Source organism: Perna viridis, chromosome 15 (genome assembly GCF_037379345.1).
Source record: "Perna viridis isolate PV_CMFRI_1.1 ecotype Kerala chromosome 15, ASM3737934v1, whole genome shotgun sequence".
In the NCBI taxonomy this organism is placed as follows: domain Eukaryota; kingdom Metazoa; phylum Mollusca; class Bivalvia; order Mytilida; family Mytilidae; genus Perna; species Perna viridis.
The window spans coordinates 18785753-18887606 of record NC_142459.1 but is presented as its reverse complement, the minus strand read 5'-3'; the positions used below and the strand labels follow the sequence as shown (position 1 = coordinate 18887606).

General features: G+C 32.4%; 5 protein-coding genes, 1 long non-coding RNA gene and 1 pseudogene across 8 annotated transcripts; 3 read left to right on the top strand and 4 right to left on the bottom strand.

The window, feature by feature from the left end:
- Positions 1-711: 711 nt before the first annotated feature.
- LOC148597328 (uncharacterized) lies at positions 712-16998 on the bottom strand. Its single transcript, XM_088563554.1, has 15 exons — positions 16850-16998; positions 16325-16445; positions 14536-14745; positions 13191-13430; positions 11801-11958; positions 11356-11478; positions 10518-10629; positions 9454-9611; positions 8888-8986; positions 7932-8006; positions 4933-5056; positions 3670-3779; positions 2566-2742; positions 2009-2102; positions 712-1107 (listed from the first exon to the last, which is right to left on the bottom strand). Exons 2-15 carry the CDS (start codon positions 16443-16445, stop codon positions 1025-1027), a joined length of 1884 nt encoding a protein of 627 aa, XP_088419680.1. The 5' UTR covers positions 16850-16998; the 3' UTR covers positions 712-1024.
- A 2081-nt stretch (positions 16999-19079) lies between these two features.
- Positions 19080-30938, top strand: LOC148597327 (uncharacterized). 2 transcript variants are annotated; one of them, XM_088564239.1, is made up of 6 exons: positions 19112-19179; positions 21762-21835; positions 22571-22615; positions 24324-26653; positions 27607-27778; positions 29568-30938. In XM_088564239.1, the coding sequence occupies exons 4-6, from the start codon at positions 24524-24526 to the stop codon at positions 29990-29992; spliced, it is 2727 nt and encodes a 908-aa protein (XP_088420365.1). In that variant the 5' UTR covers positions 19112-19179; positions 21762-21835; positions 22571-22615; positions 24324-24523; the 3' UTR covers positions 29993-30938. The 2 variants fall into 2 exon arrangements, with proteins under 2 accessions (XP_088420364.1, XP_088420365.1); XM_088564238.1 differs by lacking the exon at positions 22571-22615 and having other exon boundaries at positions 19080-19179.
- Positions 27772-61354, bottom strand: LOC148597324 (scavenger receptor cysteine-rich type 1 protein M130-like). The gene is made up of 14 exons (XM_088563018.1): positions 61343-61354; positions 61038-61215; positions 60626-60758; positions 59771-59949; positions 58929-59070; positions 55153-55352; positions 49872-50007; positions 44985-45187; positions 37928-38066; positions 37504-37676; positions 36976-37140; positions 35280-35450; positions 34245-34356; positions 27772-28852 (listed from the first exon to the last, which is right to left on the bottom strand). The coding sequence occupies exons 1-13, from the start codon at positions 61352-61354 to the stop codon at positions 34328-34330; spliced, it is 1860 nt and encodes a 619-aa protein (XP_088419144.1). The 3' UTR covers positions 27772-28852; positions 34245-34327.
- On the top strand, positions 51132-52443 carry LOC148597326 (uncharacterized). Its single transcript, XR_015919210.1, has 3 exons — positions 51132-51177; positions 51475-51544; positions 51954-52443. It is a non-coding gene; the product is annotated as an uncharacterized LOC148597326 (long non-coding RNA).
- On the top strand, positions 55250-58283 carry LOC148597325 (uncharacterized protein KIAA1958-like; annotated as a pseudogene). Its single transcript, XR_015919215.1, has 5 exons — positions 55250-55382; positions 56005-56691; positions 56806-56819; positions 57009-57174; positions 57455-58283. The product of XR_015919215.1 is annotated as an uncharacterized protein KIAA1958-like (transcript).
- On the bottom strand, positions 61215-64449 carry LOC148597323 (galectin-3-binding protein-like). The gene is made up of 5 exons (XM_088564240.1): positions 64340-64449; positions 63034-63143; positions 62318-62416; positions 61944-62079; positions 61215-61622 (listed from the first exon to the last, which is right to left on the bottom strand). Exons 2-5 carry the CDS (start codon positions 63086-63088, stop codon positions 61565-61567), a joined length of 348 nt encoding a protein of 115 aa, XP_088420366.1. The 5' UTR covers positions 63089-63143; positions 64340-64449; the 3' UTR covers positions 61215-61564.
- Positions 64450-82923: 18474 nt separating this feature from the next.
- Positions 82924-92494, bottom strand: LOC148597322 (uncharacterized). Its single transcript, XM_088563586.1, has 6 exons — positions 92385-92494; positions 88247-88343; positions 85928-86236; positions 85038-85355; positions 84579-84689; positions 82924-83382 (listed from the first exon to the last, which is right to left on the bottom strand). The coding sequence occupies exons 2-6, from the start codon at positions 88299-88301 to the stop codon at positions 83156-83158; spliced, it is 1020 nt and encodes a 339-aa protein (XP_088419712.1). The 5' UTR covers positions 88302-88343; positions 92385-92494; the 3' UTR covers positions 82924-83155.
- Between the last annotated feature and the right edge of the window lie 9360 nt (positions 92495-101854).

Sequence of the window (101854 nt, the reverse complement as noted above, 5' to 3'; positions counted from 1 at the left end):
TCGAGTCCAGTTAATGAAATATTTGATAAAGTATGGAGTGCCCCTTTTTTCTATGTTGTCATTCTTTACAATGTAGCTGCGCTATTTGAGTGGTCTAGGGCGCTGGACTTAGTGCAGGCGGTGTTGCCATAGACGTCACAGCGGTACGAGTTCGAGTCCCGCGGAGGGAACGACCAAAAAAATTTGCTTCGCAAATTTGACAGTTCTAACATCGTTGGAAATTTTTCAGACCCTTCTATATATATATGTCAACCGGAAATGATTTCGTGGGGATTAATTTTCGTGGTTAAAGCATTCAGCAAAATGTTATTATAATGATTGTTTGATTTTCGTTGTGGTTCACTTTTCGTTGATAAATTTTATCCACAACATTAAAAAAAATCTTGAATAAATCAGATACAAGTCTGCACATAACTGTATGATACATGTAGTCTTTCCTCTATCCTTGGTGCTTGGCTTTTTTTCATATAAGTCTTTTTATGTACATGTGTTGTGCATGTGTTTGACGGACATGTAGATACTAGTTTGTCATAAAAATGTTCATCAAAAGGTGGCGGCTATGAAAATACGGTAACAAAAGTGGCAGATTTTTTGTATCAATCTTTTTATAAAAAGCACGTCCATCAAAAGGGGGAGGCTGTGAAAAAAATAGGGTAACAAAAATGGCAGATTTTTTTTTATCAATCTTTTTATAAAAAGCGAACTAAAAGAATCAGAACATATTTTATTATGTTACATACTAGTAGGCACAGGTTGGTCCGTAAAATGGCAATTATTACATTCAATCGGTCTCCTTTTTTTTCGTTAACTAATTTCAGATAAACATGTAAAAACATATGATCACAGTCTCAAACATCGTATCAAATATCTAAAGCAAAATTATATAGTTTTACTATATTTTTGTTAAATTTTGAAAAAAAGTGTCATTTTTAGTATTACACACATTATACAAGGTAAAGACTATTAAGAACACGATGAGTATTCATATAATATAATAAAAACACGATGAAGGATTGAGATTTGTTCACTTAAAGAAGAAATAGGAGAAGAGTCCTCCTAAAGCACCTCCAACTATGGGCATTACAACTCCCACTGCCGCCATTGTACCTGACAAAAATAAATATAAGTATAAAAAGTTAGTACAAATTAGTACAATTTATAACTTTACTACTTTCCCATTGCTTTATTGCATATAAATGATCTCCCTTTCCAAATCAGCCATTTCCATCTCCATGTTTTTGCACTTATTTCTACATCACAATTTCCTTCTAAATGACCCATTCCCCATCTCACCGTGTCCATTTCTCCTTTTTCCATACAACATCCCCCTTCCTCCCAAAATCATACATTCCCATGTTCTTTAACTTATTCCCACTCCGTCATTTCCCCTTCCTCAAATGTTCTATATCCACCTACTATAGGTTTCTTAGAATAGTCCCGTCCACGCACACCAACTCCCTTTTCTCAAATGATCTATGTTCGCATTTTCCCGATTTTCTTTGAATAGCCCGTCCCCGAAGAACCCCCTTTCCATTCTCCCGTTTATTTTACTCCAACGTTCCTATGATCCCGATACTCATAGGAATTTGCATATCAAACCAAAATATGCATTTCAATTTCTTTTATTTCAACATGACAACATTCACAATTGATACTTGTTTCCATGGAAACTGATTTCCGCTTCACTTTGTTTGCAGTGTATTTCTTTTCCTGTACTTCGACTATAAAGGTTTGTCATACTTGTAAATTTGCATTTAAATACACTGTTATTTTGTCTTTCTTTTAACCTTTAGACTTTTTTGCATAAAAATTGCAAAAAGTTATTCCACCATTTTTCAACATAATTTGACCTATCAATATCTAAAGAATCAACTTTACAAACATTTCAATGATTTGTTTTTTTGTTTTTGTTTTTGTTTTCATGTGCCACACCTTATACATTCTGCTTGATTTTCATGCAGAGAAATACCTAATTATTTAAAAAAAATGTTTGAGTTATCTCCCTTACCTGGTCCGTTGCCTGTATCTGAGTTTAATGTTGTGTTCTGCACTATGTACGTCGTTTCAACATATCCCGTGGCTTTAGGTGTTATCCCTACCAGCTAAATAAACAGGTGATAAATAATGGCAAAAATAATTATTAAGAACAAGAATTTGTAAGAATCGGGCAAAATGGAAAAAAATCAGAAACATTCCTGTCAAAACCCCACCAATCTGACGATAAAATATCACTCAAGGATGCTTTCTCTATTTAAATAAAAAAAATGATTCATTTATTCTCTCTGCGTCATTGGATTTGCTCAGATGTTTCAATAGAATTTTTACAAATATGAGGTTTTTGACAGAGTTCTCTACCCTTGAAATTTTCTTTTATAGTCCATTTCAATACAGATGTTATCAACAGAATCTCAACAAATATCAAATCTCTAGACGCCATATTTTTTGCATTCGTTAAACAAGAAGATTTACCTATAATCTGATGAATGTGCCTTTTCCATTAAAACTTAAATAAAAATGATTTTCTCTAGAAAGTCACAATTTAGTGAAATATGTACCTGGACTTACATTTTGAAATGCAGGATCTTGTAGAGAAACGAAAAAGTGACCAGTCTTAATCATTTTAAGAAGTTGATTGGCTGCTGTCCCTAATGGAGTTTCTTTGGCAATATTAACAACGTTTCCAACGATTGGTGCTACATCTAAGAGTTCAAAGGTCACGATAACATCCTGGTCTACATATACCTACCATTGAAAAAAGACATTGCAAACATTATTTAATGATTAATCTTTGTACAAATAAATGATGTTGTGATACAATTCAAAGTAGTTTTACAGGTTTATAGTCGCACCAAGAAAAAAACCTCTCTTAGCACTGGTTGTGTAAAGAGGGAAAATATTTTGGCGGGAAAATTAAGTAGCGCATTTTCAAAATATTGAAATAAAGATCTATACTTTAATGTATATATAGAGTGTTTATTCTGGGGCATTTTTGAACATATTCCAGCAATAAAAATTCCTCCAAAATTGTTCCGATAACACGAAGTGAATCGGTCTTTTATTTCTCATACATTGGATGGACAGTATTTTGAATGTTTTTATCCATTATAAAAATGCAATCTTATTAAAACTGTTTATTGCAAATTATTTCAAATTTCAGACAAATATAATTATACATTATACACACAAGTAATTATACATATAAATGAATGTAAACATGACTTGTATATCTAAGTAGCAGCAGTCTTAAGACAGAAAGTGATTCGTGCATGTCAAAAACCCACCGAATTATTTCTTGTTCAGGAACAGTTACTATACTGATTACAGTGCCTGAATTTTAAACGGACTAGTACTTAACAATAAAATGTAATCATTGTTGTGGATCCATCCTTTAATGTTGTTGCAAATTTGTTTGAGTTTAAACAGGATGTTTTTTCTAATTATTCTAAAAGTATTTTTTTTTTAAAATGGACTACTTCTAAAATTTTAATTTCTACGAGATGTAGTGCAGAATGGTTTAAATGAAACAAAGAAAAATAGTTAGGCAAACAAAATTTTCAAATCCACAATTTGAACGCAAGCAAAGCCAAACATATCAACGACTAAGAACAGTATTTAGGTAGTGTTGTGGCGGGAAAGGGGACATAATTCCATGTTTATGTTAATACTTACATTAAGATTCGATACTCTCAATGCTGATATTTCTAGTTGCTGCGTGAGTGATATAAGGATGTAATATTTAAACAGCTTAATATTTTGTGTAATTTTGGGTGCATAGTCCCCTGTAAATAATTAAAATAACTTACTGAACAAAGTGCATCTTTATGCATTCACCATTTTTATTAAAAAAATATATTCTATTGAGTAGAAGATTAAAGTAGCAATCCAAATAAGAATCATACAAAATGTGATTCATGGTTGGAAAGCCTACATATTTTCATTTTTGATACTTTGTTTAAAATGTTAGAATAAACAGAAATTAACATTTAGCTTTCCATATATCTCTTGTTCTTAGGGGATAAGAATTATATAGAATGCAATGTAGAATTCAAATTTAAGGGTGATATGTCTATACATAACACTAAAATACAATAGAAACTGTTGTATTTTCAATGTGGATTATCTGTTATGAGCAAACAGACTGGAATGAACAGTTACACATTTCATCATATACATGTAGACCTATAGAACAACCTAATAACAAAAATAAAAATGTGTAGTCTTTTTGGAATGTTTCACATATTACAGAATTTGCATTAGTCTTACAAAGACCAGTGATTAGAAGTGAGATGCATACAAAAAAAATGATGTTAGTTAGTATGTAAACAATAGATTAGAAGGACGCAATTGATACATTTTTTTTGTATTATAGAGACAAGGAGACTATCAAAGACTTATACTAATAGATAATGAATATTACGAAGTCGACAGTTTTTTATAATATACTTTTACATTGTATTGAAGTCTTTCCAGAACTGTGGCAGTATATATTTATGTATATATATATTAGTCTCTTTTATGATTATGTTGTATTTGTGTTGTAATTATATGTAAATGCCTTATATGCTCTGAAAAGGGCCCTTTCATTGGAACAAAATATATTCTATAATATTAAGTAGATGAATCTAAACTTAGGAGTCCAATATACATGGCACGATATGTTTAAATGTACATATTAACTACATTTGTCTCAGTCTACTGCAGGAGGTAGACCTAGGATACGGGACACAACTCTTAAAAATCAATGGAATGTATGTATTCAGCATTTTAAATCAATCTCATATAAGCATCAACGTAACTTGGATTGATTTCATTATGTTTCAAAGGAAAACTCGATAGGCTTTTGTGAATTGAATATGATACAAACATATCACTGATTTCAAGAGTTGTGTCCCTTACCCTATTTCTCCCTCCTTAAACATTCTAAGTACGTACCAGGGAAATTCATCTGAAACTTCCTTCGATTTCTGTTGACGAAACAAGCTCCGATGTCAAAGTTTAATATGTCCGGTTTATTCTTCGCAAAGTTATATATATTGTATTCATATTGTATGCCAGCCTATAAGAAAGAAATATAAAAAGAACAGTGTAGCTATGGATTTTATTCCTACTAGTTCCCGGTGGTCCTGGTATAGATTCAGGTCACCTTCGGACCGTAACTCTTGCTAACTGTAAATAATTGGTTTTTTTTCGACGCAGTCGGTATAGTTTCGCTTTTTATCCTTGGGCCTTAAAGAGGTTCTTCCATGGAGATGCAAGGCACCTGATTGCAATTCCGTTTTCCGATTGGCAAAATATTGATAACTTAATGGCGTTCGAAAAAAAACTGTATTGGACGCGGTTAAGTTAACAGGTGTACACTGGCCCTAACCAGGTTCTTTGGTATAATCTGTTCAAAATTTTAAAATATTCCTTATAATATAATTTCTAACATGTGAAAGTCAAAATATTAAGAATTGATTCGTTATCAAAACGCCATTCTGTTTGGGAATATTTGAATCGCGGAGTGCGGACCAATCGAAGTTAATGTCGTCATAGTACATGTTCCAAGCCAGGTTATACGTGATAAGTTATAGTAATTAAACTGTGCTTACATGTGCTGTAAGCTGTTCAATGTACATGCATCATAAATACATGTACATGTATCTAAGGTAAAATAAATACGATAATGGCAGACTCTACATGGGGAGAGTATCTGGTACTTAAGTTGTAGGAAGGAGTCAAAGGTAAGTCGAACATTGTCCACATAAAATGCAGACACTATAAATGGTTAAGTGATTCATGGTCAAGAAAAAAAACCACCACACAAACGATGAATTTTTAGTCTACAAATGCTATACTCGGTGGGTGTTTCTAGAAAAACAGAGGACGCTTACCCTACCGGTGCACCTGGTCCATGCTCCCAGTTTTTAGTGGAGTCATAGTTGCTCATTTACTTTTGTTACTTTGCATGTATGATTTTAGTTACTTTATGTTCTTTGTTGTGTATGTCTGTTTTCCATGTCTGGTCTTTGTCCCTGAATTACATTCTTTTGATTACCCTATAACCTTGGTTCCCTTGATTACTCTTTAACATAAAAACAATCTTTACTACAATTGGATTTGCACTTTTTAGAAAATCTTGCATTCATCCCCCATTAAAACCGACCAGATGAAACCTAATCAAGAACAATAACTCTTGCAAAGTGCACATTTCACGTACAATCTATAAAATTTTTATCTCAAAAGCGCAACATTAAAATGAAAAACTGAGACGGGTGATGTGATAGTTACTGTTTCTGAACAAGAAATAAAACTGAATTCGGTGGGTTTTTGACATAAATGAATCACCTTATGTTTGATTTTAAAGACTGCTGCATAAATCGGACGTCTATTGTAAACCATACAGTTTTCTTACATCGGGAGAGTCTATGGTAAACCGCAAAGGGTACTTACATCAGGAGAGTCTTTTGTTAGGTGTAAAGTGTACTTATATATCAGGCGAGTCTATGGTAGGATAGACAAGTTAGATATCAGAATAGTCTACATCATCGGGATGGTCTATAGTTAGCCCTACATGGTACTTACATTGGGAGAGCATAAGTAAGACACACTGTGTAATTACATTGGCAGAGTCTATGGTTAGGCGTAAAGTGTACTTATATAGGGCGAGTCTATGGTAGGAAAGACAAGTTAGATATATAGAATAGTCTACAATGTACATCATCGGGAGTCACTAGATTAGCCCAACAGTGTACTTACATTGGCGGGACATGTGATTAGCCATACAGTGTATTGGTTAGACTCACAGTGTACTTGCATTGGCACAGCATATGGTTAGCCGTACCGTACATTTACATTGGTTAGCCCAACTGTAAACTTACATTGACATAGAATATACTTAGGCGTAAAGTGTACTCATATAGGGCGAGTCTATTGTAGGAAAACAAGTTAGATATCAGAATAGTCTACATCATCGGCAGTCACTGGTTATCCCCACAGTGTATTTACATTGGCAGGACATGTGATAAGCCGTACAGTATATTTACATTGGTTAGCCCAACAGTGAACTTACATTGGCGGGACATGTGATTAGCCGTACAATGTTTTTACATTGGTTAGCCCTACAGTGAACTTACATTGGCAGAGCATATGGTAAGCCGCACCTTGTATTTCACATTGGTTAGGCCCACAGTGTACTTACATTGGTTGAGCATAAGGTCAGTCGTACAGTATAATTTCATTGGCAGAGCATATGGTTGGGCGTAAAGTGTGTTTACATTGGTTAGCCCTACAGTGTATTTACATTCGCAAAGCATATGGTAACTTAGCCGTACAGTGTATTTGCATTGGTAGAGCATAAGGGCAGCCGTACAGTATAATTACATTGGCAGAGCACATGGTTAGGTGTAAAGTGTATTTGCATCGGGAGAGTTTATGTTTAGCTAACTGCCCTTCCAATGGGCAATCTAAAGGCGAGAAAGAGTAATCAAGGGAACCAATGTTATAGCGGTGATCAAAAGAATGTAATCCAGGGATAAAGACCAGACATGGAAAACAGACATACACAACAAAGAACACAGAGTAACTAAAATCATACATACAAAGTAACAAAAGCAAATGAGCAACTCGGACTCCACTAAAAACTGTTACAGTACTAAAAAAACTAAAAAGCATTTAAATAAACTTACATCAGAAGAGCCTATGGTAAGCCATAAATTACATGTATACTTGTATTGGCAGAGAATGTGGTAAGCCGTACAGTGTACTTACATGGTAGAGCCGTATAATATATAATACATGTGTCGGGAGCGCAAATGATCAACTGAATAGTGTCTTACAAGGGGAGAGTCTACGGTACGGTGTAAAGTTTAATTACATCGGAAGAGTCAATGGTAAGCCGTACAGTGTACTTACATCCCGAGAGTCAACGGTAAGCCGTACAGTATACTTACATCGGGAGAGTCTATGGTGAGTCGTACAGGTGTACCACTTTGTTCTGTTCCTGTGTTCACCTGTGTCCAGTCAGACTAAAATTACAAAATTCAAATAAATATCAACACAAAGGGAGCAATCGCATCAAATGTGAGCAAATATCAAATCCTTAATCTGGATTTAATACATCGATTTGAAGGTAGGGTGCAAGGTTAGATACGCTTGTCCCATTTTTATTTCCTAAGTAAGGTCAATTATTCAATTATAACCTTGTCTGTGGAGTTTGGCTCTAGTTAAATTTTGATACAGCTTGTGTAATTTAAACTTCATTTTGTGGTGCTTAACTAAATTACATTTGTTAACACTCTTTGATAAAAATGTAGGAAGACCGTGAATCCAAGCAATGCTAGAGGAAGACCGTGAACCCAAGCAACGCTAGAGGAACACCGTGAACCCAAGTAATGCTAGAGGAAGACCGTGAACACAAGTAATGCTAGAGTTTGGATGAAGCTACTTATTGTAAGAGTATGGAATACGGAATTCCGTCCTCTGACGTTACAAAAATGAATGTGACTACTATACTGAAATGTTGAGCAAAGGAAACACGTGAATAAATCGCAAAACACAACTGAAAAAAAGGTAAGTTTTGAACACAAACACACAAAAAAAAAACAATCAAAATGACAGTGTGAAAGTACAAAAACGGATATTGTGCCAAGGTGTACCAACATGGTAACAAGTTGCATTTTGCAAGACTTCCGTCGTGCTGTACGTTGAAGGCCGTGTCCAGTGAAAAGAAAATAATTTCATGAACAAAAGAGGTAGAAATTTTATTAAAACACTAAAGTAGGGAGATTATTTTGGGTTTACAGATCATGATCAGCACACTATATAGATATTGCTGGCAACTGTCTTTCCGATTTAAGCTTGATTTTTGTTGCAAGTAATACTGATTTTCTATTCAAATATTTCGTACCGTTGCAAAATACCACATCCAAGTTGAATTAACTCCCTTTGCTGGCCAGTCTTTCCTTATGCCAACCCAACTGTCACAATCGATATTTCGGATGGATTTCTACAATGAAATAATCAGTACAATTATAATTTCTCAGGGAAAGATGTATTTACCCTTTGAAGTACATGCAATATCTACAATGAAATAATCAGTACAATTATAATTTCTCAGGGAAAGAGGCTGTATTTACCCTTTGAAGTACATGCAATATCTTATTTATTTAAGCCGAATTTGATTACTGGTCTCAGCCTAGGGGTCGTCGTCGAGCGTACGCATAAACCAATATCTTTATTTTTTTTATTTATTCATCATACGGAGAAAAAGAAATGGAGAAAAAGGAATAGTTGAACGCAAAAAAAAAAAATGTCCCCATCACTATACCATATTGTTGGCGTCGACAACAAACGCAGCTACATGTAACCATTAACTCAATCACAAATACTGTTTAGTTATCAATACATAAACAGGTAAACAAATCCTAGTTTTGCATACTCACCATACGCGTACTAACTTATACGTGTACTCACCACTCCTTCATACGTGTAGTTGATGACGTCAAAATAAAAGAACTGACTGGGATTTCTCATGCTCACGTGGTTCCGGTCAATGTTTCTATCGTCGAAAGTCAGTTCAATCTTTTTAGAAGTACAGTTACCGTACATAGTATCAGTAATATATGCAACACCTGTGAAAGTACAATGAAATGTGTCTAAACCAGGCCATGAATAATCTAATTACTTGTCTGAACCAAACCACGGAGAATCTAAATTATTATTATAGATATTATAGCAAATTATAAGTTGAAATCAGTTTTAATATACACAAGCACTAATGTACATGTAGCAAATTTGTATATAATTTGTCAGGAAATAACTTCTACTTTTACTTTCTTTGTAAGAATACTTAAAAATAATTTCATTGTACCATCAACAGCGAAAGTACGTGATATACAAATATGTATAGTGCACTATTAGCGTAATAGGTACATTGTAGTTACGCCTGGACTGAGTTAGAATGATGGTTATTCTGCGCAAGTTTTAAATATCATATTAGTGTAGTTCTGACCTCTCACAAAACTGTCTAAAAACAGTTCTATGACAGATTAAGAGCAGTTCTAAGACAGTTCTATAGCCAGCTTTTCTGACAGTTCTATCAAAGCCAGCTCTCGTAGAACAGTTATTGTAAAGCTGACTCTAGTCGAACAGTTCTAGGACAGCTGACTTTGGTACTGGTACATGTGTATAACAGCTCTCGGAGAGCTGGTTTTAGTGGAAAAACGTCCTGGAAGAGCTATTCCTGTATTGAAGTCATAGATTTCTCTAAGTACTGGTATATTTGTATAACAGCTCTCGGAGAGCTGGTTTTAGTGGAAAAAGGTTCTGGAAGAGCTATTCCTCTATTGAAGTCATAGATTTCTCTAAGTACTGGTATATTTGTATAACAGCTCTCGGAGAGCTGGTTTTAGTGGAAAAAGGTTCTGGAAAAGCTATACCTGTATTGAAGTCATGGATTTCTCTAAGTACTAGTACATTTGTATAACAGCTCTCGGAGAGCTGGTTTTAGTGGAAAAAAAGTTCTGGAAAAGCTATACCTGTATTGAAGTCATGGATTTCTCTAAGTGTATTGGTTCCAAACTGGTTATTTTCTATTTTCAGTGGTCTATAGTTATACATTACAGCTTTACTGTTGTAGTCGTAAAACTCCTTAAAACGAAGCAATTTTGTATAAGATGCAATGTTGTAAAAAATGTTAATTAGTATTTCACCTTAAAAAAGATTTTAGCAGTACTTGAGTTTGCATGTCAGTCGGTATTTCTGTTCTGATGAGCGTCAAGAACGTTACCGAACACATCGAGTAAAGTAAAAGTATAGGTTACATGTTACGAGCTGTATTTTACCCTTTCGCCCATTTTATATTGGTATATGTATGTCTAGACTATGAAGAAAACAAATACTATCTTTAAAAAGTTATAGCCGACACATATTCTCGCTTCAATAATACTCAAATCTGATTAAGATTTTATCTGGTGAATTGTGTGATCACTGTACTATGTTTCGTATTTCAGTTATTATATTGTTTCAACAAGTGAACTATTTCCAATTATTCAATTTATAAAAGATTATTCAATATATATAAGTGATCGAAAATATTCTGGACACAATGCCCCCAAATGGAGCCTTAACTTTCACGGTTGCTATATCACAGTTGTCCAATGACATGCGAGGTTATTAGCTACTTTAGTTAGCTTGCCATGGATGTCACGTGGTGTCAAAGCGAACTCAATACCGTCTATGTCGAAAAAAAAAAACGCCGATCGATTCAATAAGTGCAGTTCTGTTCTTGTTTACTTAGCTTCACTGATGTCGTTTGATTGTTGAATTTCGCTGATTACCGATGCTAATCTTGGTAGTGTCATATACGATTGTTACCTGCATGAACGAGATTGTAAATCTAGTTTTGTCAATAAACTCGGAAGTAAAGCTGAATCCGTCAGGCATCGTTGGCAAAGGCTTGGTATTTACTCTTCCTGGACATTGGACACCAGCTGGAGTCTGTAAACACAAGCTAGAAGCTACAATTGGCCAAGTTCAAGCATGCCATTGAACCATTTCTTCAATATTTCCAATATTTCGTAATAAAATTATGACATAGTCTTTTGTTGATTTAAGCAAATTGTCTTTACGAAAGACAACCATTATATTCAGTCGTAAAATGATGATGGATTACAGTTAGACTAATTAAGGAGGCAACCATTTGATTTTCATAGTGGGCAAGCATCAAATTTATAATTGAATTCACGTCATTTTTTTTTCTAATTGCAAATTTTATTCTGTCCCTATTGTAAGGTTCAAAGGTTGCCCCAAATATACTTACTTCAAATACGGTAGTGTCGTCAATCTGCGGTCTAAAGTGGAAGAAATTATAGTAGTGCTCCATATTGTGTGATGCGCTAACAGAATCATACACTTTGCCTTGTACGGATGCTCCAACTGGTACCTGCTGTGCAACCGCTGTATCCCAACCAGTAGAAGCTACATAAAATTCACATAGGGTAGATGATTAATGAAATAGAATCCATTTTGGTACCTTTAGTAATCCATTTTCAGAAAATGGTTATCGATGTCTACTTTTAAATTACTATAATTGAAGAGACATGTCTGCATGTTTCCCCTCAAAGGACTCCCTGATCAATGTCTATAGAAATAAAGTTGCCTCTGTCATGTTCAGCTTTGGCAAGCTATTTGACAAGTTTGTGGTACATGTATGGAAATGTCAAATACTTGGTTCATATTAAATCAACCATTACACGGTAGACACAGTGTATCAGATTTTTCAAAAGGTGATCATTTTCTACAAATAATTAATCATGTTATAATATTTAATTCTATTTAATAAATAAGATTTCCGGAAGTTATTTTCTGACCTGTTCCGAATTAAATTAAACTTTAGAATTATTATACATGTACATGTACGTTTACGTCATTGTAACGCGGAGACCCACATATTGACACTGCGTCCCCTTTAAATGCCATTGCTCTTGTTTTGCGTTTAAAACTTAAAACAATGCTTTGATTAATAACCGATTGTCTAGATGATCGTACTGGAGTGGTGTCATAAAAAAAAATCTCAATTTTAGTTTTCCTCCCATCATTTCCTTATAAATAATTTGAGGAAAAATTCTCGGATTAAGGGACAATCTTAATTTAGTCTGTAATCAATTCATATCAACACCTACATGTATATTACAAACTAAATACTGGTAAATGAAAATTCAACGAGATATATAGATTCTGCTTGTCCATGAAATTCAATTTTGATAAAACCAATTACAAATGTTTAATATTATTTCAACAGCAATCTGATAGCAGTTAGTCCGAACTAGAACGAACTAAATGTAGAACTGCCATAGGCCAATGTTCCATCATTCGAGCAAACGAGTATAGAAAAAGTTTGCTTACATCTTTGTTCCCGTTGGTAGATCGTCGGCCTACAGCGCATGGATGCAACTTCATATAAAATATCATTTGGAGTACAATTCCTCAATTTTCTGCTTTTTTCCTATTCTTCGATTTTAAATAATCTGATTAACCAATATTTGATTTACTGAATGGAAAGGAGGGCGCAAGTTAAGATATTTGTTAAATACAGGCGTTGGAATTGCCAAACATTAGAAAAAAAGAACAGATATGGCGAAACGCAAGAAATACTCATGACTTCATGCACGGTACTTTGCACATCCAATGAAAGGGCGTGCTGAACTTACCCGACCAGTACCAGTTAACGGTCATTGTTGCGTCATACGCTTGCCAATATTGACACGAAGACCACATGTCTACGGTAATTCCTCTGTAAGATTTCACGCCCTGATAAACTTGAGTGATTCCAGGAAGATTCATGTGTAACATTTTGCCAGCTGAGAATATCGTGCCCTTTGTTCCGGTCGGTGTATACCCAAATAGAAACCTTTGGTCCGACGTGCTTAATGTCTGTACGGCACATTGTTCTGGAATGTAAAGTATCATTTGCGATGTCATAATGTCAGTGGTTTATCCCCATCCCTTTTGTTGATTTTATTAATTTCGTGCAAACGTTCGATAAATGTGAGCATATACATAATATATAACGAGAATGGAAATGGTGAATATGTCAAAGAGAAAATTACCTCACCCGGATGAAAAATGTCAACTCAAGACTACCACATAAAAGACCCTGGTAATAATGTATCAAAAAGGTCGAGCTAGCATACAAGAAATAATGCAACTGGACTACTCATAATCAAACAAGCCCGTTAGTGTAACATATGTATGCAAATGCAGTTAATAATACAAAAAAAAAATATTTACGTTGCAATACTCAATTTCTTATGCACGCAGTTTAAAAAAGAACTGAACTGATGTTTGTTTTCTTATTAAAAACCAGTCCATATAAAATTCAGTCACTGCCTGTGGTAAGATGCTTCATAGTGTAGAAACAACCCATGGATTAGATGATGCTTTTTTGGTTTACAAATGCTATATTCTTATGTGACAATAGTCCTGTTTGTATTTTGATCTATACTTTTGAGAAAACTACATTTTATCATCCCACTGATATCAACCAAATCACACCAAATCAAAAACGATAACTCTTGCAAAGCTTAAAATTTCATGCACAATCTATATAAATTTTATCTCAAAAGCGCATTCCTCAAACGATATTTCTAAGACGGGTAACGTGATCTATAACGGTTTCTGAATAAGAGATAAAACTTCATTTGGTGTGTTTTGACATGTATGAATCACCTCCTGCCTGATTGTTGACTGCTATAAATGTACTTAAGACAAGTACGTGTATATTCAATTTATATATGCTATTCTGACAAGAAAATAAAAAGTAAAAAATAAAGAATAAGACTGTTATTTGCCTATTATGGGCACTATAAGAGAATGCAGCCAGACAATGGTTTACATATTTTTTAACTTCATACATTGCGTAACTGCATACTAAGATGATAAAACGGAATTTTCATTTAATAATTCTCAGTGCGTACATTAATGTATCTGTACCCTCTCTCTCCCAAAATCTCGCGATAAAGGTATCTAGCTCTCTATGATTAAATTGGCACTTACGTGAAGGTTTGTAGTAATAGATAAACTCGTTCACGTTATAGTCATACCACGCATCCAGTTCAAGACCGAGATCCAGTTGGTGAACTGCTCCCCTGTTGCCAGTATCGTCGTAATATTCATTGAGATCCGTAGTCATATTTTTATCCGTTATGACACATTCAATGTGGGCGGAAAACTGTGGAGGGGGTGTTGGCATTGGTTTGTTAGGAACTGAAATGTTTCAATGATGAAATGCCATTAACAAAGTACTTAAAAAAACTTATATTTTAATAATAATATTTCTACTGAGAATGCTTTTGTAGAAAAGGTTACATATACCATAAATTAAGAATAAAATGTACGTGTTTTTGGTATATGCATTATTTTTATAGATCCTATATCGTTTACCCAATATCACACTCTAGACCTACATCACATACATTATGTCACCTCCCTACACGGATCATATTTGCAGTATAGTTAAATTACATAGGTATAATTACAGAATAGTTTGTGAGGGAAATATTACAAAATGAGGACTGCCCAAGGGAAATAATAAGGACCAAGAAAACTGACGTTGCCGGAGTGCAATATCAGTTTTCTAGTCTATATCGCAACTCACGCGCAGTTATAGTTGCAAAAAGATGTATTATGTATTCATATCTTACATTAAAAAACATTTATGCAAGAACCTTCAGTTAATCTTGTTCTAATCCGAATAATCCAGTCCAGTCGGTGCGATATACGATACTGCGCCTAACGTAACGGTATAATGCATAGGAGACATAGTTCTATATATTGATCATTGATCATAATGCACGCCAAATCTCTTTTTACTCCCCCCCCACTCCCCCCAAAAACCCAACCAAACAAACAAACGAACAAACAAACAAACAAAAAACAAAAAAAGAAACAAACAAAACAAAACAAAACAAAACAAAACAAAAAAACAAACAAATCAAAACAAAATACAAGACAAAACAAAAACAAAACAAAAACAAAACAACCAAAACAAAACAAAATAAATTAAGACAAAACAAAACAAAAACAAACGAAAAGAGAAAGAAAGAAAACAGTCAAAACCACACACACATTTCTAATCATATTAAAAAAGTAATAGATACATAAAAAATTATTGTGGTCATATAATTATTGTCCAAATGCTTGCCGTATTGGTCTGCACCGGAATGATTACATTTGTAGCTCAACCAATTTGGGCAATATGTATCATTGCCTTCACCAATATGAATTTTCAATATCGGACTGGTCAGAACAAGGCTTAAAAGGATAAATGATGTACAGTGTACTTTTATTTTTTGGCAATTTCATTGCATTCAAGCTTATATTTTATATTTATTGTCAGTCAATCAAAAAACGTATCGTATAGAAGGGTATAGACACAGAGCCTTTCTATCAAGTTCACGTACATGTATACATGTATTATGGATGGATAGGGGTGTATTTCCTCCCTGCTTCTCTCCCCTAGACCACCATCTTCCCCCTCCTGACCTCCGCTTCCAGAACCCTTTCATTTGACCTTCGATTTTGTTCCATAATCATAATCCCAACTTCCCGTATTTTCTCTTCTCGTTCTCCACCCCGTCAACCACTGTTCCCCGTACCCTTCACAACAGTTCCCCGCCCCTTCAAACATCGATTCCCGTCGCCTTAATGTCCGTATCCCCACCCCTGTCCTCCCTCCCATATATACATGTATATTTGTTTGTTTTGCTTTCAGTTATCACATACTCGCGTCTAAACGGTTCCATATGCGTGACAATGCTAAAATATGTAATGGCTGATCACTTACTGCCAGCAGGTGAAGCCGGAGGTCCGTTACAAACACTGAAGTCTTGTCCATGGAGTGGGCCTGTATGTTGTCCTAATATACCAGTTATAGACAGAGCGAATAAAAAATAGACCAGACGCATCTGAAAAAAGGGGAAAAATCACTATTTAACTTAAGTTCTTTGTACTGAATACGCTGTTACCCCCATCCCCCAATAACTGGTTTCGTTTGTCGACTAGTGTAATAGTTGTTGGTCCAGGCAATTTACAAATAAATGCAAAGACATTTATATCAGGCAATATTTTTAATACATTTGGTGTACATTTACGTTAACAAAATATGTATCACATTATGCTGTGTAAAAAATTGAAGATACACGTTTTATGAAATATTAGTGATTTCTAGATCATCAGTAGTTTAGGAGGCAGGGGTATTAGAAGTTTAATTTTGTAATCACGGTGTTTTTGAAACATAAATGGAAAAGTTAAAAGTGCTTTGCAATATAATCTGAAAAAGAAAATTGTTAGGCGAAAGGGCTATTCTTACCTTAATTCTTTATCTAATATACACAAAAGTAAATCATATGCATTGAGTTTGTGTCCTCCCCGCCCGTGTCCAAAAGTCAAATAGATAAAAATCCTTTACAATCGATTGTTCAGCAACAAGTTTTGATACCATCCCCTAATATAATCTTAAATAAACAATGGATGTTTTAACTATCCATTTAGAGATGGTCCCCATTTGATTAAGATATTTTAAAATCGCTGATAATAACTCGTTGTCACAGATTAACTGTAATAATTTTGCGTCTGTGGAACCAGTCCAATATGATATGATGTCACACGAGGATTTCAGATTATCTGAAAATATAGGAGCGAATCCAGGACCTTAACAAGGTGCCCAACATACATTGTTTATTTGCCGAAACTTTGAACAAATGTAAACAAAATATTGCAACAAAAGGGGTTTCATCCCCGGAACCACTCCCCCTTCTCAATCCACCATTGTAAGCACAAAAGTTATATATAACTGTACAATCTAAACATTTTGTAAGCAAACGGTACATGCAGTTGCATGGTAATTATAATTCACCTTTACATGTATTGATGTTTTTTTTTCTATTTGCCAAATTGAAATATTGATGAAATATTGAATTTTAACCGTTACTGGTTACTTTTATCTGACATGTTTATACATGTACATGTATGTAAAATGTAATACTTAAACTAAGCTGTATCTGACTTGATATGTTTAAATGTATTTTAAAAGTATAAAACGCGTGTATAGTTCTTGATTTGAAGTTCCTGGTTGGTCACAAAGTTAATGATTCCGTTTGTACCTTTTGGTGAGAAGTGATGTAAGCCTTCTTTTGAAAACCATGTCTACACGTGTAACCCTTTCTGCCAGTCTTCTCGAAACTTATGGTACTCAGTTCACCAGTTCTAGTGGTTTTGTACCATCTTTTTAAGTAGCCGTTTTTTTAATAAATATCAGACAGAATGTAATTCTTGCATGTCAAAAGTCCACCAAATTAACGGTTTTTTTGTGTTTTTTTGTGTTTGTTTTTGTTCAGAAACAGTCACTGACCACATAACCAGTCCTTATTTTTCATTTGCTTCTTGCACTTTTGAGATAAAAAATAAATAGATTGTTCATGCAATAAGCACTTTGCAAGAGTTATTGTTCTTGATTTTGTTTGATTTGGTTGATTTTAGTGGTAGATAAATATATGATTTTCTCAAAAGTGTCGATCTGAATACAAAACGGACTATCCTTACATAAAAATATAACACATATAGACCGAAAAATCATCATTTGTTTGGGCGGTTTCTCCACACCTTGAATCTCCTCTACTATAGGCAGTGTCTGATTTTTATATGGACTGGTACTTAAATGTTTCTTTATACTAGACTAAGCACAATCTTATGTTCTTTTACCTCCTTAAAAACAATTTTCCTTCTTTGCATATTCACTTTATACATGTACATCATATATAATTAGCGAGGGGCACCAATAGTTCTAATGTAGTACACGACAGTAGAAAGTGGTTAGAAAAGCACTATATTAAATGAAAGACAACATGCAATGCAGAACATACACGAGTTCATATTTGCACATGAAAAGTATCGGAAGTCGTACTTTGAATGCGACAAGAAACACTACTTTTTTCATGTTGACCTCTATCGATTATATCACGTATACTCAATTTGAAAAGCGGGTGCTATGTAGTAATCATGCCGTCCGTCCGTCCCCTATCAAATCTGCAAATCTTCTAAATCTGCCAAATGGAAATAAATGGAACTTTCACAAATTCTTTATCAATCGATACCATTGTGCACATCTTACTTTGTTTTGTATGGAGAAATAGCAACTCTGTGTTATGTGACGTACATGTACACATGAATATATTAATTTTAGTATATTTGATGCTTATCCTTTTTTTATCTATTTTATATAATATCAACTTTGTGTCCATATTTGAACTATATTATGCGTGCTCTCTGACTTATTTGCCTGTTATCAAATGTTTAATGCTATGCCCAGACTGTCTAGAGTAAAAAAAAATGGCCTTTCACGGCCGTGGCTCGAAATCGTATTTTCAGTCAATGAAAGAAAAAAAAAACGAATGTATGTGGTTGGGATTTGGCAATTTTATTTATTTAATAGACAATTTAAAAGTAAATAACCATGATAAAGTCTATTTTTACTACTTTGACATCATGTCTCCTTTGGAGTTTTCTGATCTTCTTCGGTTTACATTTCCACCTACTAAGCAAAGGGAAACAACTCTAGCCAATTATATTTGTAGGTCGCACCTGCCATTTTGGTTTTATAATGTAGGTTGCGTCCCAAATTTGACGTGTTGTACATTTTTGGTAAGACAAACAGAAACAATTGTTTCTTTACCGAGTGATTAAATGATAACTTAATTTTTATTACAAATAGCAAATCAAATCGTCAACCGTCATTAGGCTATATTTATAACAAACACTGATTAAAAGTTGGTCATATACTGCTGGAAATTTTAGGTTTCCTACACTTATGATACCTAAATACATGTAAAATGCTCATCAAGTGCATGATAAACAAATGCTTCTTTTGTGCACATAAACTATCACTCCTATCATATGTTTAAACAATAAATTAATGCTCTTAGCCTGTGTTTAAATGCATCATAGACCCATGATGGAAATATTAATACTTACAATTAACAAAAGTAATATTAAAAATATAAAAATTGATAGCTGAAAAATAGGCAACTCAGTAATAAATGAGTTTACAAAAACAATTCTATCATGCATTTAAACAAATGCTCCTATTGTGGGTTAATACGAAAACTCATATTGTGCTTGTATCGTGGGTTAAAATGAACACAAAACACACAGCAAATGCATAATAAACAAAGCTTGAACGAAATGTAAACGTTTCAAGGAGTTCATCATACAGAACTCATAAGAGTATTGAAATAACTCTTCGTCTAAGAATCGGACAAAACATGTAAAAGGTGTGGCACATGAATGGAAAAAATCATAGATTTTATTGCATTAACCTGGTATTTATGCCCGATAACCTTTAGAAATAACCATTTAACGTTACAAAATGTAATATTGTTTTTTTTCTTTTTTCTTTCTTATATTTAACACAATAATCAAAAAGATATTTTATCAATTTATGACAACTAATTCTTCATGAACATTTCTTCTAATACATACACACCCAGGCGATGTTTCTTTGCAAATTTGTTGCTTTCATTTGTTTAGAGACCTCTTTTGAATATGATATTTGATTAAGAGCATTCTCTATTGAAGATTTTTTTCTAGAAAAGCAGAGGACACTTACCCTACCAGTGCACCTGGTCCATGCTATGTATACAAGTCTGTTTTCCATGTCTGGTCTTTGTCCCTGGATTACATTCTTTTGATTACTGCTAGAAACTTGGTTCCCTTGATTACTCTTTCTAGTCTTAGTAGCTTTCAATATACATGTATTTATAGATTTATTTAGAATTATCTAATCTTGTACATGTACTACTCTGCCTCTGGTCTTAGAATTCCTGTTGCCAAAAGTGCCAGTTGGCAAAAGGTTTGACACTAATTTCATTAGTTTGGTGATAAACAGGACTACTTCAGAGTCCGCAGACGGTAATGACGGTTCTGTTACTAGATCTATTGAAAAATAAGCCAAATTTTAGATAGCCCTTAGGATTACCAAGAAAATTTTTCAAGTAGTCCTCTCCAAAATTACATGTAGGTTGACACTGGACCACCAGACTACTGTTAGTGTCAATTTTAGGAAGTCAGTTGTTTGGAGCTAACATATTTGCCAAGAAAAAAACTTATTCTCGTAAAGTTGACACGCTATTTGTTTTGTTGTATTTTTGTGTTTTTAATTATTATTATTAAGAATTTTTTTCATGACAGAAACCTCATGTTCCTTCTTTAAATCTTGACTTAAATCCATATTATTCAACGCACTTATGGTGCTATTTTTGGGGGGAATTTTAACTGATTTTCCTGTCAAAAAGCTTGTGTTCTCGAGAGACTCACTAATACTTACTTTAATTGAAAATAAGACAGTCACTGGTGAAAGCCTAATTCAAATACATCAAAATCTGAAAACTTGGCCAGAATGTGCTTACAGGAAACAAAGACGATCTTAATAATATATATTTATGTAGTAATGGGGATAAAATATATTGCCCATAAAAAATAAAGATAAGGAAAACAAGATGTCACACAAAAATTATAACACTATCAATATGAAATCTCATAAAAAATGGTGTTTGTGAAGGGTAAGCATGTCCTGCTCTGCCACCAGCACCCTTTGTATTGAGAGAGAGTATAAAGATTGAATACTTGTAACCAAAATGTATTCACACTTAGTGCTGACAAATTCCTAGATTTAAGGAGGTAGACCTAAGGTAAGGGAAATAACTTGAAATCACTGATATGTTTGTATTGTATTAAATTTCACCATAGCCTTTCAAGCTTTTCTTTGATACAGAATGAAATAAGTTTGATTTACTTTGATGCTTACATGAGATTGGTATAAAATGGTGAATACAAATGTTCCAATGATTTGTAAGAGTAATGTTCCTTACTCTAGGTCTACCTCCTTAACTAGTAGTTAATCTTACAGTGTTTTTGGTATTGCCAATTATATTTGGTTATTCACCATAAACAATTGATAACCATATTTATTATATATATTTTCTCCTTAATTTATTGCTATGTTCAATATAAATTTTAATTTAGATTTTGTCATCGGTTTTAAGGTTGTGATGTTTTGGTGGGAAAAAGTGGGAGAGTGAAATTACCGAATTTATTTCACAGTGTGAATTATCAAAATGTGTCACACAGGGAACATTTGATATACACTTCTAACAATTATAGTACATGTACATCTGCATGTACATGTACTTGTAGAAAATGTATATTTTATGTTTGTGTAATTACAGGCTTACATGTAGAGGGAGCAAGTTAAAGATGGATGTGTTAGGCTTTGTGAAAGAGGAGCCTGAAGATAATGAAGGTAAGACTACATGTAATAAAATCTTTAAGGAAGAGATTTTGTTTGCACCTACATGTATGTATGAACTTTACAGTTACTCTTATGTATTATACATGTCTGTGGTTTATTGTGATTAGTAACACGTTTTCTGATTGGCATATTCTCTTCAGACATCTCAGGTTATTTTCTTGTCTTTCATGGAGCTTAATCTGCTCCAGAGTTGGTCATATCTCATTCATTGTTAATTGGTCAAAAATTGTCAACAATATATACATATTGGACATTCCCATTCACATATTGCAGTACATTTTCCATGTACAATAAAAATTATGTATGTACAGTTTCACAAGTCAAAAAATTCATACATGTACATAAACAATATTCTGTTTTTATTTTAATCTATGAATTTCTGGTCTTCCATTCCATTTATTGTCAAAATGTGTCAACTGTTTTAGATTAAAGTTAATTTACATCAAAAGAGATAGTGAAATATCAGTCTGATTAAATTTTAAAGAAACCAATTATCATTTGTACCTTTAAAATGAACTTTACCCCAAAATTAAATGGTCAGATGGTGCATGAATCCCCAGACACAAAAAAATAGTAGGCATGCTGGTATTAATAGAGTTCTTTTTTTTTCCATTTAGATTTGTACATGTTGTACATGAAGCCATGAAGTAAATAATTGTGCTTTATCACATACTTAATTGAAATTATACAGATTTTGCATTTGTAATAAAAGTGTTTTTTTCTTAGACTGACTTTACAGCTGATCTGATCTGAAAGAAAGAATATCGTTTAGCAAGATCCTTTAATCTCAGTTTCCGCTATATAGATGACATATTATCTTTCAACAATCCTAATTTTGGGTATTTGATACATCGCATTTACCCCAAAGAACTTGAGATAAAGGATACTACAGACACTGTTAAGTGAGTCTCATATCTTGATCTACACTTAGAAATCAATGGTAAAGGAAAACTATTGACCAAACTTTACGACAAACATGATGACTTTTCATTCAAAATTGTCAACTTTCTTTTCATCTGTAGCAACATCCCTTCAGCGCCTGCATATAGAGTGTTCATGTCACAACTCGTATGTTATGCCAGAGCTTGCCAAGACTACGCAGACTTTTTGTATTGCGCTAGAATTCTAACAAATAGGCTTTTGGAGCAGGGTTATGTTGCTACAAGATTGAAGTCATCACTACAAAAGCTTTATGGCTGTCATCATGAACTCGTGGATCGTTACGGTGTATCCATCAGGGCCATGAAAACTGATTTGTTAAACGTGTCATAGTTTTCCTTTCCTCTTTTGTCTACCCCGGACTTGACTTTTTATGAGTAACTCGGCGGGTGTTTCTAGAAAAGCAGAGGACGTTTACCCTACAGGTGCACGTGGTCCATACTCCCAGTTTTTAGTGGAGTCCGAGTTGTTACTTTGTATGTATGATTTTAGTTACTTTATCTTCTTTGTTGTGAATATCTGTTTTCCATGTTTGGTCTTTGTTCCTGGATTACATTCTTTTGATTACTGTTGTAACCTTGGATCCCTTGATTACTCTTTCTTAATTAATGTTATCTGTAACCTAGGCAATAACATTTTAACAGGGTAGATAATATTTTGTATCAGCCTTCTTGTAAGCTTAACTGATTTCACTTCCATCTAATTAACTTTTCAAAACTGGTGTTATCCCGAAATAATGGTTATCAGTCCTTCGATGTAACATTACTGAAATTGCAGATATTTTAGTATCGTTTAGTATCATGGTTGTAGTCTGAGACAGAAAAAAAAATGCACAAGAGAGTTCAAATTGTACATGTACACTCATGCAATGTCATAAACATATCACATTTATGCCAAATGCTTAGCTGCTACATACAAAATTATCTTAGAAACTTTCTGTATGTTTTTGTGGAGATTTCAGAGAATGGCAAGTCATAACAAATAATTAAGGAAAGGAAATATTGCCATGAAATTGTTGGATATGGAATTATTTCTAATATACCATAAAAAATGGGGGGATATAACCAAGTTTTGTTCAGCAGAAAAAGAAGACATTTTTAACACAGTTATTAACTTTCTGCCAATTACATTATAGATAAATGCAATATTCAATGAAAAATGTAGTCTGCTATCGCAACTATATCAGGTATTTACACATATTCGTCATTTTTCAACACATCTGAGGTCATGAACACCATCAAAATATTATATACATTGTATTCAGTTGAGTTTAAAGGAAGCTTGTTTTCGTTGATGACAATATGACAATTTATGACATTTCTCCTTAACACACCCATGTATTTGCCAAAATATCACAATAATGAAGATTGGTCACATGGTTTGGATGTATATTGTATGTGTCTTCATTTTAGATACAGTAGGATTAAGATATACAGGAAGTTGATAAATGTTTCAAGGTTCAGTATAGAGAAATTACAAAATCCAACAAATACCATTTGGTCAACTTGATTAAGCTTTCATGTGTTGTTTTTTTTCATAGTAATTTTAACCAGAGCAGATGTTCCTGACATAGTTTTAGTCCACCAAGATAATCACCATGACAACCCTGACATACTGCGAGTCCACCAAGATAATAACCATGACAACCCTGACATAGTGCCAGTCCATCAAAATAATCACGATGACAACTTATCAACTAACACGTCTGTCAACATTAAAGATACTGCTGTAAATGTCAAAATGGAATCATCTGAATTATGGAGTAGAACCAATGGTGTGTCAAGTAAAAACTATCATAACATTAAGAAAAAGAAAAGACTTTCAAGTACCTTGGCAAAAATTTTGAACTCAAAACATCCACCAGCTGAAACACAAAACATACAGCCAGTAACCGTGGTTACCAACTCTCGCCATTCATCGCTATTGTTTGGTCTTTTGAATGGACCAAAGTTACCACTGAACCCAGATATATCACAATCTGTTAAACCAGTTAGGACCAGTAGTAATGGAAATAGTGACCAAGGGAAATCAATTCCAAAAGTCACACCAGGCCTTAAAAGTCCCCTTTTAAGCTCCATGTTAAAAAATAAGAATGGGTTGCCAGGTCATGCAAAAACTAATGCCGCTATTGATCATGTGTTTAGCAATACAGTAGGCAGTGTCGATAAACCTAGTAATATAACTTTATCAGAAATGTTGGGACACAGAAAACGTGCAAATACTGAGCCTGCACCATTTACAAAATTGAGCCAAGAATCAAATTTAAATCAAATAAAATCACCCGAAGTTGCCAAAATGTTGAAAATTGACAGTACTGTGGGAACTGTAATTTCAACAGGTCAGAATATTAGTGAATTGAGAAATGCCAACTATGGTATCAGTGACAGCAAGACTGAAACTGTAGCAAATGATTCAGCAGATGAATTAATAAATGAATGGAGCAAACTTATTACACAGAGAGTTATAGCTGATTTTTCTAAAGATGTTAATCACACATTAAACTCTTTTGTGAAGAAAGCAATAATAGACAACATTAAAACTACCCCATCTCATAAGCTTACTGAGGCTGGTTCTTTTGGGGATCAATTACCAAAAGAATTGTCTAGAGTGTCAGATTTAGCCAGCTCAATGTTGAGGTTGTTAGCAGAGTATTGTGGGCTGCCCCAACCTGGAATGACTAGAAGTGACATAGTTAAAGATAATGAATCAAAACCAAGGGAGGTAACTCCTTCTAATGTCATTGAAATTGACTCTGATCATGATGACATGGAGAGCAGTAAAATATCTTCAAAAAGTGAAACTTCTTCCCATATTGGAAAGTTGGGCAAAAGTACCACTATAAATGAAAATGTTTTACTTACTCCAACATATCCAAGTCAATTAGAATCACATTTTGCAAGTAACAGTTTTGACCAAAACAACCATTTGAACAATGAAATTAAGACCAGTCATTCACATTCTGGAAACAACCAGGAAAAAGACCTACAAAATAGGATATTAGTGACATTCGATGACGCTGGCAATATGATAATCAAAAATGAGAATTTGCCTGAAGATAAAAAGAGGACAGATTTGTCTAGTGAGGATACTAACCAGTCTCCAGCTTCTACCTCCAAAACACCTGAAATCAGCCCTGCTTTAAATTTCCTCAACATTCAGCATGTGCAGGATAAGGATGGAAAGTTTCTGATTTTTACCTGCAATATTTGTGGCAAGAGATTTCAACACCATGGAACTCTGGTTGTTCATAAAAGAACCCACCTGATGGAGAGTGGGAAAAGTGATTTTGTTTGTGATATATGTGGAAAAGTGTGTACAGCAGAAAGATATCTCCAGGTACACATGCGTACACATGAGCGAGATATATCATTGCTTAATAAAGAACAGGGTAAATTTAACTTTCCTTGTGATGTCTGTAAAAAGGTTTTCAGTAGTGAGGAACATTTGACTATTCACAAACGACTCCATCTTGGTCTTAAACTCTATGAATGCCACATTTGCAAGACAAGTTTCACACGAAGATCACAGTTAGAAATACATCTCCGAACCCACTCTGGTAAAAAGCCACATAAATGTGTTATGTGTGATAAGTCTTTTAGTCAATTCAGTGGCTTAAGAAAACATTTAAAAATTCACGATGAAAGTAAGCCATACAACTGTGAAATTTGTGCGCAGGGATTTACAAGGAAAGCTCATTTTGAGCGACACATGCGGAAGGAGTATGGAGTGAAACCTTTCACCTGTAGTCAGTGCAGAAAAGGCTTCCATGATAAAACTAGCTTAAACGCCCATAAGAAACTCCATGAAAAGAGTAACAATCATTTCTGTGAAGAATGTGGTAAAGGCTTTAAAACAGAGAATGGGATTCATGTAAGATTTAACTGAATGTAATACAGCGAGACCTATCTAAGCTGAACCCCTTTTGGACTATAGAATTTGTTTGGTTTCCTCAAGTCCTAAATACTTTTAAACTTCCATGTAAGAATTTTAAACTAAGTGTCTGGTGAAGACAGATTATCACTGAGTTTTGTTTAAAAAGGTTTTACTGTACTGTAAATTCTGTCTGACACATTTATTATTGGTGTATTGTCATTCTAGTCAAAAACATGATTTTTTTGTGATTTAGTGGTTATGTTAAAAATGCAGATGAGATCAGTTCTAACCTCTTACAAAACTGTTCAAGAACTGTCAGAAGAACTGTTCTATGACAGAAGCACAGTTCTATGACATATTTAGAACAGTTCTGGGGCAGTTCCAGGGCCAGCTCTTTTGACAGTTCTAGCAGAGCCAGCTATACTTGTAGAGCTTTTCTTGTAGAGCTGGCTCTACTGCTAGAACTGTTCTCGTAATCGGCTGTGCAAGATTTGTCGGAAGTGCTGGCTCTAGTAGTAGATCTGCTTTCGTAGAGCATTTGCAAAACAAATTTCAAACAAGTCACAGTTAGAAATAAATCTCTAAATACATTCTAAGCATTCTTGGCAAGAGTTGTTTATTGGTTACTAAAATGTATTAATCTATTTTCTCTATGATTTATTGTAATTTTAAAGATATATTAAAATCATACATAAATCACTTAATATATGTACTGTAAACATTTTAATTTTCACGGTTGTTGATTTCCGCGGATTCTGTCAAGTGAACATATTTGCGGTTATCAGTTTTAGTGATGTAAAAAAAAATATTAGCATTATATTATGTTTAAAATCAATTTCGCTTGTACATGTACTATTTTTTCGCGTTTTTCTTTCTGTCGCGAAACTAGCAAAAATTAGTACAACGCAAAAAATTCGTATGTTTTCAATATATAAATTATATTTTTCTAGAGTCACATGAAGTTCCACACAGGTGAGAAAGGCTTTAACTGTGTTTATTGTGCAGAGAGATACGAGCTGAAAAAGGAGCTGACACAACACATGATTTCAGTCCATAAAGAGGAGGCTTGGAACCTGCAGGTGGAAAATCATACCAGGAATAGTACTATAAGGCCATACACAGGTTTGTTACATGTACATGGAATTTTAGAGGTTACCATGGACCTTTGAATTTGTCCAAATCTTAGGCTTTCAAACCTTTATTCAGGACCTCTAATCATAAGTCAGTCAAATTTTGCATTTGATTTAAATAATCAATTTAATGAAAATGATGAAGTAAATATTCTACATTTTGTGGTTAAAATATTGTTTAAACAAAGGCAAATCTGTTTATCAATAGCTTGCAGTAATAACCAATGGAATTTAAAAAAGAATCAAACTGATGAACAAAATGCATTTTCTGTAATAATTAATAATTTTCAAAAAAATTTGAATATATCTCTCAGATTGTTACATACATGTATCAAGTGCAGCATAATATTGGAGATACATACCTAGTTAATAATGATATCATATTTTACATGAAATTGGTAAAAATGGGGGAACAAATCTGACTAAAACATTATTTTTACAGAGTTATCTCCCCTTTCAAATGTTATTTAATTTGGAATGCACATCTTGAGGTTTCTGCACATTTTATTTTGTTAGACATTTTTCTGTGTTTATATCAGTCATAATGCAACATTTTTTAATCCAACATTTTTTTTTTGGCAATTTGTTTTAGATTTATTTTGACTAGACCACTCTTGAAACTAAATTGATCACCTGATAAACTTTTGCACAACTACAATGTATATTGTACATGTACACGTACAATGTAGTTTCACTGAGAGAGAGGTGTTTGCCTTTTTAGCATTCTCAATAATAATTATTTACAAATTTTCTCTGCGTAACACAATCATAAAAATCAGCATGGCTTATATGAATAGGAAAACTCAAGGCTTAAATGTGGAGAATAAAAAAAAATGCACTAATAGATGGATGGAAATACATGTGATACACATAACTCATTTCAGGCACAGTATCAGAAATTTTTTGATAACCAAATTGATATTCTGTCACATTTCTGAGACATTTGTTTTTACCAGGGTCACCGACAATGAAATCAAGTCTGGTCATACATGTATGTAGCTGATCGATTCTGTGTTTCTGTTCCTCAAGCTAATAGGCTACCTTCTTTATGTAATCTTTATGTAATCTGCAAATCAAAAAGTATTTAATCAATATTAATCAAACTGTGCCCAGTATTTTTAATATTTACATATCAAATATTTGGGCATCATAATATGGAGAAATCTGACACATTTTACCTTATACACTGCTTTCGGAATGTATTTCAATTTCTCTTCTACACAGTGGAGATTGAGTTCCATAATGGACAATATGACATTAGCTGTCTTCTTTTACAAACATACAAAAATCCATTTAATGATTAAGTAGCAGTCTTTCTATAAATCAGACAGAAGGTGATTCATGCATGTTAAAAACCCACAAAATTCAGTTTTGTTTTGTTCAGAAACAGTTACTGATCACATAACCAGTCTTAGTTTTACATTTGGTTGTTGCACTTTTGAGATAAAAATTAGATGGTACATGAAATTTGCACTTTGCAAGGGGTACCCCATTCCACCACCTGGGGTACACATCCCAGTTGCTCTGTGGGCAGAGGGCCTAGCCCCCGGCTAGGTTTCTGAGCACTATTTAGTCACCTTATACGACAAGCTTAGCGCTGCTGCAGGCCTATTCTTTTATCACTCGGACCTGCACGGGGGTCTAGATGTATTGAATATGTTTGTGGCAAAAAAGACTGAAAAGAGAAATATTATGTGTCACCCTTTGCCTGATTCTTACACATAATGATACTTAATATTTTACATCATGTTCAATAATTTCATTTTTGTATTTTGAAATAGAAACATACTCATTATCAGATGAAGATGATGATGATTATGAGGATGAAGAAACTGATGATGAAAATGTCTCCTCTTATGACAATGAAGATTGCATAGATGGGGATGAAAGTGACAATGAAAACAAAAAAAGTGATTTAGGCTTCTCAGACATGGTAACCCATATCAAAGAAGATATTGAATCGTCTCAAAAAGCAGAACAAAATTTGAAAGATTCTGCGATTTGTGTAAGTGACAAACTTAAGACTGAACCTGTTGAATATGATACTCTTAAAATCCAATTTCATGGACATGAACATGACTTTATGAACTTTGATCCCACTGTAGTTAAAGATGAGCCGTCAGTCTTTATTGAGGAGAGTTGTGGTTTTAGTCAAGTAGACCTGAACAGTCATAGAGTTAAATCTGAACAGAATGTACTTAAATAATGAATAGAGAAACAAATCTAGATTAAAAAAAAGTCTGGTTATTTATTCATGTATGTCTATAGTAACTAAAAGTCTGGTTATTTATTTGTGTATGTAATATAATAAATAAAAACTCTAGTTATTTATTCATGTATGTCATTTAGTAAATAAAAAGTCTGGTTATTTACTTGTATACGTCATATAGTAAATGAAAAGTCTGGTTATTTATTCATATACGTCATATAGTAACTAAAAGTCTGGTTATGTATCTGTGTATGCCATATACTTTTTGTGTATATCCATTAAAACCTTTTAAAAGTAACTTGGTGTGAACCAATGGATTTCTCAAGTTATTCTACCTTTTGGTTTTCACATGTTCAAAAAGTTTTTAAACTACTACAACCCAGTAGTGGATTTTCAAAAAAATGTTGCAAATGTAATAGAAGTCATAAAAAATAGCGTTGTGCAATTGTTAATAATGAAACTTGTACACTTGTTAAATTAACCAATTTTTTTAAGCTTAAGTTTTATTATTACTATTCTGTGTTTATTTTATATTTACTTCTGACTTTGCATATATTTGCTGTACTATTTTGCATTGAACGCTACATTAAGGTCTACTGCTTTATGGTTAAGATAGATATCTGATTTACACTGGATTTATCGTGTTTGTTTGTTTTTTTAACTCAATATATTTTGAAAAGTCAAATAAGATTTTATATGAAAATTTTGCATTGTTTTCTCCATAATTCAAAACCTTAAGTAACCTTCTGTTTAAATCATAACTCAGACAATGACAAAGTACCTGATTTTCTGCCACATATGAGCAGAATTTACTAATAAAGATTGTTTAATTCTAGTTTTATATTTATTTCTTGTATTGCTAATTTTTTCTTTTAATTAGAACCACAAAAAATTACTATACACATACTGCCTGTAGTAGAGGGTGTTATGCTGTAATATCAAACGAGGTAATATATCACACGTGACGAAGTTCAGGGGGATATATTTACAGAGTGTGATACAAGGCGTAACACATTCTACTACTGGCAGTATGTGTTATATTCTACTGAATATGAGAGTGTGATATATCATGACGTTGAGGGTGGTGTATTCTAGAGGAGGGTTATATATTGTGTGATATATTGCTGCCGTCTGGGTGATATATCGATCCACCAATCACTGTTCAGTGGGGGCGGGGCAAGTAAGGATGTACAGGGAATAGACTAAAATAACTCATCACCCATTACCCAATCAGATTTCAAGATTTTTGTATGAAGCATAATATTTCAAATTGACATATGTATTATTGGTCTGTTATTTTATTGTTATTTATGTCTTCATAGGTATTTCTTATATATTTATTCTTTTGTTATAATTATTTATTATGAAAAGCTAATGATGTAAAGTAATTTGACCACCTTAACAACATCAATCTGTAAATGAGTATTAAGTGTCAGTTTCTGCCATTTTGACAGTATAATTCGAGTATTTGTACCATTAGAATCAAGGAATAAAGACATATTCATTCTGGAAAAAAGATAAGGTATGATTTTATTAAAATAGAGCTGCAAATAAGAATTCTCGAAGACAGATTACCCTTTCAAAAACCTCTTATTTTCGGCAGGTGTTTCTAGAAAAGCAGAGGACGCTTACCCTACTGGTGCACCTGGTCCATCCTCCCAGTTTTTAGTGGAGTCTTGAGTTGCTCATTTGCTCTTGTTACTTTGTATGTATGATTTTAGTTATTTTATGTTCTTTGTTGTGTATGTCTGTTTTCCATGTCTGGTTTTTGTCCCTGGATTACATTCTTTTGATTATTGCTATAACCTTGGTTCTCTTGATTATTCTTTCAACTTTCCAATTAGAAATATCCTTGCATACCCAGTGGTGTAGAGATTAAGTAATGGTTATGTCAGTTAGAAAAGGTATTGAGTGAAATTGTATTGTAAGATAGGTAGGTTTTTGACTTGCTTGCTTCAGATTTTTTTTCCGTTTTACTGATTCTCACTCTGACTTACCCGGAAATGAGAAAAGGCGTAAAATGGTTGAAATATTATAAACATATCCAATTTTATGTTACTCTTTTATAATTTGAATTTTTCATAAGTTTTGTAGTGTGTAAATACAGATGTTTATTCTGAGTAGTAAATTTGTACCAGCTTATTTCCCTTAAATGGAATATGTGAAATGGACGAAATTTACATTTTCATTTGAAAATTATATAAAAAAAGTTATATTTTGCCTTAATGTTAGACCTAAGTCCCCTGGATTAAAAAATGATTTTTGATTATATTCTTTTCATATTTCTAATCCAAGAGAAACAGAAAATATTCCTCAGGCAAGGTTTAAGGTAAGGTTTCCCTGTGTCATGAGTTTGTATGATCAAGATAGGTTTAGGACTATGTACTTGATTTAAATGAGTGAGGCAGGTTTTTAGAACTGTACAATTTTCTGAAGCAAGAACCAGGACTGTGGACTGAGAAAATGTTGAGGGCTGTGCATTTATCTTCAGGACTGTGGACTGTGGACTGAGGAAATGTTGAGGGCTATGCATTTATCTTCAAGGACTTGGACAATGATAAGGACTGAGCGGTTATCCTCAATGACTCAGGCAAGGTTAAAAACTGTGCACTTAATAGTCAACACCTGCAGCAAGATTGAGGGCTGTGTACGAGTGTGATGTTTGTGGATCGCTATTGTTATATTTTATTCAATACCACATACATCACATTTGTATATATGTCCGAACACTACGTGTGTTGAAAGCCTCAAGCCATTTCTGCACGTCAGGTTTGGGTATGTCATAAGTATAAAGTATAAAAAAATCATCAGTATTATATGGTGTCAGGTCTTTTATATATGGTTTCAGGTCTTTTATCATATGGTGCCAGGTCTTGTGACATTCACATTTACCAAATTACCTGCATTTCTTTTGGGATGTCAACAAGAGCCAATCCACAGTTTTCTATTACATTAAAGTAAAATGTTTTAATAAGTCAGTAAGCATTAACACCTTATTTTTATATCCCCAAATGAAAAGTGAAAGGGTGTTAATTTTCAGATACCGTTACACAGAGGATTACCCATCTCCTGTCCTACTGCATTGAAAGAAAAATCAAGGGAACACGATTCTAGCGGAAATAGAAAGAAAACAATCCAGGAACAAAGACCAAGCATAGAAAACAGACGCACATAACAAAGAACATTAAGCAACCAAAACAATACATACAAAGTAACAATAGTAAAAAGGAAAGCTATGACCCGTTGAACAAATCAGTTTTCATGGTGCAGATGGATACACCATAACGATTCACGAGTTCATAATGACGACCATATAACGTTTGTAGTGATGACTTCAATCTTATAGCAACATAACCCTCTTCTAGAAGCCTAAGGGTTCTAGCGCGATACAGAAAGTCTGCGTAATTTCGGTAAGTTCTGGCATAACGTATGAGTTGTGATATGAACACTCCATACGCAAGTGCTGAAGGGATGTTGCCACAGATGAAAGGAAATTTGACAATTTTGAATGAAGTCATCACGTTTGTCATAAAGTTTGGTCAATAGTTTTCCCTTACTATCGATTTCTATTTGTAAGTCAAGATATGAGGCTGACTTTCCAGTGTCTGTAGTATTCTTTATCTCAAGTTCGTTTGGTAGATGCGATGTATCAAATCCCCGAAATCAGGATTCTTTAAAGATAATACGTCATCTTTGTAGCGGAAACTGAGTAAACGAATAAACGATATTTGCATGATAGGAGTATAAATATTTTAACCATTTACCGTTTGTGTCAATTTGAAACCTAGAAGATCGAAATGCAACAACACACCAAATGTCATGACGTGATACAAGTAAATTATTTACACATAGCATTAAGAGTGTGAATGTAACTTATCGTTGTTAATTATGTTCATTGTTTTTAGTTTTACGTTTTTCACTATAGATTAAGTAGGTTTTCGTGTTTTAAGACTAATATTTCTTGGGTCTATAAAAGCCTGGTTCATGCTGTGGGTTTGTGAAGCAAGCTGGTTTATGAACTTTTAGCATTCATTTATATATGCAGGTAGGGGTTTAATTTATGTGGAAAAAGATATTTATTTTAACGGAAACTACTACAAGTACTAAAAACGAAAAACAATAACGCAAGACTAACTGTAACAAATCAAATACGTATTTAATAACAGTAAAACTTGTTTTGTGTAATGAATGCATGCTTATGGTAGTCGAAGAGCAAAGCACACATACTCAGTATTCTTGAACTACTCACCGACGACGTCTTGCTGAATGATGTTCTGCTTTTGTATTTGCAAACCTTTACTATTGTCAGTTCTTCCATGCATGAGGTTACTGTTATGCATCTGGAATTCGTCCCATTAAAACTGTAATGTCGGAGAACAATATTCATTTTGACTTGGCTGTACTGTCATCTATGTTCTCATTTGGTATTGATAAATGCAAATATAAGTATTTAACAGTAATTAATTAAATCAATAGGTAAAAGATAACAAAAACAAAAATAACCATTAAAACATTGTAATTTCTTACTCAACAAACGTCTTGCACATTTTTTTAGTTAAATCAATATTAACATTTTCATTTTAGATGCGATAACAAACAAAGAATTTCAGCATTTTATTAAAACAAAAACAAAACAAACACAAAGTTGATATATTTTCACGAAACAGCAAACTTTTTAAAATACTTCTTCTAGACACTACAATTCAGAAACTTTTATTTCATTAACTAGATGTCACTTCTTATTTACATAGTTTCGATCAATCTGTTTTAAACATATACTTTCAACGCGGTTAGTAAAGCACAAAAAGCGTTAATATGATACGGAAGCAAGACATGCAAGTCATAAACTATTCGTGAATAAAATGCAATTAAAATGATACTGATAACAATATACATTAACAATATGTATATCATTTAAGTTATTATGATAATACTTGACATACAAGTTCAATAATATAATTCAATTCATATAAAACCTGTCATAATAAAACTTATTCGTTTTTACTCAAAACTATATTATAAAGGAAATTGATGTACAATGTAGTTTAATGTCACTTAACCACTTTACTAATATTTCAATACCCAGATTGATCTCGATCTTAAACATATTTAATTCCACAGACTGATGTATATCGTGTATTGTAATTTTTATTTAATATTTTAATTAATTTTTATATTGTTTATTTCCTGTAAAAATATTTAAGGTCGAATTGTCATAAAAAATCACTTGAAATAGATTTTTTTTCCAAATATGTAATTTTGTAAAGAAACAAATAAAACTAACCGTAGCATCTTGTATTGGTACAGTTACGTAATTCATAACTACTACCTGGACAGTAATAATTACTATACGTAGTTTGGGGAGACGGGTTATTACACCATCGAAGTCTCATTTGGTTTCCTTCAAAACATTCTTCGTTACATTCCCTCCATGCTGACCAACTGCTCCACTGAGCTGTGATGAATAATGACAGCGGTTAACACAGAAGGTTCACATGAGGCAAATAGTAAGAGAGAGCCATGATTGGCAAAATGGCCACATGAAAAAAGTGTAACATCATAAATATGATCATAAAAAATAGCCAGCGAGGACTCGAAAAATAAGCAATTGAAGTGGCTTTCAAAAACGATTGATCACTAGTCATTTTTTGCGTGGTTTATCGGTTTATCATAAAATATGTAAGGTTTATAACGTATTTCTGAATTCAAATGAATCGCTTCAAAAAAGTATCAAATGTCTTTTTTTATAAAAGCAGTCACAAAATATAGCAAAAATACATTTCATGAACAAAATTACAAATTTCTATTACTAAAATAACAAAAAAAAAAAAAAAAAAAAAAAAAAAAAAGTACATATTTTTTATCTGTAACTATTATTAAACATAGACATATTTGTTTAAATGATTTTAATCCTTCAAATATAAATGTCTGATATGAGCAAACATACAGTTTCTTCTGATATAATGAGTAATGATTGTTTTTTTGTTTTTTGTTTGTTTGGTTTTTTTTTAAACTCTTCTCTGTGCTGATGTGATGTGCCTGATTTACCTATAAAGAGGCACAAGCTTGCAAATGCTATTTAATCACCAATGGTATATGCATGCCACAATGACAGAACGAGGTTTAGCGCGCTGTAAAACCTAGATTTAACCCTACATTTCGTTTAAAATGCCTGTACCAAGTAAGGACCATTGCTTCTCTGGTGGTGTAATATCTATATATTTTGCCAGATTTATGTTGGATGTGACTTGATTATGGATCGGATTAGTGTTCAATAATTTTGTTGCTTCTCTTATTCAAATTGTTTTCTAAGCTGAACTGATAAAAAAAAAACAATGTTACATATGGTAGTATTAATGACTTAACTGTAAAATATACTGCAGTCATTGTCTTAACACATTCAATTATGGTACGCTCGTACATTTGTAGGAAGTATTCTGTACATGTTCTTGTCACATTTAATAAATCATATTTGCAAACAATAACAAATCCAGTATACTATTGTCTCGATTTACATTTTAGAAAATTCAAAATAAATACATAGTATTATGTCATCTATTACATTATCGATATATTGAATGATTAATTGACACTATGTAACTAATTTTGTTAAGTAATCAGACAGGGTAATCGATTGCAGTTTTTTTTTTTTTTAAATGTTAAGATAATAATGACCATTTGCCGCATATACCTACGGTTGATGTTATTGTCGTTTACATCATGAATATAAGTATTATAAATCAGCTCGTTTAAAATAATTCAACAATATATGATTGTTATCATACTTTTATCTATTGTCATTTTAGAATATATTCAAAGAATCAATGCTTTGCATCTGAATACTCTTATCTTACCCATTAAAGTCTGGACAAAACTTAAATGTTATGTAATTTTAGAAGAACCAAGGATACATTTTGTAGGCGTGAAATTTTAAGAAATATGCATTTAATGCATTTGAACATTTGTTCATGATGTCTTACCCTCACAATATCCAGATCGACATCTTTTTATTTCAAATGGACTACCCAAACAAATGTGATTTTCTTTGACAGTTTCATAGGAATAGCATCTTCGGTTTCTTGTTTGATATCCATTAAAAAAGGGATCCTTTGCATAGGTGGACCATGATGCCCAGTGTCCTATTTCTTTTCAAAACAAGAAACAATACTTTCAAGATGAGTTATAACAAATTGCGAACGTTAATACTTACGGTTGTAAAGATGATCTGAGTCTACATTTGTTTGAGAGAATCATTTCTTACATGTAGGTCGTTAAAAACGATTCAGAACATTTCTTAAAATTTGAAAATTGTTTTCCGAAATGAATAACAAAATATGATATATATAATATATTTACAGGTAATAATTTTTACGGTCCAAATTCTCTGAGGCGACAACCGGTCCATTAACAACATGACAATACATGTCATAAGCTATTCGTGAATAAAAACTGGGTTGCCTCCCTTTTTTAAGTTACATTAGTCTTTATAAATCCTTGAATTGCCTTACTGTGTTCATTATGACATCTGATGCCAACAACCTGGCTGCAGGTGCGATTTAGCCACCCTTTATAGAAACACATATCAAGTCTTTCTTCCACAAAAGTACACCGAAGTTCATCCATGAAAATACCTTGTGCTTCGTTACTATTATCACGAGAATAAACAACAACGTTCTCAGTTCTATAAATGAAAAGATAATCATCACAATGGTAAATCGTGTAAACATTTCCGTTAGAGATATAAATATTAAAACCTGTCCGTTTTGGGTTGCTTTTTGGTTGCTTTTTTAAGATAAGTTGATCTTATGAATATATTAATAGATAGATAAATATTTGAAATAATCAACAAACATTTAAACAGACAATAATAAGATTGCTTGACAGTAGGATATGGTATTATCCCATTTAAATAATAAAACCGTGTTTACGTGCCCATATCCAATTTGTTGGCAAGCAGTTTGAGCTTCTAGGATACCAAATTTTGGGCCGCACACAGATCTCCATTTATTATCGTAATAGACTTCTAGTCGACCGCTGTAAGGAGAAATGCCATCCTCTAAACGTAAATCACCTATGAAAAAAAAAAAGACAAAAACAAAAAATAAAACAGAAAAAAAAAACTAAAAACAAAAAGACACAACCTATCTGTTAAAATTTATAACATTATGTTACTTTCCCGATTAAAACAACGACCACGTTGAATTATTTTTACTGTCTGAAAGTTAATAGGAAGTATTTTTGTTGTAGTATATACATCTATAAGTAAAATCATACACACAATACTTTCTATTCATAAATCTATAGACAATGATTTACGATAGTCATCTGATTAAGAATTATCTGACGATACAATTGTCAACTTCTTAGCCGATGCTTTTAATGAAGAAGTGTGCCGATGTTCATTCCTTTTGCTGTAATTAGTTACGATAGTCATCTGATTGAGAATTATCTGACGATAAAATTGGCAACTTCTTAGCCAATGCTTTTAATGAAGAAGTGTGCCGATGTTCATTCCTTTTGCTGTAATTAGTTACGATAGTCATCTGATTGAGAATTGTCTGACGATAAAATTGTCAACTTCTTAGCCGATGCTTTTAATGAAGAAGTGTGCCGATGTTCATTCCTTTTGCTGTAATTAGTTACGATAGTCATCTGATTGAGAATTATCTGACGGTAAAATTGTCAACTTCTTAGCCGATGCTTTTAATGAAGAAGTGTGCCGATGTTCATTCCTTTTGCTGTAATTAGTTACGATAGTAATCTGATTGAGAATTATCTGACGATAAAATTGTCAACTTCTTAGCCGATGCTTTTTATGAAGAAATGTGGCGATGTTCATTCCTTTTGTTGTAATTAGTTACGAATAAAATATGTCTCATAAGAGTGAGAGTGCGTTAAAACCCATCGCCGACTAGAGGTTCTAGCCATTTGCCAACCCTGAAGCCTTTCATCTATTGATGAATTTTCGTTATCCCTTTCTAAGCCGGTGATTAAAAAGGTATGCTATTTTTCTGCAGTGCGAAGTTGGTTACCTATTCGATATTAATTTCATGTTTATCTGATATTCGTTTGACATTTGTTTCATATCCAAAGACCCCAATTGAAGACTTTTATTGTATTTCTTTAATATGAATGGGCTGCATCAGTTACAAAATACATGGAATCATAATATAGGGGACATAGTACCTAATAGGGTAATCGATACTCCCTACCTATATACAGACTGATGTCGCTCATCAGGGTTCAATATTTGCCGGTATTACATAATTCTAGGTCCGACATAAGCTTGGTCCGGTGTAGTATAATTCTCGATCTGCCATAATCATGGGACCGATTGGATACAGAATGTTGAATATTATGATCCGGAGAGACACAGAATGTTAACATTTCACCTGTTTATAATTCGGTATCCCCCGTATAAGTATAGATCCGATTAAATGTTAATATAAACTTTAACTTGAATTGTATAAAATATTACTTTATGTCAAAAACTGATGTTTCACCTGTTTTATATATGTTTGTATGTATTTTTATATATGTTTGCCTACGTCCATGCATATTAACACGTTTTTCGATTTTTATTATACCACATCTCATATGTTATTCCAGAGCTTTCCGTAACTACGGAGACTTTATGAATCGCGCTAGATTTCTTACCATTAGGCTCCTGGAACAGGGTTGTGTTGCTACAAGACTGGGTCATCACTACAGACGTTTGATGGTCGTCATCATGAACTCATGGATTGTTACTGTGTATCCATCTGCAGCATGAAAACTGATTTGTTCAACGTGTCATAGTTTTCCTTTCCTCTTTCATGTACCCTGAATTTGACTTTTTATGAGAAATTTGGCGGGTGTTTCTACAAAAGCAGAGGATGCTTACCCTACCGGTGCACCTGGTCCATGTTCCCAATTTTTTAGTGGAGTCCGAATTGCTTTGGTTACTTTGTATGTAATATTTTAGTTTCATTATGTTCTTTGCCGTGTTTGTCTGTTTTCCATGTCTGGTCTTTGTCCCCTTGTATTACATTCTTTTGATTTCCGCTGGAATCGTGATTACTCTTTGCAAAATTATCTTCACACATCCGCTATTAAGCTGTAACAACAGCTTAATGAGCCTTATCTCAACCATTATAATAACTTCCAATCGTGATCATTCACCACCAAATGTGATGCAAATAAACATGAGATCGATTTCCGTTGGTGTAGAAGATGATGAATATTTTTCAGTATAATGAAAATCTGTCGTTGTGGTTTTTTGAAATGGAAACTTTTTATGTTTGAAAAAAGCTTTTTATCAATAGTCCGTTGCTATCGGTAACGCATAAGAGATTAATAGCTTTTTTTCACATCTATCTTGTTTTCAAAAGCATCCAACGGTTTCGTAAATCTTTTTTTCTACTTGAAAAAAAAAAATTTACATAACAAATAAATGGGCCGAAAAAAAACCTATACACTTTAAAATTTACCAATCAATATGTTGTGATAGAATATTCTAGGATTCGTTTTCAGTATAAGCCTGTATTTGTACGCACTGAGTAAAGAATAAAAAAAATCGAATTTTGGTGACTCAATTGTTCGAGCTTCTAATTTTTCCTGTAACATCACGTATAAAGAAACTAACTATATATAGGTATGATTATGTAGCCAAATTTCCCAGCTTTCTAATGGTCAACCTCACCAAAAAATCTCTTAAAATGACATATTGTTCAACGTCAATACACCGAGAGTATTTATGCTTCAGTAAAATGACTTATTCTGTATTTTCTATTTAGTATCATTACAACCAATTCTTCAGGGATTATTTCGATGACTGATGGGAATTCATGGTCAGAATTTATCAAAACTTGTGAACAAATGGAATGTTGTACTTGTTAAATAAAACGTCGAATAAATTCGATTCTAAAACATCTAAAATTATTACCATTGGAGAGATAATTCAATTCACATCATAATAAAACCTTGAAAAACTAATTTTCATAAAAATTCTTTTTCAAAAAAGTTTAAAATATTACCCATACCTCTAGAAAGAGTAATCAAGGGAACCAAGGTTATAGCGGTAATCAAAAGAATGTAATCCAAGGACAAAGACCAGACATGGAAAAAAGACATACACAACAATGAAAATATAGTAGCTAAAATCATACATACAAATTAACAAAAGCAGGTCTCAGTATCAAATAAAATTCTCATTTACGGCATTCCGACACTGTAAAACATTTAGGTATTTAAAATTACGTTTATAATGTATTCAATTATTAATGTTTCATTTACAATTATCATAAAATCAAAAGAAGTTGATTTTCAGAATTTCAGAGTTTCTTCGTGCTATATTGTCATTTTTTCGAGATGCCATAGTTTAAACAAGCCTTTGTATAATATCTTAATTAGCTTTTAAACTATTCTAAGTAACAGACATTTAAACTTGTCTTGTTCATGTCAAAGTAGGCGAAAACTTACCACCCACACCCCGAAAAAATACATTAACATGAACCAAACTGTTAATTTCTAGCATAAAAATGCTGCAAAAAAAGAGATATTTCGTACCCTTGTTTTTGTTTATCTACATTTCCATTATATCTGCTCATTTCAGGCGTGTCTTTCTCTGTTTCAATTTGACAATAATGACTCTTTTTTTAATAAAATGAGGAATTTTCGGAATTTCACATTTTCTTCCATTTCACCCGTAGTATAATTGTTTTCAAATACCGTAGTTAAAACAAGCATTTGTGTTCAAATACTTTTTTTATATAGCATCGTAGCTTGCCAATGGGCCAAAGTAATTCACAATTAAACTTATTCAAGGCCATTTGGACGAAAGAGTGGTGCCACCTTTCCATTAAAATCTGCCCAAACATGAACGAAAATGATTGTTTATAGCATACACAAACTGTACAAAAGTCAAATGTATCTCTTGTGCATTTATGATGATGATGATATATGTAACTTAACCTGCAAGGCAGGCGCTAAAAACTCCACTTTCTAGTAACAGATATTATAAAATAACAAAGAAGGGATTACAATATTTTAGTCATTTTTGTCAGTGACTTTTATTCGTTTTCCGATATCATAGTTAAAACATGATTATATATTTTTATATTGGTAGTCATTAAGTTCAAGTTATCACTCTTGGTGATTCATTTAAATACATATACGTCACCTAGGTTGAGAAATGCTACGGCTTTCCCATTAGAACTCTGATTTGTCAAAAGTAAAATTTGTTTATTTAGACAATAAAAAAGAAAATATTAAGGAAACGACACTTACAATGATATAAATTTCTATGTTGTTGTTTTAAACAGTTGAAAAACAGTTGAAATGCATTTTAGAACCTCAAAAAATGGAGAAGAGATTATAGTAAAAGTTCCGGAACTATTCAACTCCTTGAAGTCCCAATTAAAATGTTACATGTATTCAATTATTTCAATTTAATCAACTAGAAATACTGTGTGGAGGCTCACAAAGAGACATTCCCCCCTTCTATAAATGTACTCCAATACAAACCTTAAATTTGGGTTGTCATCCAACAGTAAGAATATTCCATCATGCACATCTACATATGATTTCCAACATTCTTATAAAATAACACGAACATTCATTCAGCAGTTGAGGAGGAGCTGTGTTTATGTAGTTTAAAGATGTTTAGCCATTAATATATCCCCCCATCTAAGTCCACTACTGTAATTTTGTTCTTTCATGAACATATGATGCTCAAACTTCATATAAAATTTCATCAAAATGCCTTGAGCGGTTTAAGAGGAGTTGCGCTAACGAGTTTGTAACATGTAAAACTCATAATTTGGATAATCACCCTTTGAAGTCCTCGCATAGTAATTTTATTTGTTCATGCACATAAACATATCACACCAAATCATCCTGTAAAATTTCATCAAAATCCCTTGAGCGGTTAAGGAAAAGTTGCGGTTACGAGGTTTTAACATGCAAAACATTTAATTTTAATCTCTTTTTGGAGTCCACCGACATATTCTTTCAACAACATCTTCATATGATACTCAACCTTCCTATAAAATTTCATCAAAATCCCTTGAGCGGTTAAAGAGGAGTTGCGCTTACAGGGAATGTGGACAGACGGATAGACAGACAGACAGACGAATAGACAGAGGTGATGATTCCTATATACCTCCTTAACTACTTGCGGATTGACAGAATGAAAAATATAAACAATATAATTTCCTTTATAACCTATAGTTCGTATGTGGTAGTTCTTCCCTTTTCCGACGCAGTAGGTACTGAAATTGCTTTGGCATCACGTGACATTGCCATGCAGGCAATCTGACCGATGTAGCTGACAACTTTGCATTTTATTGGAGAAATGTGAAAGCAAACATGCAATTTAAGTCTCCATTAGGGCATTGATGTCCGGAATATGTTCATTTTTTATATATTGAATAATTGGAAATAGTTTACTCGTTGAACTAATTATATAATTGATATCCAAAAAACAATACAGTTCGCCAAATAAAGTCTTAATCAGATTTGGGTATTTACACAGCGAAAATATGCGTGGGCTATCTTTTTTAAGGATAGTACTTGTTTAAAAGGTGTGGAGTATAAGTATGTCAATCATTCAACGTAAACGATTTTTTTAAACCTTACCAGCCATTTAAATAATGATAGCAATCAGAATCATGTTAAAACTGCGATACTTAAAATTAAAAAAATACAATTCCTTGGTCAAATAAGAGATGACCTTTAATTGTGAAATTTTCCCTTTTTTAATACTTTGTCGTCTTTAGGATATTTAAGCAAAGCAATTTAAAAGACATTGTGGTCAGTCTGTGTATTCAATAAACGATCTTTTTCCATCACATTTTAGTTAGAAAGGGGGTACTACTCTTTCGCCTAAATGGCATTGAAGAAGTTGCTATATAAATGAATATACGAAAGCTAGTTTTGAAGACGATATTCTAACAAAAAATGCCCCTTACAGGTGAAATGGAAGTAAATATGAAATTCCGAAAATTCCTCCTGTTATGGAAAAGGTCCTTATTATCACATTGAAAGTTTCAAATAATCACCTAACATGAGCAGATATACTGAATTACTCAGTTGTTCTAACTAAATCACTGAAAATATCTTTAACATCGTTTATATGTTAAAAATAAATAGTTTGGTCTTGAAAAAAAACTCCAATGTTTTTCTTGGGCAAATTTGAAAGCCATGATACCATATTAATGAACTGTAACATACAAAACGCTTGTTTAAACTAGGGTATCTTAAAAAAATGGCGAGTTAATGGAAAGTCTGAAATTCTTAAAATTCTCTTTTTTTTAAGATTTCCTGATAATTGTTACTCTGAAAAGGTAAATCTAAGGGCATTAACTGCATTAAAAATATCGATTGTTGCCCTAATCATGTACTACAACCCCTATATAGTCCAAGTTCGGGATAAATGGACCTTCTGACCACCAAACGATATGATGTCGAAGGTCAAATAGCAAATTTTACAAAAGTTTGGGCCCCGGTGAGCATTTCAAAACCCTAGGCATCTGATATCCCTTTGCTGTCGATTGTTGCCCCAACCAAGTACTGCAACCCCTATATAGTCCGACTAAGTTCCGTTCAAGGGACCTTATGACGTCCAAACGATATGAAATCGAATGTCAAATAGTAAATTTTATAAATGTTTGGGTCACAGTGATCAGTTTTAGACCCTAGATATCGGATATCGATTTGCTGGCGATCATTTTCATAACCATGAACTACAAATGTATATAGTCCGACCGTGAAACACTTCCAGTCGAGGGTACCTTACAATATAATTATTTTTTTTACCTCCTGTTTTCCTCCAATTTCTTAAATGTTCTTGCGAGTAGCAAAAAATTGTAATCGTTTCCAATTGTATTTGTATTATTTAAGTCTTCACGATTGAGGGTGGTGAATCCGCAGAAGCAAACATACAAACACTAAAACATCAAATCCGACGATTAGCTTTTATACAATTTTACATATTAATATAAAAACGAACCTTGTTTGTGCATAGACATGTCTGTTAAATTAAGACATCGAACTCCTACGTCTTCGTAATGTTTACAATTATGTTTACCCCAACCACGGTGTGCGCAGTCGCGCAAATGACGTTCTTTTCCTTGGCATTGTACATCATCGAGCCATATAGTACCATTGCCGTTACCATGAGTATAATATGCCAGCCCATTCGTTGCGTTTGGACTGTAATTTAAACAAAATGAAAACTCAGATAGTAGTGTGTGTACAGCAAAATGTCGTTGCATCACGTGGTGTATTAACAGGAGGTTTTTAATCTTTTCAACCCTTGACATCAGAAACCACATTTATAGAGCCCGAAAAGTACTCTTTGGAAACTAATAAATCTTGTGTTCATATGGTTTGATCTACCCGATCTTGAGCAATTAAAAAACAATCCATCATTAACATAGGTCAAAGAAAACATCGTCAGAGATTTTAAGGCATTTATGACTTGCAAAATATCTGATAAAATCTTACGAAAAATGTCATTTTATTTGCTTTTACTCCATTGACCATGATAAGGCGTTTTCTGAGAAAAAAAAAAAAACAAAACTCAACTGGTACGTGTGTGTGCTTTAAAATACTGAATAAATCAATAATTGAAAGTGACTTTCTATCTGGTATGATTTTCAAGATGTAAGTTTATAACTGTAAACGACTATGTTTTCGCTTTTCAAGGAAGGCAATTACTTCAACATGGAAGCCTCTTGAACGAAATCAATGTTTCACTTTTAAAGGGCAAATACTTTATTATCATAAATACAATTTCAATCCTGTGGAGACTTTTGAGTCATTGATGGATAGAATAAGGAACAGATATGGTGAAACACAACAAATGCACCATCGTATAACCATTATTAGAATAGTAAATCCTTGCAGATATAAAAAGAAAACGTCTTTAGTAATTGTAAACACACCTTCAAGTAAACTCCACGAGCCCCCGACAGAATAAACCAACGGTAACATAACGATAACACTTCTTCAAAATAAATTTAAATGTCAAATAACGACACGTTAATAACCAATATTGTCAAACACTATTGATATTAGGGGAAATCATTCATTCGTAACCAAGTATCATGCTGCAAGCACAGCAGACAACATGGTAATAGTGGACAAAAAATTGAAATTGACAATAGGAGATTAACGAAAAATTACATTTAAACATTCGCCATTTATCAATAATATTTTGAAAAAAATCCTGTAAAGTAAGATATATGTATGTTTAAATGTATTATTTTGTCAGTAGATTTGAATGCGGTTCAAGACTATAACTTGGACACATCCAACTATCAAGGTGAAAATATTCCTCGAGCTCAAGGTGTCATTTGGGATGTGATCAATTTATAAGATATTTTAGATATATGAAGAGTACAAAATCCTAATTTGATGCGTTTTACATGAAGTGGCCTAACAAAAAGCAGGGTATATTATTTTCGTGTTTCAAATGACATGGACCAATTGGTTGTTTGATCAAACATAGGAATAAGTTACAGGTTAGACCACTCACCTGTAAACATTACCTAAGTTTTTTTTTAAAAAGTGCGTCGGAAGTTCAATAATAGTCTATTAAGAGACCAAGTTTTTGTTGATAAGGCTATTTAAACTGTTTTGTGATTCAGAATGATATTATAGCTATAAATGGACAGCTACGTTGGAACACAATTTAATGTAAGGTAAGAGTGGTGTTATTAGATGTACATCGCAAAAAAAGAACATCAAAGTAAGAGAGGTAAAATTGTAACTATAAAAATTAGAAAACAAAACTACACCAGAATATACAGGAAACTGATTCTCAAGAACCAGACAGAATATCGAAAGGTATGAATGTGGATTACGTATTCTGCGTGAAGAAGAGATAAGGGGCCAGATGACAAGGGCGAAAGCTAGATAGCGGGTAGAAAGTGAACATAATACAATATTTTTCTGCAATCTGGAAAAGAAAACTACACAGATAAGGTAATTGGTAACGTTGGTTACTGAAAACAATCTTATCATTCAAGATACAGAAGCTATTAAGTCATCGTGGATCGTTACGGTGTATCCATCTACACCATGAGAACCGATTTGTTCAACTTGTCATAGTTTTCCTTTTCTCTTTCGTTTACCTCAGACTTGAAAATTTATGAGCTGCTCGGCAGATGTTTCTAGAAAAATAGATCCTTATCCTACCGGTGTGTGTATCTGGTCCATACTCCAATTTTTAGTGGAGTCCGAGTTGTTCATTATCTATGGTTGCTTTGTACGTATTATGCTTAGTTTCTTTTATTTTATTTAGTTTAATGCGTTTGTTTCCATTGTACTGTATTTGACCTTGGATTACATTCTTTTGATTACCGCAAAAATCTGTGTTCCCTTGATTGCTCTTTGAATAAATAAAAACTCTTTTACAAACAATAACACAAGACCTCAAACACAGGAATGGCAGGTATATATATATATATATATATATATATATATATATATATATATATTTAATTTAGAGAATCAGTTCATTAATAAACCTAATATAGATAAAATTGATTCATGCGAATAGAAAATCACATTGTGTGAATGTTTGACAGCCCAAAACACTTGATATCTTTCAATTTGCCAGGACTAGATGGTCTTACTGTGTAGTTCTACAAACTCTTTTGGAATGAAATAAAACACCCACTGCTAAACAATCTTAACAATCGTCTTACTTAGGGTAAGTTTTCACTAAGTCAAAGACAAAGCATAATAAATTGTTTACCAAAGAAATATAATATAATGAAGGCATTTCTTTAAAAAAACAGGCGACCAATCACTATTCTTTGTATGGATTATAAATGATTTTCAACATGCATAGCAAATAGGTTGAAGCCGGTTATTAAAATATTTTTGAAAGGTGGGTATATAGGAGAATGTGTTAGATTAGTTTATGACCTGTTAGAAAAGCTAGAGGCGGAAAACATACCTGAACTTCCCTTATTGGTAGAGTTTGAAAAAGCGTTTGACACTGTTGAATGGCCATCAGAATAATGATGACCAAAATTAATTACCATCCATATTATGGTTTCAAAGTGTACGGTTTTGCAACAAAAATGAACAGAATAGTAATTTTGCATGGATCTATTTCACAAAAAAAAAAAAAAAAAAAAAACCCAAAAAAAAAAAACCGCTTTACAAACCTATATGTAATTTCAGCAATGACACGTAACTGCTCAAGAAAGGGAAACGTTACATTTAGTGATTGTTATCGAAAGGTTTCTTGATCGTACTTTCAACGGGTCAAATCATTCTCATAAAACTTATTACAGCTAAACAAAATAAAACATAATCAAATGTATTTTATGTTATAACAAGAAAAAAAAGCAACAAAAAACAAAAACAAACAAAAACAAACAAACATAAAAAAAATGAAGAAACCAAACAACTAAACAAACAAAGAACAAAGATAGTAAAACTTAACAATGCATCAGCCCTTCTATTAATTGTTCTCATGCCTTCTAAAAAGTAAATAACAATTGAGCATCGTAGATTCGGAAAATTAAGTACAGTATTTCCAAAACAAACGAGTGCTAGTCCTTAGCATATTCATATCGAACATTGCCACAGATGAAAATCATTTTCAAAAACATACGATTGTGAGATATTATCAGGCTAAAATTATATGACTACATATATCTTGTATAAATAATCATATTATTATTATAAGCTTACCATATTATCATCATATGCAGCACATTTGGCAATGTGTAAACATAGTCTTTGGGCGATTTTCAAGCGAAGTATTTTTTTTTTTTTAAGCTAACCTGACCGTAGGCCATGCGAATGATTGCCATTACATCGTCCATAACAAATATCGGTCAAAAACATGGCCGTCTTACTAAGCATAGAACATAGTAGTCAAATATTCTTCTTCAGTTTATAACTGCTTTAATTTCTTCGATAATATGAATAATGATGGAAATGTTTGATAGCCATGGTTTAACTTCATTCTATATTCTTTTTCAGCAAATTTAACAGTGCCATAGACACTCTTTTGAATATATTCATTCATCAATATATGCTCTTTTTGCATTTTTTTGGTCAAACATGGTAACAAAGCATGATACCTATACTAAGTCAATAGGGAATGGTTTGCCAGGTGAGCGATTCAGGCTCTTTGTGAGTCTCTTGTTTCATCATTGTCCGTTCTTTTATTGAAATTTACACTTTTATTATCACTTGATGCAACAACTCTACTCATTTTAAAATGTATTGACATAAATATTTGGGAAAGGGTTTGAAAGTCATTTTAACATTAAGGTACGGATGTGAAACTCAACTATACTTATCCGAACAAAGTCATTTGCATTGCAAATTAAGACGGACACTGACTTATGCATTATAATAGAAAAGCAAGTGAAATAATCATTTAAAAAATTACACTCTAAAAAGATTATCCATTTTTTTTTATAAAAACACAAGATTTCAACTATAGTACGTCTAGTAACTGTTAAATCCTAATCTCAGATTCTTCCATTATTATAATTACTCAAGTCCTAACCCTTTCCTGATACATATTTGTAACTCCGTCAGATTTGCAATCTTTACTATACCTAGCTTCCTATTTAATAGAAATTATGATCTTTCAGGTAAATCATACTTATTTTTTCCTGTCTATATATCCTTCTTTTTACTCATAGGTGAAACCAATAGCATACGAAATATGCAATTCGTGGCAGTGAAACAAAGGTAAGATATTTAAAACCAAGGTCTTATCTTGAATAGAGTTGTAATGAGCTCCTATTTGTTTTCCCTGTATAATATTGTATCTGTTGTAAAGTATTACGGTTCAGATTAGGAATGCGTTACTTTAGTTAACTACTATATATAATAAATACCAAAAACAGATACTTACAAAAGATGAAATTTTCGGCATACCACTGCGGCATCGTTGTTACCAAAAGAGTCATCACAAACAGTTCCCCAGGATCCATTATAAAATACTTCAAGTCTGCCATAAGTTTCTCCACCATCAACTAGACGTATAGCTACTGTAATTAATTACAAAACTAATTATAATATATACAATACGCAAAGATGAAAGGTAATGAAATCCATCCTTTTATGGTGTGATAAAGACTAGCTGTTATTATTTGCAAACCATTTAGAAAAAAGAAAAAAAGAAACAACAGTTACAAGTAATAAGTTATAAGTTATCCCCGCAATTAAGACATAACATTATGTAATATATAGATTTAAAATACATTTATAAAAGAGAGGGAATAGGGGAGTATGTAGGAATAAAAAATAGAAAAGAAACAAAGGAAAGGGATGCTTCACTAGAAAAGAAGACGGAAACGGGAAAATACAATGATACACAAGAAATATTAAAATATCGATGATAAAAGGGAAGAATACACAACGTGAAGAGAGTAAAACGGTTTTCTGCTATCATTATTCATTGTCTTCTAAGAATTCAAATTCGTTTTTGTAAAATAGAACAAAAACTATTGCTGATTTCTCCCTTAAAAGAACTGGAGAGGACGCAACATATTTTTTTCCAGGATGTAGAGTCCGCTAAAGTACGTCTTGACATATTTGTTGATTCAAAGAAAATTCTAGGTTTAAAAATTAATCTATTAAAGACTGGAGTTCTTGGGAGCGGTGGAGACAAATTTAACGGAGATGTTCTGTACCAATTAAATACGCTAATTCTTTCATAACTTATAACACTTGGTGTGCATTTTGACACCATGACGAATATAAATTGTGAAAACCCTAATGAAACAAAATATACCTAAAAATTGGCAGAGATACCCCTTCCACTAATTGTTGAAGTTACTACAATTCAATCATATTTTGCTTGAATTAAAGTGCTATCTCCACCTTTTCAATGACATTCAATGCTTCATAGGTTATTTATTTCTCTTTAATCGTTGAAAAAAAAACTTTCAATTTTGAGAAAGGATACCTTTGTGATATGAAATGGCGGATTTGTTTTTTAAACAAAATTTGTCTTGTGTCACCCACTTCCTGAACTTTGTATAAACTCCCTCTTTATACAACAGAGTTTAACTAAAACATTATTTGAAATAAGCTATATAAAAAGAATACGTAATTATTGATCTTTGGCTTTGATTGGTTATTAGGAATTCATGATTTAGCGCAGTTTTTGGTTTCACTGAGTTGAGAGAAGTTTTAGGATGGATGTTATTGCGACAGTATGTAAGATCATTTTATTTTTACATATTATGGTTGCATTCTTATAACGCATTCATGTTTTTTCTGATCCTTTTGGTCACATTATTGAGATTACAACAATGTGCACTTTGCGGTGCAAAAAGTAAACAGGATAGTTGTGCAATTGACCTATTAATTTTTACAAAGTGTGCTTGTTTGAGTATTCGATGCGAATCATAAATATATCGTTAAATGGACAGATATTAATGGTAATGCTTGTAGTGTTGATAATTGATTGAAGGTGTACAAGTTATTGATATATTGTGTATTGGTTTCAGATTTCCTGAGATGTTTAATTAATCGAATCATCTTGTTAACTCAAGTATTATGTAGCTCTTTCCATAAATGGTAAGCATTAGCTTATTGTATTTGTTTTCTTTAACTGTTCGCAAAATATCTAAGATAACTTCTCTTGAATTATTGCTTACACTGAATACCATTACTGACATTATTTGTCTTTATTGATACTGCATTAATGTTTCTTTGTCTTTTAATGTCTTTACTATCATTATATATACACATCAACCAAATACCGTACTGTAGTGAATGCTAGATTGCAGGTACTTTTGAATAATTTTTGATAACCGTTTGTAATGTTAAAAGTAAATGTGACCTTTTGAACTTAAGGAACACTCCGTTGCGATATGCATTGGGTTCTGCCCTTTTATATTTCTTATCGTGGTGGTGTTCAATTGATCAAATGCTATCACTTTAATGATTGTTTGTGAATTCAATTACTTGTTATTTGTTGTTTCAGAACTACGTTTTGATAGTATATGTATGCTGAATCATATAAGAACCTTAGTCGAGTTATTTTCCGGAACGACCCTGTGACATCAAGACAGACTAAAGGCTTGAAATTTGATAAAATCTTAATTGTTAATGAAGGAATTCATATGGTTCAATTTATTTACAGCAATAAACAAGAGCATTATTTTCTTCAAACACTGGTACAGTAAGGGAATTCGATTTATATTGATATCATAGACAGTAATACTTGAGATTTTTTTCGCACAGATCTCTAAATGAACAAATATCAAGTAAAAACAACCTTTCAAGATGTTTGCTTTATAAGGGCAGTTATTCAGGATTCTTGGGAAGTTTGGAATTTCATTTTGAATCGTCTTCAGTCTTGTAGCACAGGGTATTGCCCGGAATTACTGCACACAAGTATTTATTAAGTTCGGATACAGTACACAGTACTTGTATGAAGAAAACTTCCCATTCTATAGTATGTGGGGTGGAAAATGAGGAATGGGGAATGGGGATGGGGATTTAGGGATGGGGAAACTAGTTTTTCAAGTATTTGTTGATTTTAAAAAAATGAATTTAATTTAATTGATATTATCACTTTGAATGTTAAAGAATTTATAAAAAAAATATTTGATAATACTAAGTATTAGATAAGAAATATACAATGGGAATTTTATGGGGAATGGAGATTTTCAATGTGGATAGGGGCAATGGTGAATGGGAATGGGGGGATGGTATATGTTGTAAATGGAAAGTTAATACCATTCAAGAGCTGTTTGTCACCACAATTCAGTGTGGTAAATGTCATACGTTAGATAAAAACCGTTTTAGGACATCTTGGAAAAATGTGGGTAAATGTTTTGACCATGCAATGCAACTATCATAAATACAGTTATATTTGGTATTATTATGCAAAACAAAATGGAAGTTATTAATTTATGTATTCTCTTAACAAAACACTTCATTAAATGTGTGTCATTTAATAATCTATCCCAGAACATTTGTTTTACTTACCTCCCTTTTCTGATTTATAAAGAGAAAATCGATACTTTTCAAAAGACAAATTGTATTTTTTTCAGAGGAAAAAAAATCGGTATATAAATCGATAATTTATTTACAGAGTGATTACAATGCTTGCACTGTTCCAGTATATCTTTTCATCTATGCTAACAAATGATACGGTATTATTACTATAATTGTATAATAGTTGTTTTAGTATATTTACGTAACCGGAATATTAACTGTTCAAATCATGCTGTGTAAAATACACAAGAAAATAAAAATGACTTTGATTTCGCTTTTACTTTCTATTTCTCTAACCAGAAAAAAATATGTTCGCTGGAATGACAAAAAGCAGAAAATACCAAATGTTGGGAAAACTAAAATCCAAATAAATAATGTTTAAGTGTGGAAAGGTGGTCGCAAGTAGACTATAGTGGTTTGAAACAATAATTAGCCAATCTAGTATATCTAATTCAAGGCATAGCGCTGTCTACGATGACACTGAATTGATACATTATAAACAAGTTATTTAAACAATTTTAGTACACTTATTTTTTAAACAATGCATTGTCCAAATCTCATTTCAAAACATCTATTTATATGGCCTGACATTTATAGAAACCGATATACATATATATGGGTCTGAACTCCAACCGATATTAGAACTGTCAAATTTGCAAAGCAAATTATTGTTCCGTCCGTCGGACTCAAACTCGATATCAACCAGTTAGGCTATATAAAGTTATAGGTTTCGCTGGCTGGGTTATTTCACCTCCTTGGATATATAAAGGATTGTAATTAAGTGCACGATGTATCGTAATACAGGGCAGCTCAACTAGATGTTGTTATGTAGGTGTCAAATTAACAGTACACAACACAACAAATCAATATCATAAAAATGTCTGGGAATGGAATGACTCTATTCACTACACTAATCCATAATCATAACTGATACAGGGAAGGTAAAGTAAGGATGTAAGGATTCTCAATTAGCGCCTTAGAGGGAGGTCTGGTTAATATTTGTAGTCACTGCGATGACCATTCACTCGTCGTAGAAAGGTCATCATATCTCGCCAAAGGAATGCATAAAACATCGGCACTGGAGAAGATTTATTGGGGTTTCAGTTTTGAAAGTCACGTTGTAAAACAAAGCGTATTCCCTTTTAGTACAGTATCTTTAAAATGAATGGGTATGCAGTATCTGGGTACAGGTGCATGAATTAAGTCTTTTATCTCTACATGGTTGACGCTGTCAGCCTGTATTTTGTTTGGACTAAATAACATCTCTGCCATTACCAGGGCATCTCTTAGACTCCTAGGTCTACGGAATGCCATAACGGATGTCTCAGGAAATACTTTGAAGAGCTTTGGATATTTTGGCTTCCCAATTTGAACGAAGGCTGGATGGTACGTCAGTGAAAAAGGAACCACCATTAGATAATTTCAACTGATGTTTAAGCACGTTCAAATCCCTATCTTTATCTGCTAGTCTGTATGCGTGGCATAACAAATGACCACTACGTTCATCTAGACGTTCAACTGTGACAGCGCCTTATCAACAAATGCGCCGAATTCGGAGAGCCTGACTGTACTGTATGCTTTTAGTACAATGTTTGGGGGTGATTGCTACAGTACTGGGAGACATATATCTATTAGTAGATATTTCATAAACTTGGGTACCTTTGTTGTTCTTTTACCGCCTCTAACACGAAAAGCTATATCCAAAATGTGAATTTAGTTTCAGAAATATGTTGCGTGAATATGATTGATGGGTGACCGTTTTTGGCACACTTAATAGAATTTTCTTAATTTTTTGTTGAGACTCATTACATTTCATGTCGAAATCATCGAAGAATCGAAACGAAGAAATGAGTCTTGATAAACATTTTAAAAAATATCTTTTAAATTTCCAAATTAACCTTGAAAATGTTATATTAGCATATGAAGGAGCCGCTCAAATAGACAGTCAGTGCAGGGTCAAACAATTGTCATGAGTCACATGCTTCTATATACCGTCATCATGTGGGATATAAGTATAAAATAACTTCAATACAAAGAGTGTTTCAACCAAATATTTGCTTTGCAAATTTGAAAATTCTTACATCGTTGTGAATTTTTCAGACCCTTTATATAACAAATATCAAAACATAAGCAGGTGGTTATTACAGCTATATATATGCTTATATTAACATCACACGAACCTTCTTCCTTGTAGGTAGGAATATCTGATGTATTTTGGCATCGCACACCAACGTCTTTATGATGGCCACAATTATGTTTACCCCAACCACGATAATTGCAGTCCTGTACACTTTTTTCTTCTCCTAGGCACTGTAGATCATCGAGCCAAATAGTACCGGTACCATTACCATCAATGTAATGTGCCGCCCCATACATTGGGCTGTAATAGATAACAAATGAATTAATTAATGTACGTAGAATGTTGTAGTTTTTGGTGTATGTCATGTAAGTATTTTTGTTAAACGTTATGACGCCTCAAAAATAGTAATAATCATAATGAAGGTTAACATAATCTTATCAAATATATTTAAAATTTCATCATAGACCTGTTGTTGCTAGAAATTGAAAACTGATAATTCAAATAACATGTTGACTTTATATTGTTCTTTTTGATAATTGTCATTGTTTCAAACTGTCTTCTTGTTGATTTCTTGTTCAAAATATTTCACATTATTTGCTCAATATATTTTCAAACATGATTGGGATGTCAGTTACAAACTGGTTGTCTTGACAACTAACCATTGCAGTGTGCAATTAAAATTAAATTTACATGTTAATTTATGTCTTTTACTCCCCGTTTCGTTATATCATAGTTTTATCATATACTTTATATCACTGATTTTGCATATACTACAAAAGCATTGTTGTCTGTTTGTCATCTGCCCCAGAGAAATAACATGTCAGGACGGCTGATAACAAATCATCAGCCTTCTTGTGAACTTCACTAAAGTCATTTTCTCACAACTATTTAAAACATTAGTCTGTTTATTGGCAACCTTACAATCGAATTAACGTATAATTGTCATTTGTAGTTGCAGATTTTGTTTCAGTATTACGGCAGTAGCACGGGATTGAAACTTCCAGGCAATACGTAGAATGGAAAAATGATAAACAGGATAGAGAGCAGTATTTCTATCAGCACCGATGACCGCCAAAAGCAACATAAACACAAGGAATAAACAAAATAAGCCACATTGTTATATAACACGCTTCCAGATGATATCACACCCTAATTCCGAAATTGCGCCACGTACTGTTCCGTTATCGATTCGAATTCTATTATCGCCCAGAATCAAAACATGGCAGACGAAACGCATGACTACATAAATTCACATAAAAATGCCAATACCAACAGAAAAATGTTGATATGAAAATTTTGACAAAGTGGATGAGAAGGAACAACGATTTACGATTTTTAGAGGACATACCCACTGTGGAGATGGACAAAGTGCTGGCCCGATTTTTCATGAAAATCACCAAAGAAGATGGCACAGCATATGAGCCTACCTCAATTAAGTAATTCCAAAGTAGTTTTTCTAGATTTATCATGGAAAAACGGAACATAAACATTATCTCAGATACAAATATCCATCATTCCAGAGAGGTGTTATCTGCCAAAATGAAAGAGTTGAAATCTATGGGCATGGGGCCAAAAGAGACGTTCAGATTCTTTCACTACAGACAAGATAAATTTGCTTTATGAAAAGGACTTTCTTGATGCAGGTAATTGTTAAAAATTTCTTTTATTGACCTGAAACTGGTAACAAAACTGATAATTTATAGTACAACCACATAAAGTCTAAAATTTATACCTCTGCTCATCAACGTCGCAGTTTAGGATTTCCAAGTAGCTCATTTATCTTTATCAAAATTTTTACTTCCTTCCCCAACCCACACATGAAATAAACATTATTTTGGTGTCGGTCGAACGCATCAGTTTTCCATGTTTTTGTTCATAATAAATACATGTTTAATACTTTATATATATATTGGAAATCTATGTGTCTGAATCATTATGAAAATTATTAAACAACAGCCTCCATTTCGGGTTGAGGTCCCGTGAAGAACACTCGACACTAAAATGGGGAGATTTGCAGAGGAGGTCTACATCTGATGGACTACTATTTTAGAGCACAGTGAGAGACCTGGAACCAATTAAAGGGAAACAAGGGCTTTCCAGGCAAACATGTTTGCTGATCCAGGTAAAAATACCATAATCAAATACAATTTTGCGCATGATGTCAATTTTAAACAACTACATGTACTATAAATTGAAGAAATATACAATAACATCTATATATTTTTGTGTTCGAATATAAATAAAATGAAAGAGAAGACAGTAGTCATTAACATTTTTTCATATTAAAGTGTATGAAAAATACTAAATTATTACATAAAAAACTAAAAATGATATATTAAAAGTATTTTTTAATCTTTTAATTATTATCCTTCATGTTAATAAGATAATAATATATTTTGTAGGAAATCCCCGGTGCCATGTTGAAATGTACAAACAATACATTAAACACAGACCTGAAGACTTGATGACCGATGATAGTCCGTTTTATCTTGGTGTCAACAGGATTATTAAAGATGATGTATGGTTTTCGCGTCAACCGATGGGACAAAATACATTATATAACTTTGTCAAGGACATGTGTCAAGAAGCAGGAATCGAAGGCCGGAAACCTAATCACAGTGCTCGTAAAACTTCTGTAGTTCACCAGAATATACCCGATACACGTATAATGCAGCTAATTTGTCACAAAAATGTTCTGTCTATAAATTCGTACAGTACCGCTTCTATTGAACAACAACGCAAGATGTCAATTATCTTATCAGCCAACGGAAGTGGTTAAGCTGTAGAAACAAATATACGCAAATCCAAATATATTGAAAGGGAAAATAATGACATTGTCACTGACCATAATATGTCGCCTGACGATATCATTGTAGAAATGCCTGATGAGGATGATTCTCATCTGCTATCGGCCTCTCAGGAGGCAGAATTGAATGTTGTGTTGAAAGATATTACACACATTACAAACTTTCAAAAAACTCAAACCCCAAAGCAAACCGCCAGGAAATGCCGGAGATCATTAATGATAACTTCAAGGACAAAGTTGTTCAGATGTTTTCAGGGTCAACAATTCTTGGAAATGTACCAATTAATTTTCCCTCTTAAAAGCTTAAGCTAGATCAATTTGACTGATTCACATCATTGACCAGATGATATAAACCATTGTTATGTTTTGTTATTGTTATGTTAACACAAAATAAATTTGTTAAACTGCATATTGTCCATAATTACAGATCTATTAGTAGAAGGAAAGTAGAAAGCTTCTACATTACAGTTGGACATTGACTTGTCTGGTTTTTGTTTATTGTTCGGGTGTATAGAATTTTTTTTTCAAATAAAGTAGCAAGTAAAAATAAATATCACGTTTGCTTTTCATTAAAATATATATATCAGAACATGTTTCCTTTCCTGTCCATTATCTATATTTATTTTCTATTGTTTCTTAGAAATGTGTAATCAAAAATTTTACTGTTTTAAATAGAAGCTTCTCCCACGAGACAAATTAACAAATGTGTCTTTATTTCGAACAGGTGGCTCTGTTTTGGCACTAGATGAAAGGTTGACCTTTGTTTACAATATCAAACCGTTTGCAAAAAATCCAATGAACATTTTGATTTAGCAAGTCTTTGGTTGGTAAAAAAATACGTTCAAATCAGGGTTCATCATAGCTACCATTTCTTTCTTTGTTATAAGATGATGTTTGATATATTTATACGTTTTCATTTTACAAAGGTTACACAAGCTTAAGATGTGCATTACCTAAGTTTCAATCTGTTAATCTGTTGTACCAGCATATATAATCCAATTCAATGACATTATATTCTGTCACTGAAATTAACAAATATATCTTACAGAATGTACCGAAAAGTTACCTACGAAAGATCAAACTGTCGGCACACGACTGTGGCCTCGTTGATACCAAATCCATCATCACAAACTGTACCCCAAGTTCCATTATAAAATATCTCAAGTCTGCCATAGGTTTCTCCGCCATCAACCAAACGTAAACGTAAAGGAGCTAAAAGAAATTATCATATTTCTCAAACATTAAAAAGTAATCGCTTGTTTATAGACGCCTTGTCTGTAAAACAAATCAGAGATTAAAAAAAAATCTGTTCGCGCCAATTACTTTTGTGTTTGTTTTTGTTTGTTTTTTATACATTGAAAACATGTTATTGCTTATTTTATTAAAAAAAAAAAAGAAAAAAAAAACGAAAATATTTTCCTATAAATCATCGTTAAACTAATAGAAAAGTTGGTGCGAACTAAATGATTTCATAAACTACAAGTTTATCATACATATGTTTGGTTTTCATTAGATTTGACTTTTGTTTCCCTTCCAGATATAAAACTGCGTACGGCTTCGTTTACCGGAGTAACGTGTTCACAGCTGCTTTTTGTCGGATATGTGCTATTTATTATTGTGTATGCGTATCAGATTTTCACCAGATTTTCTCCCTTTCTGTGTTCGCAGTTTTTTGTTGTCCAATGATTTCCCTTGTTTGACCGTTGGTAATTCTACTTTTATTTATCAGTACTACCATTTCCTCACTTAGTCGAATAGATGTGGTGAGAGGTTACTTTACCCATTTCTTGATGTTCAGTCTGCGTATCAACTTTTAACATATTTACCATGATATAACAAATCTGCCGGCAACATATAATAACTGAATATGTAAGTACTTTTGAATTATGTTAATTAATGTTGTAGAGATTACCTGATGATGAACTCATGCATCGAAGTGCTATTATATTTTCATAACCACAATTTGCATTTCCCCAGCTATTATGTTTACACTTCACTAAACCACTCTCAGTTCCATCACCCTGGAGGTTGTTCAGCCATATCACGCCCGTTCCAGAACCATAGGTGTAGTAGATATCGTTATGATGAAAGCTGCAATTTTAATTTGCATGAAAATGTTATATCAATATATAGATAAAACAGAAATTAAAGAACGAAACGCGCATGTTCAAAAATGGATGGTAAAGCAAGCTCAATAAAGTTTGTATTTATCATTCAAAATTTCATTGGTACCTAAGGGGCTACTTTGTATCTGACACGCTTATTCAAACACAGGGCTCATTAGGGACTCAACGACAAACTTTGCACAAGTGACAATGCTTCACATTTTTATTGTATTATGTAGACTACTGTTTCTGGAACTCAGCCTGTCTGTATAGTTATAAGCAGTCTTTTTAATTTGTCGAAAGTTCTGTTCTTGTCAGACTTTAACCAATAAATCACTTATTGATGCATATGTTTTATGAAATTTGCTAAGAAAAAAATGATATTAACGTTATATAAAATGAAAAGTATTTTGTACTTGCTTTTGAAAGTACAAGGAAACAAGACACACAGGACTTCACATAGGGAAGGAAAAACTATGAGGTGTTTTATTTTATGTACCATGAACAATAAATCTTATAATTGATCAAATGGCGATCTTTTTTTTTTACCAAAAATAATACTTAAATAATACTTACAGTATAGAACAAAAACAGAATGGCTCGTCCGTTATAATCTAATTATGTTGTGTAATTATATTTTACATTACAGCATGTTGACTTACTCTGAAAAAAGCTGTCGACAAGCGACAAATGCGTCTATGTAATCAAAGTGATTACTGCATATTGAACCCCAGACACCATTGTGAAATATCTCAAGCCTTCCAAATGTATCACCACCAACTAAACGAACATCCCCTAAAATATAAGTTTTTATTTTTATTTAAGGCAACAATTGCTGATTTGTTCAAACTGTTTTGAACACATATATTGCGTGTATCGAACAGTAAATTGTGGTGACCATATTTCCCAACCTCGTTTAAAAAATGCTACTACGAATTTATCATAACCTGATCAGAGGTTGAATGACTAGTTAATTTTAAAATATGATTGTTCATTCCAAAAAGCCTATTCTAAGACAGTATAAAAATAATCCTTACAGATGGTAGGATGCCGGCGGTTTGTAATTAAGTGTACCTTCAAAGGCATCGACACATTTGACTGCTATATCAAGACTGTGATCACAATCATGATTACCCCATCCGTTATGATTACAATCACTAAATGAAGACTCCGAACCGATACATTCTATACTATCCAGCCAGATAGTACCGTACCTGTGCCATTTCCAATAATATAATACAGTGCTGTTGATCTAAATCTGTTATGAAAACATTTATAAGATTACATGTAAAGGATACGTTTAATTCACTTTATTGATTTTATAGATTTCTTATAGTAAGTATGAAAATAGGTTGGCAGTGATTGTTTTTCTTTCAAACCTGTTTAACCATGGCATACATGTATGAAATATAATTACAGATTATGTCAGGACGCTTACAGTTCACATGGCAGAACCCTACAAGTGCACCTGGTCCATGCTCCCAGTTTTTAGTGGAGTCCGAGTTGCTCATTTACTTTTGTTAATTTGTATGTATGATTTAAGTTACTTTATGTTCTTTGTTGTGTATGTCTGTTTTCCATGTTTGGTGTTTGTCCCTGGATTACATTCTTTGAATTACCGCCATAACCTTGATGCCCTTTATTACTCTTTCTATACTTCTAGAATTTAAAAATATATGACATCAATTGATACATTTAGATGTATTTCACAAGTAACATCAAAACATATTGCTATTTGCTTCTTAGTAAAATCTAAATTTCCTTTAAAATTTTATAGACGTATTTTTACTATTTTTAAACTGTGATGTATTTGGTGTTCAGTTTTCTGATTGACAATAGTTTACATTTCAAATCTGATTACATAGAAATGCTGAAATTAGTTTCGGTCTGTTTGAGGTAATCTCAATTTTGTTGATGCACACTTGAAAATAAATACACTCTGCGTTTTTTTTTCTGATAATTTATAAAATAGATAATTACCTAAACCCAAGCTGTCTACAGACAACATAGGCGTTCATATGGCTAAACGTTTTGCCACAAACAGTGCCCCAAATTCCGTAGTGAAATATTTCCAATCTGCCATTGAATTGGTGTGCACCTACCAAGCGAATATCACCTGAAAATGAAAAGATAAAGAGAAAAACTCAAGACCAAACTCTTCAATAAATGCAATGCTTTGTAGTTCGGCGCTTCTTATTTTCCGTAAATTTTGATTATAACAGAAATTGTGTTTTTCCAGTTCCCTGGTAGGATAGGTTCACCCATTCAACTTCATGGTTTTGTTCCATGTATGTGTTTTTGTGCTGCTTGATGCTTAAGTCAAATGGTCTGATATTGTCACAATAACAACATACCTTCATTTTGGCATTTTGACCCCAAAATCCAAGTACAAAACAGGTATGGGACGATTCTTGGTCTTGTTACGTAGAAACTTTTAGACGCCATTTTGAAGTCTGTGAAAGAAAAAAAAATATCAGTAGAAATATGAACATAAAAAAGAAAACGGAAAAGTTGTTTGTAACTTATGAATCAATCAGCTTTCTAAACAACCCAAATTTATTTTTATATATAAATCTAAAAACGTAACTTGAAAGAAGTGATATTTCATGTCTTATCAATAAACAACACATTTAATTTTTGTTATTGTGAAAGTGTTTAGTCGGAAATTACCACCAATGTTTGTATGTTTTTGTTTTTAGAAATTTTCACTTAAAAAATCGGAACAATTGTCTACGACATTTAAAAGACTTAAACCTTGAAGTTAGTATTGCTTTAACAAGAGGAACTTGCACAAGGAGGACTTTTGCTAAAGAAATCCAATTTAGTTTTCATTTCTCAACTTCTGTGCTTTCTGTTTACTAATCGAATTTATTTTCGCCCTTTCTATCATTGAAATCCTTGCATTAATAACATGCTTACAATTAAGATGCAGTGTTGTTGGTAAGTACAGTTATGCTATGTTTTAATATGTGATAAGATGGCCACGACCAAGAATGTGTATGGTCACAAAACAAAACACATTTAACAATTTACTGCCTTTACAATAAATTCATATAAATATTTTACATACCGGTCCAGGTTAGTTCTTCCAATACAAATGTATATAACTTAAGTTCACAATGCATAAAACGTCTCAATATGCACTCTTTTATGTCCTGTTATACATTGAATTTCTTTTTACTTAAATTAAAAAAGAGTCAACGACTCAAATAAACTTTCACAATAGGTGACAGAAAATTGATGTCTTACTATTCTAAAAGTTCATTTACTTATTCCATAATGAATTTTTCTTATTGGGCATTATTTTCTGTACCTAAGTCATTCCAAAACCCATATTGCATTCTAAGTAAAACGTAATCTCCGAAAAACGGCGAAAAATGTCTAAACCTTATTTTTCAATGAACGAAATATATATACATAAAAAATCAGTAATTGGTTAGTAACTTCAATTTTGTGCCACAAGATGTTAAAAATTTCATGAAAAGGTACTCTGTTAGAACAACTGATATCAACATCCAGTGTAGAGGTATTTTTGCAATTTCAAAGGTTTTTTTTAACTTTCAAACACTTCGTACAAAACCTCGCGTCTTTCAGTTGACTTATACAGAACATCCAAAGGGTGTCCTATATAATTTAGCATAAGGATGCAGAAATCGTGCTCTAAAGACGATGGCAATACTAGCATACAATTTAGATAAAGACATAGAAGTGCTTACAAATGTTATACACCAGGTGTCGATTTCACAAAGAGTCGTAAGTGTAAAATTGATCGTAATTTATGACGTCACAATGTCCTTACAGGTTGTGACGTCATTACTTGCAATCAACTTTACACCTACGACTTTTTTGTGAAAAGACGCCAGTACTACGCAAACGTTCGATTTCGATTTATTATGTACAGGCAACCTTACATTGTTTGCGCCATTTACCTTTTGATGTTTAGACGGCAAGATTTGTTACACAAATATTTAAACGGTCAGATAAATGCCCGGTTAACAGTCAGTTTAGCACCCTACACAAAATGATAATTTCATCTTGAGTTAAAAAAAAGTCTCCTTTTTTCGATATCTTTTACGTCAAAATGAATAGTCTAAATTGTCTTTCTTTTCAGGCTATTGATTGACCGAAATAGAAAGGAGGGATTGTGTGTTTTATGATTGTATATGACTTTAAAATCTAATTGTTTGGAAGCGTCGTTATGACATTTCTAATTTTGATATGTGTTAACGACATAGACAGACGATAGCACGAATGCCTACGACTTCATTTACAAACATTAAGAGAAATAGAGCCGACAGCTTTGGCTCGGTGATTATGAAATTTTTCACATCTCGAAAAATAAGTGTTTAACAAAAGAAAAGTATATAATCACTTACTTTTCGTTTTCAATTTACCCCAATCTATCTAACGTACAAACAACTAGCAAGTAGATTTAAATGTACCTGCATGTAAGATATTCATTTGAATTACAAATACAGTTATTCGGTCACAACTAATCTATTCGTGTCATGTGGTAAACTATTTTCCTGTTAAGATTTAGTGTTTGTAAAGAAAAATATGGAGTTACATAACCAATTATCTATTTTTGGTAATTTTTGTCGGTTTGCTATCACGTGTCCAATGTATAAAAGTAAAACGATAGCTAACAAACAATGACTTTCAAAACAAGTTCTAATATTTCAAATATAGAATTAAGTGAAATTTTTTTTATGCAATATTTTTCCTAAACAAATGTATAAGAAATTTAAAGTCATGATTTTTGGTGACACTTTTTTCAATCACTAGAACAACTAAAGGGAGATAATAAATAAGAAAGAAGCAACAATTCACTTGGGTTTAAAATAAAAATATAGTATCTAATGTCAATGGACTTTTTCCTTCAAAAATTCATGACAATCACAGTCTTTTAGCTTTCTTGTATGCAAAAGACAAGCAATATCACCAAAAATATTGTCTTTTCAGCTTGAATTTGTTGATTTTGGAAACACTATATGTCAGCTAGAATGAATGGTGAAAGTGTTATGTTTCTACACCTAACGATTTTCAAAATAGAAACATCGACGGAAACTGATTTCGGTTAAAGTTAGATAACTCATACAAGGAATAGTTTGACCGCTTTGACCGACGGGGCATTTTTGTTGGCCAAGTACCATACAATCATTATACTCTTTTCAGTTTTTCTATATCTATATCGGTTTTTCCTATAGATGCAAAAAAGACAAATGGGTGTTAGGGAAGATAACTCAAGGTGAGTTAACATGAATTTCCCTGCAACTCCGTAACGCATAGTCCTAGTGAATTAGATTTACAGTCTGAAGTGTCTTAACAATGTGTCGCATACTCTTCTTGCCAAATCCATTTTGAGAAGTTACGGAAGAACAAAAATATAATAACCAAAAGAATTACAGTCAGGTCCTCCCCTGTGGGGAAAGACCTGAATAAAAATATGTAGGCTTTCTACCCATGTAACACTTTGATTTACTATGAGTTGGATTCCTAAACTCTACAAGAATCCATACGAACAACGTTTCTTAGCTGGATCTGCAATATGTACCACCAAACCTCTTTCAAAACTTTTAACTTCTATACTCACAACTCTCAAAGAAGGTCTACAGTCCTACTACAATACTTGCTACTCCCGTAGTAGTATTGATTCAATTGGGATCCTAAAAAAATTCGAAAGATCTTTTGGAGACAATCAGTTCAAGACTATTATCAGAATATAATAGCATTAAAACCTATGATTTTTCAACACTGTATACGTCTATTCCCCATACTCAATTAAAGTCCCGACTTAAAACATTATACATCGTTGTTTTTCCAAAACAGATGGTACACCTAGATACAAATATATAGTTATGGTAGAGATTCCTCATACATTGTAAGAAAAAATTCAAAATCATCTTCCAAATATACGGAAGAAGATGTTTACAAATTGCTGGAATCGTGGTGATGTATCAATCTGCACCATGAAAACAGATTTATTCAACGGTTCATAGTTTTCATTTCCTCGTTTGTCTACCCCGGACTTGACTTTTAATGAGGAACTCCCAGTTTTTAGTGGAGTCCGAGTTGCTCATTTGCTTTTGTTACTTTGTATGTATGATTTTAGTTACTTTATGTTCTTTGTTGTGTATGTCTGTTTTCCATGTTTGGTCTTTGTCCCTGGATTGCATTCTTTTGATTACCGATATAACCTTAATTGCCTTGATTACCCTTGCATTATTCTTATCTTGATACTACTTTACATGTTTTGTAGACTTAAAAAAAAAGAAGTACAGTTGTAGGTAATGTGTACACAGATATTGTAGAATACATGACAAATACCTACCTATGAATATTAAATTAAACAAATTGATCTATGACAATGTAATTGTAAATTGTAGAATACATGACAAATACCTACCTATGAATATTAAATTAAACAAATTGATCTATGACAATGTAATTGTAAATTGTAGAATACATGACAAATACCTACCTATGAATATTAAATTAAACAAATTGATCTATGACAATGTAATTGTAAATTATTATTATTTTTTTCCACGGTATGTCTAAACTGGGGTTTATTTTTCCATGTTATTGTCAAGTGGTTGCTTATTTCTCCATCTGTTTATTTAGCGGTGGTTGTCTTATTTACGCATGTAATCATTAAGCGGTGGCTTATTATTCTTTACCGATCTCAGTGTTATTGTATCGGAGTAAATATACTGTTTTTATACCATTAATGTGATGAAGGTGAAACCTTTTAACGCTTCCGAAGAAACATTATTTAAAAACAACTTTGATAATTTTTGTCAGTTCTGATTTGATTTATTTTACTAATAACATTTAAATACGGTAAATCTTGTAATGATATATGTCCTAAAGCATTATACTGATTGTCATGGTCTGATAAGGCTAATGACCGAAATGTCCGACATTCATAAGGAATTATTGGTTGTCATTGTCCGAAATGTCTGGTTAACATTATGGTTCTTGTAATTTACGAAACGTCTTAAAAGATTTCTTTTATTCATTTTAAATTGGTTCCATTCTGTTTCGATTTGTATCATTTAATTATGTTTTAATAACGACCTGATTTATTTTTTGAATTATTTCGTTTCGATTTTTCCTTTATTGATTATTTTCGATTCGCAATGTTTATGACTCGAGAATTAGGGGTAATATTGGTAATCTTCGTAAACATCTCTGCGCCATACTGCAGACTTTTAGTCAAGCCTATCTTGAAAATGCTATGATTCGATTTGTATTTAATCATCAAAATTAGCGAATATTTTCCGTGACTGGTTTGGCTCTCAATCGCATATATACAAGTATACGCAAAACAAGGTCTCATTATGCTGTTTTTGAGCTCCTGAAAATTAAGGTACAAACCGGATATTGATGCTATTCCTCGTCATAAGTATACAGAACCAAGTTGACAATACAACCATAAACACTCCCGAAAGGAGCGTAATAATGTATTGTGTTAATACAAATAACACCTAGATAAGTTATCAAAATTAAAGAAAATACATATGTACAAATATCTAAGTTTAAGTTAAAATTGAGGTTACGTGTATTGCTCTATTGTTTATCACTTTACCATATCAGAAGCAAATTGTGTACTACATTCTGTATTCAAACGCCATTTTGATGTGGACGAAAGTAATATTTCCTTTAGACAAACGGCTGTTTAGATTCTACATAAAATCATTATGTGCCTAGATGAGCGTTACTCTTGCACAAAATCGGGAACAAACAAATACCTTACGACACATACTATGTCTTCTTACGAATTATCAATGAATCACCTTTCTGTTCTTTTTTTTAAATCATACCTGTGTATTTCACATAAAATTCTTCATTACTTGATATTTTTATCAGTCAACTTCAATCCTTTCTCAACTTGTCTATAGATTTAATGAATTGCCAGTCTCGTCTCTGTACATATCAGGCAGTTAGTGAAACATTGGACGAACAAGAACATCATTTTGAAAGTTTAATTTGATTTTCTGATCCAAATGAACGTTTCAAGGGCTGGTTACTCTGTCACAAATGTCGTGTTGTATACAACACTCTATTGAACAATTTCTGAGCAAATCCAGCGATGCAGAGATCCAATAATGGTCTTGTAAAATAAAGCTGGCACTCTTGAATGAAATTATAATGTCGATTCGATGATAGCTTCAATATGTATAAATTTGATTTTTCCAATTCTGCTTGATTCGTACGAAAGAGTAATCAAGGGAAGCAATGTTATAGCGATTATAAATAAAAAGTAATCCAGGAAGAAAGACCAGAAGTAAAATAGTAAATGAGCAACTCGGACCTCACTAAAAACTGGGAGCATGAACCAGGTGCACCAGTAGGGTAAGTGTCCTCTGCTTTTCTAGGAACATCCGCCGACTTGCTCATAAAAAGTCAAGTCCAGGGTAGAGAAACGAGGAAAGAAAAACTATTACCTGTTGAATAAATCAGTTTTCATGGTGCTGATCGATACACCATAACGATCCACGAGTTCATAATGACGACCATAAAACTTCTGTAGTGATGACTTCAATCTTGTAGCAACATAACCCTGTTCCAGAAACCTATTTGTTAGAACACTTACACTTAAGTAATTATCAGAATAGATAATAAAAAGAGAGTCTTTTTCGCGAGTGCTTCTAATTTAACTGATGTTTTGGTCTTAATTTTATTTTCAATCTTTTTTTTTAAATCATGTCAGAAACCAAGTTGTGAAATTGAAAGTTGTGCTCTCTCTTGTCATTAGCTTGAAATACCTTAATTGAAAGACACAGCTCATTTAACGTATAGTCCACTTATTAGTTACAAATGAGTCTTTAATATTGCCATAATGATCTTGCCTTGTATAGAAATTTCATAACTTTTAAAAAATTAGTGGTATTGATACCAGGGTATGCATTGCTTAGGCTTATAAGATAATACAATCGCTTTGGGAATATGATAAGTATTTAACACTTACTTAAGAAGGTAGACCTAGGGTAAGGGACACATCTCTTACAAATCACTCGAATATTTGTATTCAGCATTTTATATCAATCTCATGTAAGCATCAGAGTAACTTTGAAAAATTTCATTCCCTTTCAAATGAAACCTTGGTAGGCTTTGGTGAAAGTGAATATGATACAAACATATCACTAGTTTCAAAAGTTAATGTCCCTTACCCTAGCTCTACCTCTTAAAACAATATAGATTAAGACTAAAACGTTATAATATAAGAAAATGATTCCATGTACAGTATGAGTTAATTATCATGTCAAATATCCTTAATTTCTTTCAATTTTTTGCACTGTATAAAGTGGTATGTTTAGTTTGAAAGATGACAAGCTAATTCTTCCATACGCAAATGGTCCAAAATATATAAATATAAAAATGTATAACACTCTGCGTTGTGTTAAGTCTACATTCATTTCGTTACATTGTAGTTCATTCTGTACTGACTTACAACGAAATTCACACCTTGAAATGCATTTCACCTTTCTCTATTCAAAATAACAAAACATAAAAGAGTAATCAAGGGAACCAAGGTTATAGCGGTAATCAAAAGAATGTAATTCAGGGACAAAGACCAGACATGGAAAACAGACATACACAACAAAGAACATAAAGTAACTAAAATCATACATACAAAGTAACAAAAGTAAATGAGAAAAACTACTTCATCTTTAACGTAGGTCATGCAAAACAAAAACAAGCCACAAAAACCATAATGGTAAAAATACTTCATAAGAAATTTAAAACTTTTATGTTCTTAAAATCGACTTTACAACATTTAAAAAATTTGTATTTATTGTTCATCTTACTTATTTGTCTTTTGGCATGAAATGAATTTTGATACATTGCTTAAATTTCTTCAAACAGCTTTGACGGATTATATGGTGCGGATTAAATTTCAATGTTTACTGAGTCATGCGCCATGCGTATTAATTTTTTCTTCCGGTTTAACGATCGGGGCTCCTCGGGGGATATGCATTTTAAAATTTTATTTTGAAAATGTACACATGCACAAAACTATTGATATAACAAGATAAAAACAATAAAGGTACACTGTCGAAAATTATTGAAGATATGTGTATTCGGCTTGGAACGGGAGAGATAGCTCGGCTTTAATGATATTATGTAACTGCACTTTCTGCGTTTTACTTTGTTATATGTACATTTACATGCAAGGCAAAAAATTGTATATGTACGGAGCTAATATCGGGATTCCGAAAATGACTCAGAAGAGCTCTAACCTTCGAACTTTAAAGAGCTTGCTGAAACTGTTAAATAACACACAAAGCAAGTCCTCTAAGCATTGCTCTTTCTCACGTTATGTCAGTAAAATGATAACAAAAGTAACAAAGTAGCTTTTGAGTACAAATAGCTTAATCTTTTTATTGGCAAATCCTAAAATATGTTTAGTTTTTTACTACGAAAGTTTTGTCGTTTTAATATTTAGATATAAATTTTTATTTCACCATAAAAGAAATTGCAAAAAGCTTGCAGTTCAAGTAATGATAAGTTTCGGATAACTGTATTTTTTTCTGCGCAAAAACGAATGTTTCATAGAATGGCACTCCTTCATTGTCCAGATTGACAAAGCATATTTATTGTGACACTACTGTAAAAAATTCACATGAAATGGGGAAAGCAAATATAACAAAAATCCGTAATGAAAGATGGTTATATAGTTATAGGGAGATCTTCCTACATATTTGATTTAATGCTGTCAGTGAAAGGTGACTCCTTGAAACAGGTGTACAGCATAGCAAAATTTACAATAGATAAAACTGATATTTTCTATATTTACAAAATAGAGTCAGTTTATGCTCTTTTCTTCCTTATTGTACAATCTATCTTCAATATTGATGCACATCGATTAGGAATGAAATTTCATTGTTTACTATCATCATAGAACGTCAAAAATTATCAACGATTAATATTTTTATTGTATTTGTATGGTTTCATTTCTGCAGAAACCAATTCAAGCGTGCGAAGTTAATTAAATGTCGGTTTACCAACTTACATCTAATTAAGTGTGTTGTACAAACGAAAATTTACATGGGTACCAATTAAGTAGAAGTCTATTTAAGATATCATGGAAACTATGTAATGTGTATTAAAACATAAAAAGGCTACATTCAACATAAATATGCTACGCATCTATAATTTTGTAAATATGTTGTTTTTTTTACTAAGTCTATATGACTGCTATTAACGATAATTTATATGGAACATTTAATGGTTTCTTTTGTGTTTTAGTGTTATTTACATAGTTATCTCCCTGAATTCTACAGTACATTCTTTATGATTAATTTCTCCTATAAACAGTGGTTATATGAAAATCCAAATGCTTATTTCCGCTTACTACTAGGGTAAAAATGCTTCATGTGTCACGCCTGTACTTTAAAACACATTTAAAACAGGTGTACCATATGCGTAATACGTATGTTTATTGCCACACATGGGAAACATGCGTGCCGAACATGCGTATACATGCGTGTGTTTCGGATGTGAAACGCATGTGCCAGAAAACACACGCATCACGCATGTGGCACATGCGAAATGTACAAGCGTTACGCATGTAACACATGTGTTTGGAAATGCATGTAATACATGCCAAATTTACATGTGTTACACGTGTTTTAATGCATACATAAGTGCTAGTCATTGTTTTAAGTATAAAAATATTACCATGAAATAGATGTTTAAATATTGTTGAAATAAATTTCACAATCCGTTCCAAACCCATGATAAATGCTTATTTGCATTTTGATTTTTGTCTGTAGACTACAGAATGTGTGGTTAGTTATTAATGTTATTGATTCATGTAAGTCTTAATTCAGGTAAAAACATACATGTACTTGTACATGCACATTATGTATTTGACACCTATGCTGCTTTCAAATAAGGGGCTCGTTCTTCTTGAACCACAAATCTGTGTTCCATTATTGGTTATCAGACGACCAACCAGAAGAACAAAAAGTCTAATTCCTGACAATCTGTTTGTATAGATTAATGGAAAACAAGCCTTGTATATACAGTCATGCATATATATATATACATACATGTACATGTTTGTTCCTGTTCAATGTGTTATTGCTCATTCTTGAATAAAAAAGTAAAAGTGACTTTGATAAAGAAATTTATTTTCTATTTAAAGAATTTGAATATAGAAATTCAACTGAGCTCTATAATGTGGATGGGGATCGATATTCAATATGCATGTACATGTTTCAATCATACATGTAAATCTTACATGTAAATCATTTTCAAAATAGTTTAATATAATGGGGTCAATAAGGATACAAGTTTAAGCATAAAAGTTTTACTCGTTGTGAAACTGTTTGAAAAGATCATAATTTATACTTTGTGTGGTTATTTAAACTACATAACGTTCATTAACCTGCAATATAAAATAGATGTATCTACTCTTGTGGACGCCGTGGGGAATATTACATATTTTCCCATTGTTTTCATACTGAATTCCTCTTTAACTTGAAGATTAAAGACGGCGGGATGTTACATTGTTTCTCTGACATCGAAATGTTATATGGAGACAAAAAGTGCGAGTTCATGTACTATGTACATGTACTTAAATAAAGTGCAGATTAAGTTTTATGGTAAATACAGCCAGTATGATATATGATGTTAGACACCACAACTTAATATAATTTCACTGTTGGATGTTGTTTTTAATGACAAAGATCGTTACCTGTTTACACAAATATTCTTGACTCGTTGAAAAAGATCTGTTTCTTTCCGTGAATATATTTTGTGCCTGATTGTACGAAATTTGTACTCAGAAATATACAGAAAAAATATATTCTTTGGAAGTCTTAGATTCGCTATTTCTTCTTGTTAAACAGTTTATAATCAGGTTAAAGGTAGTTACATCGTCACCCCACTCAGTTCTCAGTTTTCTTTGGCCGAAAATTTCAGACGGGAAAGTAACTCAAAACTTATCGGTCAATTCGCCCCTTCGGTAGAGTTTGTCAATCTTATAGTAACACGTTATGGCAAGCTTTAAAAATGAATGACTGTGATTCACTCGATAGAAGACGCTTTCGATGTGCAGATCATAAATCACAGAAAACACCGGAGTTTGTAAAGTTAGGCGAGGTTCTGTTCTTTTTTTGTTTTTTTTTTGTTTTTGTTTTTTTTTGTTGTTGCTTAGGTTGGGTTGGCTATTATTGTTATTGGGCGTTTGTAAGTTTCTACCCTGTAAATCTACGGAACATGTTGGAGTATAAACAATTAACGTCCTGGTTAATAACACGTATATATGGAAATAAACAAGGATGGCCAGAACTCAACTCACAGTTTTTTTTGTTGACATCACCATAATACAATTTTGTTAAGTGTGTTATGGTCATTCTGAGGTATCGGGCAGTTGCAAGAAGCATTAAAGAATCATCTCGATAAGTAAAAAGTCCCAGAAACCACTTAATTTCATAGTATTTGCACTTATTTTCCAATGTTTATGAAAATTTACATTGCCGACATCATGGCCTCGTTCTTGTTCTCCAAATACAATTAAATGTCATTATACTGTTCGCCGTTTACTTTTTAATGTTCATTTGCATGTAATGGCGAATAATGTTTGAGTACTCTTTCTATAACGGAGAAAATATTAGGAGTCCGGAAAATGAATGATTCAGAAACGGAAGTGATGTAAGTTATTTGAAAAATGTTTAACTTTTTTTACCAAAACACAGAGCAGGTGTTCTAAGAATTGCTCTTTCCACTTGTTCAAGTTATGGCAGATAAAACTATAGTACTGCGTTGCATTACCAACAAAGCAGTTGTTTGAGTACAGATACCCCGGTCTATCATGGGCAAAGTCTAAAATATGCAGAATCGTATTACAGCAAACGTTGTTTTCTCGTTTTGATACTTAGATATAACATTTTATTTCATCATACGAAAACTAATAAAAACTATTTTAAAATGAATATTTAATGGTATGGCACCCTTTCATTGTCCAGATTAACAAAATTTATTGTGACACTTCTGAAAATAATTCAATAAGTCAGTATATGGAATGGGGAAAGCAAATGATTATACGCCGCTAAAAATAGTAATCAAGGGAACCAAGGTTATAGCGGTAATCAAAAGAATGTAATCCAGGGACAAAGACCACACATGGAAAATAGACATACACAACACAGAAAATAAAGTAACCAAAATCATACATACAAAGTAACAAAAGCAAATGAGCAACTCAGACTCCACTAAAAACTGGTGAAAGATGGTTAAAGAGTGATGGGGAAAAAGTCACTTACGTTAACATTTAATTAACCGTACAATCGGTACCAGAGTTCTATTTTTCACAATTGATACATTAAGTATTCTTTGTACCTTAAATTCTGTTTGTCTGTAAACTTTGAAATTTAAATTTTGAATTAGCTTTTAGAGTCAGTGTTCTGCAAGATGGTCATTTTTTATTGAATAGGTACAATTTAATTTCTTAACTCTGAATGGAATTCAATTGACAGAATCTTTTTACGTCATTCCGTAGTGTTTATTCTATCATAATTATTAATTCACATCGATATGGAGGGAAAAGGATGCATCTTCTAAGGAGTAGGAATATCAAATCAGATTTTCTTGTCTATGTTTATTATAGAACATCAAATAGATTTAATCTATATATCGTATTAATACAGTTTCATGTCTGTGGAAACCACTACAAGCGTGTGAAATAAATCAAAAGTCAGTGTACCAACATACATCTAATTAAATGTATTGAACAAAAACCAAATAAATAAAAAATAAAAACTATAATTGGTACCAATTAAGTAGCATTCTTTTTAAGAATCATGGCGATTCTGTAACACTCCTTAAGGCCTACACATTGTAATTGTGTTAACATGTTGTTTTTGGGTCTATTATAGTTCAATGGTTTCTTCTGTGATTCAGTGATATTTACAGAGTTACCTTCCTTAATTATGAATTCTATAATACATTCTGTATGATTTATGTCTCCTATAAACATAGGTCATATGAACACATTTTGCCATATATGAACATTTTTAATAAAATATCAAAAATAAAAAAAATGAAGGCTTTCTAACCATCTATCATATACTGCATGATTCTCAGCTGGAGTTCCAATTAAAAGCTATATGTTCGTTTTTGTTTTATGCGATTTTTAATTCCACTTCTAAGCATTTAATTGATTTAGTGGTTAATACGAAAGGAAGTCTGAACATTGAAATATTTACATATTTTTATCACAAATCATTAACGTTAAGTTCCCATGGCTCGTTTTCAGAGACTATTGTTTTCTTTGCTAAAAAAACAAAAACAAAAACAAATACGTGGTAACGAAGTGACGTTTACTCCAAAGGGTTATTTTAAGACCCACATAGAACCAAAACTGATCTGCCAATTGGCATTAAAATCAACAAATGAAAATTTACTTTTATTGATGAAACAAAAATACAAAATAAACATAAACGCATGACACACTCCTCACCCCCTCTTACTCTCTTACAGTCACAAGACAACATAAATGCAACACAATGTAAAGAATAAAACAAAATAATAAATATGATGTCTCCATCTTCATTAAATCACCACTCTTGATCACGTTTTCACTGCTGATTACTAAGTAATTCTCCCTTTTCAAAATGAAAAGTAAACTTATTTACCGCTCCTTGAGGTTTACATTAATTTCCAGATAACACTTTTCCACATTATATTTTTTTTAAATTCTACACTGTTTCTTATAATTGCCAAAGTTTAATTTCCATATATCCCCATTTTTATAATGGCTGTTGTTCTAAACAATATTACACAACCTTTATACAAGTTGGGCAAAACCATGGGCTGACTCTAAAATATTACTACCATCTTGAACCCAATCTACGAAAATATCCCTATTCCCTGTGAAAATAACAAAAACTCATTTGAGTCCACTGAAAAGTCAATATATATAAAATCCATTGCCATTCACATGACACGCCATATATTTCACGAAAAACGTGTGAAACTCATCACTATCTACGCTATGAGTGAAATGATAAAATTCGACAGATGTGGTCATGGCAATATATAAGATTCAAACCTACCAAAGAGCACTTTATTTCCGTGATGATAAAAAAAAGTAGGAATTATCTTGAACTGATTGTTCCTTTTTATCAAATTTCATTGATCTGGAAATACTCATAATTACCTCCAACTCAAGGGTTTTTCTATGTGCCACCTTAACACATGCTGCCGCTCCATTGTCCAGAACCTAACTAATTACCTGAATACTAAATCAGTCAGGGTGTTTTTGACAATAGCCCACAAACCTGTTTAATAAATCTAAATTTAACTTACCCTTAATTACATAAACATTTAAATACCTAAGCCACTTACTCAGACAAAGGGGAATAAATCAAAGGGAAATCAAGTTTGTTACACTTGTTGTAAAAAGATATTTAATAAATTGTATGTTTGATATACAAATTTGAAAGTCACAAACAATTTTAATGACAAATATAAAATAAAAAAAAATATATTCCTTCAAGCAATTCTGCCCTCATCTATTGCATTTATACTGTTTTAAGTGTGAGTCCCTGTACGAATCAGGCAGAAGGTGAAACATAGTAAGAAAAAAACTATCATTTGAAGGGCAGATAACTATGTGAAAAATCTCATTTTTTCTAAGATCATATTGACAAACTTTTGAGCAATGCCACCGATGCAGATATCAAATAACGGACTTTACAAATATTACATTGTCAGATCGGTGGGTTTTGGACATAAATGTTTCTGCTTTTTCCCACTTTGCCTGATTACTATAAATACTTGCACTTAGATAAGTGCGTTTGTATAACAATCAATATTCATTTATTCTCTTGTGGTCATTGTCCTCACGAAAAACATTAATCACTAAAATGTTTAACATGCAACAAAGAAATCACAGTTTGCAGTATTTAAAGAAGCATGTAATCCGCATGCCCCAACTGACAAGCTCCTGTAGAGTATTGAATCAGTTTGTAAACAGTGAAATGCACATGCAACTGAACTTTGAACTCTGTAATAAGTCCGCTTGGAACACGATTGTCTTGAAATCGTTTGAATATCGCTTGATTCGCTGAAATATAATTTTCAAACATTGTACTATATTTATATGTAATTTGACATGATCGAAATTTCCTATTAAATTTACATAACCTAGAAAGTAACATAATTTGAAATGAAATTCAATATATATTTCATGCATTATTTTCTAAATTATCGTATATATACTGCACTATATACCAGTGGTTTTACAGAGGTATAGATACAGAGGAAAATTTGGTTCACAAAATACCTATATAAAATCGAAATAAGCCAAAAGCGTTTTTTTTTTCTTCAAAATCGAGGAAAAGGAAACAAAGAATTGTCAATATATGGACTGCAATGAGTCAAGCTTTATTTGAAAAGATTATAGAATTTTTATGTTTAAATATAGATCTTAAAATCTTTTAATTAATACAATGCCACTATCAATTTTTTTTTCATTTGAAATCATGTTAAAATCACGAAAATAACTTAAGATTTGAAGTTTTTACATTTTTCATTTTATTTACTTATGAATCAAGCAAATTACATTTTGATATCATTGTTGAGATTGTTAGATACAAACTATTTTTATTCAATTTTTTTTGTATTTGCATGAAAAACCAAAAACGATACTTAACCCACAGTTAACTTTATAGAATTGAATACATATCGATGTTTGTTTGTTTTGAAAATGAACATTACAAGGGCAGATAACTCTGTCAATAGCCTCATTTTCCAAGATTCTATTGAAAAAATTTCTGAGCAAAGCCAGTGATGCAATGATTAAATAGTAATATTTTCAAATAGAGAAAAGATCCTTTCGTGATATAACATTGTCGGATCGGTGGGTTTTTGACATGCATGTCTCTTATTTTTCGTATTTTGCCTGATTCTTAAAAAAACTCTCACTTTTAAATACTTATTGAGTTGAACGATAACTGTTGTAGTATAATAAAGAGTTCTGCTGGATGAATTATTTCCTTAAAACCGATGACTATAATATTACATGCCGACATGCATGTTTCAGGTTTTCCCCTTTTGCCTGATTCTTACAAACACTTACTTTTAAATACATATTGAATTGAACAACAACTGCTTTTAGTACAATAAATGAATTTGTTGGATAGATTATTATTAACGTACAACAAATGACTATAATATTACCTGCCGACTGTGAACTAGAGGAAAACGGACCCAATGCCATATCACCTGTCGTAGAACTTTGAATATTTCCAATGGTCATAGTTGTGTCATCACAAGACAGTAGAGTTACTGGAAAAAATTTCTGATTCGAATCGAACTACATTGCTTATTCATATGTCAATGTTTCTTCTGTATTTGATATCTTTTTTTTATTTTGAAGTTAAGATTTTGCCTGTTTTAATTGCGAACTTCGTTGTAAAAAAACAAAGATAGTGTAAAAATAACTATCTACCAACAAAAATATTTTACTGAATACAGATTCTACAGCTAGATTTCCATTGGTTTATCTATACCAAATTATTTCGCTACTAATTTTCCACATTAAAACATATGATGAAAGGAAAGGAAAAATAGAAGTATGAAGAATTGACATTGAGAAAAATCAAAAGTGCGAAAGGTTTTTTTCATATTGACAAAGAATAAGATTCTTTTATAATAAATAATCACCCGACTTTTCCAATTTAATTTCTAAGGCACTTATAATTCCATGTGGTCACCTGACACAAATATCTCTATAACTTACACGCATCGACGTTGTATATCAAGAAAGAAGGATGAGTCGCGTAACTTCCAGCATATTTGAGGTTATCAGACATTTCAATAAACCTTGATTCATTACATGCATTTATGTGAAGCCACTTTACGGTAACGCTTGCATCGAAAGGACGAAAAGCACATTGTAAATCAGAAGTTTCGTCTCCATCAGCATTAATCGTTGCTGTGACGTAGAATCTAAAAGGCCCAGAGATGGTTGGAATACCTGTCAAACAAAAAATGCCTTTTGCTAAATTGATAAATACAATTCATTAGCGGCAAAATAGTGAGCATTTAAACTAAACAACATATCCATTATCTAAACTATACGGAACGATATGGCAAACGACACATTTGCAATAACACAATGACATTGTATAACTCAAAACTTAACTCTGTTTTTCGTTAGAACAAACCCTTATTCATCCCTATTGTCACATTCCATTTATTTTCCCTGCATACCTAAGACCGCATAATGATTTTGTACGAGAATTCCCCTTTCCCCTTTACCCTAATTCCCATCGACCATTTAGCATTGAATAAGACAAACGCCATATTTTTTTTACTATGATTGTCCATATTGTTGGGCCTAATACTTACTTTTTATGCTAATTGTAACTTTGACGTAAGGACCGTTGGTTGTTTCGATTCCATTTGAAGCTTTACATCTATAGAAACCCGTGTCCTCGAGCTATGTATTAAACAGAGTGACTTTTTAATGATATAAAATATTGACGTGGTCATGCTAAAGGTGAGTAACTGTTGCATCTTTATTCAATCGTTCCCTGGCACGGGTTGCATCTGGTGAAGTCGGTGTTGTACTCACGGATAAGGTTAAGAAGTCTGTCACGCCCGTTCCCAAATGTGTATTCGGGATTGTTACTTCTAGGGCATTGTTCCTACCTATAAGTATGTAATCAAGAACCACACCGCGGCAGACATTTTGTTTTTGATCGTACAAACTACTGAAGACAAGCATTTCGATATTCTGAAACTAACCTTGCTTGAAATTGTGAAAGCCTTGCAATAAATCATTCACCTTTGAAGATTTTAGATTTTCTGAAAGACTTGTTTGCATACTTTATAATAGGTGTGAAACGTCTGAAGCTGTTTGGAGTTTGGTATATACTAACCAAATATAAATACAGTACTGCTATTAATTCCTTTGACGAAAGTGTTAGACATTTCTCTCTTTACAGTTGCTATTTTTCTCGGAATTTGTGTGGTAAACTGGTAAACATATTCGTGGGTATTAAATTTTGCGATTTAAAAATTAAATGATAAACAGTTCATAGTGTTAAAATCAATATACCTGGTATTTTGTTCGTTCCTAGGGCCTAAAATACAAATAGCAGTGATATATTGCACTGTTACATTTAACAATTAAACAGGATGATATAAAAGCAAGATCGATTGATGCATTTATGGCCTTCCTGAAACAAAATTCAATATATTCATCAGTTTTGCATGAATATATTTTTGTTATTCTTTCTATCGTTATAAAACAACATGCACAACTTTTAAGTGGCATTTTATTCATTCATTAGTCATAATAAATCTAAACTGCAATGATCAAAATTATGTCATAATTGATTTGTTTTTGATAAAGTATTATTCTCTGTAAGAATTTGGCGGTGGTTGTAAAATGGAATGAAAAAAAAAAAATTAAAGTTTAATATTTGCACCCTTACAATCAAGGGAAAAGTTTTTCCCTATCAATTTGTTAAATTGAGCTAAAATTGCACTAAAATTGAACATTTTCAGGGCAGATAACTGTAAAAAAAATTCTAACACCCTACTTAAAAGAAATTTCTGAACAAATTGATGTTTTCAAATAGCATCATTCACTATAATTTTATTCTCAGATCGTTTAGGATTAGATATTTCTGATATTTCCAATTTTTCTGATTCTTGCAAAAACTTGACATATATATTTTTTAACGGAATCAACCAAGAAACTTTTCCTCACAATGGATCAATTAAGAAATACCCACCTCGTAAACAACGTTGCGCCGTTGCAGTGTAGTCGTAAAATTCATCACGACAAAGCAAGAATGTCACGAACAGTAGCACGAGTAATCAAGGGAACCAAGGTTATAGCGGTAATCAAAAGAATGTAATCCAGGGACAAAGACCAGACATGGAAAACAGACATACACAACAAAGAACACAAAGTAACTAAGATCATACATACAAAGTAACAAAAGTAAATGAACAACTCGGACTCCACCAAAAACTGGGAGGATGGACCAGGTGCACCGGATATCAGATTTCAATACATTTTCCGAATTGGTCCATTTTGTCAAATATATATTATTTTTTATTTGAAAAACGGTTCAAAGCCATCGTTTGTTCCTTGTATCAGTTCTTGCCAGAATTGTATACACCGGGAAAATCGCAACTTATGATTGCATATGTTTCAAAACGGAAACATATATCTAAGATCAATATTGAAATGTATGATTTTGTGCCTATGAAATCGCATGGAAACAAAAGTTGTTTTTTTTCTAAATTAGGAGAAAGCTATGGTTCTGACTTGGTACTGGTATTTCAAACGAAAATGTTGGCTTAAATATAGGTTTTACAGAGTAATCAGAAAAACAAAATGTATGACAGGGACAAAGATCAAACATGGAAAACAGACACACAACACAAAGAACATAAAATAACAAAAAATATGCGTACTAATTGACAAAAGTTAATGAGCAACTCAGACTGCACTAACAACTATGAGCATAAACAATGATTACCGATAGGGTAAGCGTCATCTGCTTTTCTACAAACACCCACCGAGTTGCTCATAACAAATAAAGCCCTGGTAGACAAAAGATGGATACACTGCAGCAATCCGCGAGTTCATGATGCATACGACGACTTTACAACTTCTGTTGTAATGACTTTAATCTTACGATACGAAAGGTCTGCTTGGTTACAGAAATCTCTGGCATAACGTATGAGTTGTGATATGAAAACTACATACAGAGATGTACAAGGGATGTCGTCACAGATGAAAGACAATTGACAATTGGCAATGCGGAATGAAAAGTCATTGTATTTGTCGTGTAGTTTGGTCAATAGTTTTCCCAAACAACATACATCTAAGTGTTAGGATATGAGGCTAATTTCACAGTGTCTATGGTATTCTTTTCTCAAGTGCTGCAGGAAAATTCTATGTATCAAATCCTTGAAACTGTGATTATTTAATGATACTACTTCATCTATAGGTGTTTAATGGATCTAGCTAAACTTTTGAATCAGATCAGCTATAAAGGCAGCCTAAAGTGTGAAGGAATAGGTCAGCAAGTAGCGGAACATAATTTCGTCTCATTGGAATTCTAACCGTTTGTTGAGTAACGCGTCCTCCTCATTGGACAAATATGTTGTCTATTACAAATTCCAGCATTTCCAGCACATCTTTTTCTGTATGTTTGGAAGATGATTTCGGAACTGTTTTTTACAACGTATGAGGAATATCTAACAGGAACTACGCATTTGTATCTAGTTGTATCGCCTTATTTGGAGTAACAACGATGTATGCTGTTATTGGGTCACGATTTTACTGAGTAGTAGAAATAGTATAAAAGTATAAAGACTTGAAAAATCATAGATTTAATGCGATTGTATTCTGATAATAATCTGGAATTGAAAGTTTACAGAAGATCTGTCGAATTTTACATGATCCACTTTGATACCACTACAGGAGTAACAAGTGTCGTTTTTCCCCACTGGAGCCGCTCTTTGACAACTGTGAGTACCGAAAATAAACGTTTTGAAAGAGGTTTGGTGGTACATTTTGTTGATCCCATAAATTTCTCCTATAACCAGTGGTTATATGAAAATCCCAATGCTTATTTCCGCTTACTAAAAATAATAACAATAATAATAATAATATTAATAGATAAAGGCCTTGGACCGATAAATCACATATTGCATAATTCTTAGCTGGAGTTCCAATCAAAAGCTAAAAGTTCGGTTTTTTTTTGCCGGTTTGATGGAACTTCTAAGCATATTTATATTTAAACAACAGGATGTTTGAAGACTAAAATGATATTTACATCTTTTTATCACAAACCATTCTCCATTGATTCTTTCCAGAAACAATTTTGATCTTTTCTAATAACAAAACAAAACAAAACAGAACATACCAAAAACAATGTATTTAATAAATAGTCAATATGATATACGCATTTGAAAATCACAAACATTTATTATGACAAACAAATATAAAAGAATCTCCCTTTAACCATTTCTGCCCTCAACTATAAATCTTTACTGTATAATCATCATGGTAATTTTCATGAATTCAATGGTTGTTTCAATATTGTTTTAAATAAGTCCATTTTAAAGCATTCAATATTAATTTATTCATCTGTTATCATTGTATTATTGTCCTCGATGAATTTCGATCACTTGAATGTTAATTAACATGCAACAAAAAAATCCCATTTGGCAGTATTTAAAGAAGCATGTAAGTCCGCATGCGCCAACTGGCAAGCTCCTGTAGAGTATTGGTAGTTAAAACTTATACATATATCAGTTTGTAAACAATGGAACGCACATGCAACTGAACTTTGAACTCCGTCGTATTCCGTAATAAGTCCGCTTGGAACACGATTGTCTGGAAATCTTTTGAATATCGCTTGATTCACTGAAATGAATTTGCCAAAAGCGAGATTACATACACAATATAGGAATTAACCTAATTGGGAATAGAATACCATGTATATTTCAAGCATTATTTTCTAAATTATCTAATATACACTGCACTATATAACAGTGGTTTTAAAGAGGAATAGACACCGAGGAAAGCATGGTTCACAAAATACCCATGTAAAATCGAGATAAGCATAAAGCGTTTGTTTTTCTTCAAAATTGACAAAAAGAAAAGAATTGTAGGAATATGTGACTTCAATAAATAAAGCCTTAATTGAAAAGATTATCAAATGTTTATGTTTAAATATAGTTGTCAAAGTATTTTAATAAAACAAATAATCATTATTATGTGATTATCAATTGAAATCATGTTAAAATCGTGAAAGTAACTTAAGGATAAGTTTTTACATTTTTCATTCTATTTACATATGAATCAAGCAAAATATTAAAATTTTGATCGCGTTGTAGAGAATGTTAAATACAAAACATCTTGTTCAAAAGTGTTTGCATAGCATGAAAAACAAAACAAAAACGATACTTGTCACATACATGTGACACACAGTTAACTGTATATATTGCATAACAATCAGTGTTTGTTTTTGTGCTTCGGTGATGAGTTGATCGTTTCACAATATCACAACATGTTGATAAGGTAACGTATTTTGTTTATATTTTTGGAATTGATAATGCGTATTTTTTGTAATATTGTAGTACTTAATTGTCATTCCATGTAAGAATCAAGCAGCAGGTGAAACATGATATGAACAAAAACACATCTATTTGTCAGTGTAATTTGACCATTTGCACCATAAGGATCAAGGAAAACAGACAAGATGTTCCATATCATGCTGGACCTTCGAGTGCCAATGTCATTGGATTGCATTGAAAATGAACATTTCCAGGGCAGATAACTCTGTCAAAATTATTTTTCAAAGATTCTATTGAAAAAAAATCTGAGCAAAGCCAGTCATGTAGAGATTAAATGGTGTTATTTTCCTTGAATGATATCACATTCTCAGATCGGTGCATGGGTTTTTGACATGCATGTTTCAGATTTTTCCCATTTTGCCTGATTCTTACAAACACTTACTTTTAAATAGATATTGAATTGAACGACAACTGTTTTTAGTACAATAAATAAATCTGTTGGATAGATTATTATTGCCGTACAACAAATGACTATAATATTACCTGCCGACTGTGAACTACAGGAAAACGGACCCAATGCAGCCATATCACCTGTCGTAGAACTTTGAATATTTCCAATGGTCATAGTTGTGTCATCACAAGACATTGGAGGTACTGAAAAAAATAATTGATTCAATACGAACTACATTCCTTATTCATAAGTCAATATTCAATATAGACTTGATATCATCTTTTTCTTTTGAAGTTAAGTTTTTTTCTGTTTTAACTGCGAATTTTATTGTAAAAAAGATAAAAATATCCAACAACGAATAAATCTGTATCTAATAACATTTATGTTTATATATTTATTCCAAATAATTTTGCTGGAAATTTGCCTTGTTCAAATACAATATAATAAAAAAAATATATATATATGAAAAATCGATATTGAGAATCAAAAGTGAGTAGTGTTTTTTTAATATTGACAAAGAATAAGATTATTCTTTTATAATAAATATTCACCCGACTTTTCCAGTTTAATTTCGTAGGCACTTATAGTTCCATGTAAATTGGTCACCTGACACCAATATCTCCCAAGATCACGCGCATCGACGTTGTATATCACGAGGGAAGGATGAGTAGCGTTACTCCCAGCATATTTGAGGTTATCAGACATTTCAATAAACCTTGATTCATTACATGTATTTATGTGAAGCCACTTTACGGTAATGCTTGCATCAAAAGGACTAAAAGCACATTGTAAATCGGTAGGTTCGTCTCCGTCAGCATTTATTGTTGCTATGGTATAGAAGCTAGAAGGCCCAGAGATGGTAGGAATACCTGTCAAACAAAAATGTCTTCTACTGAATCGATTAATTAAATTAATTAGCGGCAAAATAGTCAACAATAGAACAAAACAAACAAAATCCAACATCTAAACGGAACGATATGATAAAAACATCAACAAAGAAAAATAACGACACGGTGACACATTAATTACAAACATTGACATTTCCAACCACGTGTCATGCTGAAAGCGCAGCAGACAACTAAGAGGTATACTGCGCTGTACTTCTACTCTTCATTAGAACATGTAGAATAAACCCTTATTCATCCCTACTGTCACATTCCATCACTTTCCACTGCATACATGAATCCGCATCAAGATTTTCTACGTTTCTCTACTCTAGCTTACATGATCTCTTATACAGGACGCAAAGTTAAATCATTCTGTATTGTAATAATTAGCATTAAGAGACTGAGTATTAGTACTGGATCAATGAGAGGTGTACAAGCTTTGAGAATTCCCCTTTCCCCTTTTAACCTTATTCCCATCGACCATTTAACATTGAATAAGACAAACGCCATATTCTTTTACTATGATTGTCCATATTGTTGGGCCTAATACTTACTGTCTATGCTAATTGTAACTCTGACGTAAGGACCGTTGGTTGTTTCGATTCCATTTGAAGCTATACATCTATAAAAACCTGTGTCTTCTAGCTGTGTATTAATCACATTGATTTCTAATTGACTGTTTATTAAAATTTTGACGTTGTCATTCACAAGGTGAGTTACCGTTCCATCTAAGTTTAATCGTTCCCATGCACATGTTGCATCTGGTGAAGCTGGTATTGTACTCACGGATAAGGTAAAGAAGTCTGCCACGCCCGTTCCCAATTGTGTATTCGGGCTTGTTACTTCTAGGGCATTGTTCCTACCTACAAGTATGTAATAATGATCCACACAGCGGCAGACATTTTGTTTTTTATCTTATAAACTACTGCAGACAAGCCTTTCGATATTCTGCAAACTAGCGTTGCTTGAAAGTGTGAAAGCCTTGCAATAAATAATTAACTTTTGAAGATTTTAGATTTTCTGAAAGACCTGTTTGCATAGTTTATAATAGGTGTGAAACGTCAGAAGCTGTTTGGAGTTTGGCATATACTAATCAAATATAAATAAATTATTACTATTAATTCCTTTCGTGGATTCTTTGTTTCCAATATATATCCAATTTATAGCAGTTTTGGGTAAAGTTCAAATGTTTCGATTTTTTCATGTGACCATTATCACTTATCGTGATATTTTACTTTTCATAATAATTCCATAGGAACCAGTTCCGCTATGACATACTTTTCAAATACGTTCGTAAACATATTCGTGGGTAATAAATTTCGCCATTTCCAGATTAGATGATAAACATTTCTTTCTGTTAAAATTTACCGGGTATTTTGTTCGTTCTTAGAACCTAAAATACAAATAGCAGTGATATATCGCACTGTTACACTCTGATGATAAACAAAGGAAGATCGATTGATGCATTTATGGCCTTCCCGAAACAAAATTCAATATTTTCATCCGTCTCATGAATATATATATAACGTCTCAGAATGTGACGACTCTATTCGCTACACTGCTCCATCGGATCAAATTGATACAGGGAAGATAACGTTAACTTAACTTAAGGGTCTGAAAAATTCACAACGATGTTAGAACTGTGAAATTTACGAAGCAAAGTTTTTGGTGGTTCCCTATTCGGGACTCGGACTCGTACTGCTGTGACATATATGACTACACCGCCTGCACTAAGTCCAGCGTCCTAGACCATTCGGCCAGCTAGCGGTACGAGTTCGAGTCCCTCGGAGGGAACCACCAAAATATTTGCTTCGCAAATTTGACAGTTCTAACATAGTTGGGAATTTTTCAGACCCTTCTATATATATATATATATATATATATATATATATATATATATATATAATAGAAAAACAATTTTCCAAATGTATACATATTCAGTCCCAGTTCCACAAAATAACAGACTTCTGTAAATTGTATGGGTGCAAACAAATTCAATTTCAATAATGGATAGATATTATTGTTTAAAAGGTAAAAATTGTCAAAATAAGCATCATATGTGTGGCTACGACACATTAATTGCAGTCCAATTTCTCAAAAATGACATATTTCTGCAGATTGTAAGGCTGCAAACAATTTAAATTTTAATAATTGTCCAAAATAATTGTTTCAAATATCAAAAATAGCAATATTATTATCCTTTTCGAGGTTGCGACAAATGACATATTTCTGCCAATTGGAAGGAAATCAGCATTCTATTTTTTTTAAATGATATTGTTAATATTGCTCAATATGTTTAATTTGTCAATATTAAAATCATGCGAGTGTCTCCGACACAAAATTATTTCAATCCAAATTTTCCAAAATGGCATATATTTAGAAATCGCATGAACGCGAACATTTTCAATTTGCATTGCTTGCGGAAAAAGGAAAAACATTTGTTTTTATTGAACAATAAGAAGTATTCCATAATCATTGTTTCAAAAGAAACTGCGAAAACAAATGAGAAACATATGCTTCTCTGGTGTTATCACAATGCATGCAAAACATATATCTCAATTTTTCCTATGTAAATTTTGAAAACAAAATCGCATTTTTCAAGATAGGTAAATGCAGTAGCAAATTTTGGTCTGAAAGTAAGACCAAAAAAAGATGTTGATATACCTTTAGGACCAACAGACATAGTTTTCGAATTTGGTCTGTTAAGAAAAATGTTTTTTTTTTAATAACTTAAGGTTTCATATGTTAGTTTTACAACAAGATGATCCAAAATAGGACATAGTAATAAAATGGTAAAATGGTTTTAAAAATAAGTCCATGTCATCTGAAGTCCTAAATACGTTTTAATTGTATTCAAACCGTGTGTTACTTACAAAATTGGTTCATCAGCATATAAAACCAGACACAATGTGTTCGTCTTCCTCCCATATCACGAATGTTGAATTTATATTCACTTTGCACACATGCGCTCTACAACACAATTTAAAAAAAAAAGAATAGTTGGTAATTATTTGAAAAAAAAACAAACCATTGACCTTAAGCTGTAATTACATCGTGTGTTTCTCATTTATTTATGGAGGAAGTGATTAGTAAGTGACTTCATATACTCATAGATGACATTTTGAGAGTATGGACATATTGTATTAGTCCGCGTATGTATTCATCTATCTTTTGGTTAAGCGTTTATAATTACCGGATACGTGTCGACCTGTGTGAATTGAACTAAAAGGCCACGACTTAAGTAGCACTCCAGCTAAGAATCATGCAAAATGTGATACATGGTTGGAAACCCTACATCTTTTTATTTTTGATATTTTGTTGAAAATGCTGTAGTAAACATAAATTAACATTTGTTTTTTCATTTAACCCGTGCTCATAGGAGATAAAACAAATGCATACAATGCACTGTAGAATTCGAAAGTAAGGGAGATAACTCTGTAAATTACACTCAAATACAATAGAATCTACTGGATTGTCAATGTGAATTATCTCCTAAGAGCAGGCAGATTTGAATGAATAATTACACATTTCATAGACCCATAAAACAACCTAATTACAAAAATAAAAATATGTAGCCTTTTTGGGGGTGAATCACATTTTTCATATTTTGCATAATTCTCACAAAGACTGCTACTTAAATGTCTTCTGATGGCCGTTGTTAAAATTATGAGGGATTGCGATCAAGTAGACAATAAAACATACAACCCATATGTTTATTTGACTAAGATAAAATATGTTACAAGGATTGTAAAAAGCTGAAAGAAACACAAACAATAAATCTTACCCAATCTTTATAACAATTGTTTTCTATGAAACCTTGACAATTTGCATTGTTTTATCAAATGTTTCTTGATCTCACGGGAAAAATATAGTTATTGTTAACACTCTATATATCAAGACCTTTCTTCATCATGCAATTAACGCTGCTGTCAAACCGGATACTGTTTTTCTATCAATTGAAAATGTCATAAAGCATAACAATATTTCAGCATGTTTACTACATTGTTGCTGTCTTACTGATGAAAACATTCACAATATCAATTAAATAGTGTCTTACTGCCTAAGTTTTATAATTTTCTGCATTATTCGTGACAATGAAACCACCACCGGGATTTAGCATTTTAACTTTTTACTGCTATTCAACTAATTGTTAAATCTAGTTACTGCTGTTGTCAAATGTGGAGCTTACTAGTATTGAGCATCGTAAATGATTGATCGCGTATACTAACAGAACTGTCACGGGAAAAACTTTGTACCCTCTGACGACATTTCAGTTATTTTTCTTATCCCAAATTATTGTAGAATTGACGTATTCATACCTGGGGTGCTTTCCATCAACCGGGTCGTTTTACCTGATCCGCAGATTCATGTTCCATTATTTGTTTGTATTGGACGAAAGTTTTGTCCTACCGTTAAATGATAAACTTGTTGAGATGTTTCAAGGAGGTAGACCTAGAGTAAGGGACACAACTCTTAAAAGTCATAGAAACTTTTGTATTCAGCATTTTACATCAATCTTATGTAAGCATCTAATTAACTTGGATTCATTTTATTCTGCTTCAAACGAACGCTTGAGAGTCTTTGGTGAAATTATATAATACAAACATATCACTGATTTCATGAGTTATGTCCCTTACACTAGGTCTATCTCCTTAAATAGCTTCATTGCGTTATTCGTTCCTTTCACTGCTTAATCGACAAAAAAAATACATAACCTGGTATTTGGTTATTGAAATCCTGAATAAATGAATATTGTGAAGTTGTGTAAATTACCACGTTTATGACATGAAAGTAAGTAGGAAAGTAACGGCACTTACTAGGAAAAAAAACGGAAAATAATTCAAACGATTTAAATGATATTTGTAACACGTTAAATTTCAAATAAAATAAAATAAAGCAAAATTTGAAACAGAGGAAGTTAGTTATTTTTTCTAATGATATAACGATAAAAAATATCTTATCCAGTTCAAATATTGAGACAGATGATATCTAATATTCTAATATTCTAGTTGAGAGATTTTCTGAGTTTTTATGAAAGATGACCTTAATGAAAATATTTAAGAATATAATTTTTGAAAAACTAGGTTAACTTTTGTTAATGTATGTCCTATGCCAAATATCTATATATGATTTCAATCGTTCAACTTAATACCTGTACCAGTCTGAAAACCTAAGCTGGATTTGTAAAACCTAAGCTGAAAACCTAAGCTGGACCCTACCGGTGCACCTGGTCCATGCTCCCAGTTTTGAGTGGAGTCAAAGTTGCTAATTTACTTTTGTTACTTTGTATGTATGATTTTAGTTACTTTATGTTCTTTGTTGCGTATGTCTGTTTTCCATGTCGGGTCTTTGTCCCTGGATTACATTCTTTTGATTACCGCTATAACCTTGGTTTCCTTGATTACTCTTTGATTACCGCTAACCTTGATTCCCTTGATTACTCTTTGATTACCGCTATAACCTTGGTTACCTTGATTACTCTTTGTAACAGAGACAACAACCCGCAGGTGAGCATACAATTGTTCATATAAATATTATCCTGATTAGGCCAACCATTTTTTACTCTTCCCTTTCTTACCGCGTGATTCCTGAAGAATGGGACACCAATATATAATTCTCTCTTCAATTTTCGACCAAATACACTGAGGTGGGCGCAATACCAAGAGACTACCGAACCGGTTAACTTTAGTTGGGTTATTAACATTTTCTTTTGATTTTGGTCTCGAGAATAGGTAAATATCTGCACAATTAAGTAAAATATTTCAAGATGAATACTAAACAAAATAAAGAATTAATATCGTATTTACCTTTCCTACTGACATTTTACACGACAGTGATATAAAGGAAAACAAAAATTAACTTATTTTCAGACTTTGATTTTGTTCAACTGACTAGGCTTCATCGGACTAAATCATTAAATATTGAGCCATTTGGCAATGGAACTTATTGCAAAAAGAGGCATCCACACTTGATCTTAATTTATCGAAATTGAAAATAACGTTTTACTTTCAAAAGTGTTCAAGTTCATATCCAAATCATCTATGTGGTCTCGTGGTAGTGTGCTCGACTAGAATAAATGAAGGTTTCATCACAGGTCACACAAAAGACTTCATAATTGAAATACACGGCTTTTGTTACTTTGTATGTATGATTTTACTTACTTTATGTTCTTTGTTTTGTATGTCTATTTTCCATGTCTGGTCTTTGTCCCTGTATTACATTCTTTTTAGTACTGCTATAACATTGGTTCCCTCGATTACTCTTTTCCATCAAGTTCGAGTCAAATAGTTACCCTCGTCAAATTTTGTAATACTTAAATTTAAATCATGAAATTTGGTGGATATATTGTTTAAATGTAGATAAGCATTTATACATAGACAGATGTAATATGTGTTATGGTAAACAGATGTTATTTAAATAAAGAATGGTATCCGGAACTTTTCAGTCCCCTGGTGTATTAAATTCTTAGTTTTTGGTACTAAAATTGTGAGAGAATGAATCAAAAAGGGTCTTATTATTTTTAAATTTTTTCCACCTACTCCATGCATGGTTTCATCCTCTGATAGTGTCTAAGTGCCTGATATTTTATACAACATAGTATTTGGCTATTGGTTTTGGAAAGGCACCCCTGATTTGTACTAAAACTCCATAATATTTTTTTCAGTATGTTACCATGGCTACTGGATTTTAAAAGAAGAATCACTAAATTACTTATAAATGACTTGAACCTCCACACACCAAGGATTTAAAAAAATATGCACTTTTCCTGACAAAACACTAGAAATTTCTGTGCAGACTGCCCCAAAACAGCTTTATTTCAACAAAATGAGACCAAATTTTTAGAAATAACGTAACTGTATTGTACTACCAAAGCTTGTCTTCAAGTACAAAGTAGGGTGTGTTCTATTGGTCTGACTGTCATACGACATTAAACAACAACTCTATTCTATTTTGTGGTAATGCTGTAAAAGTCGCAATAGTTTTTGGTACTTAAGAATGCTTTTCTCTTACCTTATCAAATTATGTTATCCCATATGACAAACTAAAACCAAAGCTATCAAAGAAGTGAACGACGCAAGTTAACACGTTGTATTATCGTGTGAAAAATAGCAATAATGCTTATTTAATGTCCTTGCCATAGCAAATAAAACCATTTAAATGGAATGATCAACCAATAGAAATAGAATTAAAATGAAACGTTAATGTTACGCAATTACAGCAGATTTTTTTTCTGATTGAAACATTTGCAGGAAATGACAAATTTATATTACTTTTCAATTTCTGTTACAATGATTTACCGCTCTTCGATGTACACGAAATTAATTTGATATTTGTATGGTAATGAACTATGCTCTCATGGCTGAAAATGAAATGAATATTTGTTTAGAATTATTGGTTAACTGTCAAACCGTTCAAAAGTCGTCTGACATTTGAGGGTGAATCATGACATTATGTTGTAAAGGATATGTCTATTGTACTCCTATATACTTGTAAAAAATCCGAACTGGTATTAAAATCAATAAATGGTAAGTATAAAAGAGAGGGTAGCAAATGTATATCTTTCATATTGAAAATCGAAATTATCGATAATAAACCAGGAAATGTTTTTAATTCTCAACTTTAACAATCTTTGTAAGAATCATGCAAATTTTGTAGTATGTGATACACCTAAATGCTACATTATTTGAATCTAATTATTAAGTTGCTTTCATAGTGTAAATGATGATAAAATTAATAATCATTCATTTCAATATGTTTGCTCTTAGGAGATAATTTACAATAAATTGAAAATTCAATAGCTTCTAATGTGTTTCAGTGTGATTTACATAGTTGTCTTCCTTAATTTTAAATTGTATAGTACATTCTTTATAATTACTATCGCCTATGAACAGGGGCTAAATAAAAAGCCACCAGTTAATTTATATTTACAAGAACATTTGAAAAAAATAAAAAATCAAATATGTAGGCTACCCAACCATGAATCAGATTTTGTATAATTCTAAGCTTGAATACCACTTAAGATAGTAGACCTGGGATACCCCAAAAATTTTCCCATAATTCAAATTTCTTTAAATTTGTGCATGATATTACACTAACTGTGGTGAATCATCTGTCAATTTGTAAAGAAAATTCACCGTGCAGATTTTGAACAACGCGGACTAAAATTTATAGAAACCTGAATCATTGGCCAAAACTGAACCATATCTGGTACTTGATGGTCATTTTTACCATATTTTTTCAATAAATAACTGAATATTAAGATAAATTCACTTTAAACGGATTAATATATAAGATTTAACATGAAACTTTTATTCCATCTATTTTGTATGCTTTTAATTTACCATAATAACAAAAAGGGGCTAATTTTCAGCTATTTGCTTTTGTAAAAAAACCTTCATTTTGCAAAAAAATCCATAATTCAATATTCGTACAAGAAATGATATTATATGGACTTTTCATATGCAAATCAATCAACAAACTTTCAGATAAGTTCACCATGCATTTGTCTTAATGTATTAAAGTATGTTTTTAATAATTAATCATTATGACTAATAATGACGAATAATAATGTTAATATTCAAGGAGGTTACCAAATATCAAATTTATGACTTACATTGACGAAAGAGCATCGCCGGGCACAGCTTGAGTCAAGTTCGAATGCAAAATTAATGTCACACAAATGTTCATACTTCTGCACGAAGGGACAAACTAATATGCTAAACATAGTCCAATGATCGATTGAGTCGTACGATGAACAAAGCTACAAAATGAAAACAGAAAGCTTGAAGTCTTATAAGGGATTATAAAAAAGTATATATTTTAAACATAAAAGTTTAGGAATTATAAAAATGGCCTGGTTTTCGGACAGAGATTGTTTTCAATTTGAAAATTTTATCTAAAAAAATCTTGATTTGCAATAGAAGACAGAAGGGGTCATAGAAAAGCAGAGGACGCTTACCCTACCGGTGCACCTGGTCCATGCTCCCAGTTTTTAGTGGAGTCCGAGTTGCTCATTTGCTTTTGTTTCTTTGTATGTATGATTTTAGTTACTGTATGTTCTTTGTTGTGTATGTCTGTTTTCCATGTCGGGTCTTTGTCCCTGGATTACATTCTTTTGATTACTGCTATAACCTTGGTTCCCTTGATTACTCTGTGGACAGATTTGGCTTAAGTACTTTGGCGTGACAAGAACTCTCGTCTTTTTTTAAGCTGGCTACTGGGGAAAACAAATATTACATAATTAATATCTTTATGGTTCCTTTGATTACTCTTTCAAACATTTCCCCATCTTATAAACATATGAAAATGAAATGTTTAATCAATACTTCAAAAGAACAGAGTTACTGTTGGCTGGTATCTTTGTTCTAGACATTTAACCCTTTCTTTGAGTTATTTTCTTTTAACACCAGTATCACTTTAAAGCTGTCATATTAGGAGTCATTCAAAACGTTCTAGTAACTAGATACCTTTCAATTGGGATTACCTCCCTTATCCCAGGTCTACTACTTTAAAAATCGTTATATGCAAGTTGTGTTCTCTGGGGGAAGGGAAATCAGCAGATACCTTACGTCAAAAACTAGGGATACTTTTACATTGCATACAAGTAGAAACAAAATTATTAAAACTATGATAGATATTAAGGCAAGCTCTTTATTGGAATTTGAATAGAAAAGGGAAAAAAACCTTTTTCTTCAATAAAAAGGAACACAAGCAAATTAAACAAAGAGGTCCATAATTTTCCAGAATAAGAACAACTAGCAATATGAATTAAAAATAAGCTCTGCGAATCAGATACAAACAAAAGATGAGCTGGAAACACTTAAAATAATCTATAGATGTTGACGGAATGCTTAAATCTACTTGGTATTACATCTACTTATATTAACGTGTAAACTGCACTATATGAATGGTATTATCGAATATTACGGGAGTCTTGGATGCTGATTTACCTCTCGGGTTTGGTGTATAATCGTTTAGACAGTATATGGTTTTTAAGGTGCTTCATTCAAAACATCATCTTTTCGTCTTTGCTCTTATCTTTAATAGCAAATGAATATCATTCATGAATTATACATTTTTTGTGACGGATACTATACTCAAATAAAAACCGGTGACTATAAAACAAATTACTGAGCAAAATTAATACATTAACAGAAAAACTTTAACTTTACTACATGATTTTAAATATATACCACTAAATAAATAACGATGACAAATACAGACTAGAATGATGGTGCATAATTCGCATTTATTTAAGTAGCACCCCAGCTAAAAAAATCAAGCAAAATGTGATTTATGGGTAAAAAGCCTACACATTTTTATTCTTGACATTTTGGATGAATTGCCATAGTAAACAGATTAAAATTCAGTTTTTTTTCATATAACCCGTATTCTTAGGAGATACATTATATAGAATGCATTGTATATTTCAAAATTAATGGAGATAACTCTGTAAATTCTAATTCAATAGAATCTATTGGATTTTCAATGTTTGTTATCTCTTAAGATCAGGCAGATTCAAATTAATACCTAAATATTTCATAACAAAGACCTATAAAACAACTTAATTACAAAAAAAAAAAAAGATATGTAGCCTTTTTGTGGATGTGTCACATTTTTTTAGGATTTTGCATGATTCGTACAAAGACAGCTACTCAAAACCATTCTACAAAAACACCGAAAACTTTTTTTTTTCATAAAACTCTCTCTTTATCACATAATGTTGATAATTTAAACAATATACGTAACGTAAAACCAAAACATGGTCCCAAACGGTTCGGAATTTATTGCATAATTTGCATTTGTTTAACACAATTCTATGAAAGTGAGGGAAGCTCTTTGTTATAGCTTCCCTATACCACTTATTATTTATTATCTATATAATATATGTAGCGTGAAATATTCCAGACGTTTTAAATTGAATGCATGGCTTATTTTATTTATCACGATATTGCAAATGTCCATTAAGTTATGATGATTTATTGCACATACCTGACAGCAGCGCGTACGTCTACCATTCAAATACATAATGGTTTGTCATCAACTTAGCATGAGTTCAGTATTAAACGCACACATATTATACCGTTAAAAATACCGACAAAATGACAAAAATCCAGTTCTGTAATATCAAATTGTTAAGAAAAACACGCAAAGAAGATTTTGAATTGTAATGCACTGTTTTAAGATCCAAAGGTGGTAAACAATAAAATATTGATAGGTCACCGGATTTCAACGTTCTATGTCGGAAATTCCGGACTAAAAAGAACTAGACTTACATACCCTATTTATCAACACAATACTGATGGTAGAAGCTGATATTCGTAACAATTGGCACATTTATTACATTATTCAGACAGAACATCGGAACAAAAAAAAAAAACATTGTTAAAGATGACGACCATAAAACTTTTGTATTGATGACTTCTATCTTGTAGCAACATAAACCTCTTGCAAAAGCCTAACAGTAAGAAGTCTAGGGCGATACAAAAAAGTCTGCGTACTTACGGCAAGCTCTGGCATAACATATGGGTTTTGATATGAACACTCCATACTCAGGTGCTGAAGGGATGTTACCACAGATGAAAAGAAAGTTGACAATTCTATATAACCTGCTACGCAAGTTATTTTTTATTTATTGTGCACCACAAAATTTAAGGTTATTACAGAAAAACAATATAATAGTCATTCATTAATTAAATACTAAATAAATTGTTTAATTAAGATAGATATTAGTCAAATCTGTCGCATATGATTTTCTTTTTTTTCTTACATTATTCTACAAGTTAACAATTGGTTACATTACAACACATCCTCACAGCATGTACCATCGCGCTATCATAGGGAAGGCATATTTGGAGACACACCAGGGACTCCGGAAGTTGGCAGACATGGTTGAATAACAGAGGAAGGGTTTATAAACTAGAAACAAAAGCAAGTATTGATACAGTTTTGTGACAAACTATAATATGATTTTTCTCTTTTTCCTTTCCACTTATATTTACCCTTAACATAACATTTAAGGAGTTAATCGGCGTTGCTATCAGAAAATTTGGTTACGCTAACTCTGCCGGTTAATTAGGTCCATGCCCTTAAGTTTTAGTGGAGTCCTGGTGTCAGTTTCACAAAAAGTTGTAAGTGTAAAATTGATCGGAAGTAATGACGTCATAAACTAAAATAGCATTGTAACGTCATGATTTACGATCAATTTCACACTTACGACTTTTTGTGAAACCGACGCCTGGTTGCAAATTTGCTTTTATGTCCGTGCGTGTTGTGTTTGTTGTTTAATGTTCTTTGTTGATTTTATCTGTCTTATGTCCTTTGATTATATTCTTTTGCTTACTGTTCGAGTCCTGATTCCCTTCGTTTCTCTTTCTGCAACATCTTATGTAATGCTTTTTTAAATGGTGATGCATCATACACGATCCTCCTTGTAATTCACTATACTCAATATGTATAGTTATTCATAAAGTCTAAACATGGATAAGGTATCAACATGGATAATTTATATTTGAAATAAAAACAGAAATTTACTGCAGGTTTGTATTCATATAAGCACAAAAGTTAGAACCGATTAATATCTCTGATATATTGATACATAGTTGGATTTCAAGCTTTTAATCGAAAATCGTACAAAATGGGTGCGTTGGTGTGTGTGTGTGTGTGTGTGGGGGGGGGGGGGGGCTATTCTAACTATAGGAAATATATGAATATCGAAATATACTAGTTATATTGTTCAATGTCGATTTACCTCTACTCATCTTAAACTATGTAATCACATCAGGCGATGTTTAAATTTGATAGGATCCTCGATTACTGAAATGATTTTAATATAATTGTTTCTTTTTATATTGTAATGCACAATCATAAAATAAAACCAATATTGGGTCTGGCGTTTTATTATTTGATATTATATAGATGGCAGTGATTTACCGAATGTTCTCAGTTTAACACTTTTCGATTTTTCAAATTGCTAGATGAATTCCTTAATTTCACTCTAAGACTTTCTACTGTCAACATATAACAAAAAGTAATATAAATCAGCCGTTATCAAAACTTGAAGGTTTGTGTTGAATAAAGAAACGAATAATTGAGAAAATCTACATAATACAAAAAAAATCAATATCTTGTCTTGAATATCCAAAATATGACCACAACATGCCAAAATGCAGTAAGATTTAACTCGTGCGCGGATGGAATTCCGCACTCTTGTTGAACCTAGACTTTCTTCGGTACTCGTGATAATATATTATCATTATTCACTCTTTGCAATTTATTATCCTATTAAGTATCAGTCTTTCTATAAATCAGACAGAAGGTGAATCATGCATGAATAACCCACTGAATCTCAGTCTTATTACCTGTTCGGAAACACTTACTGGTCACATAACCAGTCTTAGTTTTTCATTATGTTATTGCACTTTTGAGATAAAAATCATATAGATTGTACATGAAATTGACACTTTGAAAGAGTTATCGTTCTTGATTTTGGCTTCCTTTGGTTAATTTTAGTTGGATATGACTGTATGATTTTCTTAAAAGTGTAGATCTGAATTCAGAAAAGAATTGAAAAGAAAGTGTGAAAGTATAGCATATGCAGACTAAAAAAAAGCATTGTTTGTTTGGTGGGTTTGTCTGCTACATAAATCATTTTAACACTGGCAGTGTCTAAATTTTATGTAGACTGGTACTTAATAAACGGAAAGGGATACAATAAACGTAAGAATTAAACCAATTTAATTCAAATAAAATACTGCATCGTTTCGGATCTGTGTTTCCTTTAACTTTAACTGTCAGTACATTATATATTTATAGTTCATTGTACTTTTTTTAAGAATGAACATTAAACAGAATCCAGACAACGGATGTTTAAATATATGAGATTTATTTGACACAAAAAGACATCGCTCATCTGGATCAAAAGTGATTAAAAGTATGACATTAAGATATAATTGTAAACTTTTGATTTTTTGTGTAAGAATGAACATTTAACACAATCAAATTAACGGATGCTTAAACATTTGACATTCATATAAGAAAACGACATCGTGCAATTGGACCTAAGGTGATCGAAAGTATGACATTTAGTTTGTACTTTGGTGCATTTGGGGTTGTGTTTCTGCTGTGGTAGGTATCTTTGACCATTCAACAAATTAAGGGAGCAGAAACTTGTATGGTTTGGTACAAACAACGTAGTATCACTAATACATCTTTGTTATGCTCTTCTCAATTTGAAAAAGGCATCGTTCATTTTATAGCGTGCTGTATTAATTTAAATACATACAAATGTAACACCTTTAAAGTGAATTGTAGAATAAACTCACATAATTGTATCTGGAAAGTTGTAAAATGCAAGTAATAATAATTAAAAAATAACATGAAAAAAGTTAACGATATAAAACAACCGTAAACACAGTGTAACATTTTTAAACTAACCCATGAATAAACTAGAGAACTGTCTTGACCATACATCTTTGGAAGTTACTTTGTCCGTTTCAATGCAATTAAACACATGTATACTAAACGACTACCGGAACTAAAATAAAAAGACCACATTCTAGGATTTGAAGTGGTTCGATGCAAATAATTTTACTGTGTGTCATAACTAGTAAGCGAAAATTGCTAGAAAAAAATCCAATAATAAATCATTTACAGAAAATAGAATTTGAATCTTTTAATTAAACGCAGGTCATCCAACCGTCACTTATTTAAATAGAAAAGAAATCGTTTAAGTGAAAGTCAAACGGTTAACACCGCATTTAGGTTGACATGATTATCTTTGGGATGACTTGATGAATGCAACATTTAAGGAAATGAAACATTCTCTTTTCAATAACTCATTCAAACTATTGTAACTCTGTTTGTATAAACTAAATGGTCTTTTTTAAATGTCAAAGACTTAAAAATCTATGGAAATTCATTCCATAAATATGTAAGATCTGCACTTTTGAATGTTATGTAGGTGTCATCAATTTGTTGCATGGGTATGAAATGTCATCTGAATTTTCTAAGTGTAGATGAAAATAAACTAGAGCAAAAGTAATTTAAAAATACGTCAGTACACAGATAATATCTCTTTTACATACTGATTTGTTTTGATGCTCAATGTAGGAGTAAAAACACTTTTTTGTTCCAATTTTTTTATCAAATATGAAAATGTTCACGATAACAAAATATTTATTCCAGTCTTAGACAGTATATATACTATCACATTCATGGCTAATAATTTATATTCATTAATGTAAATCATAAACCGTAAATGTGACATTACATACCCTGTCTAAGGCCGAGATGATATAGACAATATAATAACTTTTATTTCGTTTAAGAATACAAAATAATACAGAAATCTCATGTACTGGTAATGCATCAATGTATCTTATATCTCGCATTGTTCTATGAAACTACATCATTAATGTTATTGATGAATCTGGATCAGCAGCAGAACTCGTCTTTCTTCCTAAAGATGTATGGCGCGGAATTGTGTGCATCCAATTTCTTTGCATCTGGCAATTTCAATCAAGATGTTCCCTGTGCTCTCTGCAGAGTTACACAAGAAAGCACTAACGATGCTAGCTGAAATAATGACTGTAGTTATCATACACAGTTAAAGTATAACTGAAAAGAAAACGTACAATGTCTACTGAAATGTTCATTTCTTTTTATTCAGTCATAATTGGACCGCATCAACATTAATGTTCACCAAAAACACGATTTGTCTACCTCGAAACAAAACTACGTTATCTTAAAGCATAAAAGCAAATTTAGTGTTGAGTAGGACACAAAATGTCAAACGCAACCAAAAAGCGTTGACATCGACATTTCTTTACTACTTCAACCTAAAAAGTGTTGACATAGCCACAAAATGTCTACATAAACATTTGTTTAGATTTACCAAAAATGCAACATTTTTTACCGTTTTAATAGATGGTAGATAAAATGTATTTCTCATAGACAGATAATGCGTTGATTTAGATATTTGTGTTTCTATAAGTCAACAAAACGACTGTGGATGGTCATGTCAGTCATTTTTTTGTCTATTTGTGTATAATGATTCCGGGAAGAAACAGATGCTATGACGGCTGGAAGCATCAGTACCATGGGTTTTCAGCTTCTATTCATTATGGTCATACAGCAGTAGGATCATAGGTCTCTATTGATATACATCCAGAGAATGTGTCCGGTTGTTCTTCTTGGAATACCTTAAGTAAACTCTTTCATAATGTCTTAGCCAAGTGCAGATCATTAAGATGTCTTCCTTATAAACAAGATCATCCTCTTTCTTGTGTTATGTGTTCTACATAGTTGAAATTACTTAGCGAATGTATGTTTGTAAGCAGTTTGACGCTATCGCACTCAGTTCGTTAAAGTTTTGTACAAAACAAAGGAAGAAGACCTGCAAAAGCATTATTATCTGGGTTGCACCTTCATTAAGGAGCTTATAAACTTGTTATATTTTATACACTTTTTAAATGCGACTG

Bases quoted from the DNA above. Each gene is read 5' to 3' on its own strand.
- LOC148597328 (XM_088563554.1), bottom strand. From the start codon at position 16,445: ATGCGTCTGGTCTATTTTTTATTCGCTCTGTCTATAACTGGTATATTA. The intron at 9,612-10,517 runs GTATAGCTTTTC...GTACTTTCACAG, and splicing joins AATCCATGACTTCAATACAG to GTGTTGCATATATTACTGAT. The intron at 2,743-3,669 runs GTAAGTATTAAC...TTTCAATGGTAG, and splicing joins TGAGAGTATCGAATCTTAAT to GTATATGTAGACCAGGATGT.
- LOC148597327 (XM_088564238.1), top strand. From the start codon at position 21,790: ATGGATGTGTTAGGCTTTGTGAAAGAGGAGCCTGAAGATAATGAAG. The intron at 21,836-24,323 runs GTAAGACTACAT...TTTTTTTCATAG, and splicing joins GGAGCCTGAAGATAATGAAG to TAATTTTAACCAGAGCAGAT. The intron at 27,779-29,567 runs GTTTGTTACATG...ATTTTGAAATAG, and splicing joins TACTATAAGGCCATACACAG to AAACATACTCATTATCAGAT.
- LOC148597324 (XM_088563018.1), bottom strand. The intron at 60,759-61,037 runs GTACACTTAATT...CTTATATTTTAG, and splicing joins ATGTGTCGATGCCTTTGAAG to GGGATGTTCGTTTAGTTGGT. The intron at 59,950-60,625 runs GTAAGTCAACAT...TTAAAATTGCAG, and splicing joins TGTCGACAGCTTTTTTCAGA to CTTTCATCATAACGATATCT.
- LOC148597323 (XM_088564240.1), bottom strand. From the start codon at position 63,088: ATGCATTGTGAACTTAAGTTATATACATTTGTATTGGAAGAACTAACC. The intron at 62,080-62,317 runs GTATGTTGTTAT...TTTCATTTTCAG, and splicing joins GTCAAAATGCCAAAATGAAG to GTGATATTCGCTTGGTAGGT. The intron at 61,623-61,943 runs GTAATTATCTAT...TTTAAATTCTAG, and splicing joins TGTAGACAGCTTGGGTTTAG to AAGTATAGAAAGAGTAATAA.
- LOC148597322 (XM_088563586.1), bottom strand. From the start codon at position 88,301: ATGGGAGGAAGACGAACACATTGTGTCTGGTTTTATATGCTGATGAAC. The intron at 85,356-85,927 runs GTAAGTATTAGG...TTTGTTTGACAG, and splicing joins AGTTACAATTAGCATAGACA to GTATTCCTACCATCTCTGGG. The intron at 84,690-85,037 runs GTGAATATTTAT...TATTTTTTTCAG, and splicing joins AATTAAACTGGAAAAGTCGG to TACCTCCAATGTCTTGTGAT.